Source organism: Phocoena sinus, chromosome 3, assembly GCF_008692025.1.
Source record: "Phocoena sinus isolate mPhoSin1 chromosome 3, mPhoSin1.pri, whole genome shotgun sequence".
Lineage (NCBI taxonomy): Eukaryota > Metazoa > Chordata > Mammalia > Artiodactyla > Phocoenidae > Phocoena > Phocoena sinus.
The window spans coordinates 171,842,173-171,986,351 of record NC_045765.1 but is presented as its reverse complement, the minus strand read 5'-3'; the positions used below and the strand labels follow the sequence as shown (position 1 = coordinate 171,986,351).

The 144,179-nt window shown below is 46.0% G+C and overlaps 2 protein-coding genes across 2 annotated transcripts; both read left to right on the top strand.

Moving 5' to 3' along the window:
- Positions 1-34,707: 34,707 nt before the first annotated feature.
- Positions 34,708-35,939, top strand: LOC116751149 (basic proline-rich protein-like; the record flags this gene model as incomplete). The annotated part of the gene is given in 2 exon segments (XM_032626583.1): positions 34,708-35,420; positions 35,507-35,939. Coding segments are annotated over 2 exon segments (1,146 nt in total), but the record flags the coding sequence as incomplete, so codon positions are not given.
- A 15-nt stretch (positions 35,940-35,954) lies between these two features.
- On the top strand, positions 35,955-112,616 carry LOC116751148 (basic proline-rich protein-like; the record flags this gene model as incomplete). The annotated part of the gene is given in 5 exon segments (XM_032626582.1): positions 35,955-36,404; positions 36,407-37,683; positions 96,379-96,493; positions 112,238-112,313; positions 112,474-112,616. Coding segments are annotated over 5 exon segments (2,061 nt in total), but the record flags the coding sequence as incomplete, so codon positions are not given.
- Positions 112,617-144,179: the final 31,563 nt, after the last annotated feature.

Here is a 144,179-nt window from a genome sequence, read left to right as displayed (position 1 = left end):
CCATTCTGCCCGGATTTCCATTCTTGTGTCATTAGCTGCATGGATTTGTGACATCCTGTCCCAAACAAAGATCTCACCTTCTTGCCCAGAGCAGCCTGGAGGGATGTGCTTATCCAAACACCTCCTCTGAAACCTGATTTCTGGACATGGCCCTGCCCAGAAGACAGGTGGCTGCCCACCCCTCTTTTCTCCCAGGACTGTGTCCTGGAGCAGTCTGGGTCCTGCTCTCCACCCCTCACCACGCAAGACCAGCACAGCAGGTATGTATACAGGATGCGATCAGCCTTGCCTTGCACACCGTTGGGTGGGGGTGGGGCAGAGGAAGGCTTCGTTCTTTGTGTACTATGTGTACACGTACACGATTCTCCAGGGTTGCAAGAAAAACACGTTGGAATAGGAATAGATTTCACTTCAAGCCATCAGGATTCCCAGTGGAGAGAACACCTTTAAGGCACTGAAACTGGTTTAGGTTCTTAGTTAGACGTGAAGTGTGGAGCCCGCTCAGTGGACAGACGGGACAGAGTGTGCACCACGCCCCCTGCAGGTGAGCAGAAGACAGTCTTCAATCCACCTCCTAATGTTCAAAGAGGAACAAACCCAATAAGAGGTCAACATGTGCTCCCTACAGTGGGCAGGCAGTATTCTCACAAAAATGGGGAGAAACAGCCACCTCTAAAATTGGTTTGTTGCAGGTAGCAGAAGGACATGTTAGAGTCCTTTCCCCTGATTTTCCCATTTCCTTTGGGAGTGGGCAAAAGCTATAGTCGCTATGGTAGAGGGCAGGATGCAACAGGAGGAGAGAGGCCTGGTGAACAATGTATATTAGAGAATCTAAATTAAAGGAGAAAAAAATGAAGGAAACCCCAAATTAATAATATAATTAAATTCTTATTCAAAGCATAAAGACGAGAGCTTCTAGGACAGAATGTTGAATCAGCAATGTCAAGGATAAACTTCAAATTCTTCTAGGATATCGAGGGAAAAACTCCAAAGACTTGAGAAACAATAGATGACAAGGACAGAGCAAGGATTTCTACAATGGGGGTAATTGTGACTATTAGAAATCACACTTAACAAAGCAGAGTAAGTTACCAACATATCAGTATTGATAACATTAATATCAATAATCAATAAATTATCTAGAAAACTTTCCTGGACTGATAAAAAGTTTTCTATCTTCAGAATAGTTGAGTCAAAAGGAAAAGTAATATGTTCAGGCCTAATCATTTTCTGCTGTTTTATATTTTCAAGTATAGAGAAAAAAATCCTATGAACTTCCAGAGAAAATTAAAAATAAAGCCCAAACCAAACTGGTCTCAGACATCTCCCCAGATGATAACAGAAGACAGGGGTGTTATGAATCCAGAGCCTTGGGAAAAAGGGTAAAGACAGTCTAAAAACTCAACAAAAGTGAACAATAAAGGACTTTTCTTCCTTAAGAAATCTGTACTTGCTGGAGTCATGACTCAAATATAAAAGTAATATATATTCTCAAGTATGTAAAGAATTAGAAAATTCTATGTAATTATTGGAGAAAAAAATTATTTGAAAGCACACTCCAGTTAACTGTAAAAAGAATCAAAATTGAAAACTTAAGAACAGAATAATAAAAATAAATTTATATAATAACATAATAATATATAATAATATTATTGTAAAGAATAAATGGCTAAACACAAGTGACTATGACCACTATGAATTCACAATTAAAGCAAGTGCCAACAATAATTCTTGAAAAAAAATCATATGTCAACAGGTAGATTATAAAATATGATTAAATTAACAAAGACTAGGAAGTAGAGGAGATCATAGAATAAACTGAGATTAGAAAAGTCAAACTTGTTACACAGTTTGAACAATAAAAGTCCTACATAGAAATGTATTTAAATCTTGACAATTGATTTAAAAGATATTTTTCTTTATGACAAAATTCACCCAAATAATTTAGAAGGTGTATCATTTCTTTCTTTAGATGCAAGTTGTTATATGTTCCAGGCTCCTGAAAGTTAAATCACTGAAATCCTTGTGGAATGTATGTATTTTACAGCATATCAGCAGCACCAGCCCCAGAGCTATGCCTGGTTCCAGGCTGCGGGCTCAGGAGATAGGGATTAGGGCAGTGAGTGTGGGATCACACGGTCCACTGCCATAGAAAGTTCACTGGGAAGACACCCCGGACACTTTGGACCCATCACCAAGGTGTGTGTACATTTCACACTAAGTCTCCACGACTGTGGGATAAACTGCTGTGCCAACATCTTCACCCTTGTGAAAATGATTTGCTTAACCTGGTGAGTGGAAAGTGTTCTTGCTGTTGGACGTGAATGTCTCATTCTGGTGGATGAATTTTCCATAGCATTTCACCTCTCCAGCAAACCTGGAAAGGTGTCTTTCCCTACCCTCACCCCCACCCTGATCAGGGATGGCAACAACAAGAACTTAGTGAGCACCCACTTTGGACCAAGACCTTGGCAAGTCTATGCACTTGTATCCATGGAGCATATTTTCTACTGTGGACAGAAACAGAGGTCAGATGGAAAGTATAACTGGATAGTACATCAGAGGGTGCAGGGGTCCAGAAAACAAAGCAGGGAGTGTCAGGGGAGGGCAGGATTCCATTGCAAAGTAGGGGTCAGAAAAAGGCTCATGGAGAAGGTGACACTTGAGCAAAGACAGAGGGAGATGGGGTGTCCTGTGGGTGCTGGTATACTGAGACTAAGGGGCTAGACCAAGGCTCAGAGGTGAGTGTGTCCCTCCTGATAAAGAAGAGAGAGAGATGGGGGAGGTGAATAACAGACAAGAGCAGAGAACAGGGCTGGATCTTTCTGTTATCACTTTTTAAATTAATATTTTTGGGATCAAATAACATAATCTATATGGTTTTAATTCCTTTAACTTTGCTGAGTTAAATTTTGGCAGTCTAGTATATCATTTATATGTAAAGAACGTGTATGCAACTGTTAATGAGTGGAATATCCCATGATTATCAATTATGCCAAGTTGGTTAATGGGGTCATTGCTGCTTTTTTATTTTTATTTTTTTTTGCGGTACGCAGGCCTCTCACTGTTGTGGCTTCTCCCCTTGCGGAGCACAGGCTCCGGATGTGCGGGCTCAGCAGCCATGGCCCATGGGCCCAGCTGCTCCGCAGCATGTGGAACCCTCTTGGACTGGGGCATGAACCCGTGTCCCCTGCATCGGCAGGCAGACTCCCGACCACTGCACCACCAGGGAAGCCCTAAAAATGTATTTTTTATTCCTGTTAATATTTAGTTTTCCAAGTGTATTTTGTTTGCTATTAAGTTAGCCAGGCTACTCTCTTATGCTTAAGATTGACATGATATCTATTTACCATACTTTTACTTTTAAATTATATGTCATATTTACAGTAGATTTCTTGTGTAGAATAAATATTTGAGTACAATTGATCCTTGAACAAAAGTGGGGATGAAGGGTGCCATGCACCCCCACTTCCACCCCACCATGCAGTTGAAAATCCAAGCACTGCTATCTCTGCCACAAAAACAAAGAAACTGATTAATGACTCACCTAGGGGCAGGATGCTGAAACAGTCTGGTTAGAATCAGGACTCAAATCCTAGTTCTTTTGATTCCACATATTATGATCTCTAAACAAACACAAACTTTCCCCATACTTAAAGATCTGTAAAATGAAAATACAAGTACTATATTTATTGAAAAAACTCCATGTAAAAGTGGACCTGGGCAGTTCAAACTGGTGTTGTTCAATGGTCAACTGTATTGCTCTTTTATGCAATATGACAATCCCTGTCTTTTACTTAGAGATTAGATCATTTACATTTAATGCAATTTTTATATCACTATATTTAAATCTGCTGCTTATCTTCTATATATCCTTACTATTCTTTGTACCTATTTTATTCTTCTCCTGATTTCTTAGCTCACCTTCCAACTTTCTTTCCCCCATTTTACAAATAAGGGTGTAACTCTTTCCAATCCTCAGTTGTACCTGTGGTACAACTGCAATTTAAATCCTCTAGAGAAACAAACAAAGGAACACTTTGAAATACTAGTGTCTTTCATTGTCTCATGCCAAAGGCAAAATTAGAAAGAGGGTGTTGGACGTCCCTGAAGTAAGGGAGAGAATAGTCATGATGATCAATATTTAATAATCTTACCCATTCTATCCATCATATTATTGTTAGGAACACAATGCAGCTGGGGTCTTCCCGTGCAAACACAGCTGATTGTGTCAATAAAAACTAGTAAAGGTTGTATAGAACCTTAATCCATCACAGCAAAAAACATATGGCAAGGTTTTGAACCCTGTCTACCTATGTCTATGTCTGTTTGTTTATCATCTATCTGTCTATCATCTATTTACCTACATTTATCCTATATTTAATTTAGAAGTATAATTTATAAAAAGAATGCTCTGAAGAATCACTTTTTCTGTGAGTTGTCTCCCATTATTTTCTCCTTATGTGGCGATGAGAATCATATACCCCACACCCGTGCTGTGCCATGCAGCATGTGGGATCTTACTTTCCCAACCAGGGATTGAATCCATGCCCCCTGCAATAGAAACACAGAATCTTAACCACTGGACCGCCAGGGAAGTGCTGAGAATCACATCTTGATATTTGTCTCATCTGTACATTCTCTGTAATATCAAGAAACAGGAGGGACTTCCCTGGCAGTCCAATGGTTGGGACTTCACCTTCCAGTGCAAAGGGTGTGGGTTCCATCTCTGGTTGGGGAGCTAAGATCTCACAAGCCTCATGGCCCAAAAAAACTAAAACATAAAACAGAAGCAATATTGTAACAAATTCAATAAAGACTTTAAAAACGGTCCACACCAAAATAAATAAACAAATAAAAGAATGTACTTAAAGAAATAGGAAATAAAATTTCCATATTATTTTTTGACAGAACGATGCCAGGATCATATATTAGAGGTAAATTAGCATTTTCTGTTTTATTGAATATTGGCATCATTTTGTCTAAAGATTACTGGTTACTGTAAATTTATCACCTAGACCCTTACAAGTACAGAATATTTAAAACTTTTACCATCTATTTATTTTGTGGTATTATATGATGGGGTGATTAATTTCCAACAAATAAATAATTAGCATAAATTTTTTAGGGGGAAGTGGAATAGAAATATAAATTCAAGGATGAAAAGAAACAGTAAAACATTTCTGAAAACTAGAGAGGTTTTCCATGTATTTTATTGTGGATGATGGTGGGTATCATATGATATTTGAATTTCATTAAACTTATTTAAAAATGAGTGTAACAATTTAATTTTAGAAATTTAATATTTATAATGCAACAGAAATGACTTTTTTTACAATAGTGTAAACATATCATAAAAAATTATAAATATGTACATAGGATTTTACAATTGTTTTAATGAGAACACAACAACAAAGTTTCAAAAACTATCAATCCAGAATGAATCCCTAGAAGTAGAATTGCTAGCTCATAGGTTTTGGTCATTTTTTACTTTATTCCAAAGTGGGTTTGCTCACATACATGCCTACCAGCATTGATCTTGCCAATTTGTGAATAAAATATTTTTTACTGTTGTTTTACTTTGCATTACTCTGGCTAGTGAGATTGAGCATGCGTTTATGTTTGTAAGATTTTTTTTCATCTATAAATTGCTAATATTTGTCTTAAAATTGTAAAGCTTTTAATATTTTCTAGATGCAATTATTTTTGGTCAAAAAATAAATTTTATTAAATATAGCCTATATTTTAATTTTAATTATGTTCTTTTTTGTCATGAAAAAGTTACAAATGATAATGGAGCCAAATTAATTATTTCCTCTATGATATATATATATATATATATATATATATATATATTTTTTTTTTTTTTTTCTCATTCAAGAAATTCTTCTCCATCTCAAGATTACCATGTATCTTGCTAGATTTTATTTGCAAACATTTTATTTGGGGATACATATACATATATAAAATAGTACATTAGGATATATAAAATATTAACATATTATAATATTGCATATAAAATATATTTTATAATAATATATGCAAGAATGTATACTACAAGAGTGATTAGCCTATGCATTTTCTTTCCTCACTTTTCCAGGTATGAGACCTTGAGCAAATTATTCAAACACTCTGCTTCAGTTGTCTCATATGCAAAATGGAGATTATAGTATTTATATCTGTGTTGAGGTCAGTATTAAATGAGTTTATAAAGTAAAGTGCTTAGAACAATATGGGGTGTATTAAAAAGCTATTAAATTAGGTATTATTTTGTTATCACTTTTTTCACTGTATTTTGGCTTTGCTGTGAAGGTTACAATGGCATTATAAAAGGGCATACATTTTATTTTTGTGTGATTAAAAAAAAATCTCTAGTTATATTTCACTTTACATTCAAAATATTATTTAAATATACATGTTTTCTTTACCAGCCATTTAAATGGTTATATATTTTCATTAATCTTTTAATGAAAAGACTGATTTTGTTCATGTGCTTTTCTTGATGTTTTTATATTTAATTTATATTTATACTCATTTTTCAAAATCACCTTCTTTGAACTTTGCTATTACCCTATTTTTCTAACTTTTTGAGTTGATTAATGTTCACTCTATATCCTTTTGTAGTATATGAACATAAGTTAATAACTTTCCTGCTAAATATTATGTTGGTATACCTTAATGTGTTTTCACTATTATTGTTTGAATTATTTCTAATTTATATTATAATTTCTTCTTTGAAACATAAATTATTAAGACCTGATTTTAATTTCTAATGCTTTGGTTGGTTATTGTTTTGTGTTCCTTTCTAATGGTATTTTTTGTTGATGGAAAATAGCCTGATATAAAATTGTTTGACCTTTTAAATGCTTTTTTGAATTTCACTGCATATTAAGCTTTCAAAAGTTGAATATATTTAAAGAGTGAATGAGAATTTTCAGATAATTGAGTGAAGAGTTCTACAGATATTTATTTGATCAAGTTTTATATTTTGTGTTATTCAATTTTTCTCTTATTATAACTGATTTTATTTGCTTGTTCTATTTTCAGGATATCTTGGTAAATTTACCAATTATGATGGTGGATTTTTTCCTTTTCTTTCCTTGTATTTATTTTGTCAGTATATATTCTAAGTCTGTGTTATATGTGCATATAATATAAGCACTTTTATAGTTTTTTGGTGAATTGCTCCTTTTATCATTAAGAAATTACCTTATTTTTATTATTGTTGTTTTTATTGGTTAGCATTAGTACTATTATCTTTTATTGGTTAGTATCTTCTGTGTACATATCTTTTACTTTTACTATTCCCTCACCTTTAAACAGGATACTGAATTATTTTATTTTGTTTCTCCCTGATAATATTTATCTTAAATAAGGCAATTTATTATTTTACATTAATTTTAATTACTACTATATTTGGGATAATTTCTGCCAAATTATGTTAAATTTTTCATTTACCATGTATTTTTTTTCTTCTCTTTTAGGGTCTACTTTTATTTTTTTCCATTATGCTAAATTAGATTTATTTATTCATTTCCCCCTTCTTGTTAATTTGGAAGTTTTGTGTTCTATTTATATAAAAAATGAAAATGTTTACTTAGTGTATACAATCAATCGTTTTACATTAATTTTATCATTAAATTCATTATCTTTTTTACTAAGAAAAATTTAACGTTTAACTGATCATTTCTTCATCTTCAAAGGCATTTTGTTTCGTATGTTATTTCCCTATTATTTCTTAACTCACAAGTGACTCATTTTATAAATAATAATTATTAAATTAAAATAAATAACAATTTATCTATATATTCACAAATGTGTTTAACATTTTTTCCTATCACACTTTTTGTTTCTGTATTCAAGTGTACTATATTGAAGTAATAAATATTAATATTCTCCTAGCTTTGGTGAGAGAATGTAAAGATTCTCAGTCTTGATTATTTTATTATATTCTTTAATCTCTCAATCTCTACTTTATACTCTCCATTTATTTATTTTTCTGGGATACGTTGTGAGTAATTTCCTTCTCCTGTCCTCCAGTGTATTAATTCTCACTTACCCATACATGACCACATATTTAATTCTTGATTGTACTTTAAAAATTCAACATTTATTACCATATATATATATATACACACAATATATTATTAGTATTACTATCTTTTGTTGTATCAGTGATATAAATTTCTATTTCATCACATTTATGACCTTTTTGAAATTCTTTATTCCTTTTGGTTGTTCTGTCATTTCAGTTCATATTTTTTTTACCAAAAGAAACCTCTTCTTATTATTTCTTTTTGGTATGTATACTGGTGGTAAATTTTTTATGTTCTCAATGTTTCTATGTTTATCTGTACATATATTTATTTTAATTTTTGCAGGTCATTTTTGTTGGTTGCACAATTCTAATTCTGCAGTTATTTTTCTCCAGCAATTTATATGTACAATTTCATAGCCCTATATCTTTCATCATTTCTGTTGAATAGTCAGCTGTAGATCCTGTATCAAGATTTTTTCTCTCTGAGTTCTTTTTGGCAGTGCTCCTATGATATTCCCATGTATGGATTTTTTCATATTTATCCTGCCTGTTGTCCTTAGACATTTTGAATATGTGGACCCATATGTCTCATAAGTTTGACAAAAATGTTTAGCCATTATCTCTGCAAATATTTTTTTCTGCCTCATTTCTCTTTTCTCTTTCTAAGTCTCCAATTACATGTATGTTAGTTTCTGTCACTGTGTCTTGTTTGTAGTTTTATTATTTTCTCTATTTTTTATCCCTCTTTCTCTGAGTTTTAGTGCAGGTACTTCCATTGACCCATCTTTTAGTTGTTGAACTCTCTTCTCTCCATTTAATCTGCTTTAAATTCATCAACTGAGTTTTAGTATCCAATACTGTGTTTTTAGTTATAAAATTTCTTCTCCTTTCTCTTTTTTTGAGATTCCAGTCTTCTAGTAAAATTTTCCATTTATTGATGTTATTTTTATCTTAATTTTTTTTGAAGAGGTTATTGATAGTTATTATACAGTCCCTAACTGACAATTTCAAGGTCTCAGTCACTTACGAGTCTTGTAAATTTTTTCTCATGGGTTTTGTTCATAACATTCATTTCCTGTATTCTTGATAACTTTTGAGTGAACACCAGAGCCTGTGAGTTAAACATTATGGAGTTTCTGAATGATGTTACTTTTTCTTTTGGAGAGTATTTCTTCTTTACTTTGATAGGCAGAGAGACCAAGGACTGGTCACCTTTATTCATTCAGGAACTTACTTAGAGTTGCCTTTATTATGTTTTTATTATCAAATATCATATTTTTCATTTCTAGAAGTTCTATCTGTTTTTTAAAACTGTTTCTTTCCCTTTAGTGTCCTTTTTTTCAAGATTTTTCCATCCCTTCTTATATCTATAATAATTTTGAATATATTTATTTTATGTGTATATCTCTTTCAGGCTGCTTATTTATTGACACTACTAATTACTTTGGTATATCATTTGACTTTCAGCATTTTTGTTTGTTTGTTTTATAAGTTTTATTGTGAGTTTATCTTCCTCTTCCTCAGTGACAGCCTGTATGGTGGAAAAATCCTTATGTGACAATGGTGTGTTCACCTGGGTCTCTGAGAGTTGTAGCAGTATGGAAACATGTTTTCACTTTATCAGTTTTGGGATCTTACACATAAAGCGTAGTACAAATTTGAACCTGCTACCCGCTTATTCATGATGACCACTTGGGATTTTTTTCTCTTAGGAGGACAGTGGTTCTAAGTAGTGCCAGAGGCAGTGATCAGCTTCCTTGCTGCTTTCCTGAAATAGTGAATTGGAGGGTTTTTTTCCCCTCCCCCTCCCCAACCTGGTCATTTAATGAATGGTCCTTTCATCATCCTGGTTTATGCTAGACTCTCCATTGCACTTTCTTCCTTGCATGGTCTTTTCTCCTGTGCTGCTGGGTGGATCAAATCCAAGCTCCTGGGCCCTGAACTGTATTGGAGTCTAATGCCTTCCTGGGTCAACTCCACAAGAATCCCCCACTTATCTTTCTGGCTTTACATTTTAATTTACTTTGTATTGTCTAGAGATTTCAGTCTTTCTTTTTTAAGCCTGTCATTTGTTATGTCTGTCTATCTATCTATGTATCTATCTAATTGTATTTCATCCATGCTTCATGTTTAGAATGAGAAGACATCAACTTTTTTTTGACTGCTTTTTTTTGTCAGAATCTGCAGTCTATTGTCTGTTGCATAAAATTTATCCCTCAGTACTTTGAAACTTAATCTTAAATTCTCAAAATCCAGGCTTTCCAAAATTAAGTTTTGACTTTTAGGACAACATTCTCTGCAATGTGATGCAAAAGTCTTAAAATCCAAATGATGGAAATTGTTTTATTTATCCCCTGGGTCTGCTGTGGCGTCCCTTTCCTGAGACACGGAAATGGAAATTATAACATTATGGCTGGAACAGGTCACAGTATCTAGTGAACTGGAGGGGAGTGTGTATTAAATATTAACATTTCAATTTGTTATACTTCTAAATGTGCTTTATTTATTTATCATTAAATTGCCATCAACCAATACTTCACATATTTATTGTCACTGATTTGAAGCCATACCTTGAAAGAAACAAACTGATAATACCCATTAATTATCAAGTAATCACTCAGTCTGATTTGTTTTATGCTAAAGCTCTCAGATTACAAAAATGTGTTTAAATACCTTAACGATTAGCCTTGGGTGGAAATTATTACTTTTCAGCACTACTCAACTCATGTTGATGTGTTAAATCCCCTTCATGAAGATAGTAACCATTCATTAAAATTAGAAAAAAAATTCTCCCATAATGGAAGTGCGAACCCATGTACAATTGATATTTGTAAGATAATATCATTTATCCATATATTTTAATAGATATGTAATATCACAACCCAATTTCTTAGTGTACTGAGACCTTGTTTTTTATTATAATATTGAATTAATCATTTGGGCCAGCAGAGTAAGTCAGGTCAACTGTAGTTGTATGTGACCTCCTGAAGATTTCTAAGACGTGGTCACACACGCAGAAGGGATTCCATTAAATCAAAATTAAATTAGAAATCTAGGTTTACTGTAAAAAAAACTTACATGTGGATGACAGAAATTGAAAATGATAGTGTAGCAATAAATACCACAGATATACCTTCTGTTAAAATGATAAATGTGTGTGTATAATATATGCATTAAAATATACACACATTTTGAAGAAAGGTGATCAAGGTATGGACTTTTTCTATTTGGCCTTTCCCACTCAATAGCCTGTCCAAAGTACTTAAAAAAATTCTCAAAGTCTACCTCAAAAGGTGATTGAATAAAACCCAAGATAAGTAAAGACATGTGAGCTGTATTCAGGAATATGTTTTGAGGGATAAACAACCTGCAAATATTTCTATGTATTAATTTGAAAACAAAATAAATAAATAATTCAGTATAAATACACTTGATTTTTCTCTGCTGCATTTTATTTGTGGCAAATTCTCTAAATTTAAACTTGGCAGAGCTTTGAAAAATCTGTTTCATGTTTTTTTTTTTTTTTTTTTTTGCCGCTCACTGTTGCGACCTCTCCCGTTGTGGAGCACAGGCTCCAGACGCGCAGGCTCAGCGGCCATGGCTCACGGGCCCAGCTGCTCTGTGGCATGTGGGATCTTCCCGGAACGGGGCACGAACCCGTGTCCCCTGCATTGGCAGGAGGACTCTCAACCACTGCACCACCAGGGAAGCCCCTGTTTCATGCTTTTAAAATATAGTTTTATTTAAGAAACCTGGAATTTCTTTAGAAATATAAATCAAAATTTCCCTATACTTGAAATCGCTTAACTACTGGGTCTTGGCTGCTATGGGCAGACACTTGAGGGTGAGTAGATGTTTGTACTAGACCCAAATTCATTCTGTGTTGGGGAAGAGAATGATCAATATTAAATGATCAGTACCAAATCCAACTTAAGGATTAGGAAGTTACTGTATGGCCTTCCCTGGATCGGAGTGTGAACCAGACCAGGACTGTTGCAGGTTTGTAAATGAGAGAGGAGAAGCCTGCAGGTCCGGTGGGCTGTGTGAGGGCACATGGGGAGCTCAGACTTTGGAGGTGTATTCTGGGAGGAACACAGGAGGAAAGCAAGGGGCTGGAGGCTGGTCCATGTGGTGGGGCTGAGTCTAGAGGTGGGGGAGGTTTTGCCTGTGGAGTTGGGTGATGGGGCCCCATCCACGCAGTCACTGGACCACATTGTAAAGTTACAGGAAGGATCACGTTCTGGTCCGACCACGTGGTCCACACTCTTTATACGTCATCCCTGGCTCCCAGGCAATCCTGAAAGCAAATCCCCACTTTCTTCCTTTAAAGATGGGAAAACATGTTGTTCCAGGTGAGATCTCAGCTCAGATCATCTGGACCCAAGTCCTGGGCTGTTCTCACTACCGCGCTCTTCCCACAGGGAATGCGAGTGGGGAAACTGAGAAAGGAAGGAGTGGGAATGTGAGGAGGGGTGGGTGACAGAGCCAGGGGCTCATTCCTACCGCCTGGCAGAGCCATCACTTTCCAAAGAAAACCACTGGGGGTCACGAAGTCCATGGTCATGTTTAGCTTCCCAGATGCTGGGGCTCAGTTTTCTCTGCCCAAGGCTGTACTCACTGTTGGACCCCGGCTTGGCACTCAGGAGGCACTCCTTAAACAGATGGTACTGGGGGACTACCAGGGCTCCTTAAAAGAGATTGAATTATGTCGTGTTTATTCTGGATTAATAGGAAGAAATCTCCCGAGACATTTGAGAACATTTGAGACAAAATAGGTGAGGGGAAGCGGCTGATATTCAGGGCTTGCCAGGCTTGAACATGCTTTCTCATCCTCCCCAACCTGAACTCTGCCTCTGAGCACACCCTGCAGGCTCAGGGGAGCCCACACCTTGCCAGGCCACATGGCAGTGCTGGGGAGCAGTGTTTCTGTTAATGAGGGTCCTCAGAGCCCTTTATTACCGAAATACGGTGAAGGTAGGTTAGACCATCAGTTAACAGAGTTGCTAGATTGGAAATCTGATCTGCAAGATATCAAATTATCTGAACCCATAGTGAACACATGGCCAAGTTTTGCCTGATCAAACAAATCCCTTCTCATAAAGAGTCACCAACAGAGCTTTACCTGTTCATCATTGTGTCAATGATCTAAAGATGGTGCGTCTTTGAATAAAGCCAACACTCAGCTCCAGAAGGTTGGTTTTACACACGTCTTCAGACCTCATTCCAGACACTGAGCACTACTGTTCTTCACAGGAGAAGAAATATGTCCACACATGCACATACACACATGCCCAACACACGCGTGCACACACAGGTATGCACACACCGTGCAGGCTTAATTCCGTGCAGAGGATCAATTGCCTGAACAAGAGTGATTGGAAATTGAGGAGCAAAACGAGCAAGAGCCAAGGAGGCGCACGGCCCCTGGGAGGGAAGAAAGAAGTCGTCTAAGGAAGCATGTGCTCCTTTCCAGCTGCCCCCTGCCTAAAGATAAGAGCACCAAAATGACATCTATTTTGCCTTTGTTTTTCCCTCGAAATGTTGAAGCTTTCACCAAGGATGGATAGCAAACCCCTTGCCATAAGATGCCTAAAGTGTCCTTAGAGCAAAGCATTATTTGTAACCAGCACAATCCCTTTCCAGAGAAAGTGCTCCTGGCTGAGTGTCTCCTCTGGAGAGTCCTGGCCTGACCGTGTGTGTGATAAGCATCTCCTGGGGGCATCTTTCGTGGATGACAGCAAACCCAGGGTACATGTTGCTCCAGGGACTCACTTCAGGCCAGATGAGCTGGTGATCCCGAATCTCTGTTTGAGAAAACAGAGCACAGGGATGAAGGAAGAGGTAGATATCTTCCGGATGAGGTCAATATGGCGCCCCAGCTGGGAGGTTTCCAAAGCACATCCAAGTCTAGTGCAAGGAGCCCCCCACCCCCGAAGAGGCAGCCCCTTGGGAACACAATCTCACCTTCACCGTGAGTCAAGCACTGCCTTAGGAGGCTGTGGTCGTTGTCTTTGTAGCCAGCACCCCTCCCCTGTGAGGGTAAAAGAGGACCATTAGGTCCTCTGTCCAACACGATTCTCTCTCACACGGTCCTGTCCACAGCCTCTGCTGGAGATTCGCAAGCCCTACACCCCAATGAAAGACCCCAGGTAATGCAGACGGGGTTCCCCAATGATCCTGTGTGATCGTTTAATAACTATGCAGTTGGGAAACAGGTAAGTGACGGGCGTCCTGATTTAATTAGAAACTCCCCTAACCAGCATCTTTCCCTCCAAGAGCAGATTTATCTGGTTTCCCTGCATTGGTCGCACTGGTGAAATCTTTCCCGTATTTGCTTGCAAGCCCGCTGCAGCCGACACGTCGGGGGGTGTCAGCTTTTAATTGTAACTGTCTTGCAGAGTGGTGTTGTTTTAATATCCTGTATAGATTTTTATGTAATACACTCACTTGCAGGCAGCCCGGAGCAAGAATCAATTCTGTGAAGGGTTCTTCTTTTGTTAAAAGCCAATCTTGTTTTAATGATGCATGAAGAAATATTCGCGCATTGACATTTTTCTGTCAGGTTTCTTTTGAAAAATCAATTAAGATAATACTGCTTTGACCTAGTTATCTAGTTAATGCTTATTAGGAATGTAATATGATTTACTGTCAGCATAGTAATTTTTGTATCTTATCCCATTAGCTTGTGCATATTTCAAAGTGTATTACACAATGGTCACTTCTTAAAACGTAATGTAGCAGAATACATTAATTAGATTGACTAGGATCATTAGACAGAAACTATCTCATTGGAGCCTTGTATCAAATTTGTATATAATTTCTATCAGGATATGGCTTTATTTACATGGCTAAACTCCCACTGCGTAATCAGAGTAGATGACCAAGTCCACTGTCTTGATGTCCATCGCCAACTATTCTTCCACAAGTGACAGAACGTAGATATTTTTGCTTAAAATTGATGGGCTTGGGATGACTCACTCTGCGTGGAATTTAAGCAAAATAAATTTCAGACACATGGAAGCCCACACTCCTGGTTTCAGTGCTGGGTGGCCTGGGGTTAGGAAGGCAGGCTGCTGCCTTGAGAGTTGCGAACTGTCCACAGAAAATGCAGAATCAGGTGCTATTTCAAAACAGACCTTGGGATTCTTTGTTGCCTTTGTATTAAGCGCTGTCGATGTCTCTGTCAGAAGGGAGTGCTCGAAGAGACCCTTCCGGGGAAATTATTGATTTCTGCCCATTCGGGATTCACTGCTGGCTTCCCCTTGGTAAGTAGAACCCCGATCAAACCTCTCCCTTCTTCCCTTAGAATAGACGGCCCTGAAAGTCAGGCTCTCACCTGGTTAACAGGAATGTCCTTAGTGCTGGTGATCTGCCCGAAATGTCACAGGTGGCAAAGCGACGCGACATTCTGCCGAAAGGACATTAGTGAGCTCAAGATGAATAATGTACTTTAAGGTATCGGGAGACAGGACATTACTTATGTCTTTTATCCTGACGGGCACCAACCTCCGTGCATGTTTACCTGAGCAGTGAACGCTGCTCACTTTGTCTAATTCCTTTTTTACCTGCTTAGAGAGTTGCCTTTGGCACTTTTATTAACACGGTCCTTACCCTCCCCCATCTGTCTCTCCCCATCTGTCTCATTAACAGTCCACCAAATAATACATACGTAAACACATCCCAATCCACCCTGCCTTCCCATCGCATTAGAGGGTAATCAAAATAAGCCGGTACAGTAGGAAACAATTAAGGTGTCGATTAAAAGGATGTGGTATCTAAAGGACCTCTTACTTGATTTGTACCTTCCTGATTTTTAAATTCTCTCTTCTTTACGTAAACTTTACACTGAATCGTGGGGGCCCAAAGATGCCATTTTAAGTTATATGTCTGCCATACATCTCCAGATTTACCAGTGAAAGATTCACACGTAACAAAAGTGACCTTGTTTTCCAGACAAACATGATGAGTTTATGCAGGCAGCTTAGTGGAGCTGTTCATTCCCAGCCTGGTAACATTTTAATTAATTAAATTAAAAAAAAAAAATCAATGGCCATAGATTCAGTTTTCTATAAGATATTTTACATTTTCTCCTTTCCTATTTAAAATTCAAAGGGTTTTTAAAAAAGTTAACGTTTCGGTTACAGAATATCTTTTCTCTTTCTCTCTCTTTCTCTGTCTTAAAATGTATTTCTCCAGGGGCATTTAGGGTCTTAAAGGTTGCCGATTGTTCTTAGAGCAGACAGTATCTGAATCCTGTAGGTTCTTGATTTGAATAAAGTGAGGAGTGGTTGCACTAATGTGATGGCATCTTGAATTGCTAAGCAGGGATGAGGCTGAAAGCCCAGTATGGCCGCTGAGGAGCACAGGAACCGTGCACAAAGAAAAGCAGAAGGAATCAGGGAAGAATCCAAATACAGACTCAGTGGACGGGCGGGAGAGGGGCGGCCCGCGTGATGCTTCCGTGCCTGTTCCCGTGTGCACACAGCTCCTGGCTGGGACGCGCATCCCCTGGCTCTCTTTAGCACCCAATTAATTGACTCGAGTTCGGGGACATTCCTCCTTTCAGAGAGATGCTCCGGCAGACAGGTTTTAATTACAGAAAATGTTAATCGCGGATTAAAATTGGAAACCTGGAATTACTGTTTCATCACCATTGATCAAACACGTAATCCAGATAAGGAAAATTAGGATGGTAGGCATGTGCGCAAGGACTTGGGTTTTACATTATTATCTCCTGCCTAACTAGGCACTTTTCCTGGGTATCTGAACTCTTTTGCCTTTTAACTGTGCTTGCAGTTGCTATAGTGATGGCATAATTTTGTAATGGTCTAAAAATGACACTGGCATAGATACTGACAGATAGGAATTAATTCACTAACAAGTAATTATGTTGCGAAATGTTGACTGCCATACAGAGGGTGCACGGTGACACATTTTCTGTTTTTCTGGGATGGCAGTAACATTAGCGTTGGTCATTAGTGGTAGACATCTCAGTAGTGTTGGATACAGACTTATATGCAGACCTATTTAGTTACCTCTGTGACAGCCTTGTTCAGGACACCAGAAACAGCTGTCCTAGCCTGTATGAGCCAAAATAATTAGGCCTGTCATCTTCTCCCTCTGATTTCCCCTTCAACCTGCTCCACAAAATGCAAATATTTTGCTTTCATTGTCACATTCACCTTGACATGGATATTGCTTTGGCGCGTAACTGGATAAGATGACTCAGAATTTGCATTGTTCATTCTAATAAATTTGCTTCCCCTCCATCGCATGGCAGGACCCATCAGATAAAGTCTCCCGGAGTGTCATCAATCACCCACCCTGACAGACGGCTTTTGCCTTCATTTGTTACATACGAGAACATGCTTAATTATTTGTCCTGTAATTAGTTGGGAAAATGTCAGGAAATGTCAACTCTCTGTTCGCTGTGGAAGGACTCGGCTTGAAAGCCAGGATGACTGAAGTGTCATTAATGCTGCCTAACTAGAGGAGGATCAGCTGGAAAGTGAACGCTTCTAAAAAAGTAATCACGGTGAGTTACGGAAAACGGAAAATCAGCCCCCAGAACACGATGGGAGTCCTATTAGCAAACAGTTATATTTTTCATCTGCTAGTCTCCACAATAAAATATGGGAGAGCAAACCTCAGAACAAGTATATGGGATTGATATCATTTGTGTCACATCCTCACCGGCATTCCCTGAGCCAGTCATGCTTAATGTATTACTATGGGGGCACCTAATATTTAATTTGCAGATTTAAAGCTTATCTTACCGTTCGAGCCACGCAGTGCAAAATTCAGTGAATATGCAAAGGTGAATGGTTTTGCATTCATCTGGCAAAGTGATGGATTGAATATGTAAAATGGAAACTGTCATTCTGCTTTTAGAAGCCTTTGCTAATAAGGGCAAATTGCCATTAATCACCACTTGGCAACCCCAAACCTCAAACAAAAAATATATGTAAAAAGATGCAAGAAGGATGAAACCATGCAGGCAGTCTTGAGGCACGGAACAAGTTCGCTAGATAGATGTCTTGCCCACACCCAGAATGCCAAAAAGAGCTCTTTGTTAATTCCAGCCGTGGGATAGAAGGCCTTCACACTATTTCCCAGCTAAATCAGAGAGAAACAGATGCATCGGGAAGAAAGAACAATTTTATCACACAACAGGCAATTTCATTTTGAAATGGATGCGCCCGGGTTTTTAATTGTGCTCCGACGTCCTGATGTCTGACTGGGGTGTGTGCTCAGTTGCACTTTGTGAAGGGCCTGGCTGCCTCACCATTGTGTGCAGGAGGCTGCGTTTGTTCATAAAACGCCCCCAGCAAATTCCACATCACAGGCACTGCATTGTTGGCAAAATAACCTGCTCACGTGAGATCTTTCTTGACTTAATTACTGACATCATTTTGTATCTCCAGAACAAGTAAATTATTGTTAGGCCTCTCAAGAAAGAAGAATTAAGATGGCACTCTGCATTTTAACAATTCACAACTTGTCACGAGTAGGGTTGGGCTAATTATCAAACGGTTAAACATTTATTCTGGGGGGACAAGGAGAGCAGTTCCATGCAAGCAAACTGTGTTGAAGGGAAGGCCATCCCAGCCCACAGAAGCTTCAGAAAGCATGGAAAGTTTGATCTTCCGCTCTGTAGATTAGACTTCAGGAAAGCAGATATATTATTTTATCTTTCAAAATCCAACAAACGGATGAAGCCAGCCACTGGAAGCTGTGTGAAAGTTACAGACATCGAAGGACAATTCAGTCTTGATATTCTGGTTTTTGAGAAAGATGAAAACGTAGCCACAATTATTTTGACTAGGCAGGCTTTCAAAGCTTATTCTAATTTAAGCTTTGTCCCTAAAATTCATCCATGTAAGGTACTATTAATAATTGTCCTGGGGGAAGGCCTTCATGTGGACAGCATGGGACACTCTCATTCCCTTTTCTTTAAGAAAGGGCCCTGCTAGGCTTTCAAAGACTCAACCATCCATCATGGGGCCGATTTTGAAAATTCTAGCAATTAACCACACAGAAGAACAACATTTTCTTTCTAATATCCTGGGATTTTCTTTCAGTACTTTACAGGTGGAACCAACTTTAATGAACGTCAGGGGGTTAGTTTTTTTTTAAAAAAATACACTTTTTGTCAGTTAAGTCTTTCAGTATTCTTGTCTGGTAGGGTGGGGATGGAGCAAGCATTAGAGACGGTCTAAAAGTCATCTTCTTGGGTAGCAATTGGAGTGGAATTGGAGGGAACACCCTCCTCATTAATAGCTGAGAGAAGGTGAAAAGTTAAGACGTCGATTTTGCGCTGCCCACATTTCCCCTGGACCTTTCGAATTGCCAGGACAGACAGAGACAGTTCTCTCTGAAGGTGGCAGGAAGCATCACACTGACCCGTGCAGCTTCCAAAGTTGCTTTAACTTCCGGGAGGTTGAAATCACTTAGACTCACCTCAGGCTGCAGGCTCTGTCCTCAGTGAGGAGGTGGGGAAGCGTGTCCCCTCAGGGTTCGGGGTGCCCTTCGCAGCAGCCACTAGCAAGATTCTCTTCCCATTTATACCTGGACGGGGTTTACAAACAAATAAACAAATGTGATCCCTCCTCAGTAACCTTGATCATTGCTGCACATGAAAGTGACTTGCGCTGATGTGAAGAGAAAACCCTGAGGATGAATTTGCTCTAATACTCCAGGGAGCTCGGGCACACCCTCATTGCCCTGCAGCTTGGGTGGGTACCCCCTGTGTACAGTGCCACGGCCCCGAGCTCGGGAGGGGACTGCGGGGAGACGGCTGGGACCTGGACACTTTGCCGAGCTCTCCCGGGGATGCCCAGGCGTGTCACCGGGACGGAGGCCGTCCACCCAGGCAGCTGCGGGGGAAGAAGCCGGCAGTGGGAGGTCCAAAGGCTGCCGGGAAACCTTTCGCTGACTTTCCTCCAGCTGCTGCCTGTGTACCGAAGCAGCTGTTCCCGGCACTTCCAAAAAGACAAATCTCTTTTCAGGGGATTTTTATAAAATAACTCACCATCACTGGGATAAGGCACATTTTGTTAGTGACAAAAGCCCACTGGCAAATTTGTTTTCTGTTTTCTTAAATGCAATGTAGCAATGCAGGTTGTCACATGTAAAGTCTGAAAACACGACTTGTAGCACTCTGTATTTACCTACGTACGTATTTGTCTTTTTACTTCTACCTTTATAACGAGTCTTTACAGGGCGGAGGAGGGGTAAATGACTCCTTTCTTTAGGGAGACGGCATGGCCTTTTCTTTTTCTGGAGAAAGAGAAAAAGGCTAGAGAAACGGTCAAGAGCAGTTGCTCCTTCAGAGGCAGAAAGGAAACCATTCTTCCTCTGGAGTGAAGGTGTTTTGAATGTGCACCAAGCAAGATTCTTGCAGGCGGTGACTGCAGAAGTGTCAGGATGGGAGATGCCTCCTGGTCTCCAGATTTGCAGGCTCCCGGGAAAGAGTGTATCTTTTATGAAATGATTAATGCCGGCCAGGAGCGCAGGTTTTTACATGAACATATTTAAGCCTACATCATAAATTGGGAATTCTTACAAACAGATAAGAAGGGTTTCATGGCATTCTGGACAAATAACGATGCCATAAGCTTGAAACAATACATTTAAGAGGAAAAAAAGCAAAGCTGTAAGGTCAGACAATATCTCCCATAACATTTGGAAAAGGCTGCCAATTGTTTGGATAACGGTACAATGGCAAAGCCTCTTAGAACGTCGTTAAGTCTTTATTCAGTAATACATTACCATGCATATTTCATAGCAAGGATTACTAAGACAGAATTGTGTGTCATTTTTGTTGTATGTCTTTATAATTACACCTTGAAGCCACAACTCGATTTTTTTTTAAACTACATATTCATGAAAAGCGGACTTGTAATTTGATAAAGGGGAGCTTGTGTTCCCGTCTCCATTCAAATGGCATCACGAAGCAGAATTAAAGTAGGCATCTGTGTTCTCCGGCATTAATCTCCTCAAGCACATTCCAGCTGCTCTGATGTGCCGGAGAGAGATAAGTCCTGCGCGGACGGGAGCTGTGCGGGCCAGACAACTCTATTATTGGCTTCATAATTGCTTAATTAAACTTTTGTCACTAATCATTATGAGGGCAATAGAGCTGTTATACTGGCTTCTGTTAAGCAAAAAATCAATAAACTGTTGGAGTTAATTTCGCCGTATTTTTTGTCCTGCAAATGAAATTCATTGCTGCCGGTTAGTGATCTGTGTGGCTGGCGCCCGGCTGATAGGAACAGCCATCACCATTTGAATTGAGGTATTCAGTAGCACATGAATATGAACAAATGGCAAACATAAATCTCTTGCATGAAGTACACCTTCTATCCCTTTATTATGGAACAATTGACCCATCCAAAATGAATTCTAATGGCAGGAAAGCGTTTAGATTTAAATTACACCATGGTCTTCTGGATCTGAAAGATGGCGGCATAAAAAAGATTAATATGCTAATTATTTTTCTCCTTATTTTTTTCCTTCAACATCCATGGTGGGGTATTGTGAAGCGTGTAAATAAGATGACTGTTTTGTCAAGAAATGGCTCAGAGGCACGCTATATTCCATTGCAATTTAATTTGTTTATTCAAAACCTCACTCCAGATTTTAACTGTGTTTGCAATAACACTTTATTTTTCACATAATGTTTTCCTTTCACAAAGAATTCCTAGAATAAGGAGAGCATGTTTTTTTTTTTTATTGAAATAGATTTAATGGTATTATGAGTGATGATATACTTAACCAAGGCTGTGTTTATAAATTCCTGTCAAACTTTTATTTTCTTCCCTCTTCTCCAGCTTACGGAAATGATCTGAGGTTGTGCTGTCTCTCCTCTGTCCCTTGTATTGAGCAGGGGAGGGACGAGGTGCACAGGAGGCTTTGTTATTTACGCCCCGTCCCTCGTCCAAGTGACCCAGGACCACCCCCTTCCCCTCTCCCCCCAGCCCCTGATATTCTTAAAACAAAAAATAAACAAACAGAAAACAAAAACGTAACCTCACTGGATGCATCAGCCTGGTGTGTAGTTAACACTGAAAATCTTATGCGTCTGCGTCACTGTATGATCTGAAGTGTTCATTCTGCTTTTTTCTCCAAAATGGCCTTGATGTTGCCAATAACCACGGCAAGAAACACAGGAAGGAGCGGAGGGGCTTTCCTGCACCGGCGGTTTTGGTGTCACATTGTACCTTTGCATCACACCTCTGCGAGCACCTACTGTGCTGGGGTCCTGCAGCTGGCTGGGTGGAACCACGAGTGGACGTGGCAGAGGATGCGAACGAAGTGCGGATCCACCCACGTTCATCCCGGAGCCTGTGAAATGACTCTGAATCCTTTCTGGGCTTGGAAAGTCAAGTCTAATTGTAGAAAGAAAATTATTTATTCTTTGAAGATGAAGAAAAGAGAGAAAATTTGTTCTGAATGGTTGGATGCTACGTGTACCTAAAAGAGAAGAAAAATAAAAACAGTAAAAGATTAAAAGAAAAATCCCATCATGTTATTTCTCAAAATTGGCACACCATGGATTTATGACACAGCCTTCCTCTGTCCCTGAAAAATATTGAAAGTTGTATAACTTGATTATCAAGAGCGCAGTTCGGGGTTCATTCTTTGACACAAGCAGCTTATTTTATGCTCACGTAGATGGGATGTCCTCAGTTTTCCATGATGTCTATGAAAACGGTTTGAACAGAATAGGTGTTCAGTTAATGGTGTATAATGAACAGATGGATAAATACGGCCCTGAATGGCTTCATTTCTACAGGGGTGTGGATGGACAGGTCACTTGTGTCCCCAAAAGCTTGATGGTGTTGATTTTTTTATGCTCAAAATTGTAATTCCTGGTTTTCTGGGATTAGGGTGGCTAAAATAGTGATAATAAGAAACCAGACATACAAGGGAAAGATACATGATCTCAATGCAAACTACCAGAAATTTACTTCCTTATTAATTTGGTCTGAATCTATTTCTTTATTTACCGGAATTATTTTTAGCTATTTTCTTTGTTATCCCTATTCCCACTCCAAGAATCAGTGTTTTATATGAAGGGAGAAATGTTGCACAAGTTATTAGCACGATCTATGCCATTATTACAGTTATTATTATTTATATAGTCTGCGATTATGGAGGGGGTGTGGATAAGTCCCCTTCTAATAAGAAAAATGTCTGACATCGTGAAACCAGACACTTATTTTTGAGACCCAAAACAAGTTTCACCAAATTAAAGAATAGACTCTTAGGAAATACTATTTAAAAACCACACATAGATTAAAATCACATGCAGTCGTGTATATTGGGATTTTAATTTTCATTATTGCATTCATTATATGATTTAAATGAGATTGCAGTGTAAAATACGCTGTACTCTGTGATTAAACAACGAAAATTAAATACCCTGTAAGTCTTTTAGGTTATTCTTTTATATAATTGCAACTTATTCATTTCAACATGCATTATGTATTGAGTTTTAAAGCTACATAAAGCTTGTATAAATATATGATTTGCCTCTAAGAACATCTAGAAGTAAAAGGGATTAGAAACCTCTTGACCGGATTGAAAATGATGTAGTTGGCTGGGCTGAGGAAAGCCACCAGTGGCAACCAAATTAAGGGAGCTCCTTCTCTGGAATTTTCCTGACAGAGTGACCCCACAGGGCAGGTCCTAAGGGAGATTTTTACAGATATCTCAAAGGTACCATGAATTTCTACTTTGAAACAGTAATCTTTGCTCTGTGGACCTGGATCTTAAGTAAAGCTGCCCTTGAATGTCAGCAGGTGTGTTCTGTATACTTTCTTAATTTTTTTTTTTTTTAAATGAGCTTTTTGTTGTTGTTTAACCAAACTCAGTAGTTGAAAGCATTTAACGCCACAGAGTCCAGTTTCTTGTTTACTTTCCTCTTAAAATGCACTCTTTTCCCCCCTGTGCTGCTCATCCCTTGACGGATGAAAGTGATTTCAATTTATCCTAACATTCTTTTATGGCTATACTGGAATTCAGTCATCGTGCTGGCATTGGAAGAAAGAGGGCTCGTAGATTAAGTATCTTAGTGCAATTTATGTGTAAGTGCGTTTCCAAGATAATTATTTGCCTTGTTTTATGTATAGATCCATTCAGTGTTGGGCTTGGTTATGATGGATTTGATTGTAACTACTGGGCAACATTTATTAAGAGTTCCTAGTGTTGTGAACATTTAAAATATAAGGGTTTTCACTTCAAATAGCTTATTAAAAAATAAAACCTTCAGAGTCCAAGTAGATAGTTGGATACAATGGGAAGAGAAGAGAGAGAAAATAGACTTAAATATAAGAAAGAAAAGGAAGAATACACGAAAGCATAAGTATACTAAGTGTATGAAGATTATGTGCATTAAGAATACATTTAAACACGAGAAAGGGAAATCAGTTTGTTCAGATCATTTTTGATGACTATTTTAATTTGGTTTTGGAATTTTAGTTTTTATTTTATTTTGAAGTTGGTGAGCATTGTTCCTTCTAAGTCTAAGGACTTAATACTTAAGGTAAATTTGAAAGTCAAATTGGAAAACGAACCAAAAAAAAACTTCAATAGACTCAGAGATAAAGGAGAGAGAATATGATTCTAAGAAGAAATTGCCCACTCACCTCACTCCAAACTCCTTGGCTCTGCGCTCAGGCCTTTTGTGCCCCAGGCCCAGTTTCCATCTTCCTGCTGTCTGACACTGTTTTCCGGCCGGCGCTCGACCCGTGAGGTCATCACAGGGAGGCTCCCCAATGACATCAGATCGTGCTGCCCCTCTTCACCTGTGTCTCTGGACCATCACCTTTGTCCATTCAGCTCCCGTGAGCCTCCCTGTTGTCACTGGCACAGAACCACACTCTTCAAATAGTATTTATCGTACTGTTTTCTCCTGCTAGCCTATTAACTATTCTTTGTAGAAAGTAATAGAACAAGGGAAAACAAAGCAAGGAAAATGAAAAACACCCATGATTCCCAACTCAGAAATAACCGCTACTGGCATTTACATGTATAGACTCATATGATATACATACATGGTTCCATAAGCGTGTGTGCGCACGCGCGTGTGTGTGTGTATTTGGATGGTTTTATATTCTGATGGGGAGGCGGCTCAGTGTGTCCAAATTTGTATTTTGGCTGACACTTGGCACAGGGGCGTGGGCTTCTGGTACCCTCTCCGTAGATAGTTGCTAAGTACGTGGATAAGAAAGGCAGATTTAAAGCTTTCCTTTGATTTTTTTTCTTCACGGTAACTTCTTAATAGTCTGAAAATAACAAGTGCAGTTATTTTGTACATGTCAAGCCAAGTCATTAATTAGATTAGTGTTCCCAGGAAATGTATCCACCTTTTGACTAAATAAACTCACTTGCCTTTGCAAAGATCCCCTTGTGGCTGGGTTTACCTTGCACCTGTGCCCAAGGAGGAGAAATGCCTTGCGTTTGCGTTAAGAATCGAAGGTTTCATTCCTTAAAATACTTCTCACGAGTGAAACGTCTAACGTGTTTTGACATATGATGCTATGGCTGAAAACCACTGTTTAGAAGATTATCTTTGTATTAATTTTCTAACCAGCTTCTGACCCCAGTCAGTGCCTGTTCACTCAGTAACTGGATGAAGATTAGAGGGTGCCTTTGCCACTGAACCATGTACGTTGAATGTTGTTGGGCCCTCATAAGGGCTCTGGATGAATATGCTTTTATAACTTAAAAGGAAGGAAGACTCTCATCTTTGGCAAAATTGTCACTGGCACAGCCGTCACGTGTCCCTTCTGATTTTACTGGCGGGCGCCGTGGCCAATGCAGTTCAGTGCAGAAATTAGGGACATGGGGCTTTGGAAGGAGTAAGGAGGCCACCCCTTTTCCTCGCAGCGTCTGCTCTTCCTCACACACAGAGTGAGGTTGGACAGCTATTTCTACTACTGTTTGACTTACTGATGAGACTTTAGAAACAGATTTGAAATAACTGGATGGGACCTTTCTGCTTTTCTCAAGCCGGGAGCGAACTTAGAGGGAAACTAGGATACTGAGTGTGACTTGAGCAAGCTGCTCCCGGACAGCCCGGGGCCTCTGGGTAAGAGGTTGCTTTCCGAAAGTAAGAATGTGCTTTCTATTCTTTAGGGGAAAACGTCCACCCCACCCTGCACTCAACCCTGTGTCTCCAGACCATTGTCACTGTGCTCAGGGCCCCCTCGACCTCCCGAGTGAGCTCTTTGCTGGAAAATGAAAAAGCAAAATCTCGACTCGTATCTGCATTTACGCTGCTGGATACTTCTGTTTCCTTCAATCACATACAAATATCACGTAGACTCAACAAGGAAGAAAATGGTTTTAAAGTTGGTTGAGTTTAATAACGTGATTCCAAGAACGATAGCTTTCCCACCACAAGGCGGGGGCCCCTGGAAGGCGGTTTTGTGCCACTTGAAGCAGGACAGACATCAAACCAAACGTGTCTATTTAGTGGGGACTCAGAGCCCAAGGTGGAATGGTGACTTTTACAGAATTAATCATGGATTTACAGGGTGATGTTGGTACTTCTGGGCTAGAGCTTTTCTCTAGTGAAAGTGGGGTTATTAATAGACTGAAAATATACTTCATTAATTTTCACTGAAAATAGCAGAAGGTAGCAGAGTCTGGGAAGAGAAAGTCGGGGCTGTGACAGATGACTGTCCCCGGGTTGCTTCGGAAGGCAGTGGGGCTGCCAGGGGCCTCCTGAGGCCCATCCACCTCTCTTCCCAGCTCCAGAGATGGGCAGCAAGGGAACCTTTGCCGACAAACTCCACGGTCCCGAAGGAAGCCCCTTCTGGAGGACCATTGATACCACTGTTTATTCACGGAAACTCCTGAGGCGTGGCAAGCATGAGAACATGACATTCAACGTGGAAACTTTCATTTTCATCTCATTAAGAGGGCATATGAATTGAATGCTAATTAGAGAAGAGAAATAAAATAAAAACGGCTGCTCCAGGTCATCCGATGAAACCGGTTCCACGTTGGCTGCATTCGTAACAAAAACAACGATTTCATGACATGTGTTTAATAAGCAACCTGCACTAGTGGCCGGTTTAAATGATGCTGTAAGAGGATGTAATCCAGCTTCCAGGGGACACGCATTGTCCCGAGACCTTACTTAGGACCCCTCATGGCCATAGATTTTCAGCCGTGCTTGCTGCTAATCTTGAAGTTGACAATTTAAATTTCCAGATGCCTGCAGAACTCCGTGGTTCTGCACATAGATTTACTTTCTCTCGAAAGCGTAATCAAATAGCTTCAGAGGACGTTGTAAGTCAGTGCGTGTGATAAGCCTCATCCCTGAGTATGCGTCCTCTGGCCCCAAATCTGCACCTGGGAGCATCCTGGCTGCCAGGCTTTTCCCTGGATGATGGATAGTCCCCAAGGCTGCCGATGGGGAAGGCTACCATCGCCGGCAGGGCGCCCCCTGCCCAAGCCCAAGGTGAGGTCAGAGGTCACTGGGCTCAGCCAAGCAGATGCAGGAGGAGATGCAGATGGTTCATCCAAGCATCTCTCCTTGTGGACACAGCACAGCGCCCTCTGCCGGGCCTCCCACGGGGGCGGCCTCCTGTCCCCTTGCCAGGGTCGTGTCAGGCTTAAGTGACAACAAAAGATCAAAGGCTCACCTCCACCGTGAGTGAACAGAACTCTCAAGTCCGGGAACCTCTGTTTATTATTTCAAGAAATCGGAGTTAATTTCTTGAAAGACAGGCAGCTGGCACCTCCCTGCTCCGGATGAGCTGTGCGGTTTTGCAGGACAGGCCGGCGCTTGTCCTTTGGAATCAGGAGCATCGAGTTTGTAGCCACATTGATGTCTTTGTAAAGGTGATACATGCGGTCTGTCTGTCAGACAAATACCCCAACAAGTACAAGTGTTTATCAAATTCCCTGTAAACGCGCAGGTCTGAGGACCCTTTCAGGCCGGCGTGGGAAGGCTTGCTCGTCTTCTTCACACAGAAATCGCTTAATGATAGTTAATATCGCCCTATAATCTCAGCAGCTCCCATTTAATTGCAACGTTTTGAAGTCTGTCTGTACCCCCGGAGGATGGTGGATCCCTGGTCTTAAGCATCATTCAGGTGGTCCCGGCTCCCAGGGAGGCAGGGGTCACCTGCTGAGAGCACTCCTGGTCCAAGTGTTGCCTAGTCCTTCAGAGAAGCTGGTCCCACACTGCCCCCAGGGGAAGACCATCTCTGGGGAAGGCCCGAGAATAGGCATGGGGCTGCTTCATGGGGAAAAATCTTTTCTAAAAAAAACCAAAACCTCAGCTTTTGAAAAAAAACATGCAGTTCAGCATGGACTTGTTTGGAAATGCCAATAAAATAGTTTAAACACATCCAGCGCCCCTCCTTTGTGTGAGAGAGAACCGTGCAGTGAGAGATTGGCTGGCCTATGTAAGGGAGGGTTTCATGCATTTTCTTTATCTGGAAAAGTTTCTCTCGGGGAGGGTCCTCCTCTGGGGCTGGTCTCCCCTCTGTCCCCAGAAGGGAGGATGCCTTGTTCATCTCCCCGACAAATCCAGACTGTATTTCCCTACTGGGCTCCATAAATAAACTCCTGAATGAAAACTACTGACCTCAACACGGTTTTCAGCGCATCTTCTCTATTTTGATGACATAGAAGCAGACTTCATGGCCCATCATTGCTCAAAATACATGGGTAAGTGTTGAACTGAACTTTTCCAACCAAATCCATAAAACCATCAACAAATGAAGACTCACCACTATCACTGAGTTTTCTCGAAATTTCATAGATTGATTTCATATGCATATGCAATGATTTACTTTTCAATGTGAGGAAAATACATTGCAATGTGAGCCTATGAACACCTGTCAAGAATATCAAAGTATCTGGGTAAATCTAATGGCGATTTGGCCTGTAAGAGTCATTGGATACTGTAGACCACATGACTGGCAAATACAATTTTAACCTCAGGCATGAAGGCCCGATGTCTAGGATTATGACAGAAACCTTAATGTGTTGAATATTTCATTTGCTTTTTGGAGCAAAACGGTATGTAATTTTTTAAAAGTGTGAACCTATTTTTCTCAGAAGATGCATGGCTTAGGGGTTCCATTGGTTTGGGAATTACCTTAATTAAAATTATTTATATGAGCTGCCATAAATTTCCAATTTTTTGGCTTTGGTTTACATTTCTTTGTGGTTCTGGGTGAATCCTTTCTATTTACTTCTTTCACTGGATTGAGCAAGCCATTCACACACGTAAAGTAACATTCATTCTCATCCACGCTTACTAGGCGTTTGCCTTACATAACCTACCTTTAAGAGGGATGCACCTTTTTGTTCTCCTGAGTTAGGAACCACGTGGGGGAGGTCAGGAGGGATGGCAGGTTGTTTTAACTCTTGAACAGCATAAGTTAAGACTGTCTCTTTCAGCAGTGTTTCCCCAGGCATCCTCCATGTCGGATGGCAGGTGGTACGGAATTGAGAGCATCTCTCAATGTCTTCATTTCTTATTCCTCCACTTTTTATTACAAAATCGATACCAAACACAAGTGGATTACTATACCCCAAAAATTCTTCAGGTAGGTGAGCGGCTACCTGACAATTATCTCAAAGGATGAATATACAAATTAATTGATTAAATAAACCCGTGTCTACTGCACCTCAGCAGGGCCTTCAGAGGAACAAAGGGTCTACCTGCAAAGTCTTCCTGAAGTGGAAGGGGGCATTAATTACACCCGTGCTATGGGTTGATTTGTGTCTAGTTTCCTTTTGTCTTGGAGTTGACTACCTGAACTTCAAAGCACGCTTTACAGCTGAATCTCTTCTCCACGGCAAAAGCCAGTGTTAAAAGACAGGGATTACAATAAAAGTTCTTCAGTTAAATACCCAAGCTTGTCTTTGCACAAACTTCACAACAGTTAATGACATACATAAAGCTATCAGCATTTTCAAGACAGACCTCTTTTAGAGTTTAGCATGGGAAATCCACACACGTTATTTAAAGACTATTACAACGTGCTCTCTTTTTCCTTACCCTAAAAGCCTCCAGAGGCCTAGGTTTCCCTGATCCTGACAACGTTGCTTCTGAAACAGGGTCATGTAGACTAAAGTCCGCTGTCTACATGGACCTCGTGGTTATTGGTTGGCCTTTTGTCCAAACCCACACATTGGCTCCATACAACCCTCCTGCATCAGACGAAAGCATTTATCAATTTCCGGACAAAGTCCTTTAGGGGTGAGTGCTTTTCAAATCTCTCGTCCATATGTGGGTAAATAGATTAAAGCAAAGGATGAAGACGTTTAGTGATTTATGTATTAGTACAACTTGTTCGGTCAGACACTGACTATAGGATCCTATCACCTATTACTGATCCCTCCCGAGGTGTGAGCCTCTTTATTCTAACTAGTCTGATGCCCCTGCCAGCATCTTTGTGCTTCTTAATAACCAGTTTCTCCTTTTTATGGAGAGAGTGCTAATTTCCCCTTCATTGTTTTCTGAGACGGTCCCTTGGTGAGTTTTGCTAACAGGGTCCTGTCTCTTGTACAATATCGCATCACAGCGGTCCTATGCAATTATTTCATGTTGAATACATTAACCGGTGCATAGTTTGCCTGACTCAAGGTCTTTAGAACTTTATTTTCTGTTTTGTTTTGTTCCGCTGTGCCGTGTGTGTGTGTGTGTGTGTGTGTGTGTGTGTGTGCGCGCGCGGGCACATACATCACCAAGGCTATGCCTCTGATGTTCTCAATGGCTTTTGTTAATTACTTGTTGTTGGGGCCACTTGATTTCCTTAAGAATGAATCTAAAGAATTCCCCGTTCTGAAGAATGACTTCCCCTCACTTATTTTCTTAGGAAATTAGGGGGAAATTCTGGAGGTTGAGAGGAAGCATTGTCACCACACTTGGCCGTTGTCTTTCTGGAGAGTCGATCGTTCACGATTATCCCCCGCTCAGCACAGCTCAGCTCAGTTCAGCTCACCGGGCTCGCGCTCCGGTCCAGCCACACAAAAGGCTGCTTTGCTCAATCTCAAGCTTGGGTGCTCACCGAGACGTCCACTCGCAGCTGCTGCTCGTCCCCCGTAATTAGCCTGTGATGGCTGCTGCCTCTTGTGGCTTTGCCTGTGAGAGACATTTGACACAGCAGACATCAGAGGGATTTTTCAGGAGGCTCTCGTGGCGTCCGAATGGCTCTTAATTAACCACTTAGGTCCCCCTCCTTCACTCCCCTGCTTGGCACTTTCCAAATGGTAGGGGTTGCACCGTGGATCTAAACTCCGGGGGAAGCGTGCTATCAAAAGATCTTGTAAATGAAGGCTTGTGTAAATTATTTTTAATGATTCCCTCCTGGCACATCATTATGTTTGTAGCTACACACAGGCACTTCAGAGATGGCTTGTCTTCCGTGAGGTCAGCTGCAGGACCACCATAACTAGCTGCAGTCAGGAAATGGCTTATTAATTAGCGCAGTGATTTTACATTGCTAAGAGCTCTGATGTATGGAGCTAGAATTGTAATTGTGCAGAATCGAAATAATAAGCCATCTCTGGGCTCCTTATGTAAATTGGCATATTATAAAATCATTACCTATCTAAACACTGAGTTTTAATAAGAATTACAATGATGAATTTTATGATAATTGACACTCAAATTTTAATCTCTTGGATTTTTATCATTTTGGTGGTTAAAGTGTGTTTCTAATTAAGTGTTGCTTAAAATGCAAAGGATTGTTTAACGATTCTGTTCCCTTCCTCTAGTTCAAATTAGGTTATTCTCTTTGGTCACAGGAAAGAGGCCTTCTTAGTAATAGATCTGCAACATTATGTAACACTTGTACAGAAAGATGTTTAATCATCACTTTTTTATGAATATGATTTTGATGACGCTATAGTGTCAACCGTGAGACAAGAAACGCTAAACGGTGTTGGACGTGGCTCCCATTGTAGGAGTGACGTACAGAGAAGAAGTAAAATCAGGGAAAAATAATACATCTGTATGAGAGCTCATGGATTTGGGGTGGTGATTGAATTTTTAAATAATTACGGTTTCAGAAGCAAAAATATTTCCTAAAACCTATGCGATGCAATTTAGTTTTAAAATATTGATGTAAAATCACCAGTATTATGATTTATGAATGACATCATACAATAAATGGCTATTACTGTTGTTTCCAGAGCAAACCCCAATAGGAGAAAGAAGAACAATTTCCCTTTTATTTGATGTGGAATAAACCATTGCTTGAATTATCGCCATTACCTATGAAGTATACCTCAGTGAAATAGTCACACTTACTATAATCACCGCCCATGATCCGACTGGAATAAGAAGCTCTTTTCTTGAAGAAGAATACAATTGGAGTATGGAAGTATTTTCTGTCTTTATGATGTTGAATTGATCTCATAGAATACCTGGCATGTGAACTAATACAAGATTGAGTGACCTGAAAAAAAAAAAATATTGGAGTTAAAGAACAAAATAAACTGAAGCAGTTTTTAGAAAATCAATGTTACATCTTTTTGGAAGTAATAGATATGCAACTGGATCTTGAAGACGTTATGGACCCGTTGCAGATAAACTAAAAATATTTAAATGGCTGCTTTCCCGTTAATCCCCTGGGGAGATTTGAAGAATCTGCATGGAAAATGGGAAGTGCCCCATTTCTACCTCCAGCCACCTGGAAGCGGACTGTGTGAGAGTCCTGGAACCCCGTCCAGGGAGGCTGGGGAGCCCTGAGGGTCCCTGTCTGTGTGAAGGCATCACCCACAGACCACTAAGCTGGTGGCCAGAACCAGAGATGGGAGCCACTCCAGCTTGAGTTCAGCAGGGCAGGGGCTGCAGGTTATCCTTCACTTCCCTGAGACCTGGTCTTCCCCCTACTCCATCTCCATGCACACGCTGCTTGAGGTGGGTCCACCTGTAGAAGTGCCTCAGGCCCCTCTGCATGGACCACCGTGGTACCTGACCAGCTCACCTGCTCAATGTCTGCGGCTGCACAGTCACCAGCCCAGGCAAGGCACCCATGTTTAAGCTTCGAGTAAGAAATTTTAATTGCAAACAGTAAAACCGCAGCTTCCCCACCCCATTAAGCATCCCCTTTGGTCTGTGTGCCATGTGTCCATCTCAGGAATGATGGTTTCGGGCATGAGTCTTGGCAGATGAGTTTCCCAACTCCTCCTTAAGACCTGCACCAGGTGTAGGGATCCCCAGACACAGGCACCTCATGATGACTCCGCCCTCTCGTGCAGCCCGGCTTAAGTGCACCCTTTCCTGCAATTCCACTGTCCTGCTCTTTGCAATTTGCCCCACGGTCAGGATCTAGTGTTGGTGTCCCAGCCACGTCCACTTGCTGATCTGACTCGTCACGTGGCTGCCTCAAGATCCTCAGTCTGCAAACCTAACCCCTCCTCCCATTTCACAACATTCTGACCTTCAACATGGCCTTGTGCTCTTTCCACTAAACCGTGATGGCCTTATCCTCATGGGTCTGACATTCTGGAAGTATGCTTGTAACAAATCTCAGCAGGAGGGGGCTGCCGTCCCCTGAGAGCTCTGCTCCAAGGGATCCAGAACCTTTGGCTGCAAGCTGGGTTCCTGCTCTTGGCTCTGCCCAGGGATAGCAAGCCAAGCGTGGACCACTTTTTCCTCCTGCCTGTGCTTCTTATCAGTCAGGCATCTGCATGGTGATCAGACCACCTCTGAGCACTTGGCTGGCCAGGGTGTTGGATGAGTCTCTGAGCTGCTCCTCTGAGCTCAGCCCTGATTCACAGCAACACGGCTGCGGGCAGCCCAGTTATATGTGCATAGCCAACGCTGGGGACAGACATCCTGAGAAGGACATGTCCCATTCCTCCATTTCCTTGGCTTGCCCCGGGATTCAGTATCGAGCGGCTAATTTAAGGAGATAGACCCTTGTGTAAAAACACAAAATTTGTTAGATGTGTTCTGTGGAAGAAACGAGGTACTTGAGTAATTGCAGTGTAAGCATATCACATGGCACTGTCTCAGGCAGCAGGAGGATGGAGCCAGGAGATCTCAGGGCTGTCAACCTACACCTCCATCTCAATCTCGAAATCAACCTGCACCTCCATCTCCACCTCCACCTCCATCTCCATCTCCACCTCCACCTCCATCTCCATCTCCACCTCCACCTCCACCTCCATCTCCATGTCCAACTCCACCTCCACCTCCACCTTTACCTCCATCTTTATCTCCATCTCCACATCCACCTCCAGCTCCATCTCCACATCCACCTCCATCTTCATCTCCATCTCCACCTCCACCTCCATCTCCACCTCCACCTCCATCTCCATCTGCATCTCCAAATCCACCTCCACTTCCACCTCCAACTCCACTTCAACATCCACCTCAATCTCCAACTCCACCTCCACCTCCATCTCCATCTACACCTCCATCTCCATCTGCATCTCCAAATCCACCTCCACTTCCACCTCCAACTCCACTTCAACATCCACTTCAATCTCCAACTCTACCTCCACCTCCATCTCTACATCAATCTCCATCTCCACCTCTATATCCATCTCCATCACCATCTCCATCTCCACCCTCATCTCCACCTCCACGTCCACCTCAAACTCCACCTCAACCACCACCTCCAACTCCACCTCAATCTCTACCTCCACCTCCACATCTACCTCCATCTCCATCTACAACTCCACCTCCATCTCCATCTCCACCTCCATCTCCACTTCCACCTCGACCTCCACCACCACCTTCATATGAATCTCCACCTCCACCTCCATCACCACCTCTACATCCACTTACACTGCCATCTCCAACTCCACCTCCAACTTTACATCCATCTCCAGCTCCACCTCCATCTCCACCTCTGTCACCACCTCTACATCCACTTACACTGCCATCTCCAACTCCACCTCCAACTTTACATCCATCTCCACCTCCACCTCCATCTCCACCTCCACATCCATCTCCACCTACACCTCCACCTCCATCTCCACCTCCACATCCATCTTCTTCACCTCCATCACCACCTCCACCTCCATTGCTACCTCCACCTCCACCTCCACATCCCCCTCCATCTCCCCCACCTCCACCTCCATTTCCACCTCCACCTCCATCTCCACTTCCACCTCCACCTCCACTTCCACCTTCATCTCCATCTCCACCTCCATCTCCAACTCCACCTCCATCACCACTGGCACTTCCACCTCCACATGCATCTCCACTTCCATCTCCACCTCCACCTCCATATCCATCTCCACCTCCATCTTCACCTGCACCTCCATCTCCATCACCACCACCACTTGCACCTCCACCTCCATCTTCACCTCCATCTCCACCTCCACCTCCATAACCACCTCTACCTCCACCTCCACCTCCACCTCCACCTCCATCTCCACCTCCATTTCCATCTCCACCTACATCTCCTCTTGCACCTCAATCTCCATCACCACCTCCAATTCCACATCCACCCGCATCACCACCGCAATCCCTCCACCTCCACTTCCACCTCCACCTCCAACTTCACCTCCACCTCTACCTCCACCTCCACCTCCACCTCCAACTCCACCTCCACCTCCACCTCCATCTCCATCTACACCTCTATCTCCAACTCCACCTCCCTCTCCACCTCCACCTCCACCTCCACCTCCACCTACAACTCCACCTCCATCTCCAACTCCACCTCCCTCTTCACCTCCACCTCCACCTCCACCTCCACCTACAACTCCACCTCCACCTCTACTTCCATTTCCATCTCCACCTCCACCTCCATCTGGACCTCCATCTCCACCTCAATCTCGACCTCCACTTCCACCTCCTCCTCCAACTCCACCTCCAACTCTACATCCATCTCCACCTCCACCTCCAACTCCACCTCCACTTCCACCTCCACCACCAACTCCACCTCCATCACCACCTCCACCACCAACTTCACCTCCACCTCCACCTCCATCTCCACTTCCACCTCGACCTCCACCTCCACCTTCATCTGAATCTCCACCTCCACCTCCATCACCACATCTACCTCCACCTACACTGCCATCTCCAACTCCAACTCCACCTCCAACTCTACATCCATCTCCACCTCCACCTCCATCTCCAGCTCCACATCCATCTCCACCTCCACCTCCACCTCCATCTCCACCTCCACATCCATCTTCTTCACCTCCATCACCACCTCCACCTCCACCGCTACCTCCACCTCCACCTCCACATCCACCTCCATCTCCTCCCCCACCTCCACCTCCACTTCCACCTTCATCTCCATCTCCACCTCCATCTCCAACTCCACCTCCATCTCCACGTCCATCACCACTGGCACTTCCACCTCCACATGCATCTCCACTTCCATCTCCACCTCCATCTCCACCTCCACCTCCACCTCCACTCCACCTCCATCTCCACCTCCATTGCCACCTCTACTTCCACCCCTACCTCCACATCAACCTCCATTTCCATCTCCACATCCACCTACACTGCCATCTCCAACTCCAACTCCACCTCCAACTCTACATCCATCTCCACCTCCACCTCCATCTCCAGCTCCACATCCATCTCCACCTCCACCTCCATCTCCAGCTCCACATCCACCTCCACCTCCACCTTCATCTCCATCTCTACCTCCACCTCCATCTCCACCTCCACCTCCATCTCCACCTCCAACTCCATCTCCACTGCCATCTCCACCTCCATCTCCAACTCCACCTCCATCTTCACCTCCAATACCACCTCCACCTCCACCTCCACCTCCACCTCTATCTCCACCTCCATCTTCACCTCCATCACCACCTCCACCTCCATTGCTACCTCCACCTCCACCTCCATCTCCACTTCCACCTCCACCGCCACCTTCATCTCCATCTCTACCTCCACTTCCACCTCCATCTCAACCTCCACCTCCATCTCAACCTCTAACTCCACCTCCACCTCCATCTCCACTTCCATCTCCAACTCCACCTCCATCTTCACTTCCATCACCACCTCTACCTCCATCGCTACCTCCACCTCCAACTCCACCTCCATCTCCACCTCCATCTTCACCTCCATCACCACCTCCACCTCCATTGCTACCTCCACCTCCACCTCCATCTCCACCTCCACCTCCAACTCCACCTGCACCTCAATGTCCAACTCTACTTCCATCTCCATATCCACCTCCAATTCCACCTCTAACTCAACTTCCATCTCCATCTGCACCTCCACCTTGACCTCCAACTCCACCTTCATTTCCACCTCCATCACCACCTCTACCTCCATCTCCACATCCAACTCCACCTCCATCTCCACCTCCACCTCCACCTTCATTTCCACCTCCATCACCACCTCTACCTCCATCTCCACATCCAACTCCACCTCCATCTCCACCTCCACCTCCACCTTCACCCCCACCTCCATCACCACCTCCACCTCCATCTCCACTTCCACCTCCACCGCCACCTTCATCTCCATCTCTACCTCCACTTCCACCTCCATCTCAACCTCCACCTCCATCTCAACCTCTAACTCCACCTCCACCTCCATCTCCACTTCCATCTCCAACTCCACCTCCATCTTCACTTCCATCACCACCTCTACCTCCATCGCTACCTCCACCTCCAACTCCACCTCCATCTCCACCTCCATTTCCACCTTCATCACCACCTCTATCTCCATCTCCACCTCCACAGTCACGTCCATCTCTATCTTTACCTCCATCTCCACTTATATCTCCAATACCAACTCTCCTCCATCATGACCATTCCCTGACATCCTCAAGGCCCAGCACTCTCCATCTCCATCTCTGTCTCCATTTCTCCTCCATCATACCATCTCGGCCTTCATCCTCACCCCTACAGCCAAGGGCACAGAGAAGTGGTGGACTCTTGCACCTGAACCTGACACCTCTCCTGCTTTACTTGACCTGTGCTGCTGTAATTAAGTGGCACAAGTGGGGCAGCTTAATCTATAGGAATTTAGTCTCTCACAGCTCAGGAGACCAAAAGTCTGAATATAAGGTGTCAGCAAGGCCTTGCTCCCTCAGACAGCTCTAAGGAGGATCATTAGTTGCCTCTTCCTGCTTTTGGAAGTTGCCAATAATCCTGGGGTTCCTTGGTTTTTAGACACCTCACTCTAGTCTCTGCCTTCATACTCACGTAGTGATCTCACCCGTGTCTGTGCCCAAATTACCCTCTTACAAAGGTACCTATCATTGGATTGCATTGAGACCCACTCTGACCCAAGACTACCTCATCAAAACTTCTCTGATTACATCTGCAAAACCCTACTTCCAAGTAAGGTCACATCCTGTGTGGGTGGACAAGAATTTGGGTGGGGACATCACTGAACTGACTACACCATCCTATTCAAGGAAAGAAGAGGCAGGCAAGGGATACCCCAGCCGGCTCCTCTTCCTTGTCCTTTTAGGAGGAAAGCAGAGACCTTCACACAAGCCCATCACTTCCACCTTCACAGGTTTAATTTCTTTCTCTTATCAACTAAAACAGGTTTATGGCATGAGGTGTTTTTGTACAGTGTCTCCCCAGATCCTAGAGAAAGATGGTGGCTGTATTAGGATTTTCCTGAGCAACAGAACCAATAGGAGAAATACATACACAAATATTTATATAAGATATACAATATCATATTAACCTACTTATTATGAGGAATTGGCTCACATAATAATGAAAAGTCTCCCAATCTGACACTCAGGTGGAGACCCAGGAGAGCTGGTATTGTAGCCCCTCTGAGTCAAATCTGAGAGTAGGAGACGGATGTCCCAGCTCAAAGTCAGGCAGAAGAAAGGAGCAAATTCCCTCTTCCTTTGTCTTTTGTTGTATTCAGGACCCTGGTGGATAGGAAGATGACACCCACATGGGGGAGGGCCATCAGCTTTACAGGGTCCCCTGACTCAAATGCCAGTCTTATTTGGAAACACCTCCCAGACACCCCAGAATGATACTTAGCTGAATATCAGAGGCCCCATGGGCCCATACATAAGCTCATTTTCTCCTTGACACCTCCTTTGCCCTCACCCTGGTCCACACTGATCTCACCTGAGTGATGGCCCAGGTCTCCTGACCCATGACCCTCCGGAGTGTGCCATTTGTAGTCAGGTGACCAGTACGTTGGGCCAAGTTACTTGTTGAAAGACTTTCCATAAAGACCGGCTGCCATGACAGGTGGCCTCCTGGAGCCCCAATCCGTGTTTCCCCCTCACCCTGTGGTCCCCCACATGGCTCATGGGTCTTCAGTGACACTGTTTGCTGCTTTTGTTTCCTCTGCCTGGGAGGCTGTGTCCTCCACATCCACCTTCTCTGCTCCCACTCCTTCTTTAGGCTCCAGTGTCTTCTTTCTTCCCTCACAAAGCCGTCCCCCATTTCCTAGATGGAGATTATTCCTTGTAGTAAACACTTTCATCATAGCTGTGATTTCATATTCCTTTGTGCTTCTTGAAGTCACCCATGAGCCATCGATTGTCATCACCAGCTCCAGTACTCACAGAGGCAGAAGCCACGCTGACCTGCTCATCACTGTGGCCTCAGCTCGGTGCCCAACACGTGGGTCATAATAATTACTTATTGGATGAACAAGCAAACACCAGCACATCCTAAAAATGCTTTTCATGGTATTTAGCAATCTCCAAAGTATGAGCTGCCCTATCAAGTTTCTCCTTTTAATCTTTTTAAACCTACCTTTTCAAACTTTCTGTTTTCCACCGAGAGTGACATTGAGCTATAAGGAGTCATCGATATCTATTTACACTGTACTGCATATTATAGTTCTATTTTAAGGCGGACCAACCACCAGATTATTTTGAAAAGTGTTACTTGGAAAAGGAAGTAAAGAGCATGACTACTCATTACAAATGAATAAAAGAAATTCTTTCTTCTGTTCTAGAGCTCACTTTTGGCCAAGTGGTCCTGCTACACCAAAGCCAGATAATCAACCTTGTCTTTTTTCAGAGAATTTGTGCCTTGAGGTCCATCCCGTGGGCGTCTAGTGATGGTCCTCTGGGCATTGTCTGCACCTCGCTTGCTCTGGGTATGTGTGTGGCATGTCCTAAAATGCACCCCCATCTACTCACTCCCATCCACCGGTGGATTACGGTAACACACAAGCAGGAAGTTTTCTCAGTATGGCTGAAATGAGACTTATGGCCTATAATTCATCATCTTCCTGTCATCCTTCTGTGTGTTGTCTACTCAGTCCCCAGGCCGCTTGAGAGCACAGAGCAGATCTCCACTAAGTTCTTGACCAGCTGCCAAGGTGTCCCATTGTGCTTTTTCTGGATGCTTCCAGCAACCCCTTGCCTCCCAGCCAAGCTCAACATGAGCTGGTGTCCCCAAAGCTTCCCCGGCCTTGTGATCCTAACCTTTCTAGCAGGTGTTGTCCTGAGACCATCCCAGCCCCTGCAACTGGGATAGAGAAGCCCGGTGAAACCAGCTTGGAGGAAACGGTGAGTAACACAGGGGCCTGCTCTGTTTTCACTAAAGATAGCTATTAAGTTTTATGTTATGAGGGGAAACACTGCTGGAATGTTTTCTGTCTCACAATAAATCCCACGTGGTCTAGAGTATAATGCAATGGTGGATCAGCATCCACCCGACTTTGCACAATAAACCCCCTTTTTTCAAGGATTATTATGTAATGATAGACAACTGTGAGCAATTTTTGAGTTCATTATTTTCAGCCCCAGAATTAATTTTTTTAAAGAAGATCCTAAAATAAAAAAATCCCAGGTCATTGGCATTGGGGGGAGAATGAGAAAGAAGCATGAGGTCTGCTCATCGGCGGGAACTCACCGCCCAGAGTTTCAGATCCCCCTGGGCAGAGCTGTCTCCTCTCTGAGCACCCAGGTATGTGGCTCAGGGCCAAGGGGGGTCCGTGAGGGCAGCAGTCCTTCAGGTTAAAGGCACACACCTTGTGACCCTAGGCTCAGCCGGGACAGGAGCATCAAGGCTGAGGTATGGCTTACCTGTAGCTGCACCCTGGGGGTTGCATTTCAGGGCAGCACCCTGTCTGATTCTCAGGAGTTCTCCTCTCTCCTTCTCTCAGCCACAGTTCACGACAAACCAACAAAAGGGGTGATGGGTCCCAGGACCCATCAGCAAAGTTCACTGACTTTCTGGTCCAGAAGGCAATCTACGGGAGCAGGGCGTCCCCTGCCTCGGTTTGCTGTCTCTCAGGAGCACAGTGTGCCCTGTGAAGGACTGCTTCTGAGAGGCACATGGAACAGAGGGGTCACTTGGAGTCCAAGTCTTCCTTGGCCTCCTTGGCTGGGGGTCCAGATGACACAGGAGGACAACTCCCCTTGTGCCCTGCCTCTTGCCTCTCCTGGCATCACCTGGGACCTCTGCTTTCTTGAAGACCTTCCCTGAATGCCCACAGCTATGCCAAACACACCCTACAAGTGCTCATAAATGGTCCTTTCTCTTCCTCTACTCGGGTTCCCCTTTCTGTCCCTGCCACCGCGAAAGCCACAGGGGTCCCCAACTAATGATGACCAGGCCTCCAGGTAACCCCGGTGCCCCCGCCAAGGGTGCAGCCTCCTGCAGGATCCGCGGCAGTCCCCCTGCGTTCACCCTTTCTGAAAGGGGAAGATACCGCATCCTCCTCAGGTTGGTGTCTCTGTCACCTGGGAGACAGAGTGCCCTCCTTTGGCCCCTGCCTCTCAGCTCCACCTGCTCCCTGGAACAGCCCCTTGGCCTCTGTCTCCCCTTGATGCTCAGAGAACCCAGATAGGGTGGTGAGCTGCACCGTGGATAGAAGCCTGAGGCCCCTGAGCAAAGCCCCCCTTCCCTCCCCGGCACATGGCCCTGCCTTCAGGGTCCCTGCAGACGCTGGTCCTGCTGAGCTCCTCTGGCTCTCCAGCGGCAACCTGGCAGCAGACGAACAGTGACAGGTTCTGGAGGCCATGCAGGGAACACAGGGTCAGATCTCAGACCTGCCGCTGTCTGTACAAAGGGTCCTGCTCGACCTCTCCAGTTTGGGAGGGGTCTGCACAGAGAGCACCCCATGAAGTGTAGAGCATCATGGACGGCATCCTCTCCAGCGGCCGAGCAGGTGCCATTCAGAGCCACAGAGGTGGAAGGGTTGAGAGGCAAGAACTGCACCTTTACAAGAGCAGAGCTGGGTGATGGAGGGAGACACTCCCCTCCCTCTTCACCCGGTCCCCAACCAAGCAGAGGGTTATGGGAAGTTGTGTGGAGCAGGCAGCTGCTCAGGCAGGTCTGCAGAGAGGATGCCGTCTGCAATCCACCTCACTCTCAGCGTGACACTGCAGGCCTTTTCTGGGGCGGAACAGCGTGGCTGTGAGGATGTTCGGCCTCCCCAACCCGCCTTCCTCCCAAATGCTCCTTCCCAGGCTCTCGAGTGGCCAGCCTCCCCTTCCCCTAGGCGCTGGGGTGAGGTTAGTCCTAGAGAAATCCTAGGTCCGTCCCCGCCCCATCACACACCCCAGGGAGGCTGAGGTCTTGCCCAGAGGCCACCGGAATCCTCTGACAGAAGGAAGCTGGAGAGCCGGGCTTCAGTGTTGCATTACGTAGACCCGATTGCACAAAGCTTCCTCCAGACCTTGCCTTGGAAGCTGCTCTACTCAGCAGCAGATGTGAAATGACATTAACCCAGCCAGACCGCAGCCAGTCCCTGACCATCAGCCGAGGAGATGAGGTACGTCGCAGGGCACCTTGGGGGTAAATGGCCAAGCATGCCCCAGGACCACTGCATGATGGCCAGCAACGGCCACACAACGGTGGGCAGCCAGCGCTGGATTCCAGGGCAAATCTTTACCAAATATTCCAGTTCAAAGAGGAGAGCCCAGAAATTGAGTTTTACATAAAGTGTTGTGTGTAGCTAGCTCTGTTTGATCAAACATAAGTCTGAGCTTTTTTTCAAAATCTCTTTTCAAAGAAGAAGAATCCGATTCTGTCTTGTTTTAGGTTACGGTATCCATGGTCCAAATGAAATTTGGTGATTAATCAGAACAAATTAGAAAGATGACGAGCACAGAATTTCATTTTACAGAAATTGGACAAAAAAAGAAAAAAAAGGCTTGAGTTTTATGGAAAATTTTCCAAATATTTATATAATTTATGGGATATAAATAAATAAATAAGTGAATTTTATGTGTCATTTAATCTATGCATCAAATGACTAACTTGGCTTTCAGGAAGTCTCAGGGAAGGTCACTAGAATTATGGAAACTAAATCTTAGCATTTCCGGTTTTCAGGGCTGTGTTCTCTTTCATATGGCAACCTGTAAGAATACATACTTTTGATGTTTGTTTTTACTTTAAATGTCAATATTATTATTTTTTCTTGCCTATGTGATTGGTTACTTTTATTTTGAATGTTAATATTATCATTTTTTGCTTGATTATGTGGTGCTCCCCCAAGCAACTTTTTTCTTACTGACATCACGAGTTAAAGAGCTCAAAGGAGGGTGGGAGGGAGGCTCAAGAGGGAGGGGTATAGGTATACATGTAGCTGATTCACTTTGTTGTACAGCAGAAACTAACACAACATCGTAAAGCAATTATACTCCTATAAAGATGTAAAAAAATAAATACAATTAAAAAAGAGAGCTCAAAGGTGTCTGGGCATTTGTGTGGAATTATTCTTGGGAGAACTGCATGCGAGACAGAAGTTTGAAATTTTGCGCGGGCTATGAAGAAGTGTTCTGCGTGGTCTCCTCCAAGAAGACTTGGAGACTCTTGTCTTCCTGGGCAACTGGAAGATGCGAATTGTTCTCAGAGTCTGGGTGAAAGTAGCAGCCTCCGTGCCTTTGGCTGCAGAATGGTTATGCAAGGCTCCCTGTGCCCCTGTGCTTTGTGCATCTTCCATGGGGACCACCTGCCTGATGCCGACGCTCCTGGACCCGTCAGTGGCCCCTGATGGCATCAATCCTGTGTTTCTAGCACTCTGTCCTCCATGTAGGGGGCAAGAAATACTTTATCGGGGTTCTGCGGGGGGTTACAGACCGGATGTCCTATTCCACATGGAACCCAGGCTCAGGGAGGGCTCCTGGTTGGACGGACACGGGCACTGCAGCCAGCCTCCTCCCAGAATCCATCCTGGCTTTCTGGAGGTCCAGGTGTCATCCATCTACCATTATCGTGTGACCCAACTTTACCATTTTAAATAAACTCTGACTCAGAGCAGCCCAGGTTGAGCCAGGTAAGTAGGTGGACACAGGGAGTATGGGGCCAGGGAAGAAACCCAGTTGTTTTTATTTCAGTTTTCCGTAGCTTCCCTTAGGTTTCTTTCTTTTTTTCCCCTTCCTTTGGCCACACGGCATGGCTTGCAGGATCTCAGTTCCCTGACCAGGGCTTGAAGCCGGGTCATGGCTGTGAAAGCCTGGAATCCTAACCACTAGGCCACCAGGGAACTCCCAGCTTCCCTTAGTTTTTTTTTTTCTGTACGTGGGCCTCTCACTGCTGTGGCCTCTCCCGTTGCGGAGCACAGGCTCCGGACGCGCAGGCTCAGCGGCCATGGCTCACAGGCCCAGCCACCCCGCGGCATGTGGGATCCTCCCGGACCGGGGCACGAACCCGCGTCCCCTGTATCAGCAGGCGGACTCTGAACCACTGTGCCACCAGGGAAGCCCTTCCCTTAGTTTTATTAGCAGGGACACTAAGAGGAGACTGCCTCTGTTGCCCCTTCTTTTGCTGTGATGCTCTTTCAGACACTCAGGTATTTTATTCCAGCTCTAAAACCACTTATAGCCGCTCATCCACAAAATGCACACCTGTTATCTCAGATTCCAGAATTTTCCTCTGATTCTGAGGCTATAGTGCTGAGCATGAGATGCTTTGAAGGGGAGAGGGCGGGAGGAAGTTGCTATTTTGGGCTCCAGAGCCCCGTAACCTATTGGGGGAATCAAAGCAGACACACGAGCGTCTCTGAGGCAAAGAAGAATAAAACAACTGCTGTGTCAAGTGCTCGGGGCAAGCGGCCTGAGTGCTTAAGCAGAGCTTGGTTCCGAAGGAAAGTAAAGGTGGGTGGAAGTGGCAGGGTGAGGACCCGGGTCTGGGTCTGACTCACCTGGAGATCTTGACGCCCCAATTCCTGAGAGACACCGCCCACCCCTCCCGTTTCTTCTTCAGTAGGTCTGGAGTGGGCACATGGAGAGCGAGGATTTTGTTTTTTGATACCTTGTTCGTCCTACCTTGCTCATCAAGACAGCACCTCCTCTGCACTGGAACCAGCATCACGTCTGGTTCAGAGGCCCCCAGGAAGTGAGGAAGCCTGCGCCAGCTACAACACCCCACTTCCAATGGTCACTCTTCTCCAAGGACCCACATGATTTAGCAAAGACATTATGCAAGCATCTCACAGAAAGCCATGAAGAAACTCAGCAGCATTTCATAGAGGCCTGGAGAAGATGAGCTCTAGAGAATCTCTGTGGGATGGGAATAAAGGAGATCAGGAGACAAGGGGAATGGACGAGGGTCCACCGACAGCTGATCTTCCACTTTCAGGACTGCAGGGGGGCCCTGCATCCCCACCCCCTCATCCTGAACCTGTCCTTTCATCTGAGTTCTGCTGTGTGATGACATCCCCCTGTCCGCCCTGAGTGTCCTCTGTCCAGAGGAGGACGGAGCGGGAGCTGCCCACACAAGCTTTGGAACAAGGACATGGACCTGGAGGGAGGGTCCTGGAGGCCGTCGGTGCCCTGGAGACAGACCAGGAGGCGCCAAGCTGGCTGGTCACGCTTTCAGGCTCAGTGTGGCCCAGAGGGGCTCCCTGGCCACACAGACCTCAGCTCACCTGCAGGAAATGCACTTAGAAGAGTTGCAGAAGTCCAGAACAGGACACTCGATGCCAGCAGGCCTGCTCGACAAGGCTGGGCCCATCCTAATCAGGGAGAACTGGACCCAAGACTCAGGTGGGGAATCTGGGTCAAGGCACTTGAAAGTCTCAAATTCTTCAGTCTCCGGCCCCTTTGGGGCTCACAAGTAGCTCACCCCTCCCTGCTGATAGCCGTAACCCTCATCCTGAAGAACGATGTGCCTTCTCGCCCAGACACACACACACACGCTCTCGTGCTCAGGAGCCCCCCGACCCCTTTGCCTGCCTGGGGGTGAGCCGAGCCTGCCAGGAGAGGGAGGGCCTACAGGACCCTCCAACACACACTGGCCTGAGCACAGGTCTGGGTCCCACGAGACCTCATCAAGCGCCATGGAATATAAAGTTGGATAAAGGAAATTTTGCCTAAATAGGGGCTTTGTCTCACAAAGTGGCGTTGAACACCCTGGCCAAGACCCCCGAGAGACAGCGCTAACATGCTGCCATATGGGCGATGGAGAGCTTGGGAAAGCAGCGGCCCGGGCCAAGTGGAGTGGAAACCAGTCTCCAGGGCAGATGGCAGAGGAGGGATCAAAGGGCCCTGAGCAGTGAGGTTGGGGCAGCGACACTAACGCACAGTCGGGACGGTCAGGAGGTCTGCGGCCGCTGGGATCCCCAGGGAGAGGCTGCCACTCTGCACCAGGCTGCTCTGAGGAGATGCTGTCCCATAGCTGGGGCCCCGACGGCCACAGGACGAGAGACAGGTGTGGGGATCACCTGTCAGATGCACGGTAAGGTGCTTAACATGGGCTGGGGGAGGTCCGTGTGAGAGCCAGGAGGGCCCGACCTGCCAGGAGCTGCGTGGGGTGGCAGCAGGGACACGGCAACCAGGGCGAGATGGGCAGGCAGCCTCCAAGAGCAGCGTTCAGTCCCCACCTGGAGAGAAAGGCAGAGTCATCTGAGAGCTGCCAGCAGCCGCCCTACTCAAGGTCACAGTCCCGACTCAGATCCTGGACCAGAAGCTGACTTTAGACCCAGAGTGTGTTGCCCGAGGCCGAGTCCCCATGAAGGGCCCGTGACACTGCATGGCAAGAGTCTACAGCGGTGATTCCCAGAGGCCTTCCCAAGAGGAGACTGCAGAGCTTGGGACAACTGCACATGGCAGGGAGGGACCACCAAGCATTGTGAGGACTTGTCACACGGCTTGAAGGGACGCTGGTGGCCTCACCAAAGCTGCCCCATGGGAGTGGAGGTATATGGGAGACACTGATGAACACAGAGGCCGGGTCAGGGTTGGCTCACAGGGGTCTTCTGTGCTGTGGACACGCCCAGGGGCAGAGTCCTCAGGCCCCAGGTGTGTAACCGGGACACACATCCTTTGAGGCAGGCAGGGCCCTATCCTGGCTCCTCGGCCAGTATCCTGGTGGGAACTTTCAGTGGGGAAGGCCAGGAGGAAAACTTGCTCAGCCAGGATGGTAAATCCAAACGGTATAGCAAACTGGGGGTGGCTATAGGGGCGGGAAATGGCGGAGTCAGCGGCCATTTAAGACCAAAGGGTGTGGAGGTGATGGTCCCAACGTGTCCTCAACTAGTTTGAAGCCTGGCTTCCACAACACCAGGCAAATCCCAGAACACCAGGGACTCCACCGAGTAGCGGCCCAGTCCCTGCCGCCACACCCCATGTGGTGTCTTTGCTAAAGCCGATTAAAGTGGATCCAGGCCCGGGTTTGTGGCCACCGACCTGGCAAACGCATTATTTTGCAGCCCTATCAAGAAGGGGCACCAGAAGCCAGCTGTGTTACGTGAAATGGGCAACAGGGCCCCTTTCTGGACTGCCCCCGGGGCTGTGTAGGAGGCTGGGGCCCTGGCCACTTTGTAGACGTTTCAGAGGCTCCTCTGTCAGTGACATCATGTGAATAAGGGAGTTGGTCACAATGCAGAGAGAAGTGAAGGCTCGGGTGGGACAGATGTGCCCCTGAGGGTGGGGGTGATCCCCGGAGAGGTCCAGGGTCTGCCCCGTCAGGGACATGCTGGAGGGTCTGGGCGCCTAGGACCTGTCCGGGCAGCCCCTTCACAGCAAGGAAGCGCTAGTTCACCATAACCTCCCATCGTTCACAAGGAAGCACGGTGACATTTGTACCCCACACCTGGGGAGCTTTTCTGACTCACTGAGCATCATATGGGCTGCCGGCTTCCAGGGGAGCCCGGAGGAGAGAGGGTGCAGCTGGGGGTCCAGGCTGTGACGCTGGTGCCTCTGCAGTTTGGGTCACTTGATGTGGCAGAATGTGTGGCCTGAGAGGTACCTCTGGGGAGAAATGACACCCGTGCACTTACATCAACACCCCAGAGGAGACTCATCCCCGGCTCCAGGACTTGAAACCGACCCACCTTCCCCCACAGCTTGGAGAAGCAGCTTCTGGGGTGTGGTTGGGCCCTGGTGGTCCTGAGGTTGGAGCTGCCATGGGCTGTGCCCCACCAGACCCCAAGGCTTCCGAAGGCATCTGTCATGAGATGGAAGTTGTGCATGGGGTGTCAGCTATGAGCTGGGCCAGTGGGCTGAAAGGCAGGCGGCTCAGACCCTGTGTCTCCATCACTGAAGCCCTGGAACCTCACCCAGGGCACACCTGTGTTACATGGGGGGTCTCGGAGGGGAGGCTGAGGTAGGAGGGGACTGCTGAGCTTGGTTCATGATGGGTCTGCCTGGTACATGGGTGTGAGCTGGTAGGGGTCACAGCTGCCCTGCTGCCGCCCTCGGGAGTGGCTCTGTAGGCCAGCAGGGAGGGACGTCCTCCTGATGGTCATAGCCTCAGGCGATGCACCTGGTTCTCTGATTTGTACGGACACTAAGCGGCCTCACCCTGATGTTGTGGGGCCTTTAGGGACTTTCCACCCCCTCACTTGTTCCCGTAAACCAATTCTTCTCCCTATCGTGCGCCACTCCTTCTCCCTATCGAAACCAATTCTTCTCCCTATCGTGCGCCACTCCTTCTCCCTATCGAAACCAATTCTTGGAGTTTTTCAGTTGACGGGGACTTGCCAGACAGCGGGTAATTTTCCAGTTGCCCGTAACAGGTATACGCCCTAACCGCCACAATGAACAAACAACTATAACGGCCAGAAGGTGGGACAAAAGTTCCTAAGCCAATGAATTCAAAAGTCACCACATTTACCCAATCATTGTGAGAATATACCCGCCCTATGAGTAAATAAACCTATAAAAAGTATGCGATTCCGCTTTTAGGGGTTCCCCATCGGCCTCCTGCGTGAGGTTCAGGGAACCCCGGTGCATCGGCTCCTAATAAACCTCTTGCGTGTTGCAACGGCTCTCGACTCTTGGCGGTTCTTGGGCGAGTTGGAATCCCTCGTAGACCGCTTGGGTCTAACATTTGGGGGCTCGTCCGGGATCCCCACTCGCCCCTGGGTCACAAGAACATCGGGAGTCGGAGGTATCAGGTAGGCTCGAGCCCAATTGTCTGTTTGTTTGTCGTTTGTTTGTTGCTAGCCGCCATTAGGAAAAAGCCGTGTGAACCGGCTTGCTGTGGAATCTGTATTGGACTCCTGGCTAGGCAGACGTGCCGAAAGCTGGTGTCCACGGGCCCCGGGGGACGCCCTGGTGGTCCATCTGGAAGGAGAAACAAATTTTGTCTCCCCTTCATCTGGTTCTGGCAGGTTATATAAGCTGCCATCTGAATTTGAGTTGGTTTCGGGTTTAAGTTCGCGGCGGCTGGTTCTGGCAGGTTATATAAGCTGCCATCTGAATTTGAGTTGGTTTCGGGTTTAAGTTCGCGGCGGCAATATCAATGTGTGTCTTTTGAAATTTTATTGTTTTTCTGTACTATTATCTTTCTTTTGACGGACGACAATGGGACAAACTATGACGACTCCTCTTTCTCTTACCCTAAGCCACTGGATCGAAGTTAGGGCTAGGGCCCACAACCTTTCGGTAGAAGTAAGGAAAGGAAAATGGCAAACGCTGTGTACCTCTGAGTGGCCTACATTTCAGACAGGGTGGCCACCCGAAGGATCTTTTTTGTTAGATAAGGTTGGGCTAGTCAAGTCTAGGGTCTTTAACACAGGACCCCACGGACACCCAGACCAGATACCATATATCTTGGTCTGGGAAGATCTAGTTCTCTCCCCGCCTCCGTGGGTCCGGCCCTTTGTTTCCTCAACAGGCACGTCTGCATGCGCTCCAGCACAATCGGAGATATTGGCCCTGAAGAAAACCCCAGACACGGAAAAGTCATCTGCTGCCCCGGACCCGCCAAAGGCGATATATCCTGACCTGCAGTCTGATTTGCTTCTTCTAGATTCCCCACCTCCTTATCCTCCGGCCCTAAATCCCATGTCGCCCCTAGGACCCCCAGCTTCACAACCCTCCACACCAGTAGGGCCACCTGTTATGGCGGAAAGGGGGGGTCCCTCGGCGGGCACCAGAAGCCGGAGGGCTGTTTCCCCGGATTCTACTGCTTTACCCCTTAGAGAATATGGCCCCCCCGATAACCACGGGAATAGGCCCCTTCAATACTGGCCCTTTTCCTCCGCAGATCTTTATAATTGGAAGATGCATAACCCTACTTTCTCTGAAAACCCACAGGCTCTTACTGCTCTAATAGAGTCTCTTGTCTTCTCCCACCAACCCACCTGGGATGATTGTCAACAGCTCCTCCAGACTCTCCTCACAACTGAGGAGAGGCAACGGGTTCTCCTGGAGGCTAGAAAGAATGTGTTAGGCGCCAATGGACAACCTACCCAGTTGCCTAATGAGATTGATGCCGGTTTTCCACTCGTCAGGCCGAATTGGGACTTTAATACCCTGGAAGGTAAGGAGCACCTGAAAATGTATCGCCAGGCTCTGGTGGCGGGTCTCCATGGAGCGGCCAGGCGCCCCACGAATTTGGCTAAGGTAAGAGAGGTAACTCAGGGGCCCCAGGAATCGCCAACCGTGTTCCTAGAACGCTTAATGGAGGCTTTTAGACGATTCACTCCTTATGATCCAACCTCTGAGGAACATAAGGCCACCATAGCAATGGCCTTTATTGACCAGGCGGCCCCTGATATTAGAAAGAAGTTACAAAGGCTGGATGGCCTACAAGGTTTCTCCCTTCAGGACTTAGTAAAAGAGGCAGATAAGGTATATAATAAGAGGGAGACAGAGGAAGAAAGGGAAGAAAGAAAGCAGAAGGAACAAGAGGCTCGTGAGGTAAGACGAGATAAGAGGCAAGAAAGACATTTGAGTAAGATACTGGCCACTGTAGTCAGAGGAGGAAACAGTAGAGACAGAAATAGACAGGAAGGGCGAACAACGGATAGAAGGCGGCCATTAGACAAGGACCAATGTGCCTACTGTAAAGAAAAAGGTCATTGGGCAAGAGAATGCCCTAAAAAAAGGAACGGGGGAAGGCCAACCAGAGATAAAATCTTAACATTGGAAGAGGAAGATTAGGGAAGTCAGGGCTCGGACCCTCTCCCCGAGCCCAGGGTAACTCTTAAAGTGGAGGGGGAACCCGTCCAGTTCTTGGTGGACACCGGAGCCCAGCACTCAGTCCTCCTTCATTCAAAGGGCCCCCTTTCAACTAAAAGGTCATGGGTCCAGGGGGCCACTGGAAATAAGCAGTACTCATGGACCACCCGAAGGACAGTAGATCTTGGGGTGGGACGAGTAACCCACTCATTCTTGGTCATACCTGAGTGCCCATACCCTCTGCTAGGTAGAGACTTACTCTCTAAGGTGGGGGCCCAAATCCACTTTCAACCAGAAGGGCCCACCATAACTGACAACCAAGGGAGATTACTCCAAATCTTGACCATGAAACTGGAAGATGAACACAGGATATATGAAACACCCTCGCCTCCACAAGCTGACATGCAGGATTGGATGACTAGGTTTCCACAGGCTTGGGCAGAAACTGCCGGTATGGGAATGGCAAAATATCGGCCCCCTGTGGTGGTAGAACTTAAAACAACCGCCACCCCAGTAACGGTCCGCCAATACCCCATGAGTAAAGAAGCCCGAGATGGCATCCGTCCTCAAATACAAAGGTTACTGGAATTAGGGATCCTGGTAAGGTGCCAATCTGCATGGAATACCCTCTTTTGCCAGTTAAAAAGCCAGGAACTAATAATTACCGACCGGTACAAGACCTACGAGAGGTAAATAAGCGGGTGATGGACCTCCACCCCACGGTACCCAACCCCTACAATCTCTTAAGTACTCTTCCACCTCAGCACACTTGGTACACTGTTTTGGATCTTAAAGATGCTTTCTTCTGCCTGAGACTTTCTTCTCTCAGTCAGCCTTACTTTGCCTTCGAGTGGAAGGATCCAGCCTCTGGGATGTCAGGCCAGCTGACATGGACTCGCCTGCCACAAGGATTCAAGAACTCCCCCACCATTTTTGATGAGGCTCTCCACCAGGATTTGGCATCTTATAGAGAATCCAATCCCCAGGTAACTCTACTTCAATATGTCGATGATATTCTTTTAGCTGCTGAAACCCAAGAAGACTGCATCAAGGGAACCGAGAGGCTGTTAACAGAACTGGGAACATTGGGATATCGGGCTTCAGCAAAGAAAGCACAAATATGTCAACGACAGGTTAGTTACCTGGGGTACTTGTTAAAAGGAGGACAGAGATGGCTTTCGGAAAGCAGGAAAGACACTGTTGCCCGGATACCGGCCCCCAAGAGTCCCAAACAAGTTAGGGAATTTTTGGGGACGGCCGGATTTTGTAGGCTATGGATTCCGGGGTTTGCTGAATTAGCAGCCCCTTTATATCCCCTGACCAAAAATGGCATCCCTTTTGCTTGGGGTGATAAAGAACAACGGGCTTTTGACCGAATTAAACGAGCCCTACTATCAGCCCCGGCTCTGGGGCTACCAGATGTTACTAAGCCTTTTCATCTGTACGTGGCCGAGAATAAAGGCATCGCAAAGGGAGTACTAACTCAGAAACTGGGCCCCTGGAATCGCCCGGTTGCGTACCTATCAAAGAAATTGGATCCTGTGGCAGCAGGATGGCCCGCCTGTTTAAAAATAATCGCCGCGGTGGCCGCTTTGGTCAAAGATGCTGACAAACTGACTTTGGGGCAGAACCTAACGATAACAGCCCCCCATGCATTAGAAAATGTAATTCGCCAGCCACCCGACAGATGGCTAACAAATGCCAGGATGACTCATTACCAAGCCCTGCTGTTAAACTCAGATCGTATTAAGTTTACCTCAGCCACAGGACTCAACCCGGCCACCTTGCTACCCGACCCTGACCTGGAAAGCACTACCGTCATCCATGATTGTCAGGAAGTACTGGCTGCAGCACACCGTAGCAGACCAGACTTGATGGATCAGCCCCTCCCCAACGCCGACGTTACCTGGTTTACTGACGGAAGCAGTTTCCTAGAGGAAGGTAAGCGTCGGGAGGGAGCTGCCGTGGTAGACGGGAAAGAGGTCATCTGGGCAGCCGCATTACCACAAGGGACATCGGCCCAACGGGCTGAACTAATCGCCATGACTAGAGCATTGGAACTAGCAGAAAACAAAAAGGTAAACATCTATACGGACAGTAGGTACGCATTTGCTACCGCCCATGTCCATGGGGCCATTTACCAACAAAGAGGGTTGCTCACCTCGGCGGGCAAAGAAATTAAAAACAAAGAAGAAATAGTGGCACTGCTAGCTGCCCTCATGCTCCCCACTAAAGTCAGCATCATTCATTGCCCCGGACACCAGAAGGACAATACCCCGGTGACAAGAGGCAACAACATGGCAGATAGGGTGGCACGAGAAGTGGCTCTACGGGAAATCATACTAGAACTATCAGATGAGAGTCCTGGGAAACCAAATGATAGGGGAACAATTACCCCAGCCATAACTAAAGGAACATTATCTCCTCAACAAGCAAAATCCATGCTACAACAGATTCACAGATGGACACACTTGGGAACCAAGAAGATGGTATCCCTATTACATAAGACAGGTTATGATACCTCTGGATTAACCAAAATAGCTGAGCAGATTGCACGAGAGTGCATTCCATGCCAACAGGTAAACTCCCATAAAGGAAAACTTGAGGTCGGAAAAAGGCTCAGAGGAGACCGCCCAGGAGCCTATTGGGAGGTCGACTTCACTGAAATATGCCCTGGAAGGTACGGTAACAGGTATCTTCTAGTTTTTATAGATACCTTCTCAGGATGGGTAGAAGCTTTCCCGACGAAGAAGGAGACAGCTACTGTGGTGGCCAAAAAGATCTTAGAAGAAATTTCCCCCCGGTTCGGGGCACCAAAGGTAATAGGATCAGATAATGGTCCCGCCTTCGTCGCCCAGGTAAGTCAGGGTGTGGCCAAATACCTGGGGACTGATTGGAAATTACATTGTGCCTATAGACCCCAGAGTTCAGGACAGGTAGAGAGAACGAATAGAACTCTAAAAGAGACCCTAACTCAATTGTCCATAGAGACTGGCGGTACAGATTGGACGGTGCTCCTTCCCTTAGCCCTGTTCCGGGCTAGAAATACCCCCTCCCGCTATTATCTTACTCCATTTAAAATACTATACGGGGCCCCACCTCCTCTTTTTACGCTAAGGAAAAAATTAAGTCCTGACTGCCAGAATAACACTGACTTATATGCTAGGCTGTTGGGACTCCAGTTGGTTCAAAAGGAGGTGTGGTCCCAGCTGGCAGAGGCTTACCGACCAGGAACACCAGCAGAGGCTCATCCCTTCCAAGTCGGAGATTCCGTGTACGTCCGTCGGCACCGAACCCAGACTCTAGAGCCTCGGTGGAAAGGACCATACATCGTCCTGCTCACCACCCCCACGGCTATAAAGGTAGACGGCATCGCTGCGTGGATCCACGCTTCACACGTGAAGGCCGCACCAGCATCTGCAACATCGGAATGGCGAGCCCAAAAGACCAGCAACCCGCTCAAGCTCAAGCTTCTGCGATCATCAGATTTATAACTTTAACTCTGTTACCCCTACTGACTGTGAGTAATTTTAGTCCTCACCTGCCCCAGCATTTAACCTGGCAGGTAATTTCCCAAACTGGAGATGTAATATGGTCTGTTAGCCATACTGCTGCTCCTTGGACCTGGTGGCCAGACCTTTTCCCCGATGTTTGTAAATTAGCCATAGGAGCTCCCAATTGGGACACAGCACACTCCCATGATCGTCAAAATGCCCCATCCATACCCGGTCGGGCCGGCCAATACGGCTGCCAAAACTCGGGTACGCGACAGAAACTTAGCAACCCTACCTTTTATGTATGCCCGGGATTTCATCGCCATAGGTCCCTAAATTATCAATGTGGGGGAAAGGAACATTTTTATTGTAAAAGCTGGGGGTGTGAAACCACAGGAGACACCTATTGGAAGCCCACCTCTGGCTGGGACTTTATTAAGGTGACAGCCAATTATACACACCCAACCAACCCCTTAACTTATAGGCCTGAATGTACTAAATGGTGCCATCCCCTTAAGATCTCTTTTAGTAAACCAGGAAAAAAGGATAAAAACTGGATAAATGGCCATTCATGGGGAATCAGGTTTTATAAAGAAGGATATAATGATGGATTACTAATGACCATCAAACTAAAAATTGAAACCCCTACTCCAGTTCCTATAAGCCCCAACCCTGAGATAGGGCACTCTTTGCTACCTTTGGTCCCTCCCACAGCGTTACCAGAGATAAGAAACCAAACTTCTGAGCCAAAAGGAATAACAATCAAGCCCAAGACCCCCCAGGACCGAATGCTCTCATTGGTCCAGGAGGCTTTTGAGGTTTTAAATGCCACAAACCCGGAGGCTACCAAATCATGTTGGCTTTGCTATGCTGCTCCTCCCCCTTATTATGATGCTATAGGATATAATTCTAATTTATAATAATGTTAACACTCCAGATCAATGTCGATGGAAACAAGAAGGAAATAGTAAATTGACCCTGGCCTCAGTATTAGGAAACGGTACATGTGTAGGAAGGCCCCCCTCGTCCCACCGACATCTTTGTGCCAATTTAAGCCTCCCACAGGGCTCAGGGTATCACCTCCCTCCTCCGGATGGATGGTGGGCATGTAACACAGGATTGACCCCCTGCATTTCTTTAGAGGTCCTTAAAGCTTCAACCGATTTTTGTGTGTTAGTTCAGCTGGTCCCCAGACTCATTTATCATTCAGATTCATCCTTTCTAGATGAATATGAGGGCAGAGGAAGGTTTAAGAGGGAACCCATAACACTCACTCTGGCTGTACTCCTAGGACTAGAAATGGCAGCCGGGGTAGGAACGGGTATAACAGCCCTCATCCAACAACCCCACTATTATGATGCCTTAAGGCAAGCTGTAGATGTTGACCTCTGGGCATTAGAAAGTTCCATAACTCAGTTAAAAGAATCCCTCACCTCGCTTTCAGAGGTGGTAATGCAAAACAGGAGGGGATTAGATCTGCTGTTCCTTAAGGAGGGCGGACTATGTGCTGCACTAAAAGAAGAATGCTGTTTTTATACTGATCATTTTGGGGCTATTACCAAAACTATGGACAAACTTAGGGAGCGCCTGGACAAAAGACAACAGGAAAGGGAAAATCAAAAAGGATGGTTTCAATCATGGTTTGATAAATCTCCCTGGCTTACTACTTTAGTTTCCACCTTGTTAGGGCCCCTCATTATTTTATTGTTGCTTTTAACTTTTGGACCATGCATTCTCAATCGCCTGATAGCCTTTATTAGAGAACGCATTAGTACGGTACAAGTTTTAATGCTAAGGCAACAATACCAAAACTCGCAAAAAGAAACTGAAACTCCATGATTGGAATTAGTTACAAAAAAAAAAAAAAAAGGGGGGAATGTGGGGCCTTTAGGGACTTTCCACCCCCTCACTTGTTCCCGTAAACCAATTCTTCTCCCTATCGTGCGCCACTCCTTCTCCCTATCGAAACCAATTCTTCTCCCTATCGTGCGCCACTCCTTCTCCCTATCGAAACCAATTCTTGGAGTTTTTCAGTTGACGGGGACTTGCCAGACAGCGGGTAATTTTCCAGTTGCCCGTAACAGGTATACGCCCTAACCGCCACAATGAACAAACAACTATAACGGCCAGAAGGTGGGACAAAAGTTCCTAAGCCAATGAATTCAAAAGTCACCACATTTACCCAATCATTGTGAGAATATACCCGCCCTATGAGTAAATAAACCTATAAAAAGTATGCGATTCCGCTTTTAGGGGTTCCCCATCGGCCTCCTGCGTGAGGTTCAGGGAACCCCGGTGCATCGGCTCCTAATAAACCTCTTGCGTGTTGCAACGGCTCTCGACTCTTGGCGGTTCTTGGGCGAGTTGGAATCCCTCGTAGACCGCTTGGGTCTAACAATGTGAGAATCTACATAGAATCCTGGGCAGCCGAGGGCTGGCAGGAGAGACAGTGGAAGGTCAGATGCGAGGAGACCTGGGGCAGGGCCATATCAGTGAACCTGCGGGAGTGGGGTCAAGTGGGAAGGTCACTGTGTTGCGTGTTTACGTGTCCCCCAGGGCATCCATCACAGGAGAGGCAGCCAATGGCTGAATAAACAGAACCAACATCAGCCATGCACAGCAGACTCCGGAATGGAAGAGCCACGGTGGGAGGGGTGGAGGCTCCGCGTGGACCTGGGAACCCGGGATCCACTCAGCAAGGCTGGCCCAGTTCCTCTGGGCAGCGGGAGAGACCAACGCTGAAGGGTACCGACCAATGCTGACATGCAGCCATCTCCGTACATTCGGTGTCAAACTGATGGCACTGGACTTCTTCCAACCTTGGGAAAGGGGTTCTCCTTGCCCGGAATTAATGCACGTTCTTGGTAAGGGTTTGCCTTTCCTGCGAACAGGACCTCAGCCGGCACTGCTATCTGAGGCCTTTTCAGGGTCTATGTACTGGTGTGAGGACCCACTTAACATCTCATCAGACCAAGGGCCCCACTCCACGGTGGAGTGAGTGCAGTGTGGGCTCCCGGCCACAGGGCCTACCAGTTTCCTCACATGCTGCCTTCTCGATGGAGTGAAGACCAACTGAGACTGCAGCCATGAGACACCCTGTGGGGATGGGCCACCCGCGAGGACAGTCTACACGCTAAGTCAGTGATTAGCTTACGATGCCATGTCTTCCACACGACCCTGGCGTGGACGTCGGCATGGCCCCTGTCACCAGTGCTGTAGAGACTAACTCTGGCCACGAGCACTTGCTGGTTCACGGCCGCGGGTTCTGTGGGTCTACTGCTCATCGTTCACCAGCAAGGGCTGCTTCCCCTGGGGATCACAGAGGACCATTCACCTCCAGCTCTGTCCGCCTTGTGGAAGCTTTGGGCACCTCATGGCAAGAGAACAGCGAAAAAGGAAGGAAGTCACCCCTCTGGAAAGTAGGAGGAGGTGGGGCTGCCACTACCCCGTGGGAGCAGGGAGTGACCCACTGTCACCCGGAGAGTTCTCTGGGGCACATTTCCAAACTCTTAGACTAAACTGGACAGCAAGGGGACCAAGGCTGCAGTCACAGCTGAGAGGGGCATGGCCACCAGGAGATAAGACCTCCCAGGATGAGGCCAGGCGTCACCCCACAGATAAGTCACTGGGCTTGCAGCTGAGGGCAAGGGGGCTCTGTACTGGCTGTCCTAGAAGAAGGAGAAGAAGGGCTCAAAGCTTTGAGCCCAGCTGCAGTGGCAAAGGCTGAAGTTTGCCACTGACCTGCTTCTTAGAAGTTTTGCCAGGAAAGCAAACCAAGCCGTGTCCTGGAGGTGCCGTTTCCAGGGGAGGGAAGTCCAGGTACAGCACACGTGGGTCTGAACAGGGCAAGGTAGGGCTGCCGTGCTGCCAGTTCTGCTTTCAGGACTGAGGCGGTCACTCCTCAGCGGCCAGGACGCTTCCTGCTCGGTCCTCCTCTAGACACGCCCTTCAGTAAAGAAGCCGTGTCCTCCCCGGACGGGAGCAATCCCGGGGCAGCACACCTCAGCGACAGGTCAGCGTGAGGAGGAAAGGCCTGGGCCTGCCCCCGAGGAGGGACACTGCTGAGGGGTCACCAGTTCCTGGACCCACACCCCCCGCTGTGGGATGGGCACCCCCTCCGGCCCGCCCCCATCCTGCCCTGAGTGGGCTTCATGGGGCTCCCTTCACCCCCCACCCAAGTGCCCATTTCCCAGGGGGCTGGCTCCTGACACAGAGAGAGCAGAAAACTGGGTTGGAATTAGATGACACCGTCCTTTCCCTCAAGCGGTGGTCAGGCTAATGAATGACAGGAAGAGCGCACAGCCACGGACACTCATCCCTGTCCCTGGCTTTCGGCTGCTTATTTAACAATCAATCATGTACAAAGAGCTTCCTTCACACCACGAGGTACAGCGTGCCAAACGCTTGACCAAAGTGGCTGCACGTCATCCTTCTCTGGGCTCCCCGAGGAAGGAGGACGCTGCTCGTCAGGCAGGACGGAGGCACAGAGAGCGCGTGACCGTGGGGCTGGCGAGGGGCGGGACCGGCTGGAGGCTGTGCGCGTCCATGCAGTGTCCACTCAGTGCCGCCCTGCCCACCGCTCCTGGGCCAGCTCCCTCTGCCTCTGTTCTAACCCCTCACCCCAGCACCATCCTCACCAGAGACGCCAGTTCAATGGAAGCCTGACTTGGGAACTGCACCCAGAAGCCCCTAGGGCTCTTGTCACCCGCAGGATGCATGTGGGATCCTTAGCAGGACCTCCGAGGTCCGCAGCCCTTCTCCCCAGCACCCTCATGTCCCCAGCTCCCAGCTCTCACAGGATGTGTCAAAGGCAGACTCTTCACCTCTGTCTGCTGCTGCTTGGTCTCCTGGGAAAGCCCTCCCCGTTGCATACCTGCAGGACTTCTCAGGTGTGTCACCTGTGGCTGCAGGCATGTGTCAGCATGACCTGTCTCAGAGCTGATTGCCCCCCCCCCGCCCCCTCTAAGTCCATGGGCAGCCGTGCTTGCTTCTTCCTCCACCCTGTGTCCCCACTGTCAGGACACAGGCGCCTGAGACATACCTGTTGATGTGAATTGAGTGGCTAACCAACGATTACTTACATAAGACAGCACGGCCCGGGGGCCCCGGGGTCATGGGGGGGACTCTAAGTTCCAAGGAGACAGAAGTCACATCCAGGTGCATTCAAGGCCTCACGGGAGAGCTGGCCTTTGATGAGAGCCCATCAGCTGGAAAGGACTGTGTGTGGAGCGGCTGGGGCACTCTCTCTACGCCACCCTCATCCTTCCCCTGAGCGCGCTTCAGCTCCCCAGCTGAGTGTCTGGCAGGGGACAAGCGTGCAAGGGAGCTTCAGCTGGAATGAGCTGGAATGAGTACCAAGAACAGAGACTTGGAGAACCCAGGCAGACCAGCACTGCGTGCGTCCGGGCGGAGGCTCGAGGGGCAGGTGTGGACTGGGAGCGGGCGACTCCATGCTGACTCGCTGCCCCGGGCCTCCTCTCTCCATCCTGTGTGGTGTCTGATTCTTTGTGGCATCCTGGATCACACTGGCTTCAGAAGTGCTGGAGCCAATGAACAGAGTCCAGCGTTGCTGGGACTGAGCCCCTGGTCCCCTCCTGATGTCACTTCCAGCGCCAGCTCTCCTTCAGGATGCCACTTGCAACCCTTCCTGGGAGGCACCTGGGGCCCTCAATGGTGTTTCCTCATCTCTGAAAGGCAGTCAGCCCCTCCCCCTTCAGAGATGTGCCTTCAACAGCTGTGTGATGCTTACTGTACTGTTTGGAACAGGAAGCACTGATAAATGGTAGCTACTTTTTGTTAGCTTTGGAAATATTAACTTCAAGGGCAACTGCAACCCAGGATTGTCTAATATGAACAATAAATATGCTGTCGGGACCTACAACCTTTCAGCTCTTGGTAGCAACAGCAGGAGTAGGAAAATACAGTCAGCGGAACTAATACGGCAAAAAGAAAGTGAACTTTTGAGCATCACTTATTAGGTCTGGAATCGTTTTCCGCTATTGGGTTGGGATTGTCTCCAATTGTTGGTCTTAAGGGTCTCCTTTGATTCCCCAGAAATTAGTCACAGGAGGCTCAAGGGGGAGATCCCTTAGCAGATGGGTTCCCAGCCATCCGGAAGTAGTGGGTATTGGCAATAGTTTCAACAGCTCACATGCGTTGGTACCCATGGTACCCAGGAGTGCAGGGCAGGGGATGGTGCCCAGAAGCACTGCCTGGCACTGGCATCGAGGGGTGTGCATGGTTTGTAGAGCTCCAACCCTATTAAGCCCTATTGGAAGGTAGTTAGTGAAATGAAGTGTTGAGAATTATCTAGCTAACTTGGGGCATGTTGATGGCCAGTAGAGATAATTTAAATCTTTAAGGGAAATTTCAGTCCTTAATTACACTGAATCACTTTATGTTCAAGCCCATCAAATCATTTTCAACTTTGTTTTCCACTGCAGACATGGAAACATGATGGCAACAATTACAAAACAGGCAAAATTTACAATAGAGGCTTTATATTCTGAGGGTTTTTTTTTTTTTTCTTGTTTTTAGAAAAGTGAGTAGGAAAGATTAGTTTCAGGAAAATGGCACAAGGCTTAGGGGCATCGTTTTGGGGAATCATTTCTCCAGTCCCCAGGATAGACGAGGTAGGAAGCGTGCCCAGGATGGGCACCAAAGGCAGGGCCACCTCTTCCTGGGCAAGGGTGGCTATGGAAGGTTTCTCAGAGGAGGTGGCATTTCTGTGGCAGCCTGGAGGGTAGATTTCATGGACAGAAACCCACCTGACACCTTCCATCCTCCTGTCTACTTACCCTCTGGTCCCGAACTTTCTCTGGGGCCCCCTCTCCTCTCCCAGGTTTGTCTTCTCTCCCCACGCAAAGCAGGTCTCCCATGAGAATCACCTGCTTTCTACCATCTTTCTGGATACTCACAGGATGCAATAGAAACCTACCTGAGTGCAGGGCCAGCTGGACAACTTCAGCACCGCTCGGTGCGTCATCCCCTGAATGGCTATAAATGCATATGGTGTCCATCCTTTAGGTCATTGCTAAGTGCACAGGGAAACCCTAAACCATTAAACTCCTAGACTGTAAAAGAGCACTGGCCTTCCTAAGAGGATGGAGTTCGTGTGTTTTGAAACATGTACCTCATAATTTTGTTTTTTTTCTTTGCTGAGGCTTTTTTTTTTTTTTGCGGTACGTGGGCCTCTCACTGCTGTGGCCTCTCCCGTTGCGGAGCACAGGCTCCGGACGCGCAGGCTCAGCGGCCACGGCTCACGGGCCCAGCCGCTCCGCGGCATGTGGGATCTTCCCGGACCGGGGCACGAACCTGTGTCCCCTGCATCGGCAGGCGGACTCTCAACCACTGCGCCACCAGGGAAGCCCAACTGAGGCTATTTTTTTAATTTTAATTTATTTTATTGAAGTATAGTTGATTTACAATGTTGTGTTAGCTTCAGTTATACAGAATACATGTATATATATTCTTTTTCAGATTCTTTTCCCTTAGAGGTTTGAAGTTATAGGTTTGTTGTTCTTTTATGTATATGTTCATTGTTTCCAACTGGAAACAATGATAAAAAACACATGGTTTTCTCAACATTAGGTGTGAAATTATAAAGCCAGGTTGATAATCTGGGGCATGGAAGATAAATGAGCATCTTCCTTAATAAATAAGTTTAGGGAACAGCTGACTCTATACGGCTCAATTAGCTAATCACGAGGGTAACATTTGCCTGGAATTGGCATGCATGGGATTATTTCCTTTAACTCTTAACCCTTCTTGCATTTAACACCAGGCACCACATCACGGCAGGCTGTATGGCAGGCCTGGAGGAGAGAGCGGGTTGTCAGGGTCAGTGAGTCTCTGTGTGGGTCCTGAGAGAAATGTGTGCCCCCACCCCCAGGTTGCTGTGAGAATTAATGAGCTGATGCTCCAGAGGCCCCCATACAGTGCCTGGCACACAACACACGCTCAGTGAGTGTCAAGATGGTTGTGGCTTACAGATATTGACCGCTGTGGCCTGGACACGGTGTCTTGGCCAGATCCCCTTTGCCACCCTTCGGCATCCTGGAGCACATGCTAAGAGCCTGGCCCTCATTAGATGCTGTGGATCCAAAGGTGAATAGGATGTATTTCCCGCCCCAGAGCTCACCTTCCCGTGTGGTCCTGCCATGGAGAAGTCATGACGCAGCCATGGTCTTGCAGAGATGTGAGCATCACATCTTCTACAATAGAAGAAACTTCACAAGTGGCTGAACACAGCCCTGCCTGGGGGGACCCCTTCCATTCTCACCCATCATCTGAGGCAGGGGTCCCCAACCCCCGGGGTTCCTATTAGGAACCGAGATGCACAGCAGGGGGTGAGCGGTGGGCGGATGAGTGCGCGAATCTCCATCTGCCGCTCCCCATGGCTCCCCACTGCTCGCATCACTGCCTGAACCATCCCCTCCCCACTGCCCAGTCCATGGAAAAATTGTCGTCCATGAAACTGGTCCCTGGTGCCAAAAAGTTTGGGGACCGCTGCTTTAAGGGTCATGATCCCAGGAGTGGGCCCTCTCCTGTCTCTCACATCCTGGGCAGGACGTGTGATGTAACTGTGGGGACTGCAGTGTCCTGGGGCAGTGGCCTCGTTGCATTATATTTGAAGCCGTAAAAACGTTAGTTTGGAGGTTGTTTCTCCCTGAGGGAGTGTAATTAGTTAGATGGAGAACATGGATGAAAGCTGTGACTAAGGAGGCTCCCAGGTCTCCTAAGCAACACTCCACACCTTCAAAAACGCACAGGGCTGGACCGGTGGCAGAAGAGTGATGGGGAGAACCCTCCCCAGGGTGGGCTCTGGCACCGCCTGTGTGTCCTCCCGGGAACCCGCAGGAGGTCACTGGACACACGTGTCTAAGAGCCGTCCTAAATCCAGTCTCATCCATGACGTGGCCTCCTGATCTTGCTCCAGGAACAGGACCTGAGTGCAGGCAGGCCAAGTTTTCACCTTTCGCAGGGAACGAAGGCCTGCTCGGCCTGGGGATCTGTGCTCAGAGCATCACCAGCTGTTTCTCTTCCTGCATCAGCCCCGGGAAGGAGAATTGCCTCAGCTCAGACTTGCTGGTGGTTTACTGATCGGACCACATGGATGCTGGCCCGTGTAGACAACACCTGGGCTGTTCCCACACATCCTGGGACACTCACAGCTAGCTTCCAGGGGAAGGACATTTTCCCACCCTCTAGAGCTTTTCCCAGCTCCCTGGCAGAAGATGGCATCTTGCTGGCCCGGGGGTCCTGCATCCGTCAGGGGGCCCCAGCCCAGGATGTGGGCGGCCAAGACCATCGGGGAGACCGATGAAGGTAATGGGAGTTTTAGGAAGATGTTTACCATGGCCTCCCTCACTGTTGGCTTTTTGTCTTAGAAATTCACTCCCAGAAACACCATCACACGTGCAGCCAGGAAAAAAGCAGAGGCATTTTGCATTAAACATGCCTTTTCGTTTTCAAAGAGTCCGACACATTATGAGCCACTCGGAATTTAATGCCGTAATACTCTATTTCTACATTATATGACATCATTATAGATGCTTTATGTTGTTTTTGTCTGTGGTTCGCAATGGTGTCTGCTTAATCAATTCCATTATGCATTCAACTTCCATGACACATCAAAGGCTGATAACGTTTTTGTTTTTTTTTTAAACTTTGCTTGCTTAAAATGATTTCCCTCCAGATCAAGATGCAGAGCACAAAATATTAATCAGTTTAAATAAATATCAAGACTACCCAAATAATATGAATAACTGGCACGGAATAGCGCCTACTGCCCAGTTCCCAACAGCTGGTCACGCTGGCACGTGGCACCCTCTCAACAGTCTTTTAGATAATGACTTTGGCATCTGCCGATGAGCACTTGCTACTGCCCACAGAATTTACAACTCACAAGAGGGAAACAGAGGCTCCTACAGAACTTTTTTATGCAAGGTCTTTGAAATTTATTAATGTAATGCAAACACAAGCCTTCCAACCCATTAAATTGTTGATGTTATGCGAATCCACTCTGGAATGGCAGGTTCTCATTAACATTATTTGCATGCTAATCTTCATCTTTTTAATTAGTGATATTATTTATGCACATAATTTTCGCCTACTGGTGCCAAGGCTGAAGCGCATTAATTAATCTACTGAGATGCCAAACTGTTTATTTTCTCCCGTACTTTTATTTGTTTACATGGTGTTTTGGATTCAGGGAAAATAAAAAAGAGCCCGAAGAATAAAAGCAGAAAGACAAGATTAACTAAAAGCTCTTTTTGTTTTCATAATTTAAATTGTAATATTCGCCAAATGTTGTGTTTCTTCCCTTAGAGATCGGTTATTCAGTTACATTACCTTGATGTATTATTAAAATTTATAATGGACTCCAGAGGCTTCTGTTAGTTCTCTCCTTCATTTACAGAATATACTCAATGTTATTTTAATCTTCCTACAACGCTTCCATGCATAGGCAATGATGAGCCATCCCTAGCGAGTCACCTGCATGGTTCCACTTCGCACAACTGATAAACATTTAAATAAGCCTTTTCAAAAAAGAATAGCACGTAAAATTATTAACCCATTGATGGAGTTCGCTGCTGCTCAGTGATTCTTCTTTTCTCAAAATAGGTCAATCGCAAAATGCATTTGATTTGGCGACGTCGTGGCATTCCTGAAACCAACCGTGATTACCAGGCATTATCCAAAATTGTGTGTCCACTTGTGTGCACACAGGCAGAACAGGGTTTTTAAAGTGCGTGATTAAAAATGTTCTGCGCCACCCATGCTAAGTGCACACGCTTTTCAAGCCAGGAGACGAAAGGGAGATTGTACACCACTGGGCCTTGTAATAAATGATAACATAATTCAAAAGCAGTTCTATTCTAGGGGAATGAAAGGAAAAAAATTCATTCCACTAACCACATATTTATTATTTATACCACACCAGAGCGTGTACCCAAGAGCAGTGCGTAAAGATACTCCGGTAAGCGTTCGTTCCCTTAGTGGTTGGGCCAAGCATGTCTTTCCTGCATCAGTTTCCCTGGGATATAGGGGGACACCCCTGCTTCCCCATATCACACCTGCCTTCACGGGAGATGCCCCCGGATTTTCTCCGGTTGAACATGACCCCTTGTTCCCCAAAGGACAAGCTCCATCAGCCTGTCTGGAGTAAATCACAACTACAGTCCCATGTTTTAATAAGATGGCTGAAATCTACTGGGTGTGACATCTTGGGGGACAGAAGTTATACCAAGTTCCCGCTCTGTTTTATGTTACTTGAATAGCACAGAATACTAGGTTGTAGCTCACTTGTCAAATGACTTCAAGTCACGTGCTGCCTCCTGGTTCACGGAAGGGTAGAGGAGAGGGTTTGGGCTATGGTGTGTGTGGAAATTCAGGAACGAGGCAGGGCGAGGGTCTCGGGGTACAAACTGGGCATCTCGGTCCATGTTCCCCAAGTGGACTGGGAAGTGAGACCCCAAAGCCAGTAAGCTTTGTTTGTTTGTTTGTTGTTATCTGGAATATAGTTTTTTTTTTTCATTAGCTAGCTTTTATTTGGTAGGGGGAGGTTCATAAGAAGTGCTGTTGAAAGTTTAAATAAAATAATTTAAGGCCAAAGGGAAAGAGCTTCTTCCTAAGCCCTGACTAAATGCACTGATTCTTTTTCCAGAACATTCTATGAATATGTGAGCATGTATCTATTCAGCAAAAATAGGAGTGTATTATGCCTGCTCTTCTGCGCTCTCCTTTCCTCTGAACAATGCTCCCTGGGCATCTTTCAAGGTGCATGTGGCCTCCTGTAATTCTCGATTCCCATGGGGTATCAGCTACAGGGATGCGTCCACGATAAAGTGCACCCCTGGGGGTGATGGGGGGTGTGTGGGAGGTGAGTTCCTATGAAGACTGACTTGTAGGTTGATGAGCTACATTCATTCATATTTTAATTTTTTTCTACTCCCCAGGAAATGGTGTGAGAAAGGTATCCAGAAAAGACTAGATAGGTTAAGCAGTGGAAGACACTTCTTGTAATTCTAGAGATTGCTTTTGTACAGTGATGTCGCATCAATGTTAATACCTATGGGAACATGCAAAGAATGGCCATATTGTACGAACTGTGTACAAGAATGTCGCGTGACATACAAAACTGAAGAGAAACAGTGGCCTTCTGAGTTACACCTGGCCCGCAGGCATCCAGGCTGCTTCTGCAGTGACTTTTGAGGTTGGAGGCCTGGCTGAGAGCAGAACGAGGCCACCACACGTGGATCCCATAACCCGTGGCTTGAGATGAAGTCACAGGGGCTGAGTTGACATCAGGGTTGGGCTTTTCTTTGCGGTTGTGATTTGCAATTATGTGCGGTTGTGAGACTGGACTTTGAGAAGCGTGAAGATAATGTCTGATCGTCTCCTTATAGAATGAGAGGCTTCTGGAGTTTCTTATGGGGGTGGGAACCCTCAGACTCCTGGACTAGAGTCTACAAAGTTAGGTTTGGCATCCCTTCCTATTGGGGTCACTGCCTTTGTCCTCTGACTCCTCCGACATCAGGGTGTGTTTCCAGCTGCTTATTAGGGGCAAGTTGTTTGCTCTGCATAGGATCTGGCCCTGTCCTTCACTGAGATGTTGGATTAGTGAGCAATGTCCCTTCATGGAATAGCCCAGCAAGTTATAGGAGGAACTTGTTTGTACAATTTTAAACCAGTCATGAATATGTAAATGAGGTATATTCTCTTACTAATTAATTAATGTAAATGCACTCTATGTGCATATTATATTATGTTATGCATATCATTACATACATTAACATACATCACGCGTATTACTGTAAATATATTTACCCCCCCTCTTTCTGAGCAAGGCAGCTTCCCGTGTGGGTCAGGAGGTCTCTTCCTGTCCCATCTTAGCCCAGGACCACCCTCTCCCTGGGATGCCTTTCCCTCTAGTCCACCTGGAGTGCCTTCTCGACCCTGAGGATTGCCCAGAGAGCTTTTAAAATTGCAGACACCAGGGCCTTATCCGTAGTGACTCTACCCCATTGGTCTGCATTGGGACCTGGACAGTGACCTTTTCTAGAATTTCCTGATGCTGGCTTAACAAGACCCACTCAGCTCTGACAGCTAGGCAGCCCTCCTCCACAGCCTTACTCCCCAGAGCCCCCTCCTTGGGACTCGCCCCTTCCCAGCTGCCTCCCTGCCAGACTTGCTGGGTCGCCTGTGAGGGCCCAGCATGTGGCAGTGAGCCCAGCCCACAGCAGGCACTCAAGGAGAGTGGTTGTAAAGAGCTCTGGGGTCCTCTGAGCTCTGCTAGCTGAACTAAGTTCACAGGTGAATCTTTTCCTCCTTTCTCTTTACATTTTCCAACTTGGACTTGAACACTCTGCAAAGTACACGGTCAATTCCACAAGCACATAAACATGCATCTGGTAGACGTGATTGGTCCAAAGGATGTATTATGTTGACCTGTGGCCACACACCGCCCTGCCTGCTCCCCCGCCTGGCAGCTCCTAGCCATCCACTCATGCTGACCCCGCTGCCTTAGCCTGCTGCCCAGCTGCTTTCAATGTAGTTGCACGAGCTTCAGGCCCAAAGAGAATTGAGAATTTTTATAAAATATTCTGTTCCAATGTTTATCTGCTTCTTCACGCATCCCCTGACCCTTTCAGCATTTACAATGTTCTAGGCGTTCGTTAGGAATCGGGACCCGGATGGACAAGGCAGTCACCTCTGCTTCCAGGTAGCTCTCGGGCGGTGGCATCTTGAGACAGGAGCATCCTAAAGGGTTTGCATCTGAAGTCTTTTGGCAAAACTGCTGTTAGGCTGGACCAGGCGCCAGGGGTGAAGCCGTGGGACAAGTGTCCACACGTGGCCTGAGTCCCAGGCACCCTGCCTCCAGATGGATGAAGAGAGAGTCAATCTCGCTACACGGTCTTTCCAGGCACGCCCAGAACTCTCCAGGCATCTGGTCAACCCTGTTTGCAAGCCCATCTTCCTTTAAAGAGCCTTGCATTTTGGCTTCAGATGCCCTGTTCCGTGACGAATTCTGCTCGAAGTCCCTGTACACCGGGTGTGCTCAGGTGAGAGTGACATTTGCACTTGCTGTCTTAGTTTACAGCCTCTTTAATTATGCCCGGTCTCCAAAGCACTTACACGATGCTCTTAAATAGAGCTGGCCCTTTTTATTTAATTTAATTTTCCTGTTAGTGTTTGGAGACGATCCAGCAAAGCACTTGGGTAAATTCAATAAAGTTCGTACCACAATTAATATAGGACCCGATGACAATAGAGGCTGGTCCTTTAACAGAAGCATCGTAACTTGACTGGAAGTACCGACGTTTCAGTGAGGTAAGTAACAAAGTCAGAGTGAATGGATGAAGTCAAATATGTTTTGTGTAGAATTAGTAAGCTCAAAATGTAAAAGAGTTTACTACCAGATCCGATCAGATCTGGAGCTTTGCACAACTGAATTTGCATTGTGAAGCTATGGACTTTGTTGGGGTAAATCACTGGTTTCCCCCAGATCCCATCACACACACTGATCTAGTGTGGAGCTGTATTTTAGGTTTTGTTTTACGCTTCCATTTTTATGCTTGCTGTAATTTGGAGCTATGGATGGAATCCATGTATTATGTGTTGACTTTTCATATTCCTTCCATTTCTGATTCTGGAAATATTTTCTTTTAAAAATTATCATTATTAGTTACAGATTATGTGGTTTGAGGGAGCTCCAATTTAGGATAAGCAGGGTTTACTGAATCAAGAAAAGCTGAAAAATACAGCATTAGCCACAATTTCAAGGAAAACATAATCCCTCCTTATTGACTGTGGGCACATCTGAACCGTGTATAGCATGTATGTGTTTCCACATTCTTCTCAGCCAGGATCATCCATCTCGAGAAGCTCTAAATAGAAAGTGAGGATCTAGGTTCTGAACAGAAAAATAAACTCTGTACGATCAGCTTGCATCTAAGATGCCGCCAACGTTATTATTTCATTAATAATGCATTTTGGGCTGTCCAAAGCAATCAACATTGTAGTTCTCTCCTAGATACTGTTTATTATAAATCACTTTACAACAATACACTGTTCTGCAGAGAATGAAAAGCAAAACCATTCCCTGTCAGCTGGAATTAATAGTCAGGAAACTATAGTCTTTCAGAAAGGGAAATAGGTAAATTAGCATATGGAAATCTGCTCAAAACATCAGCCTCTACTTGTTGACATAGGAAAATGAATTATGTGTATTCAAGCACAGAGATTAAAGTTACTTGAGACATTTCCTAATTGTTCTTGTTGGTTAATAAGAAAGGACTATGAGTAATGTCAAGTTGCTGTTTTTTAAAAAATCTCAGTTAGGGCCTGTACTACATATAAAATAGATATTTCAGGAGGAATCCTCATAAGAACTCAGAATTGTTTAAATCAGAACATAACATTATAACAATATGTTAATCCTATTCTCAGACCTTTTAAAATACTATTGTCTACCGTCTACAATAAGGTTTCCATTTACACGTGATGTTTATTTATGTCGAAAGGAAGGAAACGTTTCTGAAGCGGGGTCCCACTGTTAGCACAGATGGACAAGGCAGGCACTGGTGGGCAGTGGTCCTGCTGCATCCACGGCATGGGGTGAGCTGCGGCCAAACCTCCTGTGTCATTGCTAGGAGGATGAGAAGGTCCCTTTCCTGGCAGGTAAACGGGGCAAAAATGTGCTCTCGTCTGAGCCCCTTTGGTTTCTCAGGAAATGGAAATCTCCCCAGTTGGGGGCATACTTTTGACCCTGCCACCTGCAGAAGCAGGCAGGCCTCTTTGGGGTCCAGTTTGCTCCAAGAATTTCACATTTGCCTGAAGGAAAAGGTTGAGTAAGGGGTTGGAACTTGTCTGGAGGCACAGTGGCCCCAAAGTCACAGCTGAGATGTACACCACAGTGTTTAAGGACCAGTGACCCTGGGTGCTTCTCTCTGAAACGTGGAACCCGGGCCTCCAATTACCCTACAACCTGCCTCTTGTCTGAGTAATGAAATAAACAACGCAGTAACACACCCGATCTTACATGGAGAACACGGGCTGTGGTCTCAAGAGAATTCATTTGCAAAACACTTACAGGATGATCTTTATTTTCATTTAGTTCAGAGGGACGTCCTCCTCAGGGAGAGAGAGCGAGCGCGGGTTATAAATATCCAAGACACCCTCCCCACAAATCTTAGAAGCCGTCTGTCCCCAACACGAGAAACACATCAGGGGGAGTGATTTGCCTTCTGTCTCTCCTACCTCTGCGGGGCAGATTGCAGAAGAGTAAAGCCTCCCCATCCGCTCCACTGCTGAGGTCCAGGGAGGTGGGGATGCAGGGATGTGGGACTCTCTCTTAAGAGGACTCCCTCTCCACCTTCACAGCCCGTCCAATGGCTCGAGGGGGCGTCTGTCCTCGGCTTGAAAGGGAGCATGAAGCCCTGCGCCTGCAAATAAGCTCCCAGTGCATTTCCGCGGTGATGATGGTAGGAAGCATGGCCGGCGTGGTGGGGTTGCATGGAGAAGGCCAAGGGCACGCCGTGACCGGGACGTAAGCAGAAAGGGCACGTTGATGGTGCAGGAGACAAACGACTTTCTGTCTTGGTGGAGACCCAATCATGTAGCTTTTGTTTGCTCTAACAAGCTGGACCTTGTCCAGCTCCAAGAAACTACAAGGAGAGGTTCTCCCCGCTGAATGATGGTGAGCATCAGATGTGAAGAGTGCCTCTGTACCTGGTCCTGTCTCTTCCCACTTGCTGGTGGTGAGCTCTAGCTGCTCCCATTGCCCCGTTTTCTCTCCCTCCACACTGTCATCCCTCCCTCCTTCACCCGTGTCATCAGTCCTGGTATGAATCCGCTTCCTCCAAAGTAGATCCACTCCATTCCATCCTATGACTTCCCCGCCCACCATAGCAGCACCTGATGCCCTGCAGGACTTCTGTCCACACCCCATCAAGTCCTCTGAGATCTGGGTCTCAGACTGAGGCGGTGGGCAAGGGATCTCACAGGCCCAGCCACCCGGGAAGGCCTGCTCGGGCCTCTGGACAGGAGCACAGTTGAGGGCACAGTAGGGCCGTGGGTCTGCCTCGGGGTCACCTGCCCTGTGACCAGCTCTCTTCTGTCTCCCCAGCCCAGCCCCATGCTCCCCTGGGTGGCGTCTACACTAGCCTCTGTTCTCCTTAAGCTTTCTCGGGAGACCCCCACCTCAGAGAAGACTTTTATGGCCTTTCAGGCATAAAGTCACTTTTTATCCACCTGCAGTCCCACACCCTGACCAGACAGAACTTTCAGACAGGGTTCCAGAGTTTGCCAGGGGCACCCACCTCCATCTGTGGCCCCACCCTTCTCTGCTTCCTCCTGGTTTGGGTCCAGGCGGTAACTTCTTGGGTCGCTCTGGGTTCAGGCAGAACTTCTGCAGCCTGACTCAGAGATGCCTCCTTCAGGGGGACACGGTCCCTGGATCCTCACCTCCGAACCCTAGCATCTGAGATGACATGTATTGACAGCCTCACGCGGGAGCCCTTCATCTTTCCAGAAAGAGATTCGGGTTCTGAAAGATTCGTGCCTGAGGTCTTACTGCAGTCAGACAGAGAGGTCTGTGCAGAGCTAGAGATCAGTTTATAGCGCTCTGTAAAATCTCACTAGTTACTTGTAAAAAGAAACAACTGCACAGGACAAGCCCAATAATGTCAGAGGAGAGAAGACATGCATACTACCTTTGGTAATGGAACAAACACAGCAGGAACTGCTCAAAAGCAATATATATATATATATATATATATATATATACACACACACACACATATGTACAGAAACATGTACTTGAAGACAAATAACAGTTTACTATTTTTGAGTGTCTCACTCAAATGTAAAATTAGTCAAATGAATAGAAACAAAGTCCCAGCTTTATAATAAAAGAAATGGAAATCTTCAGGGAGTTTTTCGTAATTCCAGGGAAAATTACCTCTTTATAACCTTAGGAATTTAACTTAACATCATCATTATTTGACATCTCTTTGTTTTAAAAATAATTCTAAACTAATAAGTAGCTTGCACTATGTAATTCATAAATACAGTATAGAAATTTTGAATTTCTTTTAAATATAAATATACTATGTAATACATCATAACTATAGAATTTTCAGGAAAAAAGCGAATTAGAGTACAAAAATGCCATCACTTAAATACAGCTGCTGGTAAAATTTTAGTGCATCACATTCCTTTATTTCACATGTTCTTTTTTAAAAAAAAAAATTAAATAAGGTACTAATCTGGTAAATACATATTTTATATCTTACCTTTTTTCTTAAACTTAAGTGCATGTAATTATGTACCCTTATTAAATGTCTTACTGAATAGTGAAAACATTTATGGTTGTAATTTTTCCTCTGAGTATGGCTTTAGCCATATTCTATAAGTTTTGAGTGAAATTTTCTGACTTTTTTTGATTTCTAAATAATTTGCAATCTCAGATATCAGTCCAATTTGACCCAAGAGGTATTTAGAGGAGACCCATTCACTGTCCTAGGTAGACATGTTTGGTCCTGTTTTTATTATTGATTCCAGGTTTATTGCATTGTGATAAAAGAATGCAGCCCCTAATCTTTATACTTACAGAAATTTGTTAAGATACTCCATATGATTAATATTTGTGTATAAGTAAAATAAAATATTGTATCTATGGAGTGCAAAGTTTTTAATATGTTAATCTCTGTTAAAGCAAGCATTTTCGTTGTTATTCAAAATTAAATGTGTGTATACCTACATATTTTTCTCTGTGCTAAAATTTACACTATACTCCCATCCCTCTCTCCCCTCCAGCATTTAGAACTCTTTTACATGGACTTTCTCCTTTTCTTCCCAGTTTGTGTTGATGTAAAGTGGAATGTTATTCCAAGTATTTTTTATTAAAGCATTTTAATTTATTTCTAGAGTGGTTTCTTAACCATTGCATTATAGTCATAACTACATTACCAACATATAGTTATAATCAACAGGGTGTGCTGTTTTAAGTCTTACAACTTTGCCCTGACACTTCATATTTCTGTGCAGCGATCCATTTACTGATTCAAGTTTTTAGTTGGGATTGAGAATTTTCTTACATATATTTTTTTTTCCCCTGAAGCTTACACAAGTTTCTGAAACCACGTTACACAAATTCTTTCTTGCTCTATTTGTGAATAATAACCAAGATGGGTGTGAAAATCTATGGTCATGGTCCTTGTTCATGCTTTTCCTAGGTTTCAGTTTTGCAGATTACAAGTCAAGAGTCCCATTGCAGGGCTTCCCTGGTGGCGCAGTGGTTGAGAGTCCGCCTGCCGATGCAGGGGACACAGGTTCATGCCCCGGTCCGGGAGGATCCCACATGCCGCGGAGCGGCTGGGCCCGTGGGCCATGGCCGCTGAGCCTATGTGTCCGGAGCCTGTGCTCCGTAATGGGAGAAGCCACAACAGTGAGAGGCCCGCGTACCGCAAAAAAAAAAAAAAAAAAAAAAAAAAAAAAAAGAGTCCCATTGCATTGTGGCATGAGGCAAAATGGAGGTTTATCATTCTGCACCATTTGTTGAGAAGATGATCCTTTCCCTATAGAAACGCCCTTGTGCCTTTGCTGAAAACCAGTTGACCATACATGTGTGAATCTATTTATGGACCTTCTCTTATTTTCCTTTCATTCATAAGTTTACCTTTATGTAAATCCAACACTATCTTGATTATAGATTTATAATGAATCTTGATTTCAGGTAGCGTAAGTCCTCCAACTTTGTTCACTTTCAAAATTTGGCTATTCTAGGTCTTTTGCATTTCCTTATAAATTTAGAATCAACTCGTCAATTTCTACAAAAAAGCCTGCTGAGATTTTGGCTGGATTTGTGCTAATATAATGATGAGTTTGGGAGGAACTAACATCTTAACAATCTTGACTCTTCTAATCCATGAGCATGGTATATCTCTCCATTTATTTAGGTCTGCACTTTGTCCCAGCAATGTTTCTAGTTTTCTGTTTACACACAATAACACAACTTTTATCAAATGTATCTCTTTTTTGTTTCATACTTTTTAGCACTACTCTAAATATGTTTTTTCTTTAATTTCTGATTTTCTGTTGCTACCCTTAATCCTGCAATCTTGCTAAACCCACTTATTAGTCCTCATATCTTTTTTGTACATTTCTTAGAATTTTCTGCATAATATGCTATTTGTAAGTAAAAAGAGTTTTGCTTCCTTTATCTCTCCCCTCCTCAATCCAAATGCTTTTATTTTGTTTTTCATCCTATTTCATTGCTAAGACCTCTGTAATAATGTTGAACACAAGATATTGAAACAGAGCAGGATGCTATGGTCCTTCCCCGTCCCACCTCCACCTACCTTTTGTCCTTGGAAAAGCTTTAGCCAAAGAATAAGTTTAATCAGAGAAGTGAGAAAATGCAGAAACAAAGGAAACAGTCAAAGGAGACTAAATAATAATAGTTAGTCATTAAGCATAGTCAAGGACCTTTTGTTCCTCCTCAAGGGCTACAGATAATTTCTGAGCAACGTCCTTTGAACTATTTTGTAGATACTGAAACCCCCACCAGGTGGAAGAATTTAACTTCATGATGACCAGACTGTAGCCATGGCATAAGCTGCCACAATTCCAAGAACTGGCCTCAAGGAAATCGGACCAAACCGACTTTGGAACTGAAGATTAACTGCACTTAAAACAATCAAGATGATACTGATCAGAGTATGGCAGGACCAATTTCAAGATGACGGTCAGAGCTGACTGTGCTGTTTCTGCCTGTAGCCCCTCCCTCCATCTGTAAAAGCTCTTGCCCCCGATTGGCAATTGGGGGAGGGGAGATGGCCTTTGGACACGAGTCTGTTTCACAGGATGCCCTTCTGCAACCCCCCAGGTTGCCAGCATTCAAAATAAAACAAACTTTCCTTTCCACCAACTTTGCCTCTTTAATGGCTTTTGAGCAGCAAGCAGCAGACCGCACTTTTGGTTATAACATGAGAATGGAGTCTTTACCTTTTCCTGATCTTTTGTAGAAAATAGTCAGTTTTTCACAATTAAATATAGAGTTAGCTATAAGTTTTTAAAATTCTCATTATTAGGTTGAGGACTTTTTTCCTATTCCTACTTTGCTGAAAGTTTAAAAATGAAAATATGTTGTTTTTTTTTTCAAATTATTTTCTGCATCTATTGAAATAATTCTATATTTTAAATGTTTATTAATTATACAGATTATTTTTCAAATAAAAAACAAACTTACACCTCTACTTAATCATGATCTTTTAACATTTGTATATTTTTGACTTGATTTTATAAAATTTTGTTTAAAATATTTGCATCAAATTTCTTGAAAGATGTCAAACTATAGCTTTATTTTTTTCGAGTATTTTGTCTGATGATAGTATCCAAGTGATGCTGGCTTTATGCTGGATGAGTTTGTATAGAATAGGCATTATTTCTTCCTTAACATTTTTTTAGAATTCATCAGTGAAGCCATATGGATCTGGGATTTTCTTTGTGGGAAGATTTTTAAATACAAGTTCAATTTCTTTAAAAGATACAGGGCAATTTATGTTATTGATTTCTTCTTACATGAGATTTGCTATTTCGTATCTTTCAATATTTTGTATTTTTTCATAAATATGTTCAGTTAATCTAAGCCATCAAATTCACTGCCACAGAGTCATTCACAATGTTTCATTATAGCTTTTTATTGTTTGTTGGGTCAGTAGTGATGTCCCCTCTGTCATTCATGATGTTACTAATTTGTGTCTTTTCTCTTTGCCTAATCAGTCTTGCTAGAGATGTATCAATTTTATTGATCTTCTCAAGAAACCAGCCTTTGGTTTAATTGATTTTCTTTATTGATTTTCTGTGTTTTTTATTTTATTGATTTCTGCTCATATGCTTATTATTTCCTTTCTTATGCTCTACTTTGGCGTTAGAATTTTTCCCTTTGTTACACATGCATGAATGCAGATGCTGGCACTTGGTTTCAAGACCCCTCTCTCTAACACTCCTTCACCCCCGGGAGGACCTGCCTCCATCCTGCCTCCACCTTCCCTCATCATTCGCGTTGGCACTTTGCTGTCCTTGTTGAGCTTCCTGGTTTGCTTCCTTGAATTTACTCCCTTTTGTCTGCATGACTGACAGTTGTGGAGACACAGAAGTCGGTAAGACAGTACAGAGTTGATGTCCCTACAATATTTATTTTTGAGAATTATTACTTAATAAAAGGACATGAACCACACATTGTGAAGACCCTAGAGAGCCTGAGGAAAAGCACAGAGTGGCAACAAATTTATTTATTTATTATTATTTTTTTAAAGATTTAATTTTATTTATTTTTGGTTTCATTGGGTCTTCATTGCTGTGCATGGGCTTTCTCTATTTGGGGTAAGCGGGGGCTACTCTTTGTTGCAGTGTGTGGGCTTCTCCTTGTGGTGGCTTCTCTCGTTGCAGAGCACGGGATCTAAGCATGCAGGCTTCAGTAGTTGCAGCATGCGGGCTCAGTAGTTGTGGCATATGGGCTTAGTTGCTCCATGGCATGTGGGATCTTCCCAGACCAGGGATCAAACCCATGTCGCCTGCATTGGCAGGCAGACTCTTATGAGTGGCAACTATTTTAAATAAGAAAAAATATTAAAATGAATGGCTAAGTCAAGTCACACGTGAGGCAGATCACTGATTATAAATGTCAAGCCTGTAAATTACTCAAATTTATGTCCTTTAATACAGAGCCTTCTTGGTTGGGACTTGCCGGGGAAGGAGAGAGAGACACTTTCTCACTGTTATCAGAGCAGAGGCTGTCATTTCCCCTGGGAGCCTCCAGTAGCCTACTTTCTAGAAACCTATAGGGTTTCTCCCGTGGTGCTGTTGTGTTCTGATCCAGGCAGGCCACCCTCTCCCAGGCAGTGAAAGACATTCCACCAGAGTGTGAAAAGGGTTGGCCTGAGCATCAAGTTCAGAGAGAAGCTGGTAGAGGAAAGAATGAAGAACTTAGAGAATTAGCAATGGAAATTATGAAATTGAAATGACAAAATACTTCTTACAATAGCATAAAAAATGCAATGTTTAGGCATAAATGTAACACAATAGAGGTGAGATCTGTACTGAAAACTACAAAACATTGCAGAGAGAAATTTTAAAAGATCTAAGCAAATGGAGAGATATACCATATTCTACGAAGAATCTCCTGTACTGGAAAGGAAGAAAAGGGGAGAGGAAATGAGTACACCTTAGAAAGCAGGTCATCGACTTTTAGTGTCCTGGGTTCGGGGCATGGAGGTGAGGGGCCTGTTGGAAGGACAGAGTTGAGGGGAGAAAAGAAAACATTTTGGCACATGAGGCACTGCAGGAGATCTGGGGTTTGGGGGAAGGGGTTGGTTGTGTTTCCTAAACTGAGGGAGGATGAGATGCCACAGGAGCATGTTGAGTATGGTGTCTACTCTCCAATGACTAGAGGTAAAGGTCCACCAGCTGCACTGCTCCACCCCCACCTTCCATCGTCAGAGTTCCTGTAGAGACGAGGTTGCCCATCACCTGTTCCTCCTCCACGTCTCTGCTCAGAGAACATAAAGCTAGTGCTTTGATGGATGTGGGATAATTAGAAGCAGGCTAGGAAGATTGATCTTCCTCTCACCTTGACCATTTGCCAACAGGTGCTAAAATAGGGACATTCCTTGTTCACTTGGGAGAAGTCCTGCAACCTGGAAATGATAGGTGGATAATTTGCAGAGCCCTCCCTGTTTATGTTCATGCAGCTGAGGAAACCATGGTGTCTGTCTGTCTTTCCAGTATTTTATCCTTGATGTAAACACAGTGCCAGCATGGAGGAGCTCTTCTGTGAATACTTAGGGGACAGAAGAGGCAAACTGGAAAAGAAAGAACAGATTCCAAAATCCAAAGAACAATTTGGTGTAGGTACAAGTCAGGATGTAGTAAATTCTCAAGAGTATAAGCCTTAATGTAAATAATAGTTGAGTTCATTTGAACTGACTTTATATAAATAGCCAACACTGAGTTGTTTGATGAGTGTTAAAAACATGATTCATTTTCACCCAAAGTCAAAATTAAATAAGTATCAATACCCACTCAGATGTGAAAGTCCCCAAACACTTTGCAGCTTTAAAAAACATCATATTAGATGTTAAATATCATTTAGATGCTTCGCTGAACAGTCCTGTCATTCCTGAACACCACAAAAATTCCACCTAGACTGGGGAAATGAGAGGGCCTGGCTGGAGAAAAAGGGTGGGCTGATATTTGTCTAGAGCAATAGAGACAGACTTTGCAAGTGGACTAAGGAGCAGTTCCTCAGTCTCCACAGTCAGCTCTCCATGGCTTTCAATTCATTGTCAAAGGCAGCATAGATGTGGTCAGATATATGATTTTATAAAAGGCAAAGCACCGGGTACAGGAAACCAGTATGCCTCACCTGTGCGGAAGGTCTCCCATAACTGGGAAGGGTGCATGTGTCCAGGTGTTGGGCTGAGCTGGGTTCTCCCATCAAGTGTGTCTCCTTCACGAAGGCCAAGGCTAGACCTGGGGATTTTGATAGTCTGAGTAGGAATAGGAACTATATCAATAGTTTTGGTCAACTTCTCTGACCTCAATGATTCACTCCCCATGGAACACTGGACCTAAAATGTCAGCCAATCTCCTGTGGTTGAACCCAGAAGTCAAACTCAGAAGTGAAGAATAAAGCAGGGCAAGCTATGGACCAAGGTCCCCCTGTGGTTTCCCTCACCACTTTCCTGCTCTTTCTGAATGTTGTTAGGACAAACCCTTTAAAAGAAAATATTTTCTTAACCTCATTAACCTGGCTTTAAAGCTACAAGTATGATGACCGTGAGGTTCTGACATCCCTCTCTACCCACCCAAATCCGATCCTGAGAAGGTGCGCCTCGTGAATGGCGAGTTTATGTTTGGAATATCCCAGGCAACAGCTGTGTGTCTGGTGAAGGATGAAAGGCTTCTTATTTTCAGGTTTTGTTTTATCGCTGTTCCCCTTAAAGAATGCATCTGGACATATTTCCAGCAGGTGAGAGTAATAGGAGAAAATCACAGCATTACAGCAAAGTAGGTGAGTTGCTGGCCTAGATCTGGAGACCCAGGGAGCCTTGGGGCGCTGAGAACGCTGTTTCAGCCTCTGCCTCTCACCTGTCAAATGTGGGGATTGAACCAATGGGACTCACAGACTTGTTTGAGGTCAAGCCTGATATGGTTTGGAAAGAGGTAAACTCAGCAGAGGTTGGGTTGGGAGCTTGTGTATTTCATACTCATTTAAAATCAGAGGGTGACACAAGTAATTGTATGGCTTTATCAATCATCTTCAGTGCAACAGCTATACAGCTGAGCTCTTTTTCTTTCTTTCTATCCCCCAAACAACCTTACTCGGCACGGGGAATTGAAGAGCAACTCTGAGAGAAAAAGAAGAACTCATGTGTCCTGGCAATGGGACTAGTGTTTTGAGCAGAGGGAATCAGGAACTGTAGCCACATTTAGTTCCCGGACGCTCAGCCCCTTGACCTGAACAGTTAGGACACACATGCTTTCAGCATCAGCCGTCACCCTGTTGCCTTGTGAACCATTTGATGACCCAGATAAGGACACTCAGAGCCTTCACGTTTGACCTCATTGTTATCTGCAAAATCAGGTAAAGAGAGACTGGAGTTTTGTTGCTAACAGTGTCCTTTAAAGAGCCTTGGAAGAGAAATCAGGAAGCCCCAGTCTTCATTCTGCTTCTAACTGGACTTTAAACTTGTCCATAAAACTGAGGAAGGTGGACAAATTAATCACCATCATTTCACTGGCTGGAAAAATAACATCTCACAGCTTTACGGTTTGGAAATGTTTCTTCTGGAGAATGTATGTGTTTATGAAACATATTTTGCTCATACATTAAAGAACAAAAACATAACTTTAGGTTCTAAACAGTTACCTACACTATTCACTGAAACACAACACTGCTGACAGGGAAAGAAAACCCTCATCATTAGAATTAACTGCAATCTTTTGAGAATAAAACAGAATGAGATGGGGGGATAAGTTAGGAATTTGGGATTGGGGGGATAAATTAGGAGTTTGGGGTTAAGACATACACACTACTGTATATAAAATAGATAAACAACAAGGACCTACTGTATAGCACAGGGAACTTTACTCAGTACTCTGTAATAACCTAAATGGGAAAAGGGTCTGAAAAAGAATGATATATGTATACGTATAACTGAACCACTTTGCTGTACACCTGAAACTAATACAACATTGTAAATCAACTATACCCCAATATAAAATAAAAATTAAATTAAAAATTAAATTAAATTTAAAAAAAAAACAGAATGGGATGGTTTGGGGCCAATCTACTGGCATAAAGGCCAATCTTCAGGGTCTCCCTTCATTTTGTCCAACCTGATCATGGAACCGTAATGAGGAGACACCTCAGGGCTGGGTCTTGGGCGGCAGCAATGTGTTCCCGCTGAGCCCTTCTCTCTGGGAAGATGGAAAGGAGGGCTTTTCCTTTAACAGAGATGCCTTCAGTCAGGGCAGCCTGCCCTAATAGCCGTTATCCAGCACTCGGACAGAGAGACAAACAGCAGCTCATCTGATCTGAAAAAACTGTGTCTGATCTTCTGAGTGAGGGCTTTGTGGCTGCCAGACTGGCTGTGGAGATAAACCAGCACATCGTGTCTTGAAATCAGATGCCAAGAGGGCACACAGACAAACTGAAATCTCTTGTGGGAAGGAATTTCACCCAATCTCAGTATTCCAGGCACCGGCCCAGGCAACTGGTCAGACTATTCTAACCCAGCCCAGTAATTCCCATACAGACTCTCTTTAGACATATAAACACAGCAAGAAGGAAAGGAAGCCTCATTAAAGAGGAGAAAGCATACAAGAGAGAGAGAGACAACTTCTGTTTTTCAGGAGAGCTCACCAGAAACCTGTTCAAGGATGAGAGCCTGTAAACTTAGTGCAAAGCAGGAAAAACAGATGAGGCTTGATAAAATTTACCAGTCTGTCTTTGTGGAAAGCGCACTTTCATTTTTTGAATTAAAATGTGTACTAGGATTGTATTTGCCAAAAGAATGCCACACACTCCATACTAAAAATAGAGTTTTCACGAATCGCGGTCACATACTTGGACTGTCTTAAAATGCCCAATTTGCTCTGTGAAAGTCAAATAATTAAGCATTTCATTCTGACTTAAAAAGATGATTGACATAAGAAAGCAATTGCATGATATATATCTGTGTAAATCGAATTGTGCATTAAATAGCAGAGGAATTAAAAAAAGGAGTAGGTAAGCCTAGATATGAGTAACATAATTATTCAAAATCTTTCAGTTGTGTTTTCTTTTAGGAATAAAACTCAAAGACTCTCTTGCCTCACAAAATGCACAGTATTTACCACATGTGACTAAAGAAAAATCACATCAGATAAGATACTATTTAGCATCTTCACAGCACTTAACCAAGTCAACTGTATGGGGCAAACGGCGAATGATGACCTTCCCTTTGAAGGTTATCACGTGTGTTGTTCTATATAATATTTTCAAAAGGCTCAAAATCTAACCATCGCAGGCACTTGCTAGGAGCCAAGTACCCCCTCTGACATGACTAAGTTTTCAGTTATAAGAACAAATCACTGTGTTCCCATGGAAATTGATTTAAACGCATCTACTGTCTGCCATCAATACAATTAATAACAAGGAAGGCACATGTATATCGAAGATGGTGAAAGCCAATCTGTTCAGAAGACTCGGCGGGTCCCTGGCATCTCAGTTCTCTATTTCGTGTGTGTTATCACACCCAGTCATATTAAGAATTGGTTTTCAATGCATTTCTCAAAATTCCTCGCCTGATTTCTCATGTTCAGGGAGAGTCTAATTGGATTTTTAATCCTTGGCTAATCACGGCACGCATGGCACGCCAGGTTTAGGTGGACACTGAAAAGTGCTTTCCAGCACCTATTATTTCAAGGCAAGCTCACATGTAACCCGAATCAGTAGGAAAATAACGTGGTAAGCCCTTCTGCTGTATAGACGTTACAGGAAAACAATACACTCCTTTCTTCACCACGAGGGCTGTCCCAGCCTTTGAAGCAGCTTTGAAATAATGGACCGCCAGGGGCTCTTTTCTTCTGGTTTCTATGCTTCAATACCAGGCTTGTCTCCTCTGTTTGTTTTCAGCTAATTGCCTCAAGATCTAATAAGTTAGTGATGATGGCTGCTGTGCTCAGGACCCTGCCAAGGAGAGATCACGTCCCCACAAGTGGGAGGAGCGCCAGGCGATCCCGGATACTGTGTGGGGTCCGAGCAGCATCGTTGATGGGCTTGGGGCTGGAAGTGTCTGCACGGTGAGGGGAGCTTCCCTGCAGAGACTGGGGGGACGCTCTTGTCACCAGCCAGCTTGGCATCTGGGCTCATTGGGACCCAGCCCCGTCTTCCTGCAGAGCCATCACGCTGTCCTTTTTTTGAGACCCATTAGAGGAAAATTCAACTTTGATGAGAAGCGTAATCTGCTTGTCTCTTTCTTCCCGCGGAATGCGCTTTCCTGAAGTTTTATACGATGTCCTCCCCTCCTCAGGGCAACTGAGGCTGATAAAGGAAGTGAATACTACTGGGAGCTAAGGGGCACCTCAGCCTGGGAATCCTCCCTAAGATGGGCAGGCTGTCCAGCACTGACCAGGGAAGAGCATCTTCCATTAAAAGGAAAAATCAGGCCCCTTAACAACACGACAGTGTTTAAACACACAGGCGCAGCTCAGGGGAAAGCAGCCTTTGGACCGGAAAACTAAAAGCCCAGCCCCAAGTGAAGCAGGTCGTGTGTTTCCCGCCAGGGTTTGAGTGTAGCCAGCGGCCTAGCCATCCTCAGAAGTACACACAGAGAATGTCCTAAGGCTGCATGACAGTGACCACAAACCGGGGGGCTTAACACAGCAGAAATGTGTCATCTCCCGGCTCTGGAGGCTGGAAGTCTGAAATCGAATTGTGGAGGACCACCTTCCCTCAGGGGCTCCAGGGGAGTCTCCTTCCCACCTCTTCTAGCTGTGGGACCCTGGGAGTGCCTGGGCTGTCCCTCCCCCGCTTCCTCCCCTCTGGGTGTCTTCTCCTTCACACGGAGTCCTCCTCTCTGTGTCTCTGTGTCCAGATTTCCCGTCTTATACAACACCAGTCATTGGATTAGGCTCCACCCCAGTCCAATACGAACTTGAACTTGATTACCTAAACAAAGAACCTATTTCTAAATCAGGTTGTGTTCACAGGGACAGAGGTTAGGGCGTCAGCATGGCCTCTGGGGAACACAGTTCACCCCCAGCACATACTGCGGAGGAAAGCTGCTCGTTTATCCTCGGGCGATATCCCCATGGGACCCTGATGCGGTCACGTGAAGAGGCCACCGATGACTGTGTCTCTTCTGTAACTGGTCCTCTTTGGCCTCCCTGTCACCACCCTGGGCTTTCTCTATCCTCAGACTTTGCCCGGGGTCTGAAGGAGCGTCTGGAGGGCTGACATGCCGACTCATCCTGTATTTACATCTAACTGTAGGTCCTCCCGGGTGTCGGGAGCCTGTGATCAGAGTTGCAGAGCCAGCCACATGAGAGGGTGTCTTTCTGAGTCCAGCGATTCTAAGTGTCCCTTACAAACACCCCAAGGCACCAGTGTTGTCTCAGGAGGTGATATTGGGAGTAGAGGGAATCGTGGTGGGAAGAAAAGGGTTGAGTTGCACCCCACAATCAAGATTTCCAGAGACCAGGCAATGTGCCACCCCTACTCTTCCACGTGCCCCTTGATCAAGCATCCCCTGATCTCCCTCTCCATCCTCTCCCCACGTGTGCTGACCACTGCAGGAGGGCAGCCGGCATCTGGACATGGTGCAAATTAGCCATATTCTAATCCCATGTTGTTTCAGTCATTCAATCTTCCATCTACTTCATCTAGCTTTTCAGTTGACAAGTGACTGATTTTTAATTTCGCTGTCATTTTTTGCTTGGTGTTTGGCATACACTTAGCTTTAGAAACCCAAGTTTAATCTGAAATATTTACTGAACTAAACATAGAACCTTCGCATCAAATAATGTATTTAACTGTGAAAGTTTGGACGGGATGCATGATCAGGAAAAAAGAAATCATTTTCTTAATAAAAGATATGGGGCTTCCCTGGTGGCGCAGTGGTTGAGAGCCCGCCTGCCGATGCCGGGGACGCGGGTTCGTGCCCCGGTCCGGGAGGATCCCGCATGCCGCGGAGCGGCTGGGCCCGTGAGCCATGGCCGCTGAGCCTGCGCGTCCGGAGCCTGCGCTCCGCGGCGGGAGAGGCCACGGCAGTGAGAGGCCCGCGTACCACACAAAAAAAAAAAAAAAAGATATGACTCAGTTTATTTTGAAAAGAAGTTTGCCATTTAGAATATATTTTAAATAGATTTTTATGAATTGGGCCATTCTTCAAAGTCTTTGTTGATATAATAAACTCTCCCAAAAGAAATCACAAATATACATCGAATGCATATGAACTTTGAAAATTGTAGTTGAGGAAGACTTAACCCTTTTTCTGATTGAGCTCATGTTTGCAGTTCCCTTTGTTTAAAATATGTCTAAGAATTCTACTTTTACTGCAAAAATAAATGATAAATTATTTATACATACCAATTATTTATTATCATTTATGCAAAGCTTGTCACATTATGCATGCATAAGGGGATTAAATCACCGTTAACCCACAATGCCTTTAGGGTCATTAGGGAACAGGCAAAAGGTGGCCTGTGGGTATTACTGTCGGCAAATATATGCTTTCGGAGCCAACACAATGCTTACGTACATTGCTGCTCTGATATATTTAATAGGAAGGGAAATATGGTATCAGAATTGTATCAACCAATAACACTTATCCACCTAATTATAAATTTGATTATCTCGGCACTAAACAAATAGCTCACCCAAGGAAATGCTGTGTGCCTTGTAATATAGATAGAAAATGCCCATCAATTTAAGCTTGAAACTAAAAGAAACAGAGGAGCTCAACTTAAAAAAAAAAGAAAAAAAGTGTGATTTTCCCAAGGCAATGCTTTTGTCATATAATGACATATTACAATCAAGAAGGAAAGATAAATCTGGAAAATACTGTGATATTATGACTTGTCATGGTGCTTCCTGATAGCATTCTGAATTTCAAGGCAAATTCAGTGAAGGTATTTTTTTTTCCAAAATACTAATGCATATAAATGAAATTATTAGCAGCATTCATTTTTAATGGGAAACCTAATAGAGGGCTTGCAAAACGATATAACTACCCTTTGATCCTGTGAAGCAGCATTTCCCAGTTCCTAGGGCAAAAATTATATCCGATATGATGATGGTAAAGAGCCACCCATCTTTGCTACTGACAGTTTGAAGATGTGAGATATGTTTAAAGTTCTGTTGGAAGTGTGTCCACGCATTTGCCGTGTCTGTTGGTGCAGTTGGGGTTTGGGTGAGGGCTTAGGAGGGCTGGCCCTAGAGCAGGGGTGACATTATAGGGGGAGCAGTAAACGACACCACCTGATTACGGAAGAAACTAACTTGCCGGCGGGGTGTTCTGGAGGGGTGAATAATTTGATTATTTTTCTTGATCAGAATTACCCCATCACTAAATGTGCATCTAGAGTTGTGCGATTAAAAAAAAAAAATATCGAAGTATAGTTGATTTACAGTGTTGTGTTAATTTCTGTTGTACAGCAAAGTGACTCAGTTATACACACACACACACACACGCACACACACACACACACACACACACACACACACATATATATATATATATATATATATATATATATATATACATACATTCTTTTTCGTACTCTTTCCCATGATGGTTTATCACAGGCTATTGAATATAGTTCCGTGTGCTACACAGTAGGACCTTGTTGTTTATCCGTTCGATATATAATACCATGCATCAGCTAATTCCAAACTCTCACTCCATCCCTCCCTCCCTCCCTCCCCCTTGGCCACCACAAGTCTGTTCTCTATGTCTGTGAGTCTGTTTCTACTTCATAGATAGGTTCATTTGTATCCTATTTTAGACTTCACATATAAGTGACATCCTATGGTATTTGTCTTTCTCTTTCTGACCCACCTCATTTAGTATGATCATCTCTAGGTCCATCCACGTTGCTGCAAATGTTAATTGCTTACTCTGGTCCCATTTAGAGTCATATTTGCTTATCTTGTCCACATTGGTATTACGCAACTCCCTTGATATTACACAACATTTCTAACCTTGAGAAATGTGCTGTTGTGTCAGCTCTAGAGATGGATAAAGCCAATGGCCATTCCAATTACGTCACAGCCCTGCTCAGTTTTCCAGCCATAAGAGTGGTATCCTTGCCCAGACGCATGTCAAAGAGCTCCACCCAGTCCAAGCCAAGACTAGGTCAGCCTTCTGCCACTTTTACACACTCCATTTAAAGGGACTCTACAGCTATGCCTGGTAGTTAATACCCCCCAGAAGCTCTTTCTCTCTGATTTATAATAAAACCATTATTTTGTTTTCAACTTAAGCTCTCTCCTCAGACAATAGCTTTTTAGATGTCACACACTCTTTATATTCATGGCAGATATATTCCAAGACCTTGGTGACTTCCTGAATTTTCAAATCTCACTATGGAATATAATTTCCCTCATAAAATGCAGTTAAGTGTAGCTGAAAAATTTAAATGGCTGTGTTAAGACCATCAATGAATCAACAGAGTACCAAAGGTATTTATGAAATGATTAACATAGATTCTTTCCTGAAAATAAACTACGTCACATCACAACACCACTGGAGTCATTTTAACCATATGTTTCTCTAAGTCAGAAAAATGGAGGCAGAGGTGGGCTTGCTTTGGGCACCACAGGGATGCTGTAGGGATGAAGGTGTGGGCCTTCATTCTATACCTGCAGTAGGATGTGTAAGCTTAGGTGCCACTGACAGGGCTGGTGCTGTGTGAGAAAACCAAATATGATGACAGAACCAGTGTTCTTCACTGAGCTGAGTGCTAGAATTGCCCCAGAGCTTAGAAACCTATGGATGCCTGGTACCCAGCCCCAGAGGTTCAATGTAATTTGTCTAGTGCAGAGTCCAGGCTTTGGGATGGCTTTTAACTCCCTACGTGAGTCTAATGTGCAGCCAGAGATGACAGCTGTACCCATGAAAGACAGTGGAGTGGTTGGTTTGCTTTACTTTGAAAATTGTAATAGGTTTAATGATAGATTTATCTCCTGTCAGCCTCTGTGCCATAAACACGTTACAAGTGATGAAGGCGTTGCTGTTCACAACAGCTGTTTACAATAGCATTGCTGGTTGTAAATCAGCAGAGATGCTCAGCTCCTCCCTGTAACGGGGAGCAAGCCTAGTTCCCGCCAAGGTGTGGACGCGCCAGACCCGACGCCAGGGTGACTTCCCCGCTCTCGCACTTGTGACAAGGTACCAGCATCTCTGGACCTCGTTTCGTTTCCTCTTTGGTAAAAGGAAGACAACATGGCAATGATTTCGGAGGGCTGCAGGGGTTCTTCTAATGACACAGGGTATGCTCTCCCCGACCCCTGAATCTACGTACCTATCCACCACCCATGTGGGCTGTTGGCAACCAGCCCCTTCCTGCCTCACTGCTCTAGTGTTCAGGACCAAGTGCACCGTCCACGTAGAGAAATGCCCGGCGACTCCCAACCCACAGCGCTGCCTGGACACACCTAGAAGCTCATAATACAGGTGGTTAGCTGGATACTGTCAGTCATGACATGCATTTGGACAGCAGGCAGGTCTTGGTGCCTGAGCGTCTGTCCGTGTGGCTGTAAACAGTTGGTATTTTTTGCCTTGAAATCCTCCTAAAAGCCAAATAGAACCTCTCCAAACATACACTCACAGGCACACATTCACATGTGCACACACATGTGGACACTACACACACACACACACACACACACACACACACAGAGTCTTCTGGCCACACTGACCTCCTCCACCTTTCAGGAGGCACGCCTTTTCTTGGCAAGTTCATCCTTGGCTTGAAGCCTCCATCTGGAAATCTAGGAATACGTTTCTACCCCCTGCCTCTCCCTGTCTGGCCCGTGGGACCCTGCACAGGACCTTCTGTCTGTGTTTGCTCCCAGACTGTCTAGGGCCCCGTCCTGGGGGTGGTACCCAGACCTCAGTCCTGGGCTCCCTCAGAACAGACAGAGAAGCAGAGGGAATGACGTGAACTTTTCAAACTCCTTCCCCTTGGAGCCAGCCGAGGGGGTGGTTAAAAAGCCGGATTCCGGGGGCTTCCCTGGTGGCGCAGTGGTTGAGAGTCTGCCTGCCGATGCAGGGGACACGGGTTCGTGCTCTGGTCCGGGAAGATCCCACATGCCACGGAGCGGCTGGGCCCGTGAGCCATGGCCACTGAGCCTGCGCGTCCAGAGCCTGTGCTCCGCAACGGGAGAGGCCACAACAGTGAGAGGCCCGCGTACGACAAAAAAAAAAAAAAAAAAAAAGCCGGATTCCAACCTGCCATCTAAGACTCCAGAGGTGGACCTGAGAGTCTGTGCCTTTCAACTGCCAGTGGAGGAGGGCATGTGTCCAGAAGACAGGGTGTTGGGGGTGCAGAAGGGGGGACCCGCTTCAGGAGATGTGCCCCCGCCTCCAGCAGTGGCATCTAGCTTGCACAGAGAGTGGACGGAGGGGCGTTCTACCCGGGGCTGGGGACAGACGTGAGACTGAGTTTGACATCTATTTTTACGTGGTGGGTGCAGTGACATGTCCTTTTGAATCCAAGCAAACGTGGTTTTAAGGAGTTTGGAAAATCCCATTGCACTTTAGGAAAAGCGTTTCCCTACAGATGGAGCCTAAGTGGGGGTCCCTCCAGATCCAGCCTTGCAGAGCTGCTCACCCTTAGAGCATCCCAACCCTTTGCGTCCTCGGGAGCATCTGTGGAAAGACACAATGGTGCAGGGAGGCCTCGCCACGGCTTGGAGGGGAGAGCAGGCGAGGGCCACGCAGTCAGCATCCCCTGGACGCCCGTGTCCCAGGCCGGAGGGCTGTGCGTGTGCTTGCGTGTATGTTGACACACGCGCGTGTGTGTCTGGGGGTGCAGAACACAAAACGGTTGCAAATACAAACAGGTCGTCGTCGTATGTAAAACACAATCCCTCGAGCATCCCCAACACATACGCAGACGCGCAAGCCCGGCATCTTCAAGTCATTTGAAAGGATAATTAGTGTGTGGTGTCTGCCTGAGACCCTCCGAGGGTTAGTGTCCATCCTGTTTGTCACTGTTTCCCTCCTAATCCCCTCTAATGAGGGTTTATGTTAACACGGATAAGCCCTCGCTGTGTGCGCTGCCCGGCCAGATGAGCTGACGGAGGACACGCTGCTCAAATGTCACCGCCCTTGGCTATCTGGCTACGACCAGACGTCAGAGGGCATTCGTGGGAAAGGGTCCTGTGGCACATTCTTCACTGGCACTGTGCAGGGAGGAAATCCCTCCCAGAGGGTTGCCACTCCCTCCGTCGTTCTTACTCTTTCTAGGATTCTATTTTCATTTACTTTCTGCAGCTGGTGGCTGTTAATGATGCTCTGCTTTGAAGGAAGACACCCCGGGCCGCCGCTGCTTTGGGTCTCGGGAAGCACAGCTTGCTTCCTTCCCAGGAAGACTTTGGTAACAGCTGCTCCGGATGGGGTGGAGCCAGGCTGCTCCTTGGGACACGAAGCCTCTGTAGGAGCTGAAACCAAGACTCAGCATTCCCCGGACTTGGCTGCAGAAGTCAGACATCATCTCATTTCAGAAGTGGTGCTAGCCTTCCTTTCCCCTCTGTGGTATTTAAGGAAAGTTTCAGGGACAGAAATGTGGGGGAAAGGCATCTCTCTGTTTAGACTGGCAGGAGGCCTTCTATAGGCTAATCCTTGTTACCATATTTATTTAGATCTAAGATAATAATGCAAAAGAAAACAAATCAGAAGATAATAATTATCACAATCGAATTTAAAAAGAACACTCACAATGTACTGTTGTTTACAAGTCCACGTACATGTGTGCTGATTATTTAGTCCATTCAGTAATTCTACGTTGTCCTTATTTTACATGGGTATCAGAGTCTGTGTGGGTTCCAGGTCACACTACACAAGAGGCACAGATCTGCAGCCTCACCCGCCCCCTTCTTTCCACCAGACTTGGCCACCAGGACGCCAGATGTTTCTGTGACATGAGCCTGAGGCTCCAACCACCCATTTTTAAATCTGGTTATTGTCAAGGGCGGAGAGGCAGAAGCAAGATACCAGGGTTCGCAGGGCTCACAAGTGGCCCCAGAATATGCTAGGTCTCTGTGGTCTCCCTGGGGAGCTGTGCGGGGTGGTGGGCAGCTGGATCAGGGAGATGCAGGGACGTGCATGCTCAGGCCTGGTGTCCTCCAGTGTCTGGGTACAGGCAGGCTCCCCTTGCAGGGCAGCGAGTGTGGCCATGGCTTGTCCACAGCAGTGCCCGGTGAGGTGGTGCCCACCTGCATCCCTGCCCTGCCGCCCCCAGGTTTCCTCCCATAACTCTGGCAGCCCAGAAAAGGGCTTCTCTGAGATTCTGGCCAAGAGCAGAGAGACAGGAGGAGGAAGAGCTCAGAGCCCGACGGCTCATGGGTTGGGGAGCAGAACGCAGCCTTGGGCTGATCTTGTGGGTGGTGTGGGGAGAGAGAAAGGGGGTGGGGACACAGAGAAGGGTGATCACACCGGCTTGAGGAACGCACCCTGCGCCCGCCTGAGAGCAGCTTGTTGATGAGTCTCTGTGGGAGGGTCTGGACGGATCTGCTTACAGGTGCACAGACAGAATATCCTCTCAACAGAACCCCAGGGGTTCTCACTTGAACTTCAGGTGATGGCCCGGGCAGGGGCAGGGGTGAGGATGGACATTCAGGGACCAGAGTGTAGTCATGGATGGGGACACTTGCAGCAGGACCCTCAGAGGAGCACCCAAGACAGCGCTTGGGGAGATGATAACCAGCTGTACCGTCTCCAGGTTTACGGATGACACATACTGTCATGTGTTATTAGGGTGACACGTATGCCAGGATATTGGAGTGTCTCGTTGCACAATATTTGAAGGACCTGTTTTAAAAGAAAATAATTTTGCCAATGGGGGAGAAGAGTTTTGAATGGATGATGGCTCAGTGCCACGAGGCAAGCAAAGTCTTGAAGAAAGACATTCATTTGGGTGAACGTTGGAACGTCAGGTGGTCACTGTCAGACAAAGAGCCCTGTTTGACTTGTAGGTGCCCCCACAGGACTGGGACCCAGGTGGGGCCACCTTCCTGTGTCAGGAGTAAGGGTCCAGCATGTTTGGACTTCTCCGGGTGACATGCGACATCCGCTTGGACCTGAGCAATGACAGGAAGAAGATACTGAAGCCCTAGGGTGCTGGCATCCAAGGATGTCCTCAGTAGGGTGTCAGGTACACAGGGTGAGGCGACACCACAAGTGGCAGACTTGACTTCTCATAAATTCTCCAGAACTCGTATTTCCACTGGAATTGTCTTCCCCTTAAAGCTGGTCACCTTGGAATAGACCGTGCACCTTCCGAGGAGAAAGTCATGACACATCCTTCTAGGGTCTCTGAGCGTTGCCTCAGAGACAGCGATCTGTTCCCCTGAATACTCGCAGTGGGGACATTTTTCCTTGGAGGATGTTTGATTTCTGGAGAGACAGATCCTTCTCCACCTCTTGAGATCACCTCCACTTTCCACAAGAGCCGGGTTGTTTTCTTCTCTTTGTCACCGAAACCCTACCCCCGACACTGGTGAGTCATGTGAGACACCCAGATCATCGTCTGGATTAATGAATGAATGAGCTCATCAATCTGAGTTTTGTTTGGGGTCAGAATGTGGCAGCACTGAATCTGGGGGCTATGTCTTAATTCAGTCACAACCAGGAGGTCACGGACCTCGAGGGGTGAAGGGACCTGTCCCAGACATGGTCGGGACCTCCCAGGCCCCTCGATGCTCCCCGGTGCACATACCTCACACACCTTACCCCAGGCACCTCTGCCTGTCCTGGGGGCTCCCTCTGACCTCGAACAGCCCCTACACCCAGGATAGGCTGCACTGCCCAGGGTAGAGCCCCCAGGAGCGACCCTGAACCCATGATGGACGGGACTTGGCCAGTGCGTTAGTCTCATGGGGGGGCTGTAACAAAGTGCCACAGACAGGGGGGCTTGAAACAACAGAAATTTATACTTGCACCGTTCTGGAGGCCAGAAGTCAGAAACTGGGGTGTCAGCCGGGCTGTGCCACCTCTAGACTCCTGGGGAGGACCGTTTCTTGCCTAGCTCTCGGCGTTGCTGGCAATCTTTGGCTTGTAGCTGCATCGCTACCAGCTCTGCCTCTGTCTTCCCAGGGCTTCTCCTGGGAAGAGTGCCTCTGGGTCTCCCTCCTGTCTCCTTATCAGAACACCAGTCACATGTACTTGGGACCCATCCTAACCTGGCATGAGCTCACCTTCACTAATTATATCTGCAAAAAGCCCTATTTGCAAATAAAGTCACATTTACAGGTTCCTGAGAGCAGGGCTTGAATCTGTCTTTTGGGGGACACAATTTAACCCACAACAATGGGACCCCATATCCCCACCCCTGGGTGGCTCTGGGATGTGACCTGCTGCAGCCTCCTAGCCTCACCTCCCACCCCTTCTAGGCTGGGGCTTTGGGGGTCACATCTCATTCATAAATCCTTGTCTCAGGGTCTGTGTGGAAACTCAAGCCATACAGGACATTCAGAAAAAACAGAAGGAAGACTCTGTTTGCACATCAGACATTGGTGAGGATGTGCAGGCTGCATCTCATAGCCTGCGGGGCTGCCCACCTCCAGACTGACTCTGGACCCCACTCCACCTGTAAAACTAAAGAGAAGGAAATACAGTTCAAGACCAAGGCCTGGTTTTCGTGCTCCTATCAGGACAGCTCACGTTTTAGGAGGGAAACATGAGAATGTAGGCACACTGCTTTCCCACAGGAATGACACCCTGTATCACTCAGGTACACGCCCCCGCCCAGGCTTGGAGGCCTACCTGGACTGCAGGTGGGGTTCAACCAGGAGACAGTGGATGAGCGTCTGGTGTGTGCACCTGGGATGGGGCTGTCTCACCGGTCGCGAACCACGTGAAGTGAGCCCTGGTTCATTGCGGTGGGATGGGCCAGGCTCTGTTCCCACTGGACTGAAGAAGAGGAGCGCATCCTTTGCTTCTCAGTTTTCATTTTCTTGGCAATGGATCATCTTCAAGAAACACAGTTGTAATGTGTCGTCATCCATCACACACTGTGTTGTGCTGTCCATCGGGGCAGTAGAGTCATGGCCCTGGTGTTTGTCATTTCCTTCCTGGACTCATCAGGACACAGGTGTGTGAGAGGAGATGGTGTCGGAGCATGCGGTCCAGCGACCCGCCCCGTGGCTGCCCCTCACTGGGCAGAAAGGGCCCTGTGGTCTCCAGCCTTCCCACCATCCATGCTCAGTAGCTCAGAGGTTTCCAAGACCAACTGGACAGCACAGGGTCACTTAGAATGGGAGCGACTGAAGCCTCCCTGCATCCTGATGAAGACCTTCAGGTTCAGGCTTATTTTAACCATAGGACATCCACGAGCAGGGCGGATCCCCTCTGGAGCCTGAGGAGGACATGCATGGCGCACTCACGTCTTCAGTGCTTTGGAAGGGTACCTTGTCTTAACTGCACACACCAGGTATAACCGAACACTATTAGGGGTGGAACATGTCCTGCACGCGTGCGCACTGAGGCCCAATCCCGGTACTTTCGGAGCCTGGCTTTATTTGGAAACAGGGTTTTTGCAGATGGAATCAAGTTTAAATGAGGTCATCAGGGACTCTCATCTACAGCTGGGGTCCTCATAAGAAGGGGAAATTTGGATGCAGACACACACAGAGGGATGCCACGTGAAGATAAATGCGGAAGGGGTGATGCTTCTGCATGCCCAGGGATGCTAAGGACGCCAGCAAACCACAGAAGCTGGAGGGGGGCCTGGACCAGACTCTCCATCACAGTCTCAGAAGGAAACAGCCTGCTGACGCCTTGATCTTGACCTTCCTGATCCAGACGGGGAGGCGATGCACTTATGCATCTAAGCCACCCCGTTTGGAGAACTTTTTACAACAGCCTCGACAAGTAATTCATACCGCCCACAAAGCAACAAAAGTGTCTCCTTTAGTGTGCCAGGAACTTCCAAACTGTATACAATGTTATAAGTGTTCTGCTTTGGGGCCAATTGGTGTGCAAAGTGTTGGAATATAATGTAAGTTAGGATAAAATCTCAATTCACATGGGGTTCACGTGCAGAGCAGACAAGGCTGGTAGTAAGTGTGGGGAAAAGTACTTCAAGTGAAGAATTCTCAGATTTAGCAAAAAAAACATAGGACTCAGTTAAATTTTAAATTCAGATAAACAATGAATAGCTCTGTACAAGCATGTCCCCTGCGATATTTGGTATGTGCTTAGACTAAGCAACCTTTCCTTGAGTATCTGACCTTCAAATCTGCATCCTATGTTTGTCTGGCTACTCATTGTGGGGCTTCCCTGAGGCCAGTTGTCTAAAGGGGGGGCAGTCACAGTAAGTGCACAATGACTTCTACAACGTTTAACAACTACACAGAATGCCCAGGTCTCCCCACATGGCTGAGCCCTGGGGTCCCGTGACTCCCACGTCTGACCTCGATGGGTTCCACGTGTGGATCCCATGCCCTGCGGGGCTGCCGCAGTGCTGGCTGTGGACACAGTTGGAGCTGGGAGTCCAGAGCATGTTGCAGGCAGATGGAGCCGCTCTCCTGGCGGGGAAGATAAATTACATCCCGGGCCCTCTCAGTCCAAACTTCTGCTGCTGCTGCAGCTGAGGGTCAGATTTATGACCTTCTGGGGCAAGCTTTCATGGTTATCTCTCCAACAGGGGTTGTAATCAGACCCTCTCACCCAGACCCCGAAGCTGGCAGGGGGCTGAGGGCCTTGCTGGGAGAGGCCAGACCATGTTGAAGTCTAGGAAGCCTGAGATGGCAAAATCTCCCAGAACATCTTTTGTGCCCAATTTCCTAAAAAAAAAAAAAAAAAAAAAAAAAAAAAATCAACCAGTCACTTTAAAAATACAGTAATAAAACTGCATTAAGCATGGCTATAACAGCTCTTGAGCTCTGGGATAGAAGTGGGCTGGGATTTCCTGCCCAGAGCCAGGGTCAGGCAGTGAGGACATGGTCTCTGTGCACTCACTGGACATGGTTCAACCCAGTTCATCTCAGATCAGGAGGCAGCGCACACCGCGTCCTGCATGGAGACACCAGCTGGCTCTTTCTGCAGACACAGTGATGCTTATTCCCGGGAAGGATGCAGGGCAGTGGCTGGCTCTGTGGACTCTAGACCACTTCCTGTGGCAAGCCTGTGGCCTGTCATGGAGAAGAACTAGCAGCCCCTGTCCGGGATCCTGGTCCTGCTGGGGTCCTGCTGAGAGCTAGCCCTGGAAGCTGCCGTGGTCCCCGTAGCTCAGACCCCAGGTGAGCCGAGGTGGGATGGGGATCAATGGACCCCGTCTTCTTCCTGCCACTATCATCATCAAGGCTGGCCTGGCCTGCCCTGGGCACCCGCTGCTCAGCTTTCTCTGGCCCTCCCAGATCTCCAGAACCTTCCTGCTGGAGCGCCCAGAGAGCCGTTCCTTTTGGACCTGAGTGCCTGATGCTCGAGGCAGCTCCACTCCTGTGCAGTCCTTGCTTGGGTCTGGCCCTGCAGGTAAGCCCTGCCTTCTACACCACGGCGCAGCCTCAGCCTTTCTGTGTCTCTTCTCTGGGTTCTTGGGAACCACCTGCTTCCAGGTCCGGGGTCATCTCTCTTACTCGCACCAGTAGTAACCTCCACACGTCACGGGCCTCACCCAGTTCAGGAAGGAAGACGCGTGTGCACACGTGACTGGAGGGACCCTTCCCCCAATGCGCTGCTTCTGCTCAGCGAGGGGGGCACAGGGGGACCCTACCAGCCTGTCTCGCCACCTTCCCTCCCCTGCTCCTGCTACTTTCCTGCCTGTTCCAGGTGGCCCTGGGTCAGTGCCATGTTCACTTTCTGGATGTTCTCATAGTGATGTGCCAAAACACAGGAGCAGTGGCCAAACAGCAATTATTTACAACCTGGTGCTCTAGTAAGTGGCCTTGGCAGAATTGATTTTTATTTAGCCAAAGATGGTTCATAATTCAGAACAAATATTCCATCGAGTTCAAGAATGCTGCATGTTAGGCACTCCAAGAACATGCGCTTTCCGCTCAGAGAAGTGAACGGTGAAATCCATAACTACCTGCTATCCACACTGAGATCGTTGTTAGATCATGCCTGAAACGTATGATCTCATTCCCAGTGTTGCCACAGCTTGGAGGGAGCTCGGAGTAGTCCTGCCCCAATCCTGCAGGCCTGAGCTCATCGCAGGCGACGGAGCTGTGTTAAACCAGATGAGCCTTCTGAGAAGCAGAAGCCATGTGGGTTAAATGTGCTGCAATCTGACTCGGGGGAAAAATGCTGCTGTAAACAAAAACAGGGAGGGGCAGGACCTCTGGAGGAGCCCTTTGACCCCAAATGAAGAGGGATGGAGAAGGGAAGTGGATGGTCACATCCCAGAGCCCTGAGAAAGAAGGTGAGAAAGGAAGAAAGAAAGAAAGAAAGAAAGAGAGAGAGAGAGAGAGAGGAAAGAGAGAAAGAGAGAGAAAGGAAGGAAGGAAGGAGGAAGAAAGAAAGAAAGAAAAGAAAGAAGAGAAAGGAAGGAAGGAAGGAAGGAAGAAAGAAAGAAAGAAAGAAAGAAAGAAAGAAGAAAGGGAGAAGAAAGAAAGAAAGGAAAAGAAAGAGAGAGAGAGAAAGAAAGAAAGAAAGAGAAAGGAAGCTTTCCTCTTTGTTTCCTGGTGCTCGAGGAGAGGGGTTTAAGAGTGCTGCTTAGAGGGTCGGCGGGAAGATGGCGGAAGAGTAAGACGTGGAGATCGCCTTCCTCCTCACGGATACACCAGAAATACATCTACACGTGGAACAACTCCTACAGAACACCTACTGAAGGCTGGCAGAAGACCTCAGAGCTCCCAAAAGGCAAGAAACTCCCCACGTACCTGGGTAGGGCAAAAGAAAAAAAAAAAACAGAGACAAAAGAATAAGGACGGCACCTGCACCAGTGGGAGGGAGCTGTGAAGGAGGAAAAGTTTCCACACACTAGGAAGCCCCTCCGCGGGCGGAGACTGCGGGAGGCAGAGGGGGGAGCTTTCGGGACCGCGGAGTAGTAGTGCACAGCGACGGGTGCGGAGGGCAAAGCGGGGAGATTCCTGCACAGACGATCGGTGCCGACCAGCACTCACCAACCGAGAGGCTTGTCTGCTCACCCGCCGGGGCGGGCGGGGCTGCGAGCTGAGGCTCGGGTTTTCGGTTTTGGACGGAGCTCAGGGAGAGGACTGGGGTTGGCGGCTTGAACATAGCCTGAAGGGGTTAGTGCACCACGACTAGCCGGGAGGGAGTTCGGGGAAAAGCCTGCACCGGCCGAAGAGGCAAGAGACTTTTTCTTTCCTCTTTGTTTCCTGGTGCGCGAGGAGAGGGGTTAAGAGCGCTGCTTAAAGGAACTCCAGAGACGGGGCGCGAGCCGCCACTAAAAGCGCGAACCCCAGCGACGGGCGCGAGACGCGGCTGAGGGCGCGAGAGCCCCCGAGACGGGCGCGAGCCGCGGCGGGAAGCGCGAGCCCCAGAGACGGGCGCGAGCTGCGGCTGAAAACCGCGGACGCCCAGAGGACGGGCGGGAGACGCTGGGGCTGCTGCTGCCGCCACCAGGGGGTGCTGTGTGCGAGCACTGGTCACGTCTCCGCGCCCCTCTTCCGCGGAGCGCCTGTGCAGGCCGCCACTGCCAGGTTCCCGGGGTCCAGGGACAACTTCCCGGGAGTGCGCACATCGGCGGGTCTCAGGCTGGTGCAGCGTCACGCCGGCCTCTGCCGCAGCGTCACGCCGCCTCCTGCCGCCGCAGGCCCGCCCCGCACGCAGTGCCCCTCCTTCCCCCATCCCCCAAACCCCCGGCCTGAGTGAGCCGGAGCTCCCGAATCAGCGGCTCCTTTAACCCCGTCCTGTCTGAGCAAAAAAACCGACGCCCTCCAGCGATCTGCGCGCAGGGGGCAGGGCCGGGTACAAAGCTGAGCTCCTGTGAGCTGTGAGAGCAGGGAGGAGAGGGGGAGGTCTCTCCCTGGCAGCCGCGGAGGCGCGGATTGAAACTCCACGATCAACTTGATGTGCCCTGCATTGTGGAATACCTGAATAGACAGGGAGTGATCCCAAAATTGAAGAGGGGGGAATTTAGGAGCGAGATCTGTGATTTTTTTCCCTTTTCCTCTTTTGTGAATGTGTGCGTGTATGCTTCTGTGTGAGATCTTGTCTGTATACTCTTGCTTCCACCATTTGTCCTAGGGCTCTATCCGTCCATGGTTTTTTTTTTTTTTTTTTTTTAATTTTTTTTTAATAATTAATTTTAATTGTAATAACTTTATTGAACTTTACCTTCGTTCTTTCTTTCTTTCTTTCCTTCCCTTCCTTCCTTCCTTTAGACAGCGAATCACCCCAGGTTGAGGGGGTGGTCTCTGGGAGCAGGATTTATGATTTTTCCCCCTTTGCCTCTCTTTGTGAACGTGTATGTGTATGCTTCTGTGTAAGATTTTCTCTGTATAGCTTTGCTATCCAACATTTGTCCTAGGGCTCTATCCGTCCATGGTTTTTTTAAAAAAAATTTTTTTTTTCTTAATAATTAATTTTAATTGTAATAACTTTATTGTACTTTACCTTCGTTCTTTCTTTCTTTCCTTCCTTCCTTCCCTCTTTTAGACAGCGAATTCACCCCAGGGTTGAGGAGGTGGTCTCTCGGGAGCAGGATTTATGATTTTTTCCCCCTTTGCCTCTCTTTTGTGAACACGTATGTGTATGCTTCTGTGTAAGATTTTCTCTGTATAGCTTTGTGTTCCAACATTTGTCCTAGGGTTCTTAGCTGTTCTTTTTTTTTTTCTTTCTTTCTAAATATTTTTTAGTACAATAACTATATTATACTTTATTTTATTTTTACTGTATCTTCTTTCTTTCTGTCTTTTTTCCTTCTTTCCCTCCTTCCTTCCTCCCTCCCTCCCTCCCTCCTTTCTTTCCTTCTTTGCTTCTTTCTTCCTTCCTTCCTTTCCTCCTTTCCTCCTTTCCTTCTTTCTTTCCTCAAACTTCTACTAATTCTCTCTACATTTTCTCCTTCTTTCCCTCCTTCCTTCCTTCCTTCTCCCCTCCCTCCCTTTCTTCTACTTTGCTTCTTTCTTCCTTCCTTCCTTTCCTCCTTCCTTCTTTCTTTCCTCATACTACTTCTCTCTACATTTCTCCTTCTTTCCCTCCTACCTTCCTTCCTTCCTCCCTCCCTCCCTCCTTTCTTTCCTTCTTTCCTTCCTTCCTCCCCCTTCTTTCCCTCCTTCCTTCCTTCCTTTCCTCCTTTCCTTCTCTCTTTCCTCAAACTTCTACTAATTCTCTCTACATTTTCTCCTTCTTTCCCTCCTTCTTTCCTTCCTTCCTCCCTCCCTCCCTCCCTCCTTCTTTTTTTTCCTACTTGCTTCTTTCTTCCTTCCTTCCTTTCCTTCCTTTCCCTCTTTCTTTCCTCATACTTCTACTAATTCTCTCTACATTTTCTCCTTCTTTCCCTCCTTCCTTCCTTCCTTCCTCCCTCAGTCCCTCCTTTCTTTCCTTCTTTGCTTCTTTATTCCTTCCTTCCTTTCCTCCTTTCCTTCTTTCTTTCCTCATACTTCTAATAATTCTCTCTACTTTTCCTCCCTTTTATTCTGAGCCGTGTGGATGAAAGGCTCTTGGTGCTCCAGCCCAGGAGGCAGGGCTCTGCCTCTGAGGTAGGAGAGCCAACTTCAGGACACTGATCAACAAGAGACCTCCCAGCTCCACATAATATTAAACGGTGGAAATCTCCCAGAGACCTCCATCTTAACACCAGCACCCAGCTTCACTCAACGACCAGCAAGCCACAGTGCTGGACAACCTATGCCAAACAACTAGCAAAACAGGAACACAACCCCACCCATTAGCAGAGAGGCTGCCTAAAATCATAACAAGGCCACAGACACCCCAAAACACACCACCAGACGTGAACCTGCCCACTAGAGAGACAAGATCCAGCCTCATCCAGCACAACACAGGCACTAGTCCCCTCCACCAGGAAGCCTACACAACCCGCTGAAACAACCTTAGCCATTGGAGACAGACATCAAAAACAACGGGAACTACGAACGTGCAGCCTGAAAAAGGAGACCCCAAACACAGTAAGATAAGCAAAATGAGAAGACAGAAAAACACACAGCAGATGAAGGAGCAAGATAAAAACCCACCAGACCTAACAAATGAAGAGGAAATAGGCAATCTACCTGAAAAAGAATTCAGAATAATGATAGTAAGGATGATCCGAAATCTTGGAAGTAGAATGGACAAAATGCAAGAAAACAGTTAACAAGGACCTACAAGAACTAAAGATGAAACAAGCAACGATGAACAACGCAATAAATGAAATTAAAAGTACTCTAGATAGGATCAATAGCAGAATAACTGAGGCAGAAGAACGGATAAGTGACCTGGAAGATAAAGTAGTGGAAATAACTACTGCAGAGCAGAATAAAGAAAAAAGAATGAAAAGAACTGAGGACAGTCTCAGAGAGCTCTGGGACAACATTAAACGCACCAACATTCGAATTATAGGGGTTCCAGAAGAAGAAGAAAAAAAGAAAGGGACTGAGAAAATATTTGAAGAGATTATAGTTGAAAACTTCCCTAATATGGGAAAGGAAATAGTTAATCAAGTCCAGGAAGCACAGAGAGTCCCATACAGGATAAATACAAGGAGAAATACGCCAAGACACATATTAATCAAACTATCAAAATTAAATACAAAGAAAGCATATTAAAAGCAGCAAGGGAAAAACAACAAATAACACACAAGGGAATCCCCATAAGGTTAACAGCTGATCTCTCAGCAGAAACCCTACAAGCCAGAAGGGAGTGGCAGGACATACTGAAAGTGATGAAGGAGAAAAACCTGCAACCAAGACTACTCTACCCAGCAAGGATCTCATTCAGATTTGATGGAGAAATTAAAACCTTTACAGACAAGCAAAAGCTGAGAGAGTTCAGCACCACCAAACCAGCTTTACAACAAATGCTAAAGGAACTTCTCTAGATAAGAAATGCAAAGAAGGAAACGACCTATAATAACGAACCCAAAACAATATAGAAAATGGAATAGGAACATACATATCGATAATTACCTTAATGTAAATGGACTAAATGCTCCCACCAAAAGACACAGATTGGCTGAATGGATACAAAAACAAGACCCTTATATATGCTGTCTACAAGAGACCCACCTCAGACCTAGAGACACATACAGACTGAAAGTAAGGGGATGGAAAAAGATATTCCATGCAAATGGAAACCAAAAGAAAGCTGGAGTAGCAATTCTCATATCAGACAAAATAGACTTTAAAATAAGGACTATTAAAAGGGATAAAGAAGGACACTACATAATGATCAAGGGATCGATCCAAGAAGAAGATATAACAATTGTAAATATTTATGCACCCAACATAGGAGCACCTCAATACGTAAGGCAAATACTAACAGCCATAAAAGGGGAAATTGACAGTAACACATTCATAGTAGGGGACTTTAACACCCCACTTTCACCCATGGACAGATCATCCAAAATGAAAATAAATAAGGAAACACAAGCTTTAAATGATACATTAACAAGATGGACTTAATTGATATTTATAGGACACTCCATCCAAAAACAACAGAATACACATTTTCTCAAGTGCTCATGGAACATTCTCCAGGATAGATCATATCTTGGGTCACAAATTCAAGCCTTGGTAAATTTAAGAATATTGAAATTGTATCAAGTATCTTTTCTGACCACAACGCCATGAGACTAGATATCAATTACAGGAAAAGATCTGTAAAATATACAAACACATGGAGGCTAAACAATACACTACTTAATAATGAAGTGATCACTGAAGAAATCAAAGAGGAAATAAAAAAATACCTAGAAACAAATGACAATGGAGACACAACGACCCAAAACCTATGGGATGCAGCAAAAGCAGTTCTAAGGGGGAAGTTTATAGCAATACAAGCCCACCTTAAGAAGCAGGAAACATCTCGAATAAACAACCTAACCTTGCACCTCAAGCAATTAGAGAAAGAAGAACAAAAAGCCCCAAAGCTAGCAGAAGGAAAGAAATCATAAAAATCAGATCAGAAATAAATGAAAAAGAAATGAAGGAAACGATAGCAAAGATCAATAAAACTAAAAGCTGGTTCTTTGAGAAGATAAACAAAATAGATAAACCACTAGCCAGGACTCATCAAGAAAAAAAAGGGAGAAGACTCAAATCAATAGAATTAGAAATGAGAAAGGAGAAAGTAACAACTGACACTGCAGAAATAAAAAAAAATCATGAGAGATTACTACAAGCAACTCTATGCCAATAAAATGGACAATCTGGAAGAAATGGACAAATTCTTAGAAATGCACAACCTGCCAAGACTGAATCAGGAAGGAAATAGAAAATATGAACAGACCAATCACAAGCACTGAAATTGAAACTGTGATTAAAAATCTTCCAACAAACAAAAGCCCAGGACCAGATGGCTTCACAGGTGAATTCTATCAAACGTTTAGAGAAGAGCTAACACCTATCCTTCTCGAACTCTTCCAAAATATAGCAGAGGGAGGAACACTCCCAAATTCCTTCTACGAAGCCACCATCACCTTGATACCAAAACCAGACAAGGATGTCACAAAGAAAGAAAACTACAGGCCAATATCACTGATGAACATAGATGCAAAAATCCTCAACAAAATACTAGCAAACAGAATCCAACAGCACATTAAAAGGATCATACACCATGATCAAGTGGGGTTTATTCCAGGAATGCAAGGATTCTTCAATATACGCAAATCTATCAATGTGATAAACCATATTAACAAATTGAAGGAGAAAAACCATATGATCATCTCAATAGATGCAGAGAAAGCTTTCGACAAAATTCAACACCCATTTATGATAAAAACCCTCCAGAAAGTAGGCATAGAGGGAACTTTTACCTCAACATAATAAAGGCCATATATGACAAGCCCACAGCAAACATCATCCTCAATGGTGAAAAACTGAAAGCATTTCCACTAAGATCAGGAACAAGACAAGGTTGCCCACTCTCACCACTCTTATTCAACATAGTTTTGGAAGTTTTAGCCACAGCAATCAGAGAGAAAAGGAAATAAAAGGAATCCACATCGGAAAAAGAAGAAGTAAAGCTGTCACTGTTTGCAGATGACATGATACTATACATAGAGAATCCTAAAGATGCTACCAGAAAACTACTAGAGCTAATCAATGAATTTGGTAAAGTAGCAGGATACAAAATTAATGCACAGAAATCTCTGGCATTCCTATATACTAATGATGAAAAATCTGAAAGTGAAATCAAGAAAACACTCCCATTTACCATTGCAACAAAAAGAATAAAATATCTAGGAATAAACCTACCTAAGGATACGAAAGACCTGTATGCAGAAAATTATAAGACACTGATGAAAGAAATTAAAGATGATACAAATAGATGGAGAGATATACCATGTTCTTGGATGGGAAGAATCAACATTGTGAAAATGACTCTACTACCCAAAGCAATCTACAGATTCAATGCAATCCCTATCAAACTACCACTGGCATTTTTCACAGAACTAGAACAAAAAATTTCGCAATTTGTATGGAAACACAAAAGACCCCGAATAGCCAAAGCAATCTTGAGAACGAAAAAAGGAGCTGGAGGAATCAGGCTCCTGACTTCAGACTATACTACAAAGCAACAGTAATCAAGACAGTATGGTACTGGCACAAAAACAGAAAGATAGATCAGTGGAACAGGATAGAAAGCCCAGAGATAAACCCATGCACATATGGACACCTTATCTTTGATAAAGGAGGCAGGAATGTACAGTGGAGAAAGGACAGCCTCTTCAATAAATGGTGCTGGGAAAACTGGACAGGTACATGTAAAAGTATGAGATTAGATCACTCCCTAACACCATACACAAAAATAAGCTCAAAATGGATTAAAGACCTAAATGTAAGGCCAGAAACTATCAAACTCTTAGAGGAAAACATAGGAAGAACACTCTATGACATAAATCACAGCAAGATCCTTTCTGACCCACCTCCTAGAGTAATGGAAATAAAAACAAAAATAAACAAATGGGACCTAATGAAACTTCAAAGCTTTTGCACAGCAAAGGAAACCATAACCAAGACCAAAAGACAACCCTCAGAATGGGAGAAAACATTTGCAAATGAAGCAACTGACAAAGGATTAATCTCCAAAATTTACAAGCAGCTCATGCAGCTCAATAACAAAAAAACAAACAACCCCATCCAAAAATGGGCAGAAGACCTAAACAGACATTTCTCCAAAGAAGATATACAGAATGCCAACAAACACATGAAAGAATGCTCAACATCATTAATCATTAGAGAAATGCAAATCAAAACTACAATGAGATATCATCTCACACCAGTCAGAATGGCCATCATCAAAAAATCTAGAAACAATAAATGCTGGAGAGGGTGTGGAGAAAAGGGGACACTCTTGCACTGCTGGTGGGAATGTGAATTGGTTCAGCCACTATGGAGAACAGTATGGAGGTTCCTTAAAAAACTACAAATAGAATTACCATATGACCCAGCAATCCCACTACTGGGCATATACCCTGAGAAAACCAAAATTCAAAAAGAGTCATGTACCAAAATGTTCATTGCAGCTCTATTTACAATAGCCCGGAGATGGAAAGAACCTAAGCGCCCATCATCGGACGAATGGATAAAGAAGATGTGGCACGTATACACAATGGAATATTACTCAGCCTTAAAAAGAAATGAAATTGAGATATTTGTAATGAGATGGATAGACCTAGAGTCTGTCATACAGAGTGAAGTAAGTCAGAAAGACAAAGACAAATACCGTATGCTAACACATATATATGGATTTAGGGGAAAAAATGTCATGAAGAACCTAGGGATAAGACAGGAATAGAGGCGCAGACCTACTGGAGAATGGGACTTGAGGATATGGGGAGGGGGAAGGGTGAGTTTTGACAGGGGGAGAGAGAGTCATGGACATATACACACTAACAAACGTATTAAGGTAGATAGCTAGGGGGAAGCAGCCGCAAGGCACAGGGATATAAGCTCGGGGCTTTGGGACAGCCTGGAGGGGTGGGAGGGGGAGAGTGGGAGGGAGGGAGACGCAAGAGGGAAGACACATGGGAGCACATGTATATGTATAGCTGATTCACTTTGTTATAAATCAGAAACTAACACACACCATTTTAAAGCAATTATACCCCAATAAAGATGTTAAAAAAAAAAAAAAAAGAAAAAAGAAAAGAGAGAAAGGAAGGAGGAAGGAAGAAAGAAAGAAAGAGAAAGAAAGGAAATAGAAGGAGAAAGAAAGAGAAAAGAAAGAAAGAAAGAAAGAGAAGAAGAAAAAAAGAAAGAGAAAAGAAAGAAAATCTACAAACAGTAAATGCTGGAGAGGGTGTGGAGAAAAGGGAATGCTCCTAACACCTGTTAGTGGGAATGTAACTTGATACAACCATAATGGAGAACAGTAAGGAATTTCCTTAAAAAACTAAAAATTAGAACTACCATATGAACCCAGCATCCACTCCTGGGCATATATCAGAAGAAAACTCTAATTCAAAAAGATACATGTTCCCCAATGTTCATCGCAGCTCTATTTACAATAGCCAGGAAGTGGAAGTAACCTAAATGTCCATCAACAGATGAATGGATAAAGAAGATGTGCACATATATACAATGGAACATTACTCAGCCATAAAAATAAACAATAATCGAGTATTTGTAGTGAGGTAGATGGATTTAGAGTCTGTCATACAGAGTGGAAGTAAGTCAGAAAGAGAAAAACAAATACCGTATGCTAACACATATATATGGAATCTAAAAAAAAAAAAAACGTTCTGAAGACCTAGGGGGCAGGACAGGACTTGAGGATATGGGGAGGGGGAAGTGGTAAGCTGGACGAAGTGAGAGAGTGGCATGGACATATATACACTACCAAAATGTAAAATAGATAGCTAGTGGGAAGCAGCCACATACACAAGAGGAGATCAGCTCAGTGCTTTGTGACCACCTAGAGGGGTGGGGTAGGGGAGGGGTGGGGACAGAGACACAAGATAGAGAGATATGTATATGTATAGCTGATTACACTTTAGTTATACAGCAGAAACTAACACACCATTGTAAAGCATTATACTTCAATAAAGATGTTATAAAATAAATAAATCAAAAGAATATTAAAAATAGGATAAGAAAAATGGCCATTTGCATCAACATGGATGAAAGTTAGGTATTATCATACTAAGTGAAAGAAATTCAGACGATGAAAGACAAATATCATGTGAGAGGACTCATATGTGGATTCTAAAATAATGATACAAATGAACTTATTTACAAAACAGAACAAACTCACAGACATGGAAAACAAACGTACTGTTACCAAAGGGCAAAGAGTGGGAGGGTTAAATTGGGGATTTGGGATTAACAGATATATAACTACTATGTATAAAATAGACAAACAACAAGGACCTACTGTATAGCACAGGAAACTCAGTATCTTGTATAACCTATAATGGAAAAGAATCTGAAAAAAGAGTAAATATGTATAAGTGAATCAACTTTGCTGTAAAGTTGAACATAAACACAACATTGTAAATCCAACTACACTTCCATTAGAAAAAAAGAAAGAAAGGGGGGAGAAGGAAGAAGGAAGGAAGGAGGGCGGAGGGAAGGAAGGAACAGAAGGGAAGGAAGGAAAGAAGGAAGGAAGAAGGAAGGAGGAAGGAAGGAAGGAAGGGAAAGGAGGAAGGAAGGAGGGAGGGAGGGAAGGAAGGAAGGAAGGAAGGAGGAGGGAAGGAGGGAGGGAGGGAGGGAACGGAAGGAAGGAAGGAAGGAAGTAGGAAGGAAGGAAAGGAAGGAAGGAAAAGAGGAAGGAAAGAAGGAAGGAAGGGGGAAGGAAGGAGGGATGGGAGCTGAGTCGGGGGAAGGTGTTTCAGAAAAGGAGAAGATTGAGGAACAGGAAAAGTAAAGATATAAAAGGCTGTGAATTTGATGGAAAATCTCCCATATATTAAAAGAGCCCAACCGTTCTTGATCTATCTTTTCTACAGACAACGAAGTCTCATTGATGGCGGCCTTGAGGGGTCGCAGGGTGTTTCTCAAGGCTCCCTCCGGCCGTATGGGTGCAGCCTTCCAGAGCCTTGGGCACACCCTTCTCAACCTCCTCTCTCCTTCTTATATTTCTCATAATTAAGGAGGGTCTGCAAAACATGGAGATACCAAACAAAGAGCAGTGTGCCCCCTCGGGGCAGAGCCTCCCCAGCCCCTGCGGTACGGGGACAGCCCCACAAGCACTTGACGAGTTCCCCAACAGGGAGCCACGGAGGCCGTCCTTCAAGCTGTGAGATTATCCTCCTGGGAGGATAAAATTGGGACCAATTTTCCTGTCAGCCTGGCTGACTTTCCCAGTGGGACAGGCTGAAGTCACATACTGATATAACGTCATAATTTCCACACCTTAAATAATTTAACGTGAAATCACATAAATAAAATGCTATAACTGAGCTATGATTCTTTATACATTTTCTAATAATTCTAGCCTTTTAAATTAGCATGGTAACACTTAGAATAACTGAAGAATTTAATTGCATGGAGCACTGCAATATTGTCTGCTGAGGCTGGGGCCACGATGAAGCTCTGATTAGCTTTAATTTAGTTGGTTTTCCTCAATTTAGTCTTCATATTAGATAATGCCAGCAGAAGGTAGAGACACATACAAATAAACCACGGAGCACAACGATTGTTCTTAAGTGCTTACATGCTTTGCTGAAAATCTCTAGGCATGCCATTCTTGAACTTCAAATGGAGGAGAATTAGTGACTTAAAAATATTAAGTGTTGCGTTCCTTTCTGCTGTGCCGTCAACAATTTTCCGTACACACTGATGTTTAAGTTCTTGATTGCTCTAGGGGAGAAGATGTCTCTTTTTTTTTCCCTCCTTCTCCCCTCTCTCCCTCCCCCTTTCTTTTTCTCTTTCCTTCCTTCTTTCTTTTTCTTCCTCCTTCCTTTCCTTCCTTTCTTTCCATCCATCCATAATTGTGTAAGAATGACTACATTCAAATATTCAAGTTCATTTTCTTTAGTGCAGAACTGTGCAGTTAATTTAGAAATAAAATGTGCTCTGCATACATTTCACAAATATAACAGAAGAAAGCATATGTTTGCATGAATTGTAATCAGTATAAGTATGGTTTTTAAGGCTACTTCAGAGCCCCATGAGAAATATACAGCACTGATGAGAACGAATAGTTTTCTATTAGAAAGTGAATATTTGAAATTTTTGATTTCCAAAACAGATACACTCGTGAGGCCAGCAGGTTTTCAATTTCTATGAGGATTTAAGTCAGAATTTCTTTAATGATCCAGTTTTTCCCAAGTTTTAAAAATCATAACAGCATATCCATTGCCTATTGCTGCATGAAAAATTACTAGAAATCTAGTGGCTTAAACAGCATGCTTTTAATACCTCACAGATGACATGGGTCAGGAGTCCGGGAGCAGCTGGCGGGTCCTCTGCAGGCTGTGACCAAGGTGGGCCAGGGCTGGTCTGGAGGCTGGACTGGGGAAGGGGGCTGTTAGCAAGCCAGCTCAGGTAGTTGGCAGAATCCATTTCTGCAGCATTCTAGACATGGGGGCCCCAACTTCTCTCTGGTTGTTGGGCAGAGGCTGCCTCAGCAACTAGATGTCACCCTCGGCTTCCTTGCCACTTCGGCTTCCCAAGTGGCGTCTTCAAAGCCTGTGAGGGGACGAGACCCCAGAGCAAGTCTGTGCACCAGCCCAAGAGTCTTCCAAGACATAATGTACAGCAGAAGCAGCATCCTGACACTCTCACCAGGTTGCTGGGCAGGTCAAGGGGAGGGGATTATACAAGGGCAGGACGCCAGAACTGAGCATCACTAGGGCCGCCTTTGAGCCTGTTCGCATGTATGTACAGAGCTCGGTGGGGCCTCCCTATTTAATATCAGTAAGACACATGAAGCCTTGTCTGTTTGTTTAAAGAAATCATAAATGTATTCCAAGTTCTGTTTTATTAAGTTTAATCATATTTTCTTTAATTTTTTTTTTTTTTTGCAGTACGTGGGCCTCTCACTGCCGTGGCCTCTCCCGTTGCGGAGCAACAGGCTCCAGACGCGCAGGCTCAGTGGCCATGGCTCACGGGCCCAGCCGCTCCGTGGCATGTGGGATCTTCCCGGACCGGGGCACGAACCCGCGTTCCCTGCATCAGCAGGCGGACTCTCAACCACTGCGCCACCAGGGAAGCTGTTATATTTTCAATGTTTAATGATTACTTTTGGAATTCAGAGTTCACATGTATTCGCAAAGGCACAAAAATGTATCTCTAGGGTCAGGCACTTTTTGTCCATCCAACACAGTATCTCTTATCAAGGCATATCTGCAGGCAAACAACACACAATGCATACACACACACATCCATAGATGTACAAACACTTTTGGAAGGAGTGGGGTTTATAGGACCATTTCTCCCTGCCCTTAATTTCGGAATTCCAGGGACTACCGTCTGTGCACTCCAGCAGAACCCAACTGCCCCGCATGGTATGTGAAGCATTGAGCTTTGCCAGGCTCCCAACTGTGGGTCCCTGCCTCTTTCTCTATGGCTCTGTGGTATGGGGGCTGCACATGGGCTCCACTGTTTCACAAACCCTTGTTTTCAGAGCAATGTCCATTAGATATTTTTCCAGCAAGTTGGGCAGTAGCTTCCACACCTGGGCAGAGACTTCCCCCCCTGCAGGGATGTCTTTGTGCCTTAGTAGGTGGAGATGTGGCACCCTGGGGCCAGCAGGTGCTCCGAAGTGGTAGAGCTGTGATGCACACCTAGTGACTTTCCCTAGCATTAACTTTGGTGCTAACAACTAGTGAGCTGGGATGCACACCCAGTCTGATGACTATTTCTAACAAGGAGAAGTTTGTAAGCTCTAGTCCAGTGAGGCCAATGGTTGGCTTGGCTGGATCCCAGACTTATTGTCTGTCCACTGTCCACTCTCCACTGATGGGCAATTGACAGCAAATACCAGGGCCGTAGAAGAACGTGTGGAGAGACTGGCCAAATCCAGCCCTCCTACTAGAAAAGACAGCTTAAAGTATGTGCCCATGATTGACTGTGCACAGTTGTCCTGAGTGACAAGTCATGCCTGGGGGCTCCTGGCATCAGAGGTCTGTCCACCCAGGTGGTCACTGCCCACTGTGTCCCACTGAGATGTGTCTGGGTCACGGAGCGTGGGGACCCTGGGTTCACCTCCCAGGTGGATGTGTCGGCTGTCACAGGGGAAAGACACCACATGGACAGAAGGAAAGGGAACAGGGGTTGGTGCAGAGGTTGATAATTGAGGAAGCTCCTGGCAGACCCTTTGCCTCCATGGCTCCTTGTTCATGGATTGTCAACCACAGGACCTGTAAACACTCAGCCTCTTCTAAGTAAAAATCTCCAGCTCAGGAGAGTCAGCTCCCACCTGCTCAAGGGCAGACAGTCACTGCTGTGATCTAAATATTGGTGTCTCCCCCAGCATGATGGTATTTGGAAGCGATGAGACCATGAGGGTGTGGCCCCCATGAGGGGATTCGTGCCTTGAGGACAGAGCCCCAGAGAGCCCCTTCCCGCTTCTGCCCTGTGAAGACACAGAGAAGACAGCCATCTATGAACCGGGAATTGGGTCCTTGCCTGGCATGGCATCTGCTGGTGGTCAGCAGCCAATGGGTTTCCTGCGGCCGCGGTAACACGTGACCCCAGTGACCTGGCTCAGAACAACAGGAGCGGGTCTGCTTACAGCCCTGGAGCCAGAGGCCAAAGGCGAGGTGTCTCAGGGCTGGGCTCCCTCCAGAGGCTTCGGGCAGGAGTCCACGGCCTCTTCCAGCCCCTGGCGGCTCCAGGGGCCCATTGTCCACCTCTGCCCCCTCCTCTTGGGTCCTCTCCGAGGGTCTCTTACAAGGACGTGTGTCACTGGGTTTATCTCATCTCAAGACCCCAAACTAAATCTCGTCTGCAAAGACCCTTTTCCCACACAAGGTCACACTCACAGGTCGGGGCTGGGTGTGGACACGCCTTTGCGGGCCACCTCCCAGCCCAGGTGGTGTGGAGGAGAGCAGACAGGTGGGGGCCTAGGCTTGGGGAGGGGATGCAAGAGGTCCCAGTGGAACATATTCCCCCCATGGGACCAGTGCTGCTGGGTGTCTCAGCCCTGCACTCGCCGCCTGGAACCCTGAGCCCCTCACCTGTCAGCTGACAAAATGATCCTCAGGTGCACGAGGTGCTGGAGGTGGAGCCCAACAGGCAGGTGCAAAAACCGCCACGTCCCATGTCCCTTCCCCGGATGAGTGAGGGAGGGGGCAAGCCCAGCGGATCACCGGGGTGCAGGCGACTCAGCCCTGGGGCTGGGGGCCTGAGACCCACAAGCCAGACCAATGGGCTCTGCCCCACATTGTCAGAAAGTCTGGAGGGTGTCCCCAGAGGCCCCACGTGCTCAGCTCCCTCCAGGAGAGGCCCCTGAGCTGCAGATGCTGCCCTTCGGGGAAGGCGGCACCACGGGCATCAGAGGAGACGGGAACCCCCGACCGCAGGGTCTCGCTCCCACGTGCGCACGGATCCGCGAACAGCCTCCGCGGCCCGTGACCTCTTAGAAAGGCTCAGCCCTTCTCTCTGTCATTAGTCACGTGGAAAAATACACACAGGCACACGCATGCATATACATAGAGCACGCAGACACACACACACAGCCACATACACGTGCACACAGGGGCACACACAGAAACTCCTGGGCCCCGCATGCACAAGTCCTGATTCAGTGGGTCTTGGTTGTGTATATATATATATATTCGTTTCCATTATAGGTTATTACAAAGTATCAGATAGAGTTCCCTGTGTTATATAGTAGGTCCTTGTTGTTTATCTGTTTTATACATAGTAGTGTATATATGTTAATCCCAAACTCCTAATTTATCCCTCCACCCCTTTTCCCCTGAATTTTTTTAATCTTATGAGAAATAGCCTATTTTTGCTCTTACACGTATAGTTTGGCTGGGATTTGAAAGTGTGACTCCCGTTAATGTGTAACGCCCCACTGAGCTCACTTGGAATCAGGTGGACGCTGCCTGCAGGAGATTTTGTGAACAGTGACTCTGCTATTCACATCTGATGTGACATTCAATGGTGGTGAAACAGCTTAAGTTTAAACTACATCTTTAACTCAGCAAAGCCTCAGCTCTGCATCAGACAGTATTTATGTACCAACTTGGACTTTTAGAACTGGCTAATTTTGTTAGCAATCCTTCAAAGTGTTTTCTGAATTAGTAAAAAAAAAAAAAAAATACATGTTTATTGGTTTGTATAACTGAAGACAGGTTAAGGAATTCCCTCAAGTTTGCCAAAAACAAAACAAAACTCGAACACTTCTCCATTAACACAGAGTCTGGAAAAAGTGTGATTTCTGGAAAGCCACCATGTGATAATTTAATAAACTTGGAGACTGTTTTTCAATTTTTATTGAGGTTCACTAATAACAGATGTGAAAAGCGACAGGCCCAACACCATTTTATGTCCATGTTAGGAAAATGAACTTGCAAATCTATCCCCGGAGCCACTGTTCCCACTTCTGATTTAAAGGTCAGTGAATTCTTCTCTGAAAATCCCATGTTTCAGGCTTGGCCAGAATAAGAGTATGGGCCTTTTCCTTTTTAAGAAAGAGAAAATTGGAGGTAATTTTATGCATTTGTCCCTCTTTTCCTTTGCTGATTCACAAGACTATACTGGGGTTTTATGCATTTCCATGTCATTGAGCACCAATGTTAGAGGGCCCTGCACACAGGGTGGAGGGAAGGTGGGTCTGAGTCTGACTCCAGGCTTTACACCCTGGCTTCTTTCTTATTGAGACAAACTTTGTATTAACTAGAACATACTTTCAGAAAAAGCACCCAAATTATCAGTGCCCAGCACAGTAAACTTTTGCGAGGAGGGAGCAAAGCAATCAAGAACATTCCATGCACCCAGAAGCCTTCATCAGACCCTCTGGTCATCAGAGCCCTCTCCCCACAAAAGGAGTCTGCATTCTGTCCCCAAAACCCAGTGCCACCTGCTGTTTACAGAGATGCTGTGTCTGCTTCCCTCCACGGCAATGGTGGAGCTGTAGCTTATTTGTTTTAGTTGCTGTGTACTGTTCCATCCTAAGAACACACTCGGATTCACTGAATCAGTGTGACTGTTTGGTAATTTCCGATTTGGGGTTCCTACAAAGAATGCTTCTACATACGTTCTTCTGTTTTTTGTGAACTTGTGTGACCATTTCCATCAGATTTCTACCCAGAGTGGAATTGCTGGATAAAGTCAGACACACTAGCTTTCATAGGTTCTCCCTGTTTCCAAGGTGGTTGGACCCAACCCCTGCTCCTCAGACAGGCAACCATGCCTATATTTCCATGGCAGAACTGATTCAGGCTTTAAATAGAGGAATGGGTATACTTTGAGTGTTTTTTGGATCAGAATGGCTTTATTTAGTAGTGGGCTTTAACAGTAGGAGCTCCAGGAACGAAGAAATAGTGGATAAGCTCACTGCGGGCAGCGGTAAGAAATTAGCTCTCAGGTCTGCCCAACATCTGTGATTAGGGGTTCAGAAGAAGGAAGAAAGAAACTTAAATTAGAGGAAAAATGTTAAATTTCCGAAGCAGGATTTGCTAACTTGCCCAGGAAGCTTGTCTAGCTTCTGGAAGATTCTGGCCCAGCCCAGTGAAGGAGAGCTGGGTCTCCCATCCCCGACCCCAGGCTCCAGTGTCCGAGAACCACAGCTGTAGGGACAGTGGTCAGGTTTGTCCATCTGTCATGGATTAGTCATGGAATAGCTGCCCAGTTCTCACCGTGTGCCACACCTCAGGGTCCCAGCATTAGTGATGGGGCTGGGGCTGCCCCCCAGGAGCTTAGAGTCTCAGGAAGGTGAGGGAATCAGCTCCCACTAGATGGCGGGGCCCATGCAGCATGGGGCTTACCCCTCTCCTTGGGACATCTAGTCTACCTCTGACTGCCTGCCGGGGAAGGAGGGAGCAGGATTGGAAATATACAATGTGTTCAAAGAATGGAAGAGCCTGCTGGGGAGAGGAAAACAAAGGAGGGGCTTGGAAGCTATTTCCAGCAGAAATTATTTATACTCATGCCCAGAAAGGAGAAAACAGTCCCAAATACCCTCAGTTTCCCCCCCCACTGGGCATGACTTGCACTCACAACATTTTCAGGTGAGCCCTCTGCTCCCTGTGTATTTCCTTCCAAAAGGTAGAGTGGATGGTCATTCAACCAGGCCCAGGGGAGAGATAGGAATGTCCTGGGGCAGTTCCAAGAGCACCGTCCCAGCATCATCATGGGCCGCGCTTTTGGCTCAAGCTCAGATTCAGCTCCATCCTTACTCTGACCCTCCAGCCCTCTGCACCTTGAGCTTAGGAGAGTCCTGGCCTCTGGGCAGCAGGTCTGAGATGTGAGGTGGCCCCAGCGTAGAGGCTGCAGAGACACACACAACGAACGCCATTCCCTGACTTTCTCCAGACACAGAGGTGAACCCCCTACCAGCCATATGGAACTTAGGGTGTAATAGAGGTGCAAACTAGAAGTTTCTGTGGGATACACTCTGCTTTGTGCTCACAGAGGTGGCATGTGACAGGATTCCCAGGGAGGAAAAAGCCACCTCAGAAGGTGGGATGGGTAAGGACCTTCCACTGATTGACAGGGCCTTAAAGGATACCAAGGCAGGAATTTCCACAGGCTTTAAATATGATACATGCCCACCGCAGAAAAGTACAGAAATTCCCTAAATCTCACCATGTAGAGATAGCCACTAAGCATTTTGGTAACCGTCTCCCAAAGACAGTCATCCCCTTTGGCCTGAATCAATGAAATCTTAACCAAAATCAATGAATTCAATTAAATTAGTACATTGTAACCTAAATCAATAAAAATTCATGCTTGAAAACTCTGGAGTTGCACAAGGGTATGTGAATTCAGGTTCAATGTCATCAGTGCTCTAAGAAGTCTGGTGTATCACCTTTATCTGCAAAAGGTGGCTTCATGGTATTCACACCATTTCAAAAAAGGATTTGACATTTTGGGTACAATATGAAAACAGCATGGTAGAGGAAAGACTCTTTGCTGGTGATTTTGGTAAAGGTATTCTGCAAGAAATTAAGCTTTTATCTCAATGAATATTTGTTAAATGAATTAAAATCTAATGACTATATTAGAGATAGTTAGAAGCAAATTGCAAAATGATTACAACTGCATAATTTTATGAATGTAACACACAAACATGGTAAATGTATATGTGCACAGACACACATGCACATGAACATGGGCTAATTTTATAAGGGAAGATTCTGGAATAAAGTACACTAGATGGGGGAGGAAAAAAAACAAAGATGGTGCTTTTCCTTTTAATCATAGGACCCTGAGAATGATTGCTACCTTCACAGGTCACCAAAGTTTAAAAAACAAATTCTCATCAAACTGTCAAAAATTAAATACAAAGAAAAAATATTAAAAGCAGCAAGGGAAAAGCAACAAATAACGTACAAGGGAATCCCCAAAAGGTTAATAGCTGATCTTTCAGCAGAAACTCTTCAAGCCAGAAGGGAGTGGCAGGACATATTTAAAGTGATGAAAGGGGAAAACCTACAATCAAGATTACTCTACCCAGCAAGGAACTCATTCAGATTCAATGGAGAAATTAAAACCTTTACAGACAAGCAAAAGCTAAGATAATTCAGCACCACCAAACCAGCTTTACAACAAATGCTAAAGGAAGTTTTCTGGGCAGGAAACACAAGACAAGCAAAAGACCTAAATTAACAAACCAAAAACATGGTAATAGGAAAATACATATCGATAATTACCTTAAATGTAAAAGGATTAAATGCTCCAACCAAAAGACACAGACTGACTGAATGGATACAAAAATAAGACCCATATATATGCTGTCTACAAGAGACCCACTTCAGACCTAGGGACACACACAGACTGAAAGCAAGGGGATGGAAAGAGATATTCCATAAAAATAGAAATCAAAAGAAAGCTGGAGTAGCAATTCTCATATCAGACAAAATAGATTTTAAAATAAAGACTATTATAAGAGACAAAGGACACTACATAATGATCAAGGGATCACTCCAAGAAGAAGATATAACAATTGTAAATATTTATGTACCCAACATAGGAGCACATAAATATATAAGGCAAATGCTAACAGCCATAAAAGGGGAAATCAATAGTAACACAATAATAGTAGGGGACTTTAATACCTCACTTTCACCAATGGACAGATCATCCAAAATGAAAATAAATAAGGAAATACAAGCTTTAGATGACACATTAAACAAAATGGACTTAATTGATATTTATAGGACATTCCATCCAAAAACAACTAAATACACTTTCTTCTCAAGTGCTCATGGAACATTCTCCAGGATAGAGCATATCTTGGGTCATAAATCAAGTCTTGGTAAATTTAAGAAAATTGAAATTGTATCAAGTATCTTTTCTGACCACAAAGCTATGATACTAGATATCAATTACAGGAAAAGATCTGTAAAAAATACAAACACATGGAGGCTAAACAATACACTACTTAATAACAAAGTGATCACTGGAAATCAAAGAGGAAATTAAAAAAAAATACCTAGAAACAAATGACAATGGAGACATGACGACCCCAAACCTATGGGATGCAGCAAAAACAGTTCTAAGAGGGAAGTTTATAGCAATACAATCCTATCTCAATAAACAAGGAAAATCTCAAATAAACAACCTAAACTTACACTTAAAGCAATTAGAGAAAGAAGAAAAAAAAAAAAAAAACCCAAAAGTTAGCAGAAGGAAAGAATCATAAAGATCAGATCAGAAATAAATGAAAAAGAAATGAAGGAAATGATAGCAAAGATCAATAAAAATAGTAGCTGGTTCTTTGAGAAGATAAACAAAATTGATAAACCATTAGCCAGACTCATCAAGAAAGAAAGGGAGAAGATTCAAATAAATAGAATTAAAAATGAAAAAGGATAAGTAACAACTGACACTGCAGAAATACAAAGGATCATGAGAGAGTATTACAAGCAACTCTATGCCAGTAAAATGGACAACCTGGAAGTAATGGACAAATTCTTAGAAAGCACAACCTTCTGAGGCTGAACAAGGAAGAAATAGAAAACATAAATAGCCTAATCACAAGCCCTGAAATTGAAACTGTGATTAAAAATCTTCCAATAAGCAAAAGCCCAGGATCAGATGGCTTCACAGGTGAATTCTATCAAATATTTAGAGAAGAGCTAACACCTATCCTTCTCAAACTCTTCCAAAATATAGCATAGGAAGGAACACTCCCAAACCCATTCCATGAGGCCACCATCACCCTGATACCAAAACCAGACAAGGATGTCACAAAGAAAGAAAACTACAGGCCAATATCACTGATGAACATAGATGCAAAAATCCTCAACAAAATACTAGCAAACAGAATCCAACAACATATTAAAAGGATCATACACCATGATCAAGTGGGGTTTATCTCAGGAATGCAAGGATTCCTCAGTATACGCAAATCAATCAATGTGATACACCATATTAACAAACTGAAGGAGAAAAACCATAGGATCATCTCAATAGATGCAGAAAAAGCTTTTGACAAAATCCAACACCGAGTTATGATAAAAACCCTGCAGAAAGTAGACATAGAGGGAACTTACCTCAACATAATGAAGGCCATATATGACAAACCCACATCCAACGTAGTTCTCAATGGTGAAAAACTGAAACCATTTCCTCTAAGATCAGGAACAAGAGAAGGATGTCCACTCTCACCACTATTATTCAACATAGTTTTGGAAGTTTTAGCCACAGCAATCAGAGGAGAAAAAGAAATAAAAGGAATCCAAATCGGAAAAGAAGAAGTAAAGCTGTCACCGTTTGTAGGTGACACAATACTATACATAGAGAATCCTAAACTACTAGAGCTAATCAATGAATTTGGTAAAGTAGCAGGATGCAAAATTAATGCACAGAAACCTCTTGCATTCCTATACACTAATGATGAAAAATCTGAAAGTGAAATTAAGGAAACACTCCCATTTACCATTGCAACAAAAGGAATAAAATACCTAGGAATAAAGCTACCTACGGAGACAAAAGACCTCTATGCAGAAAACTATAAGACACTGTTGAAAGAAATTAAAGATGATACAAACAGATGGAGAGATATACCATGTTCTTAGGTTGGAAGAATCAACATTGTGAAAATGACTCTACTACCCAAAGCAATCTACAGTTTCAATGCAATCCCTATCAAACTACCAATGGCATTTTTCATAGAACTAGAACAAAAAATTTCACAAATTATATGGAAACACAAAAGACCCCAAATAGCTAAAGCAATCTTGAGAAAGAAAAACAGAGCTGGAGGAATCAGGCTCCCTGACTTCAGACTATACTACAAAGATAGAGTAATCAAGAAAGGACGGTACTGGCACAGAAACAGAAATATAGATCAATGGAACAGGATAGAAAGAGATAAACCCACACACATATGGTCACCTTATCTTTGATAAAAGAGGCAAGAGTATACAATGGAGAAAAGACAGCCTCTTCAATAAGTGGTGTTAGGAAAACTGGACAGCTGCACGTAAAAGAATGAAATTAGAACACTCTCTGACACCATACACAAAAATAAACTCAAAATGGATTAAAGACCTAAATATAAGGCCAGATACTATAAAACTCTTAGAGGGAAACATAGGCAGAACACTATGACATAAATCACAGAGAGATCCTTTTTGATCCACATCCTAGAGAAATAGAAGTGAAAACAACAATAAACAAATGGGACCTAATGAAATTTATAAGCTTTTGCATAGCAAAGAAAACCATAAACAAGACCAAAAGACAACCCTCAGAATGGGAGAAAATATTTGCAAGCGAAGGAACTGACAAAGGATTAATCTCCAAAATATACAAGCAGCTCATGCAGCTCAATATCAAAAAAACAAACAACCCAATCCAAAAATGGGCAGAAGACCTAAATAGATATTTCTCCAAAGAAGACATACAGATGGCCAACAAACACATGAAAGGATGCTCAACATAACAAATCATTAGAGAAACGCAAATCAAAACTACAATGAGATATCATCTCACACCAGTCAGAATGGCCATCATCAAAAAATCTAGAAACAATAAATGCTGGAGAGGGTGTGGAGAAAAGGGGACACTCTTACACTGTTAGTGGGAATGTAAATTAATACATCCACTAAGGAGAACAGTATGGAGGTTCCTTAAAAAACTAAAAATAGAACTAGCATATGACCCAGCAATCCCACTACTGGGCATATACCCTGAGTAAACCATAATTCAAAAAGAGTCACGGGGGCTTCCCTGGTGGTGCAGTGGTTGAGAGTCTGCCTGCTGATGCAGGAGACACGGGTTCATGCCCTGGTCCGGGAGCATCCCACATGCCGTGGAGCGGCTGGGCCCGTGAGCCATGGCCGCTGAGCCTGCGCGTCCGGAGCCTGTGCTCCACAACGGGAGAGGCCACAGCAGTGAAAGGCCTGCGTACCGCAAAAAAAAAAAAAAAGGAGTCATGTACCACAATGTTCATTGCAGCACTATTTACAATAGCCAGGACATGGAAGCAACCTAAATGTGTATCGACAGATGAATGGATAAAGAAGATGTGGCAATATATACAATGGAATGTTACTCAGACATAAAAAGGAATAAAATTGAGTTATTTGTAGTGAGGTAGATGGACCTGGAGTCTGTCATACAGAATGAAGTAAGTCAGAAAGAGAAAAACAAATACCGTATGCTAACACATATATATGAAAAAAAAAAACAAACTGTTCTGAAGAACCTAGGGGCAGGACAGGAATAAATACACAGATGTAGAAAATGGACTTGAGGACATGGGGAGGGGGAAGGGTAAGCTGGGACAAAGTTAGAGAGTGGCATGGACATATATACACTACCAAATGTAAAACAGATAGCTAGTGGGAAGCAGCTGCATAGCACAGGGAGATCTGCTTGGTGCTTTTTGACCACCTAGAGGGGTGGGAGGGAGACACAAGAGGGAGGGTATATGGGGATATATGTATACATATAGCTGATTCACTTTGTTATACAGCAGGAACTAACACACCATTGTAAAGCAATTATATTCCAATAAAATGTTAAAAGGAAAATATTAAAAAGAAAAGTTTAAACCCAAAGAAACATAAATTCTCCAGTTTACTTTTGGTTGTAGTTTTAAATTTTTAAATGGTTTCACAAAAATGTGAAAAGTGAATAGATCCCTTTAGAGAAGCTCTCTTGGCAGTCAGCTCTGACTCACGTTGTTTTATATATTTTAGAAAAGGATAAATATATAAAAATCAAGAGCTTGCACTGTCCTGACTGTCTAAGCTATTTCATGAAGTGGTTTTACTTCTCAGTGATAGCCTGCATGTAAGGATGTTTTGTTTAGGCAGAATTCAGCCAGAACAGTTAACAAAAGTAGCATCACTCTTGCTGGAATTAAGGAGAATCCATGCTTTCTAAGGGCACAGGCCTCCATATTCATGCCCAGTGCTGCTTTTAATACTGTGCTCACATGACTTTCCCCCTTGTCCTGAAGTAGCTACTAGGGCTGCTTCTCGCTCTTAGCTGTATCTCTACAAGTTGAAAAAACAGATCGGCTCATAAAGGGAAGGTGTGGACTCCACGTGCCGGGAAGCCAGCAGACTCAGATGCCTCCGTCCCCGCTTGACAATCACAAAGGGGCCTCGACGGAGAAGGCTCGTTTCTGTCAAAGTCTGTGGGAGTCTCAGCAAACTTGGGGGCACAGCGTCTGCGTCACTATCACACCACCACCCTTGGTTCCTGCTCTATTTTTTTTTTGCGTCCTCCTAGTATTTATTTCTTAAACAATCACGTCTGCAACGGACTCCAATTTCTCAACCACTGATGACATCTCCTTCCATATTCAGAACAGGCATGGAATATTAATCCCAGAAAATGTCAGAAATGCGGGAACAGCTCTCTTTTCAACGATTCTTCTCAACGTCACTCTGCTTGTTGCGTTGTGCTGGGAAAGACAGAAGATACAGTTTATGATGAGGGCACACCTCTTAAGAATAGAGAAAATACCCCAGAAATACTAAACACATTGGCCAAATTATTATATATTTTCTTCCTTTTTAAGGAAAGTAAGCACATTTTTAATGTATTTTGTATTATAAATTTATATTATATAACATTTGTACATTGTGTTAAATATAACAAGATACATGTTATGTTGTTACACATTGCAAATAATATATTTAAAATGATAAAATATCAATATTTTATATAACAATGTGACAATAAAAATGATTTAATACAAAAAAATAATCGTGTGCTCCATCATTTACAGAAGAATCAAGTTTATTGTAGCATCTTTCTTGGTTTCTCTTCAAAATGTGTGTAATGCCCACTCAGAGAGAGAACCATAAATGCAATGGACATTTCTGGAGGGTAAGGGGCATTCTAGAAGAGAAGCTATGAGTTCAACTCATACAATTTTATTTGAGTTTGGGTGGAAATTGTTTAAGGCAATATACACCACCACTCACATCTGAACTCAAATTGGCCTCTTCGTCTATTGAAAGAGTCTAAACAAAAAATCCTCATTCTCCGGGTAAGAGTTCTACAAGGTAGATCTGAAAAGGAACTCCTTCCTCATCACATTCCAAGCCTTGGCGTTTCATCTGTGCCCAAGCCTGCGTGAGCAGTTAGATCTCAGCGGTAGGAGGAAGGCTGGTGAGATGACTGGCCGAGGTATTCACGGTCAGAGACAGCAAGAGCTGGACGCCTGCCCCAGCCCCAGGCCCAGAGTCTGCAGGACAATCCTCCGCTCCTGAGGTTGGACCCGGTCAGAGCTCCCAGCCTCCATCTGCGATAACTCTCTGGCCCAAATGACGAAAGATACGCCTGGCAAAACAGGCAAAATCCCGCCACACTGACATGCTGGTCCTTACATCCCTGATGATCTCAAACCACAGCCTCACTGTCAACAACACCGACATCACTAAGGCCTAATTTAGCAATCTCAGTCCACAGTCTTGAGATCGCTTCAGCTGAAAAATAAAAAAAAAGCTTCTCCCCTAATCCTGGCCCATATGCAGCTTGTCATGAATCAGGCACTTTCTGCTCCAGGAGCAATCAAGGGACACAGCTGTGTTTCTTCTCTTACGTTCCTCCTGCATAATGACAGTTGCCAGTTAAGGAAAGCCGCTTTAATAAATTAGGGAAATGCCAAGGAAGCTTCAAACCATGAAGAATCTGATGGGTTCTTAAGAGTGATTTCTTCCAAGTGTAAAAGAGGCGCGGACACCTGCGAGGCTGCAGTCCAGCTGCAAGGGCACCTGCTTCCTGCGGAATCGTGCGTGCCCGTCAGAGTGAGGCCACATCCTGGGCAGCTTTTAGGTGCTAAGACAAGACGGAGAATTGATGTGAGCTCTGGCCCCGGAATGGCGTGTTTTAGTAAGTAAATGAACTATCCACGTAACATTAAGAAGAAGTCTGGAATAAAAACACGGTCATTGGAAACGCCATGAGTGGGTTTAAACCAGTCATCAGTGGGTTAGAACAGCAGCTGGGTGAATTTCGGGTGCTTTCACAGCCGTCCAGTCCACATCTGGGAAGCGGCCATGGGCTGCCAAGGCTAATTGGTTTGCTCATTTTCATAAGCACACTTTTTCTCACACGATAAAGCTAAGTCACCCATTAATTTTTTCATTCATTTCACAAACATTTAGCAATAACCTGAGTGAAAGGAAAGGTTCCCGCAGCAATGGTCAGGACTGGAGTGGTGCAAAGGGATGTTTAAGGTATCAGAGCTGAAGGAATTTGAAATTTATAATTAAAAAAGAAAGCGAGAAATCAAGAATATACACGTTACAAATGTCTCTCCTGCCAGACTTGTGTTTTTTCCTCTCTAGGCAGGAACTTTCATGTGTTTTCTTCACTGTTGTATCCTGGGGCCCAGAGCAGTGCCAGGTACCCAGGAGGTACTCCGCAAATGTTTGTTACATAAGCGAATGGACAGACACTTGTGTTTGAAATCTACAAAGACTAGAGGGTATCTAGGAGGTGAAAATACCAACCCACGATATTAGGTGTACAGTAAAATGACCTGATTTTTCCAAAGCCCAACTTGCTCTCTCTCTCTCTCTCTCTCTCTCTCTCTCTCCTTTCTTCAAGGGGGCAGAAAATTGAAGTCCATCAATCAAGGTCACTTCCAGTGATTTTCTGAGTTCATCTTCCCTCACCTCTTAGCTGTACCAAGAGTCCTCTGAGAGTGGATCAAGTTTCCGAGCATAAGGAGATTGTGTACTTTTCCGGGTAGGGGCGGTCCTGCTCTGGACGCTCACCTGTCCTCCACGACCTGTGGCCTCAGGTGAATGGCTGGGAGCCTCCTCGTCTGAACCTCCAGGGCACCTGGGAAATGTCGCTTGGCTGCCCCCCCACCCCGACTCCCAGACTCACCCATCACCTTCTGCCCAGGTGAGTGAGATAGTCATCGCAGGCACAGAGGGGACTCTGGGGGACTGGCAGGAAACGGGGGACACAAACACTTCTTCATTTGCCATCACAGCCCTCCTTCCTGAGGATCTTGGCCCAGGTCACAGAACATGGGCCCCTTCCCCAGGAGACCCATCAGGAAACTTCTAGAGGCTCCTCGGATTCTGTCTTCCAAACCCCCAGGACTTTTACCCTGTCCTCGGGCAGGACCCTTAGGCTCTTCTTTTCTTCCCAATTTACGTTTGTTCCTGGTTTCATTTTCCTTTTAAGGAAAAACCCTTTCTTTTAAAACTCAAGTCTCTTTGTGGTGTGTACTTGATTGTGGGTGGCATTTTCTTAAACAGACCTGCAGCCTCCCTGCTGTTGCCCTGAAGCCGTGGGCAGGTCTGTCTTCTCTGGCTGCTCTTTGGGCAGGGGCAGTGCTTGGTGATGGGGGGGGCGATGTTGGCCCCCAGCGTCGCCCGCCCGAGGCCAGCACACCGGGGGGCTGCGGGCTCTCAAAGGCCCAGCACCACGAGGGTGGCCAGTCACCACGAGGACTGCCCCTGGGTTTACCTAAACTCACTTAAAAAAATTCCCTTCCGCTAAGAGATGCTCCATCTGAGGTCAGCTATGTGTATATTTTATTTTTTTTATTTTGAAGCAAATTTCAGCTCACAGAAAACTGTAAATATAATGCAGAGAAACTTTTACCTAGTTTCCCTTCGTGTTTTTTTCAGAAATAACTTATACAATTTAAAAAAATTACGTACTTTTAAAACTTTTTATGTGTTTGAAGCAGGAGAATCAGCCATCACCACTCAGCGTGCCCCTGCCCCAGCCGAGCACCCTGTTTATGTTCTCCTAAGAGGCTTTCTGATAGCGCCTGGCTTTACAGGTTCTTATCCATCAATAAGTCACTCTGGAGTGTGTGTGTGGGGGGTGTGCATGTGTGTGTACGTGTGGGTGTGTGGTGTGTGCGTGTGTGTGTGCATGCATCTGGGGTGTGCAGGTGAGTGGCGTGTGGTGCACATGCGTGGTGTGTTTCCACCTGCCCCGCTACGGTCCACGCTCACGCAGTCCCAGGCACCTGCTGGAGTGCCCTGACTCTCCCAGTGGGGTCTGGTCAGGGGCACCAGGCCTCCTCGGTACACAAACCCTTTCTGGCATTCATATGGACGTGCGAAGGGGTTTGGGTCCATGGTCTCCTGCGAGCCGGTGGGTGTGGAAGAGAGCTCAGGGCTTGCACATCTTGTTTTGGAAAGAAGAGGACCCCTCACTTTAGCCGTGTGCAGACACGTGGGCCGTGCCCAATCACCGCTCAGCTTATACTTCTTAAATCTCAGAGTCTTTAAGCGAGTGCCTAGGAAACCGGACATTTGTGGGATTTGGGTCAAAACAGCCATCTGGGAGATCAGACCCGGCCCTGATAGGTACCACACGGCGGCTGTGCCCTCAGGTTTCCCCCCTCCACAGGCCTCTCCCATCACAGCCGGATCTGAATCCAGTTCCAGGGTGTTGTTCCCACCCTGTGGAAGGGCAACACGCAGGGACCTTGCCGGGGGCTCTGGGCTCTCAGGACGGGCCACGTGGGTATGTCTTGCTTTGGCCTTGAACAGAGCTTCTGAGGCATCTGCAGAGGCATTAAGTTTATTTGTTGACTTTTTTCTCTTCAACTGTGATGACTTTGAACTCCTTCCAACATAGAAGAGCTGGAACAAAATCTAAGAGCGATAGTTGAGACCTTGCCCTAAGCAGTATCTTAGTGAAAAAGAAATCACGACAATTCCATCGGCCTGTGGTTTCCACGTGGTGAAGTTCCAGGTGTGGTCTGTGTGGTGCTGATGCAGAGGAAAAGGCACCAAGGGGACTAAAGTTCCACCAGAGAGCAGCGCACGGAAGCACAAACGCCCTTGACTCATTGCTCCTGTGCGTTAACTGGCGTGATGTCCAGTAAGCGGGAAAACCCAGAGATGCTGGTGGTGAGGACCCCGCACCCTCTCCACCTCACAGTGACTCAGACCCGCTGCCGGCGTGACCTCTGCCAGGAGGAAAAAGCGCTGATTCCTGCAGAGCCGGCAAATGGGGAGAAGGTGAAACCTCCTCTCCGCCAGTGACGGTGGGATTGCCTGGCCGTGTAATGAAGTTAATGTTTTGTGGAATTTACAGCCTGGTATTAACAGTTTCTTTGCCAGACACCCTCCTCCGACTTCTTCGTTTTCCACCAGGTTTTTTTTTTAACCACAAAAGAAACAGGACAATGTGTGAAGGCTCATTAATTCTCTTTGCTTTTGATTTCCTCCTTCTCTTTTTTGCTCACCTCGTCCTGGAGGTTAAACAAGAGGCATGTCATCAGCCTTTCCAGAAGCTCTGGTTCACGGGAGGGTGAAATGGAGAGCCTCAGAGCTGTTGGCCCTTCTCGCCCCCGGCCTTCAGTGTCCGCCGTCTTATTGCCTCGTCAATCAGCAATTACACAGGCAGGAACAATGGACCTACTGCTTTCATGACCTGGCCTCAAATTTGCCTTGATTTGCCAATGTGTGTCATAGCAACACTCCCTTTGCGGGTCGGGGGAGCCTAATTACAGGATGAAGATGGATGGGGGCCTGAGAAAGGCTCACCTTGGGGACTGTACGCCGGCCCCCTGCCCTTCATCCCACTGGATCCTGACCCCCGTCTGCCCCTAGTGCCCACCTGACCCAGGGATGCTGAAAGGATGCAACCTGCTCCTCGGGACCGTTCAAGTCCCTGCAGAGGGAGGAGGGGGTGCGGAGATGTGGTGACTCTGGGGGCCAGAAAGAAAATCCTGAGACGGGGCTGAGGGCCTGGCTCTGACCCGTGGGCGACGGTGCCGTGGAGACGTGTGTGAGAGGATTGCAGGTGAACCCAAGCCCTTGCTGTCCTTTTGGCCTGAGTTTGCGTCTGGGGGAAGTGCTCTGAGGCCGTTCTCACTCCCTTGCAAATTGTGAGGAAAATAACGTGTGTAAATTAGAGGAAAACTGAAATATAATTTCCGAAGTAAAGAGGCCAATTCTGGCAGACAAAAAAATTGACAAACACCACTTATTTGAAAAACGTGATTTTGATACAACTACATTGTTTCTTGTTCCTTTATCCACTGCGAGGAACCGCCAACTTGGATATCAGATCTGCTGCTTTCCCGGCTGTAGGACTGTCATCCGAGGAGTCAGTGACCAGGGCTCTCCAGCCCTCTGCACCTGTCAGATCCCTTCCTCAGGAACAGAGCTTCCAGGAGAGGAGCTCACAAGGGCACAGCTGTCAGACTGCCCTAGCGTGGCTGTCGCTCTTGCACTGGCCCATGTTGGTGCCCTGGGCCTGCTGACACAGAGGACCACAGTGGCCGAAGACAGCAGAGGCTACTAGCACAGTCCTGGAGCCAAAAGCACGAAAGCGAGGTGTCGGCAGGACGGCGCTCTCTCTGAGGCTCCGGGGGAGGGTCTCTCCTCCAGCTGTCCACGGCATCCTTGGGCTTATAGAGCATCCTTCTATCTCTGCTCCTTTCTTCCTCTGCTTCTTCTGTCTGTGTTTCTGTTTTCTTTTTATAAGGATACCAGTCACTGGATTAGGGATCAGGCCTACCGTGATGTCATCTTAATCAGTTGCATCTGCAAAGACCCAATTCCAAATAAGGCCCTGGGGTTTAGGATCCGAACCTGTCTTTTGTGGGGATGTGATCCAACCACAGCAAGTTCTGACTATGATGCTCAAAAGAAGGCAGGGCTTCCCTGGTGGCGCAGTGGCCTGCCGATGCAGGGGACACGGGTTCGTGCCCTGGTGCAGGAAGATCCCATGTGCCATGGAGCGGCTGGGCCCATGAGCCATGGCCGCTGAGCCTGCGCGTCCGGAGCCTGTGCTCCACAACGGGAGAGGCCACAACCGTGAGAGGCCCGCGTACCGCCAAAAAAAAAAAAAGAGAGAGCAGTAGTGGAGAAAAAGCCTTGGGACTCACCTCTTAAGAGTCTCCTTCCCAGGTTCCACCAAGAGCCAGCCATCCCGTTGTGCTCAGGTCTGTAATGTGAGCTCTGCCTTTTCTCTCTCCCTGTTCTCCCCACTGGCACAAAGAGCCCTCTCTGCCCAGTGGTGCCTCGGAACCTCCAGGATGCCTTACACATGAGAGTGAGGACTTCAATGTGTCTGCAGAGACCAGCCTTCAACAGCACTCTTCATCCTTGTGAAGCATCGATTCAGAGAAACACTACTGTATCCATGGATGTTTTCTTTATAAAAGGAAATCTTAAGGTTAAAATTATGACAACCACATAATAAAGACTGTTTGCAAAACTACTTCCTTCTTCCCCTGATTTCCCACTTACAGCGTAAATGTACATACTAAGATAACAGTGTCCCCTCCTGCCTGAAGGATATGGAAAATCACAAAAGGTACGGCCCTTATGAGGGTAGGTGGTATCGATGGCATCTTTTCTCTTGAGAAATAAAGTCAAAAATAGCCTGGTCACAGTTGGAGTTCGTTAAGCCCAGATTCCATCCTAATTATCACTGTATGTGATAAACTTAACCCTGTAGAAATATGATATTTTTTCACGTTTTGATGCTAGAGTTATAATAATAAAATCTTCAGTGCTCTTTACCCTAAGAAATATTTTGAACCCTGAAAGAAATACAATTATTCAAAAAACCCAGCAAAACTGTGATTTCATTCCAATTCCAATCCAGAGAAAGGAATTGCTGACTTCCTTCAATGTTGCTTTGCCAAGGGAAGTCTATGCCTTGATTCAGGGCCATTGTCATATTTTGCAATCTCTCCTGTAGAAAGAAAGTTATTCAAACTATCTGGGAATGAAGTGTACAGGGAAGGAAGAATGCATGTTAATATTCTGTGGTCTAATTCCTCAGCAACAGACCACATAGCATTTTCTTTCTTTTCATCTCCCATCCTGGCCTCAGTGCAGACTCCGGGTCACAAAAGATTGAGCTAATTCTTACCATAATTTAGACAGCCGAGAACTGTTTAAGCTTTTATTTTAACTCTTTTACAAAGCCTTTCGGTCTAGGTTGTTTTGATGTTTTTGTTCTCTGAGGGAAAGTGTTAACATATCACCTGATGCGTGCGTGAACTGTGGGTGGGAAACCTGAGTTATTCTGTCTGGAGAAGTGACCCCAGCAGCCCAGATTCACGGACTGTACCCGGGCTTCCTTCCCCTGGTGTGGGGCTTGGGGGTGGACCGCCAGGCTGAAGGGGCCGTGACGCTGTCCTGGACCACCATACTTGTCTCTTCTCATCCTGTCAGGCTGCTTTCCCGTCTAGATCGTTCAGCCAGGAGAAGTAATGGCAGCCTCGTCTTGGCTGTGTTAGAAGTGCTGAAGGGAGATGGTGATGATTATAATGGGCGATGTTTCTATAACCAGCTCATCAAAACAGATGGGAGGCCGTGGATTCATTCAATTTCACTTTTAAAATGTCATGAGATAACAGAAAATGGCACACGATGGGTGGCCATCTCTGAATCTCTGTGTACAATGCAAAATCCATAAATACCTCCAGGGCGTGGCCATGTCCTCCTGTGCGGTTGACCCTCTGCCATGAGGAGTGTGACCTAGGAGGAGAGCACAGAATGGAGAGGTGCTGTCTCCAGAGGGGAGGAGTGTGGGCTCTGGGGAAGTAGCCCCTGGACGCAGTAGGATCCCTCTGGGGCTGCACTGTGACGGGTGCATGTTCTCTGCCTTGCCTCCTTGGGTGGAGGAAGGACAAGTCACCAAGACCCCACAGCCTCTTCTGGTGGACACAGTGAGTGGGTGCACTTGGAAGGGATGCTGCTTGGGAGGGATGCTGGGTTGCTCAGAGCAACTGCCACTCTGAGGCTGTTTCTGAGCCCATCATGGGCAGAAGTCTCCTTGCAGGCACCCCACCCCATCTTGCTAGGAGTGGTTTTGACAAAACAAACATGTTATGGTTTGTCTGTCTCAAGCACAGGATGGATGAATCTATCAGAACCTCCTAGGAAATAGTGGCAACAGACAGACCCATCCGGCAAGTATGAAACTAGGACATTCTGTGGTCTAATTCGAGGAATGAGCTAGCAGTCATCTTCACTATAAACTGAATTATTATACTCTCAACTGTCAGCTGACAGCTTGCACTAGGTGAGCAGTTTTGAAGAGGAAAAACAACCGGTTAACTTTTTGAAGCTGGAGTAGCAGAGAAGAGAGTGAGCTAACGCTGTTCCATTGAGTCAATGCCTTATGTGCCAGGCACAGGGCTGATCGTCTTACATTCCTTGTTTTATTTCTCCTGCCAACAACTCTGGCTGGTATGAATATATCCACTGTGTAGGGAAGAGGCTGAGGCTCAGAGAGGTTCAGTATCTTGTCCTGGTTATCACAGCTAACTAATGGCAAAGTAGAATTTCCAACCCGGGTCGGCCCAAACACCCTTTGACCCCTCTCCCTCACAGCAAGCTTTTGTAGTCCAGAGTAAACTGGGAGTTGTGTGGGCCTCCCCAGTGCTCGGAGAAGAAGGGCACAAGACATCTCCCCGGAGGAAAGTGGGGTCTGAACACCGTGATGTCCTGGTGGGTCTGCCATGCCAGACATACCTCTCCCACGACCTGCACGGAAGCCTCAGGAAAAATGCCTCCTTGGAAGTGGAATTGAGGCAGGACTGGGGGTGACTGGGATGAGACAGGGAAGAGTGCGGTGGGTTCTTGCACAGGGCACAGGGAAGCAGAGGGCGTGCCCGAAGCCGGGCAGAGGGTTTCCCCAGAGGACAATCTAGATGCAGGGCAGGCGGGAGTCAGGCGGCAGAAAGACAGCTTAGGAAGGGGGTGCATAGGTATTCCCTGGGAGTCACCAAAGGCCTTTGGGGGACCACAGGGATGGTGCTCGAGGAGGTGAACAGAGGGGCTCACCCTCGACTTTGGTACCCAGACCTGCCCTCTGAGCCCGAGGTGCTGAAGCCCCTGCCGTGCTCCAGGTAGCACAGCCTGGAGGGACCAGGCTCTCTGAGCAGGCGGAGAGAAGATACTCATCTATCTGTTTCCAGAACGCTATCTCCCTGGTATCTGAGCGTGCTGAACAATAGACCGGTGCACGGGCTTCTACCCACACGAGAGAGAAATCTTCCGCTTATCACCCCCACCAGCCGGTGCCATGTCTCCACGCATCCTTGGACCACGGGGCTTCTTTTTTTTTTTTTTGCGGTATGCGGGCCTCTCACTGTTGTGGCCTCTCCCGTGGCGGAGCACAGGCTTCGGACGCACAGGCTCAGCGGCCATGGCTCACGGGCCCAGCCGCTCCGCGGCATGTGGGATCTTCCCAGACCGGGACACGAACCCGTGTCCCCGAATCGGCAGGCGGACTCTCAACTACTGTGTCACCAGGGAAGCCCCCACGGGGCTTCTTAAGCAGGGCGATCAGGATGCGCGAGGGAGGCCCCCGGGGCAGCGAGACCTCATCCCCCGTGCATTTGCATGAACCTTGGATGTCCATAGAGGGGGCCGGGCCTTAGGTGACACTGCAGTCCCAGGTTCTGAGGCCCGGGCATCCTGACTTGCACCAGCTCTTCCAGGGGGAGGGGCCTGGCACAGCCTGCTGCAGCCGCAGGGCCCGGGAGCACAGCTGGCCACCCTAAGCCCCTCCCCTCTGGCAGCGTGCTCCCCCTTCACGTAGACCGTGCCGGCTTCCTACCCACCCCGGTTCATCTACGGACCGCACTGACTCTGTTGTTATTTAGATATTGACGCACCAAAGCCCTTACCCCAGGGACTAGAAAGGAAGATACACGAGAAGGCCTTGGTCCTGCGCTTCAGCTTCCACTGGACAGCACCTAGAGGTCTTGAACTAGATGCCACAAGGTAAGTGACAGCAGGGACACTGGTGTTTGTGGCTAGAACAGCTATTGAGCAAAAAGAGCACTTTTCCTGGACGCACATCACCCGATACCCCACTGTGCAGCTCACGGCATCCCTGTGGTCCCTAGACACCCAAGGGTCCCTTTGGTGCCAGGAGGGGCAGCAGAGGTGCCGTCCTTGTTGTGTCTTCAGGGAGAGGCTTTCTCCCCATCATTGACTCAATAACCCACAGGTCCACAGACACAGGAACTGACATTTATGTGGTTACTAAGCAGCTCTTGTGGGAGCCGCACTGCTACGGGAGTTTTGTCTTCTCTCTTCCAGTCTTCCCACCTGGCCACATGGCCTTGCCAAATGTTGCTTAGCCCTTGGGCACCTTAACCTTGCAAAAACTATAAAAGCTCACGGGCTGCTTTCCCAGCAATCAGTGCACACCATGGCTACACCCTGTACTTATCAGAGAGGTGTCCAGTGTCTGGATTCTTTTTAGAGTTTTCTTTTTTTTTTTTTAATTTGAAAATAAAGTTTATTCATTTTTTTTCAGATTATAAAAGTAATAAACAGTTTTTTTAAAAAAAATTATTAGAGTATAGTTGATTTACAGTGTTGTGTTAGTTTCAGGTGTACAGCAAAGTGATCCAGTTATACATATACATCTATTCATTCTTTTTCAGATTCTTTCCCCTTATAGATTATTACAAGATATTGAGTCTAGTTCCCTGTACGATACAGCAGCATCTTGCTGGTTATCTGTTTTATATCTAGTAGTGTGTGTCTGTTAATCCCAAGCTCCTAGTTTATCCCCCCACCCATGTTTCCCCTTTGGTAACCATAAGTTTGTTTCCTGTGTCTGTGCATCTGTTTCTGTTTTGTAAATAAGTTCATTTGTATCATTTTTTTAAAATTAGATTCCACATATGAGTGATACCTTATGATATCTGTCTTTCTCTGTCTGACTTCCTTCACTCGGTATAATTATCTCTAGGTCCATCCATGTTGCTGCAGACGGCATTATTTCGTTCTTTCTTACGGCTGAGTAAGAGTCGATTGTATAAATATATACATCACATCTTTCTTTTCAGAATTTTCTTGGCATCTTTGTCTCCAGTGGTGGCCCTGGCATACATCTGCAGGGGACAGCTGGTGGCCGAGTTTCCACAGAGCGGGAAGAGGGAGGGGAGAGAAGAGATCTTTGGTCCGCGACAGCAGATGTCTTCAAGGATCAGGCTGGGTATAGCCAGACGATGCAGCCTGGGGGCACTTGCCAGTACACGGCTGGTCTGGCAGGGGGGGCCCAGGTTTACAGCCGGTGCTGTGTATGCCCCGTGTGATCCCCTCTCCTGGGGGGTAGTCAGAACCTGAGAGAATGGGATTTGGCCCATGATTAAGTGGCCTTACACGGCATATCAGTCGGCTTGGGCTGCAGGGGCTTAAACAACAGACACGTATCTTCCCACAGCCCTGGAGGTGGGAATTCTGCAACCAAGGTGTCGGCCAGTTGGTTTCCTGTGAGGTCTCTCTCCTCAGCTTGCAGATGGCCACCTTCCCCGTGTCCTCACAAGGCCATCCCTCTGTGTATATCTGTGTCCTAATCTCTTCTCATAATGACACCAGTCACCTAATGGGACCAGGGCCCACCCATATGACCTCATTTTACCTGAATCACCTCTTTAAAGCCCTAACCTCTAAATACAATCACAACTGGGGGTTAGGACCCCACCATCTGAATTTTGAGGGGGCACAAATCAGCCCAGAACCTATGGCAAAAATGAAGGGGTTTGCACCTATAGTTAAGGTCTCAAATTAATTGATGTTTGAGTTAAGGAAGAGGGGAACTCTCCTTAGTGGGCTTGTTCCAATCAGGTAAAAACCTTAGAAGGGGGACTGGGTCCTTCTGGAGACAGAGGGACACTGTCCTACTGGCCTGGAGGAAGCACACAGCCACATCCTGAGCTGCTGGCAGGGGAGGTGACCTCTGGGGGCAAGGGCTTCACTCCTACAAACGCAAGCTTTTGAATTCAGCCGACAACCCGAGCCTCTTGGAAGCAGGCCTTTGCCTGGCTGAACCTCCTGCTGAGAACACAGCCCACTGATGCCTAGATTTCAGCCTCGTGAGGCCACAGGCAGAGAACCTGGCTCGGCTGTGCCCGGGTTTCTGGCCCGTGGAGGCTGTGGGATAATTGAGCGTTGCTGTTTCATGTCACTGAAGCTGTGATTCTTGTTATCCAGCAAGAAAAGGAATCCAGAGGGAGGGTGCCTGGATGTCTGCATTGGGAGAACACTCTCTTCTACTCCTTCACAAGTTCAGAAATGATGAAAATGAGTCTTCGGCCACTGCTTGTCTGTTGTGATTTCTAGGAAAAGGGAGGCCTTCCTTATTCTAGAAGAGAGAAGCGGGGAGGAAAGGTCCTGACTTTTCTGGGGGGTGGGGTTGGTCGGCTTGGCCTCGTTGGTCCAACTGAACCAGCTGCCCACCCAGAGCTGAGTCTCCACTGTATCACCTCCGCAATCACTGGCTCTCTCCTGGTTGCCGTGAGGCCAGAAACCCGCATGCACATCCTAGCCCCTCTGGTCCAGATCTGGGGCACTTGACTGCTGCTTTGTGAAGAACACATGTGGGTGAACAGGACTTTATGTAGAGAAGACATGACGTCACCACCTAGACGTGCCCTTCCTTAAACCCTCCTTTCTCCCCACCTGGCTCCACAGGACTCGTCCCGCATTTTTCCTCCCTCGGTCAGTGCCTGAATACGGTTGGAATCTTATTAAACTGCTCTAGGTCTGAAGGCCTCTATTTGGCTTTACCACACGTCAGCTCCCAAAGAGCTGAAGCCTCCTGGGAAACCCCAGATCTGAACGAGAACCCACAGTGCCTGGGCCACCTCTGTGGCCTGGGGGGCCGGGGATAGAGCTAATGCCTGCCATCCTGGAGCGGGGACCCCAGGCTACCCACCTGAGCCTGACATGTCCAGCCGGAGTGTCAGGAGCCTCTTGGGAAATGGAAACTGCAGTGACGACATCTTCTCATTTCTGTATCTAATGTTTTGACATGTTGGGTCTCGCTGGCCCTGCAGGGAAGGCTGCTTCCAGGCTGGCTCCCTCCCGGGGAGCAGCGAGCAGTGCTGTCAGCCCGCCGTCCATGTGCAAACCAGCCAACCCAGAGGCACACTGCCACCGTCCCGCTGCCCTCTTCAGCCCAGGGCAGGCCCCAGACAACTCCGGACAGAGCAGACCCTGTGCCCTGGGGCCCGCAGGAAGCGCTCACCCTGCCACCTCCCATCCTTCCCATGGAACCCAAGCAAGCGGTCTTGCCGTGTTTCTCCCTTGCCCTCTGACTCCTGATCAGCCTGCTGCTTCCGTGTGTGGCCGCCGTGGCGAGCTGGACCTCCTGCTTCTAGGGACCTGTGAGTATAAGCCCTTCCTCCTCACTCATGACAGTCATGCTATGTCCCTGTGTCCTTCCTTTCCTGACTCAAACAGAATCTCAGACACCCTGTGAAAACAGAAGTCATACTTTAGTCAGAAGCAAGGTGACATCTGTAAGTGAGTCCTGAGGCCCCAGTCTGAGGGCCGGCTCTCCTTCTCCCTGGATGATGGACCTCAAGGTACCATTGCTACTCCAAGCCTCAGCCTCCCCTCAGGGAGATGCAGGCAAAGAATCCTACCTGTCGGGGTTTCCCTGGTGGTGCAGTGGTTGAGAGTCCACCTGCCGATTCAGGGGACACGGGTTCGAGCCCTGGTCTGGGAAGATCCCACATGCCACGGAGCAGCTAGGCCTGTGAGCCACAACTACTGAGCCTGCACGTCTGGAGCCTGTGCTCCGCTACAAGAGAGGCCACGATAGTGAGAGGCCCGCGCACCGCGATGAAGAGTGGCCCCCGCTTGCCACAACTAGAGAAAGCCCTCACACAGAAACGAAGACCCAAAACAGCAAAAATAAATAAATAAATTAAAAAAAAAAAAAAGGAATCCTACCTGTCTTCAGGAGGCAAAGGGATGAGGATGGAAAGGACGTACAAGTTTAGAAATGTATGTCGTCACCCCCCACACCTAAGGAGGATGAGAGGGTGATGACACCAGCAACCCAGCAGAGGGTTGTCATGGTAACTGCTTAGCACTGGTCCAGGCCCAGACTGCCATGATCTGAAGGGCTCTACTCAGCTAGGAGTGACTTTTAAAGTCCTGGGAACTAACCCGGATAATTCATCCTCATTTGATGTAGAAATCCTCTTTTTAGATTCCTATTTATTTTTTAGGTGTAAGTGGATTTATCCTTATGCAAAATGATGATTTTCACGTGGGTCATAAAAAGAGAATTCATCTCTGCCCACAGTGTTGGAAGGAAACCAACTTTGGGGGTTGGGGCAGGACCTCGAGTTCCCACTTCCTGGTTCCGTCCTTTGCTCCCTGGCTGACCCCAGAAAAGAGGCTGAAGTTCTCTGGGCCTCAGTGTCCTTCCACAGAGAACCAGTGGGTTGGGAGGAAACATCTACACTGACTTCCAAATATCAAATCTCAGTCTCTGCCACAACCCGTCCTGGGTTTAAAGGGTTCAGTCTGTCTTGAATCACCCAAAGGGCAGGCAGGAAAGACTCAGGCAGTCATTCCTGGAGTGAATAGAACAGAGTGACTTTACAAACATCATTAAACAAACCTTCCAGGTGTCATCAGCTCATGTTCAGCTTCTGTTTTACTCAGCGACTCACATTGTATTGAAAGTCCTTTTGAAACAAAGACGTTGGGAAATTCTGCCAAAGGGCGCTGGCTTCCGTTTTGGGGTTTCGACCTTGTGCCTGTAGCGTGGCCGCACCCTCTCTGTTCTCACTGTGACCCGTACATGTGTCTCCAACCAGCCTGTCCGCATGTTTGGCCAGCGAGTCCCAGCTCTGTACATGGGGTGGGGAGCCCATGACTAAAGGAGAGAGAAGTGTTCCTCCCACAAGATGGCAGGCAGGGTTTCGTTTGCCTGAACAGCAAGTTGCAAAGGAGAGACACTCATTCAGAGGAGAAAATGTGGAATTTTCTGCTGCACCAACTCAGCAGTGCCAAGTATGCCAAAGCATGGGCGTCTGCTTCGCTCTTTGAAATCCCAGCCTCGGTCTTTGTCAGTCGCCCCCAGATGACTGCCTGGCATCACCATGCGTGTCTGAGATCACCTCGGGCCCTGCGCACACCAAACAGGAATGCAGGGGTGCCCTCCTCACCTCCGCAGGATGAACAAGGGCAGCCGACCATCCCTGGCGGCCAGGCCCTGTCTGTCATCGTCCTTGTGTGCACACCAACATCCGTCAGTGCCCTCTGGCAAACTTTCCCAGTGCACGTCCCATCAACAACAACAAATCATTTGTGAGCATATGTAGCAATTATCACCTGGAATAAAGGAGTTGGATCTTAACAAGGGGGCATGCCCAGGGCGGATCTGCACAGAAACGGCTGCTGGGAAGGCCTTGCGGCTTTGGTGAGTCACCTGATGAGCGCTTGGTCAATGCTTAACCAGCTAGGCTGCCTGCACGGCCCAGGCCCACACTCAGGAGACAATGTGAACGTTGTCAGCGGGCCTGGGGACAATAAATCCCTTTGTGTCCTGCACCTTAGCACGGATTTAGCAATGTTTTCACTTACGAAGGGCAAGCACCGACAGGCAGCCAGCGAGAGTGTTTGCACCAACGGCTGCTTTCCGGTGCGGTGTGTCGTGCGGGGGACGTGCCCGGAGCCGGGATGCATCTCCTGCCCAGGACCCGCGGCACACACCCCACCCACTTCCCGGCACCTACCAGGTGGAGATGCAGTGACACGTGCCCTGAGATGAGCATCCCCTCTCCCGCCTCTGCGGTGAAGACTCTTTCAGGCTGGGCTGCTTTGTGTCGGGAATGGGTCATCTGAACACAAAGCAACGCACACAATTTGCTGGACATCCCAAGAAGTCAGGCTTTCCCTTGACCAGTATCGATGTCAGGAAGAATGTCCAGAGTGGCTCAGGTGTCCCATCCCTCCTCCCGCCCCCTCGGTCTCTCTCTCTCTCCCCCCTCCTCTCTCTGTCTCTGCCAATCTCCCTCCACAACCTCTCTCTTTCTCCCTCTCTCTACACCACCTCCCAACATATAACCTTCAAATCAAATTTTGAAACATCACTTGAGGACATGTCACCAGCCCCCGTGGCCTGTGTCTCTCTGTTCCCATCCACATCTCACCTTTCCTTGGTCCTTTCCTCCCTCCACAAAGAAGGACAAGTGGGCACGAGTGATCAGGCCCGCTTCGCGTCCACCTGGGTGGAAGCAATCACTTCCCCTCTGAGCATATCTGCTGGCCCTGAGGTATCTCTTTATTTTCCTTTTATAAAAAAAATAACTAAAATCTAATAACTGAGTTGGAGGACCCATCCAAGCTGGCTGACATGCCTGAAGGTCCCTTTCTTTCTGTGTGAACCCCATGAGCTCTGGATCCCATGGTCTGCAACCTCCCCCTCTGTGAAGATGGGTTGTCTACACCCACAGAGGTTTAGAAAAACCGTGGGGTGAGCCACAGAGGGAGCTGCCCTCAGCAGCTGCCCCCACCTCTGGAGCCTCAGCCTCCAGGCATCAACCCTGTGAGACTCTCCTCACAAGGGAGTCAACCCTGGACTCGGACGGGTTCCTGGAGAACCAGCGCCAACCCCAGTGTCAACACCATCTTGCTGGCGAGAGCCAGTGAGAGCCGTGTTATCACACGGAGGCTCCGGGGTCATTTTGATATCCAGCTCTTGACCACTCATTACAGGGATGGGGATGGCATGAACAAGCCCCCTTTATGTGCATCCCCCAAGGAGGGCGGGATGACAACGGCCACGTGGCAGTTGACCCAAAGGCTAGGACACAGCGATGGCTTCAGAAGGTGAGTGCAGAGTGAAGTGCAGGCGGGGATTTGTTGCTGCTCCTTGGCTGCGGTGACGCTACAGCTGCCCTCGCTCTCTGCATCTTGGGTGGACGCACCACTTAGGCAGGAACTGCCAGTGTGAGGACGACTAGGTACGCGATGCCCGAGGAAACGTGAGCACACCCACTCACAAAGCAAGCAGCCGGATTGGAAACGACATCTGGCCCCTCACGTGTGCTGCTGATCACCTGGAGCTGTGCCAGGGCCCCGAACTGTCTGGCTGGAGCGCCGTGATGTAGAGGCAGGCAGCCTGAGCGGGGGCGGTCACCATGGCCAGGTTCTGCATGCTAAATGTTTGCCTGTGGTCAGAATCACAGGGCAATATGAACTCTACAGGCTTCTTGTGAGAGACTCTGCCAGTCAGAGCTCATCACTTCATGATGGCCACTTATTTTTTCCAAGATTATAAACTCCACAAAAGCAGGTTCTATCCTGGAAGTCTTGGTGTCTGACAATAGTTCTTTCTTGAGTAAGGGAAACACACAATGAGCTTGAATTTGCATTTTATTTGAAGAATAGTTGTGTTTCTTTTTTATTTTCCAAAATTAATAATATTTGGTTTCTTTCATTCAATTAATTGTACTTTCTTTCCAACTTGAATACCGGATATTAACTTTTATCCACCCTTGACATATATATATATATATATATATATATATATATATATATATATATTTCCCATTATTAATTAGAAGATAGAGAAGAACCATGTTTGTCCCTATTTCTATGGATAACTTCACACAAAGACTTCATTTTCTCCTTGCTTTCATCCTCACACTTACAACTCTTGCATCCACAGAGCAGAGTTTTCAGAACATGCCCACCATATGCTCACTTCTCCATCTGCTTCCTGGGGAGCTCTGCAAGGTCTCCTCCATGTCAGGTTCTGTCTAGAAGGAGATGGAAAAATCCCACCCTCCTGGGCCTCATTTCCTAGTGCAGGAAGGGAAGAGTGATGAGATGCCACATTGACAGGACCGCTCCAGACCGGTGGGTGCTGTGTGATGTGGTCAGGGGTGCAGGCATCCAGCTGGGGCAGAGAGTCTTCTTGGAGAAGATGCTAGAGTTAGACCTGGAGAATTAGAAAAAGTCAGCCTTGGCCAGATCAGGCTGCTATAACAAAAATGTCACAGAAAGGGCAGCTTAAACAACTGACATTTTTTACTCACAGTTCTGGAGGCTGGAATCTGGGTCAGGGTGCTGGCGGGGTTGGGTTCTGCTGAGGACTCTCTTCCTGGTTTACAGCTTGCTGCCTTCCTGCTGCATCTTCCCGTGGCAGAGAGAGAGAGAAGCAAGCTGTCTCATGTCTCTCCTCAGAGGGCAATGATTCCATTCACGAGGGCTCCACGCTCACCACCTGGTCACCCCTCAAAGTCCCCATCTCCACAGACCATCAGACTGGGGATTAGGTTTCAACACATGAATTTGGGGGGAGACACAAACATTGAGTCCATAGCAGTGTCAGCCACAGAAGGTGCGGAAGAGGGAAGGCCCGGCCAAAGTCTTGGGTGAGGAGTAAGGTCAGTCATTGTACCTGGAGCAACGTCCTGAGGGGACAGTTGGTCACTGAGGGAACAGATGACACAAGGCCTTGTGGCCACGGTGAGTGAAGCCTTCAGAGTCCATCCTGTGCAGGACAGGAAATCTGGTAGGCATGTTTCCTTTAATAGACTCTTTTAGTGCAGTTTGGGTTTACAGAAAAAGTGAGTGAGAAGCACAGCAAGCTCTCATATACTCCCTTACCCAACCCCGCACACACATGCATGCACACAGAAACCACACATGCACACGTACACATACAAACGCATACACGTACACATGCACACATATGCACACATGTATACACATGCACACACATATTTTCCCCATTATTAACATGTTGTCTTAGTGTGGTACATTTATTACAGTTGATGAACCAATATCAATACCATGTTATTAACTGAAGTCCATAGATTATGTAAGGGCTCATTCTGTGCTCTACGTTCTCTGGGTTTGGACAAATGTATGATGACATGTATCCACGATCATAGTGTCACACAGAGTAGCTTTGCTGCCCTAAAAACCTCCTGTGCTCCACCTCCTCATCCCTCCCTCCTTTTCCCCAACCCCTGGCAACCACTGATCTTTCTACTGTTTTGCCTTTTCCAGAATGTCACAGAGTTGGAACCATGCAGTATGGAGCCTCTTCAGATTGGTTTCTTTCACTTATCAATATGCATTTATGGTTCTTTTCATAACTTCGTAGCTCATTTCTAGCTGAGTAAAATTCCATTTTCTGGATGGACCACAGTTCACGTGTCCATTCACCTACTGAAAGTCATCTCATCCTTCCACAGTTTTGGCAATTACAGATTAAGGTGCTGTACCTATTCATGTACAGGGCTTAGTGTGGTCATAAGTTTTTAACTCATTTGGGCGAATACCAATCAGTGTCATCACTTGATTATATGGTAAGAGTATGTTTAGTTTTTCAGGAAACCACCAAAATGTCTTCCAAAGTGGCTGCACCATTTTGCATTCTTACCAGCAGTGACAAGAGTTCCCGTTGCTCCATATCCTTGTCAGCATTTGGTGCTGTCAGCATTTTGGAGAAATATGAGGATTAGCCATCCTCATATGTGTGTAGTGGCCCAGGAGACATTATATTCAGAAGAGTCACATGAATGGATGTACATTTTAGAAAGATGCTTCTGGTTGCCTGAGATGGAATGATGGAGATGCACTTATAGCATCCCAGGTGAGACGTGGCCGGTGTGGGCAAAGATGGAAGTGCAGAGAAGGAAAGAGACAGTGTGGAACACATGGTGGAGGAAGACCCTACAGGACTTGCTGATGGTTGGGTTGGGGAGAAGATGGAAAGGAGAATCCCAGGTGTCAGTACTTCAGCCATCAGCGGGATTGTGGGGCTCTCAGCAAACAGCACTCAGTGATCTATTTTATACATACTAAGCTTTGGTTTTCCTTCAGGAACTCAATACAGGTATCAAGGGAGAGTAAGGTTTTTAATCTGAAGCTTGAAGGAGAGATCAGGGTTGGACAGATGAATTGGGGCTCACCCCAGAGCACCCCCATCTCACGCTGACCATTCACTCTCTTTCCTCTGGCTCACTATTTACTACTTTTTCAGATCTTAGTTCGAATATCCCTTCCCCAGGCAGAATCTCCCACTCTCTCCATGAGAGTAGAGACTCATTTCCTGGACCACTGAATCCCAGATTTCCTGGACTCTAATACCCAGCTGTTGGGTGACTCATGTAGTATCTCTCATCTCCTTTAGGCTCAGGGGTCTGTAAGGATACTTGAGTGTCTGACTCTTTCACCCCTGTGTTTCTGCCATCCATTGTGTAGTATGCTTCCAGTAGATATTTATTGAATAAACAACTTATTAAAACACAATATAGGGACTTCCCTGGTGGCGCAGTGGTTAAGAATCTGCCTGCCAATGCAGGGGACACGGGTTTGATCCCTGGTCCAGGAAGATCCCACATGCTGTGGAGCAACTAAGCCTGTGCGCCAGAACTACTGAGCCCATGCACCACAACTACTGAAGCCCACACGCCTAGAGCCCGTGCTCCACAACAAGAGAAGCCACCGCAAGGAGAAGCCCGCAAACAGCAGTGAAAAGTAGAGAAAGCCTGCGCACGGCAACAAAGATATAGCACACCAAAAATAAATTTTAAAAAATGAATTAATTAAAAAAAAAAACACAATATAACATGTTTCTGGTTGTTTGGGGGCTGGAATGAGCCATATATGGATAAGCAGACTGAGAAATCCAACAGTCCATGATGACCAGGTCAAACTGTCTCCTTAAAATTATGCAACCAAATATGGGCTATTGGTTGTAGCTGCCCTGATGTTGTCACACCCAAATCAATTAATGTCCCCAATTCCCATGCCCACTAACAATCCCCCCTCCCCACATCACAGTCTGAGCAGAAGGGGGCCGGGTAGTCATAATCTAAGTCTCTTTTTCTCCTTTTCACAAACTCAACAGTTTTCCACATCAAATGTCAATAAAAGAGACTCACCTTGCGTCCAAACGTTGGTAAATGACAAGCTGGAATTTGACCTAAACTGAGAAAATACAGTGAATAATTTTTATCTGACATTTCAGGTTTGAAATAGTGATTACATAGTTGCCTGCCATGAAAAAGTGTGCTGAAGAAACACAGCAAAGCACAAGCTTAATTGCCTTGTCATCCCTGAGAACTTTCCAAACACCCAAGTTTTACGTTGGATGGGCTGGTAGGATACCTCAGATCTGGTTCCACCTCTAGGATTACCTAATGGCCGAGGCGAGATGTGGAATTGACAAAACCCCCACTCTCATTATGAGCTGGTTCTTAAAACACGAAAACCCTGTAGATAAGCCTTAATAGTACAGGCAGCAACGCCCCGAATGATGCAATTTGGTTTCCCAGGTCCCCGTGGTTTGTTTTTCTAAACTGAATGTATTGTCATCCAAAATCCTATGCTACACAAACATCAGTTAGTTAGCTGCTGACCTAATGACAATGATCTTGCTGCATATTAGAGTCACCTGATATTTTCCCTAATTAGAGAAGGCTCCAATTATAGTCAACCCAAAGGTTGGTGCTTCCCGCTCTCAGGGCTGCCTGATGCCGTCGGTGCTATTGTGGGGCAGCACGGAAATGAGCCGGGCAAAGATGCTGCAGCTGATGGCACAGGCAGGACCAGACTTCACACCCGCACATGGATAGACCGGACCCGACGTGCATTCCGTGTCCAGCTCGCTACCCGGGCCGTGAGTGAGTGCTCACCTTTTCTCTCTTTCTTCCTCAATATTCCTCCAGCCATTCCTTCTTTTTTCTGGATCGGAAAAGCTACACTTAATCGCTTCATAAATATGAATGGATGTCACTATTTTTAACGAACTATTCATTTGGA